We start from the raw sequence: 133,462 nt of genomic DNA, 5'->3' as shown, positions 1-133,462 counted from the left end.
ACCTGCAGCCGGCCTCACATCACATCACATCACATGGGTGCAGATCCAGGGGGGCACGGGGGGCATGTGCACCCCAATATCTAAAAAACATGAATCCCCCCTCCCCCCCCTATAAAAATACCCTTAATTATTCAAGAATGAACAAATGTATTTTCATACTCCACATTGTTCACATTATAGCATAACAAGTATATTTCTGACTCCACATCCATCTCTGCTCTCCTCCACTACAACACACATGAACGGGTTGGCCCTTAAAATGATGATTTACTAATAAGTAAGCAGTGATACTCTCTTGGCTGTTAAGGACAAATAAACATAAAGGTACGCACAGTAAATGATTCCATGAGCAGTGATTTATGGCGCCATGGTATGAGTTGCATACGGGCAAAAAGAAAATCCCTTTTGTGCCCCCCCCCCCCCCCCAATCCTGACATCTGATCTGCACCCCCGCGAAGGACTGTGACCAACATGAAATATTGACAGTACCAATTACAAGATTACAGTACCAATTACAAAATGAGAACAAGGTAGACCTGCCACACTCAACCTGTAGCTACAAAACAAGCTAGAACATTATAAACAGTAAACACATTTAGGGTTTAGGGGCCAGATGATGGACCCCAGTCAAGACTTTATGGAGCAACATCTGCATTAGCACAATATGAAAGTAGCATCAATGCAGCACAGGAGCAAGAATTACTCAACAATATATGATATCTATATTTTTTCCTCACCAGGAAGCCTAACCAGCCCGACTGGTTTTATGTAAAGGAAATCTCAGAGGGAGGCTCTGAAAATAGCTGGAGGGGAGTTTACATCAGCCCAGGATGGTGGATCTGGAATACCTTGTGTCTGGAGGATGGACCAGATGCGCACTGCACTGCCAAAACCGGATTTGTTTAGCCCCCAGTCCTGAGTGAAATACAGGGTGTCGCTCAGTGATTTAAGGAATGTACACTCCCTGTCTGCAGCAGCCACTTTGCCTCTTGACATTTATGGATGTGTAAATGTTGAGAGTGAAACACAAGTCTATTGTTATGGTGGTTCTTTTACCCATATTTAGCACTTTTTTTTTTGTTGAAAGGAAACTTGTTTGCATCAGTTTTGAGAGTTGACATCACCCCATCACCCTGGACCCCCTGTTGCTGCCTTCAGGTGCTTAACAATGTCACGTGAAGAATCAAAGTGTAATTCTGGCGCAAAATCCTTCCCGTGGTCTTTTTTGGCACATTCATCAAATACACCATTGAGACAGTTTTTTGGTGTTTTATTAACCGAGAAATACGGGAGAGTAGCTAACAGCCGGCAGTGGCTAACAGTGATTAGCTCGGGGCAGCACGGTGAAGGCATTAAAACGTCTTTTTTAACCACTAATACTGCTCAAAATAACACCAAACCTCTGCAGCAGCATGAGAAGACTCCCTACACAGACAACAAAGCACCAATGGGCTCCTTTCTTTGGGATTGACTTTGGTTATCCGATTGAATGGACTTTACTATGAGAGGAGATGGTACAGGGGCCAGTAGGTAAATCTTTAAAACACTCTTTTAATAAACTCTGGCTTCACTAACTAAGTTGTGGGTGCTTTGTTTTCTGTGTGGGGACTCTTCTCATGCTGCTGCAGAGGTTTGCTGTTATTTTGAGCAGTATTAGTGGTTAAAAAAGACCTTTGAATGCCTTCACCGTGCTGCCCCGAGCTAATCATTGTTAGCCACGTCCGGCTGTTAGCGACTCTACCGGATTTCTCCATTATTAGTTTGAACACGAAAAAAACTGTCTCAATGGTTTATTTGATGTTTATAAGTGCCGAAAAAGACCATAGGAAGATTTTGCGCCGGAATTACACTTTAACCGCCACTTCGGAGATTTTCCATGAACGAGTGCACTGCAGTGTCTCCAAGTCTCGTGTTTGTAATTCACATGAACAGTCCCAGACCTGTCATTTCTTCCCTTTTTATCATACCTAGGAATCCTTTTCATATGATACTTTTTTCTTTAAAAAAATATATATATATTTGTAGATGTTGTCTTTCATGTAAGACATTCTTGTACATTGGATGTCAGAAGAGATGTTTTAATAGGCAACAAAGCAATTGAGTTTGATAAAGAAGAGCTGATTAAAGAAACAAGATGCCGGTAGAGAAGCAGTTACGTTACATATAACCCTGACCACATTCAAACACAAAACAGTGCTGGAAAACACTGCTTAAGCAGCTGCACCCATTAGCTGCCCCACATTTGCTATTAGACCAAAGAGAAGGAGTGGAGTGTGGCTCTGCCTTCACTTCCAGAGTTTTCCATTTGAGACGTGGTGGCGCAACAAGAACAGCCACAGTCTCATAGCTCTGTGGAGGTGGACTATGAGAGCCCCCACCCCCCCCCCTCCTGTGAGACAAACACACAATACTGAGCTGTGTTCCCAGTTCTTTTGATACATACATACGCACATACACACAAGCCACAGACAGACAATTTCCTTTATTCAGACTATGAGGACACGGTCAACATGTATTGGCCTAATGCAGCCTCAAGGTGCGTCCTGATATTGTCTCTGTCCGTCTGTACAAAGCCTAAAACATGCAGGACGGTGGCTCTCCAGGACCGGAATTGCCCACCGCTGGTCTATACAAAGCCTGAAGAATGCAGGAGCTTCATCTCAGGTCGAGCCATAGATCAAGAGACACAAATGTACCTTAATCTGTGTCTGTCATCCCTGGCTCCTCGACCCGTGTGTGTCTTAGTAAACCTGAACAGCAGCCCTCCTGGCCCCCCAAGAGACATGGGAATAAACTAAGGAGCATTTTTTTGGGGTTCTTTTGGTAGGAGTGCCTTAAAAATATGATTTTATATGCAACTCATACAACTGGCTGTTTGCTGGTGTTTTTCAAAAGCTAGATGTTCATCTTCAATTCAAATCAATAGTTTTTAATCATTCATGCGAGGGTTTATTGATGTCCCCATCTTTTCCAGCATAGGGGACATATCAGCATGGTTGTGGATCTGAACAATGGACAAAGTTGAATTTAGAATGGCTTAATCAACTCACAGCATTCAGAATAAATATGGGATAAGCTTGGTGGTATTCTATAATCTGCTCATTTTTAACGAAACCCTTTAAAAAACAAAAGCAGTAATGAACTGATCCACGTAAATAAAAAAAGAAGTATTGTCTGTGTAAAGTGGAAGTCTGATAAAACGAATTACTCTTTGACATAGAGATTCATTGTTGTGAAAAATCAAAGAAGTGTAACGGTTAATCATTTTACGCTAATTCTCTTGTGCCACAAGAGCACAAACTGTATTAGTCCACAGCTGAAAATAGTCTCTAGCAACTAAATGAGTTCATAGGAATTCTTTTATAAAGAATCTGTATTTGTTGCCCATGGATACACTTTTCCCATTGGGGATAATAAAGTATTTATATATCTTATAGGAATATTTACATCTTTAGTACTAACCAAGCGTCTGAGTGCTGAGAGTCAAATAAAAATAGACATTTTGACACAACTAATAGATTATTGTCTGGGACAGCTGTAGGATGTTGATTTCCATTTGAGTATCTTTACATACTCAGTCGTAGAGTGGGTTGTCCTCCATTCGAGAGATCGTCGGTGCGATCCCCACCTCCCCCGGTCCACATGTGGAAGTGTCCTTGGGCACCAAATTGCTCCCCGTGCTGCGCATGGGTGTGTGAATGTGGTGTGAATGGTTAGATTAGATGGTATGCCATCAGTGTGAATGTCTGTGTGAACGGGTGAATGTGACAAACACTGTGAAAGCGCCTTGAGTAGTCAGAAGGCTAGAAAGGCGCTATAGAAGTCCATTTACCATTTACATGAACCACTTAGAGCGTACTCTCACTGTCCTTCCAGACCGTGCCCTGTGCTTTAGGGTACTTGTCCCCCCTCCCTCTCCCCCCGCGCCCCAGCCCCGTTTGTACTCACACTACCTGGGCCTCGGCCAATGCTTCTTGCTGTCCATACGACATCACGCCGTAACACGTCACACGCATTGATCGCGTGTGTGTGGCTTTGTTTACAAATCTTTCCATAGACCTCGGAGTTTTTGTGCGTCTTGTCGACTGTTTTTGAATATTTTCATCCGACCAAATCTGCAGTAAACACTCCACCTCTGCATCACATCAACGTGAACCTTTGGCCGCCATTGTTGTTGTTGTTAAATGTCCGCGCATGGTCCGTCCTTCTATTTACATGTCCGAACAGGCGCACACAACGCTACTGCCGTAGGGCTCGTGCTCGTGCTCGTACACGTGCGCACGCTCGTGCTCGTACATGTGCAAACGGCTCCGCTAAAGCCCACCTCTTTCAAGCGGGCCGTGGACGGCCCGCTAGCCGCAGTTATGTGCGGAACGGGTGCACTCACACTGCTTAAAGGTACTAGACTTTAGCTGAAAAAACGGTTTTGGCCCGGGACAGAAGGACAGTGTGAGTGCGTCCTTAAACTATAATATTTGGTTTATCTTAACGGCACATTCCCTCTTTTCAGACAAAGGCATAATATGAGGCGACTTCAGTGAACACTTGTAATCTTCAAACAAGGCCTATTGTTTAGAGCAGGCGTGTCCAATGTTCGGCCCGGGGGCCAATCACGGCCCGCGGTAAGATTTCATATGGCCCACAACCTCGGTCTTATAATATATTATTTATGGCCCGCTAGCACTATCTATCTAACAGAATAAATAAATCACAAAACTTTAAAATATAATTTCTCCTTTCACCACATGGTGGCATGCTATCTGGCTATGCATCCTTGTGGCAAACCCTTCTCCGGTCATTACTGCCATGGCGACCTCAAAGAAAAAGAGGAAAGTTGATAGTGAGGGGCGCCGCTTTCAGGAAAGGTGGGAATTACAGTACTTCTTCACTGAAAATCGAGGCAATTGTGTTTGTCTTATTTGTCAAAAGACTGTCGCCTTGTTTAAAGACTTTAACATAAAGAGACACTACCAAACTAAACATACTAACACATACGACAAGCTAACAGGGAGTGACCGCGCTGAAAACGTGAAACAACTGCAAGCTGCTCTGGCATCACAACAACGATTTTTCACGCGGGCATGTGAGTCAAAGGAAAGTTCCACCAAAGCTACGAAGTTGCCATGTTAATAGCTAAACATGGCAAACCTTTCACTGAAGGTACATTTATCAAAGACTGTGTCCCGAAAATGGTGGAGAACTTTTGCCCCGAAAAGAAGGAAGAATTTAGGAATGTTTGCCTGGCACGTAACACGAGGCACGGAGCGTCGAGGACATATCAGGGGAGTGGCTTTTGAGTATTTCTCATTAGCCTGTGATGAAAGCACCGATGTATCTGACACTGCACAGCTTTTGATTTTTTGAAGAGGAGTTGATGACGACATGAAGGTAACAGAGGAGCTGTTTGACCTCAAAAGCCTCAAAGGCCAAACCAGAGGAATAGATGTTTTCGTTTCTGTTTGTGAAGCTGTGTCTGATCTGAAACTACCATGGAGTAAAGTTTCTGGGATCATTACTGATGGTGCGCCTGCCATGGCTGGTGAGCGAAGGGGATTGTCCACGCTGATCTGCAATAAAGTCAGCGAAGAAGGAGGTAACGCTATTAAACTTCACTGTATAATTCACCAGCAGGCTCTCTGCGCCAAACATCTCCAATTTGATCATGTTATGAAACCAGTGGTAAAGGCAATCAATTCTATTCGCTCTAAAGCTCTACACCACCGACAGTTTCAGCACTTCTTGCTTGACAGTCAGGCTGAATATGGTTGATATTTATCAAAACTCAAGGAAAATGAAGGTATTCCATACAGTTCAATGTTCAATGTTATCTGACTCTCCAGATATGAATTAAAGGCATAATTGTGTTTTTTAGAGTTGTCCACGTCTGCCTGAGTGGCTTATATTAGGTTACACTGCCATTTAAACATTAAAGGGAATTGTGACAATGAAAATTGTTTTATAATAGTGCACATTTGCATGTGACTTTTGTTGTTCCAAAAAACATCAGAAGGAACTACTGGCCCCCGGGCATCTTCACTTTATCAAATCTGGCCCTCTCTGCATAACGTTTGGACACCCCTGGTTTAGAGGCTACAGTTTTGATGGGAGATTCATTATCAGTGTGTATTCAGGCAGGCAAGAGTCAAAGCATGTGTATGAAACTGCACCGTGTGCCAAAGTCATTGTGAAACTGTAAGGGAGTGCAGACCTCCGCCAAAGCACGCCCCATTTTTAAATTTGAATGCAGTGTGAATTTTACCAGTCAGGAAGTCCTTCTTCTGACTATTACAACAGCACATGAATGCAGCACAAATGCCCTACTATTTCCTAATGTTAAAAGTTCTGTGTGTAACTATTTTCATGTAGTACTGGACGAACCAATGGACCAAAGGGTTGTAACGCAACGTAGAAAAGGAGACCTTCCCGGACTTTTCCAGTTGCCTATAGTTTAGAGTTAGAGTCTGTCTTTGGACTTACTTCTGTGTATGTGCACCATAGCTGAGGATTATTTTTAAAAACTGCTGTCACAGCATTTGCTCCTGTATCGATACACATATCAGCATGAGTACATCCCGATATATGGTCTGCCGTATGGATATTTTGAGCACTGCCCTACTAAATACATCTTGCAAATTCACTATTTGACCTGACAGTAATTGCTCTGCCATTGCATTCACTCAACAAGGAGGACATTTGTGTGCATTAACGCCAAATAACAAATGCTATAATACAAATAGTATGCCGAATACAGTAACTAACCACAGTGGAAAAACTGGCACTAGTAGGTGTAATCCTTACTAATGACATGCATTTGAAAAAGACGAGAGAACCGTAAAAGACTTTCAGAACAGTGTAGTTAAGCTCGGGTGACTACTTCCTCCTTAGCTCATCTCTATGAAGCCAAACATCAGTAACCTCGTGGCACTGCACTTGATTGTCCATGCAAATACTTATTCTACCAGTGCATGGTTACTCTGGGTTTGCGCCATCCATCTGAAAGAATGTTCTGCCAATTTGACCATTCTTGCTGTTATGAATCCTCCAAGTCTACGGCAACTTCTCTGAATAGAAATACCGTACTCTACGGGGGAATTGTTGGGTCTCTGTAAATCATAAATAAGTCAAAGAGTGTGGTCTTTACCTACTCTGTAAAGTGTCCTGAGATAACCTTTCTTATGCTTTGGCACTGTAAATAAAATTGAATTGAATTGAATTGAATTGAATTGAAGGGCGACAGTGGTGTGGTGGTAAGCATTGTCGCCTCGCAGCGAGAGGGTTCCTGGTTTGAATCCCAGGCTGGGGCCCTTCTGTGTGGAGTTTGCATGTTCTCCCCGTGTCTGCGTGGGTTTTCTCCGGGTTCTTTTGTTTCCTCCCACAGTCCAAAGACGTGCAGGTGTTCGGTTCATTGGTGACTCTAAATTGCCCGTAGGTGTGAATGGTTGTCTGTTTCTGTTCGTCTCTATGTGCCCTGTGATAGACTGGCGTCCTGTCCAGGGTGGACCCCGCCTCACACCCAATGTCAGCTGGGATAGGCTCCAGTCCCAAGCAACTGAAGATGAATGAATGAATGAATTGAATTGAATAGTGACTTGACTTCTGGCATTGTGTCTTCTGAGCTCCTGCTTCAGCACCAGCGAGATATTCGTCTCACTAGTTTTAACTTTTCAAGGAAATGTATTCGAGCTTGTCAAAAGCTCCAAGTACTTGGGATTTATTCTTGAGTGTGACCTATCTAAGCCTCTAAACTGAAGGGGAAGTTGGGATTTTATTACAGAAAGCACAGCAAGGACACTTCTTCTTTCATCAACCTTTCTTCCTCTGTTGGATTATGGAGATGTGTTACATATGGGCGCCTCGGTCAAATGTTTTGGTGTATCACTGTGCGTTGAGATTTCTGACTGGTTGTAGACGCTTAACTCATCACTGTGACCTGTACACTAATTCAGATTGGCCATCCTTGAAAGTGAGCAGGCATAAACACTGGCTGAAGCTTATTTATAAAGTTCTTCTTGGTTTATATGTTTACATCTTCGAAGAACCCGAAGCCACTATGCCTTGCGTTCCTGTGATGTCTTTAAACTGTCTGTGCCTCGTGTCTGAACTGAGCTCGGGAAAGGAGCGTTTTGTTTTGCTGCTCCCACCGCATGAAACTTTCTCCAAAATGACTTGAAAATGGTGGATCTCATTTCACTTGGATCCTTTGGCTCAGTTCTAAAAGGCAAAATACACGAGGCAATTGGACACATTGCCTGTGTTTCTGAGTTGTACTCCATGGTCTCCAGTCTGCACTTTATCTGTAAATCATATTTACGTGGGACCTTTTACAAGAGCTTAGTGCTGCTGATATGAAAGGGAACGCTGCAGTGATGGGAAACGGTTTGTAAACAAAGCTGTGACTCTGTGGTGTGGGTGTGGGTGTGGGAGAGGTCCCGTCCTGGCAGCTGTAGTAACATCCACTCTGTTTCCAGCTTCTCTCCCAGGGAATCTGCATGTAGGCTGACCACTGTAATCATCAAATAGAAAACCATATAAACAATCTATCTATCCACCACTACACTAGGCAATAACATGAGGTTAGCATTAATACAGTCACAGTGTCTGCACTTCCGAAGAATAAACCCTTTTTTACATGCTTTTAATTAGCAGTGCTGTTAACATGGATGGATTACTGAACGGATTACTGGAAGTGTGAGGGGCCCCTCAAAGAGACATGTACCAAACAGGAAGAGACTCAAAATGACCACAAAGAAACATAAAGTAAAAGGGAAATAAAAAGAACAAAATACATCAAGAGACACAAAACAGCTGCAAAAAGACCACAAGACTCACAAGGGGCAAAACAACTACACAGAGATGCAAAATGACCAAAGAGAGACAGAAAGTGTCTACAAAGAGACAAAAAGTGACCACAAAGAGGTACAAAGTGTCTATGGAGACAGTTGGGACATTGTGTAAAACCTAAATAAAAACAGAATACAATGATTTGCAAATCATTTTCAAACAATATTCAGTTGAGTACACTACAAAGACAATATATTTGATGTTCAGACAGTTCAACTTTATTGTTGTTTTGCAAATATACCCCCCCCCCCCCAACAGTTAAAGAACAATGTTTCTCAATGTACTATTGAAACAAATTGATGGATTTCCTCATCTACAGTCCATAATATCATCCAAAGACTCAGAGAATCTGGAGAAATCTCTGCACGTGAGCAGCAAGGCTGAAAACCAGCATTGAATAGCTGCTGACCTTCAGTCCCTCAGGCGACCCGGCATTAAAAACTGACATCTCTCTGTAAAGGGTATTACCACATGGGCTCAGGAACACTGAGGAAAACCATTGTCAGTTAACACAGTTCATCACTTCATCTACAAGTGCAAGTTTAAACTCCATCATGCAAAGTGACAGCCACGTATCAACAACACCCAGAAACACCGCCGGCTTCTCTGGACCTGAGCTCATCTGAGATGGACTGATGCAAAGTGGAAAAGTGTTCTGTGGTCTGATGAGTCCACATTTCCAATTGATTTTGAATCATGGACGTCGTGTCCTCCTCCGGGCCAAAGAGGAAAAGGACCATCCAGACTGTTATCAACGCAAAAGCCAGCATCTGTGATGTATGGGGGTGTGTTAGTGCCCATGGCATTATGGGTAACTTGCACATCTGTGAAGGCACCATTAATGCTGAAAGGTTCAAACAGGTTTTAGAGCACCATTTGCAGCCATCCAAGCAACGTCTTTTTCAGGGACGTCCCTGTTTATTTCATCAAGAGTAACAACAGCGTGGCTTCCTAATAAAAGATACAGGTACTAGACTGGCCTGCTGCAGTCCACACCTGTCTCCCATTGAAAATGTGTGTAAACTCTAAATGTGACAAAAGAGACCCCGAACTGTTGAGCACTGGTGTCGTACATCAAGCAAGAATATAAAAGAATTCCACCATCAAAGCTTCAACAATTAGTGTCCTCAGTTCCCAAACGCTTACTGAGTGTTGTTAGAAGGAAAGGTGATGTAACACAGTGGTAAACAGGCCCCGCCCCAGCTTTTTTGGAACGTGTTGCAGTCACCATATTCAAAATGAGTGAATATTTGCAAAAAAACAACAAGGTTTATCAGTTTAAACATTAAATATTTTGTCTTTGGAGTGTATTTAATAGAATATATCATACACGTCCCAACTTCATTGGAATTGGGGTTTGTACAAAGAGTCACAAAATGACCACAAAGAGAAATAAACAGCTAGAAAAAGACAAAATGAGGCATGACTACCACAGACAAAAAATAACTACAAAACGGCTGCAATAATTGGGGATTAAAGGGGAAATTCTGCATTTTCCAATCTGGACCCTATTTCCCCGTGTATTTCTGTTTAAGTAACTCATGGCAACAACGTTTTTGTTTAAATTGGTCCAGCATTGAGTGAGTGCTGCAGCCTGACTGCTGTGAACCAGGCTGCACTGAAATCAAACACCTGCACACCGACAATATACGTTCATTAGGTGTTGACAGGCTCAGATTGTTATTTTGAGTGTCTGACAATTTTACTTTTTTTATATATTATTTATATATTTCCACAGGAGTGCAGCCCTTTATGACTTTAAAGCTGCGAAATGAGGTGCACTCACAAATGCATTCAAGCAAAGCAGTTTAAACAGGGAATTGGAGTCAAAACATACTGTAGATCTCATGGATGGAAGTCCTTTGTGTGAAATATCTGAAGCACCCAAACAAACACATCCGAGAGGCCGAAGAGCACAGAGATGAGTAAAACAGGAGGAAGAGCAGCTGGCCTGGAGTTCAGGAGGAAGAAGGCCCCTCGTTGTAGGTTCCTGTTTATACCTCCGCCTGTACGAAGAACTGGAGGGGCTCTTGGGTTGTTGATCTTAAACGATTCCTTCAAACAAAGAACAAGGACAGCAGGAAGACCAGTTCTCTAATTAGAACCTGCCGTCTTCATCTTCTTCTTTTCATCTCTCTGCTTCACTGATGGTCAGTGGACGAGGCAGACAAAGGGGAACGCTTATATGTCAGTGGACAAGCATTTTTGGATTTCACATACACATTAATACTTAACCTGTTCACTGTTTTGATTAGATTTATTTCCAATAATCTAGGCCTGTGTGTATAGTCAAGGAGGATGACATCACCCCCCAAAAAACCCTAAACATATTTACTCACTTACCTTTTGTGGTAGCAATGTCTAACATTACTAAGACATCGAACAGTAACATCTCTTTCTACAGACACATTGGAAATACTTTCACCGAAGAAAGTAACTGAGACTTTGTTGCTGGTTGAATTTTTTAAATGCCATGTTTGGCGTGTTAAGATTTGCTACTGAGCACAACAATACAGAGTATTGATAAAACCAGTCCAGTCAGATACTATTTAGATCACATAGAAAAGCAAACAAAAACAGCGTTTGTTCTGCTTCATTCAGCAGTTATAAAATGTTTTCTCTCATATCTCCTACAAAGACACAGGTGCATGCTTAAGAGTCACACACATTGTACAGTTCAAAGCTTCGGGGTCTCCAGTCAGTCTGTCCATTCATACAATCAGGGGAAGCCCAGTAGAGACTGGCTGGTGTGTCCCTGTACACCCAGGCCCTCTCCCCTGCAGCCAAGCACAATAAACACCCCCAGAGGCTGGCTTCAATCGCCATTTCTTTGGTTTGAATCAAGAGGAGACCAAAATCACACCCAGCCGTGGTAACAGCGTATAAAAGAGTGTAAACAACCAACCCCAGGCATCTGGGTGGGGGCCACTAAACATTCCCCTCTCTGTGTCAGGGTGCGCTTCAAAGGTATCGGTGGGGATAAGGCGGGGTTGAGACGGAGAGGCCGTGGTCAAGTTTTTATTTTCACACTTGTTCCTGTCCTGGTTCAGAGCAGGAGGAACAATGGGGATGAATATATTTCTAAGAAATTCAGTTTATATAGCAGCCCTTTGAAGGTTTTAGGTTTCACTTTGGTATTTTCTAGCGCTCCACATTTAAATTCAAACAGTCGTGAAAATTCAAATGCATCAGACTGCATAGCAAAGTACTCACCACTTCATTTCTACTCCTGTCAGGAGCGCACAAAAACAAAACACACTGAGATCCGCAGCCTTTTTACAGCACACATGATTTTATTGTTATACATCATCTATTTATATATATCAGTTTCTTTAAAATGATCTTTACAACGATAGCATGACACCTTCGGGTGGTTATCAACATCCTCCCCACCCCTCTGTGCAAAACACATCCTGGTTGCACAGCTGGACGAGGGCCTATAAGGAGCCATCCAGGTGGAGCAAAGCATGCTGGGAGGGGAGAGGGGCCTAGTGGAGCCCTGCAGGGCAGGAATGTTGGCTGCCCGCATGACAAATAAACATCTAAAATATGTACTGCATACATACAGTGTACAGCATACACCTGCTATAACATCACGCGGAGCTACAGGAAGTAAGTGTGTAAAACATCAAGGGTAAAATAGAACAGCATGATGACAGCATTCAGTAAAAGGTTCGTTTAAAAAGGCAGACAGCTTTACAGCTCTGACAGGGAGGTTTAAACTCCCAAAGACGCAACTGTGATGCATAAAACATCACTCAATTTGAACCATCTTTGACAGAGATGACCATGTAGACAAAGTTTTATTGGAATATACTCATATAAATCGCAATGGCAGTAGTTTTTTGAAAAGGCATAAAAACAAGTAAATAGCATGAGTAAAATGCAATGAAACATAAAGGCAGATCATGGTGAACACTTTAAAAACAAATAATAAAATATAGCTGTGCAAGATGAAGGCAGTACTGGGTCCCTCGTCTCCATGTCAGTATAATACATTGAACATGTTGTATTGCATCATCTGCAAAGAAAACAACCGTAAAGGGGAAAAAAAGCAACTATGCAACATCGACTTCCACACCAAGTTCACTCCTTCGGCGTTTATCTGCAGCGTTCACGACGGGTTAACGCCACTCAGAGCACATCGCACCGCCTCAAATCTTTTCTGTACATACCCAGTTCGTCTATTCAGTGTGTGGCTTCATGCTGGGCCTCCACGGGGAAAAAAAGAGTGGGGAGATGGAGCAGGGTGTGTATGCCTGATGGGAGCGTCCACGCAGGATTTCTAAAGAGGTGAAGGGGCAGTTTGGACAGTTGCATTGTTCCTCAGGGATGACATCGACAGCCGTGACCCCCTCATCCCTGCCTCAACTCAACCCAGCGGCAATGAAGGACATTTTCACACACTGACACTCAAAAAGTAGCTTGGTTCATGTGGTTTTGGTTTGTAGTGCAATTATAGTTTCCTTTCCTAAAGTAAAAGATGGGAAACCAAAACAGATCACGTCAGTGAGTCTGAGTCAAAACCTTGCTTTCTCTCTTCCCTGTCTTTTCCTCAAACCTCTCCCCTTTCTAATAGCGCTGTATAGCAAGACTCACCCAGTGCACCGCAACCACTGGCCATGAGCCAAAGCAGGCAGAAAGCCAGACCTCTTTTTATGATGCAAGAGTGCATGAGCTTGCTCTTAATTACAAATTCCTCATCTGATCTGCACTGTGTGCGACGTTGTTATATTTAAGTGAAATACACAGGAAAGTGGATCAGTGTGTTCTTGCTTGGTTGGAATGACAACCTGCAGCCACAGCGGCCCTTTACTGGATCACTTTGAGACACCTGGTGTAGAGCATCTGAAGCTCTGGATGAGGTGTACCTTAAAAAGGTGGGGACGATTATGGAGAAATATTCCGAACACCCCGACAAATCCACCCCTCCCATCGGTGCTCCTTCAGAACATAGACACATGCCAGGAGCTGCAGTTTTTTTCTGTGCTAACAAATTTGTTTAGCTTTACTTAAATCACAAAGGCTTTGATATCTGAAAGCATGATTTAGAATATGAAAACAACAGGCGCGCACTTCACTTCTCAGAGAGACAGATTAAAGAAACTCTGAATGACAGGTTGCATTGATTTACAGAAGCTAGTGGAAAACGGTGAGAGCCGCTTTAACCCATATTTTTAGACACCGCTATACAGGCGAGGACATATACGAGGCTGTTGGAGTCAGTTGTTCCAACAGTGTCACTTGTTAATCAAGCTCCTTTTAGAAAGTCAATGACTCAGGAGTCTACCGCAGCTTTTCATGGAAGCATCCTTTGAGCTTAGTCTTCAGCCAAATACATTAAGAGGCAAATGTGACTTCGGAAAACTAAATCAGAAAGACAGCAGTTATGTTGTGGAAGCTCTGCTGTGCATGGACCTGTCCGATTCCATTCACTTCATTAAAAAAAAGAATACATGAGGTGAGGATCACAGTAAATGTCAGCTGAGCCCTGACTGTTACCGCGGGCAACCACCAACCACTGCACTTGAACCAAAGCTGTTGCGCAACGGAGATAGTTTTCAAGCTCACACATGCTTGTGGGGCGTCTTTCACACAGTCAAGTTGGTCAAGCTCTGCCAAAGCAGTGACTCACACAGAGCATGTTTAAGGCACTGTGGTAATGGTGCATGAAGCTACTGCACAAAAGTCATGGAAGAGAAACGCATCTTTCAATCAGAATATTCTTAAAATGCATGTGTGTGCTACAGTTGTGTGTGTTTGTAAGATATGAATAGCTCTGAGTAGAAGGCCCACGGCTCAGTAGAGCTCCTTTAGAACTCTACTGAGGGATGTTTGAATGTCACATACCGTAAGAAACAAAGGTTTCTGAATGTCAGATGTACTCTATACAGTATAGACTCTTTGTAACAGATTTAAAAAAAAAAAAATACATTCTAATCATCTTATTGATGGTTTAGATGACAAACCCAGATGATAAACCCAACAACCCACCATACAGGATTTTTTTCAAAAGCCCTTGATATATATAAATATATATATATATATATATATATATATATATATTATGTATTCTACTGGAGAGACACATTCCCAGTCTGTTCACATCTCCTGGGGCCGTGTTCACAAAACATTTAATCTTAGCGCTAAGAGTTCTCTTAAGGAGCACTTGAAGTTCTTAGTTCAGAGTCATTTCTTAAAACCTGTTCCCAAAGCCTCTGAGAACCAACTTTTACTAAGTAGTGGGAGGGACTCCTAAGCTAAGAGTAGAGGGCGGGATTGACCTTGTTGCTATGGATGACATCATGTTCATCCCTTCTATGAGCACGCCATCTCCATTAGGGCCATATCTTTTTAAAAGCTCACCATCATTGAATCTCTCCAAAATGTTGACAGCAGCAGCCATGTGAGGTCTTTCCTGATCTACTCTGAGTGACGTAGGAGTCCTTTTATAGATTTAGGAGCTACTTTTAGCCCCAAAATGCTTAGTGACTTATACTTATCTTAAAAAGTTAGGAGTCCTAAAATTTGAGTGAAACGCCCCTTATTTTTAAGAGTTTCTCCTTAATCAGCAAGTTAGGATCTTCTCTTATCATTAAGATGTTTTGTGAATACGGCCCCTGGGCTTTCTGTTGTAAACTAGCAGCAGCTGCAGCCTCCTTACGTACAGACACCTCGCCACAACTCTGCTGTAGTACCCACTGTGACCAGCACACTGTGCTGTTGGGCTTTCCCCTCAGCTCAGCTGTTCTCCACACTGAGCCATAGGTGCAAACCCCATGTACAGTTACTTAAACTGTAAAAGGTGAAATAAAAGCAATTCCTGTTAATAAAGTTAGTGAAACTAGACCACAGCAGCCATCCCTTATTGGTTATTGGTCTGCAACACCCAAATCAATATCTAAAATGCAGAGAAAATACAAATATCACCTACTCAGAAACAGAAGTATCCCTACATCCCCGCTGTAAAATGGTTTACCGTTTCAGATAAAAAATAAATTAATTATGTTCACTCCGTATTAAAAAAACAGTGACACGTAAAACTGAAGAACCTCTGAGCAAACTTACTTAAAACTGTGTTCTTCTTCAAATGTGGAGAGAAACATTTTCGAGAGCGTCTGGAGAGGAGATCACAGAGTAAAAGATGTTTTGGTATGGTCACTGTGTGTAACGACGGTGGTGGAGTGTGTTACTGTGTGTACTGAGTCCAGCAGCGTCAGTGGGTGTGTTTGTCGCCTTCGGCTGACGGCGCCTCCTGTAGGAAAGGAGTGAAGGACGAGCGGACGGTGCGACCGCAGAGGGACTGCTGCACACGGAAGTTGTTCACCATACTCTTCTGTACTTCCTCCTCAGCTGAGGTGAAAAGAAGGCTCCGGAAGACCGCCAGCTAGAGGGGGCGAAAGACAAAGTCACGATAAGGGAGTCTTGAACAGACTTAAAATATACATGCCAAAATATAAAAGAAACAAAACAGCAGCGCTCACCGATAAATAGTTACATTTTACGGAAAAAAAGAGTTTCAGCTAGAAGCCATAAAGTAAGAAGACTATTATTATACTCTGACCACTCAAAACGACGTTCACCTGTTCACACACATTCATACACTGATGCAATACCATGCAAGATGCCTTCAGCATCTAATCTAACCATACAAACAAATCAATCAATTTCAACATATCAATAAAGTGGTTAAAGGGTATTTTCACCAAATTGGTATTTTATCAAAAGTCAAGCCTTATTTATCTTTTAATGACTTGGAAAGAGTCCTCCTGCCTTTATATCATGCAGTCTGGATTATTGTAATTCTTTAGATGTTGTTCTTGACCAGGTCTCGCTCCGCCGCCTGCAGCTGGTGCAGAACGCGGCTGCTCGCCTTTTAACTGGCAGTCAAAAACGTCAACATATCACCCCTGTTCTTGCCTCGCTCCACTGGCTTCCCATCTGCTTTAGGATTGATTTTAAAGTGCTATTAATTGTTTTTAAGATTTTAACTGGTCTGGCTCCTCTATATCTGGCAGTACTCATACAAGTCTGTAATCCAGCCAGAGATCTACGGTCATCCGTTGAGTTGTTGCTGGATGTACCTTGATCCAAATTGAAGACCAAGGGCGATCATGCCTTCTCTGTGGCTGCTCCCAAACTCTGGAACAGCTTGCCATTACATGCTAGACATGCTGGATTCACGGAGAGCTTTAAGTGTGCTTTAAAAACACATCTTTTCTCCTCGACTACTGTAGCCATACACGTATGCATACTATGTGTATGTATGCACATATGTGTTCGTATATGTGCAGGTGCTACATGCATTTGTGTGTGAGTATGTGTGATGATAGGCATGTTTTCCTGTTTCTTTTTGTTTTTGTCTCTGCTCTGTGAAGCACTTCGGATTACTGTTACAGGTCTTTTTAACTGTGCTAGTGAACTTGAAACACCGATGGCACAGCCCCAGGAGCAACTTGAGGTCTTGCCCAGAGATACTCTGACATTCAGACTGGAGGAGCCGGGGAACGAACCACAATCTTCCGATCAGCGGAAGACCTGCTCTACCTCCTGAGTCACCTGGTGTTTTGTTTCTTTGATTCTCACCACTGCTTTGTCTCCGATTCAAGATTCGGAGCCATGTGTGCTGCTACTTTCCGTCATACACAACATGGCGGAATCACTGGATCTTCTGTTTAATACTAATAGTGGTGGAATGACTTGAGGCACAAAAGGCTGCCCCGCAGGTTGGTTCAGCTCAAGGAAACATCCTTTGTTGTTCAAATAGTTGGACACACCCCAACATGATTAGGATTGTTGCTACTGCTGCTACTGAAAAACACACTAAAGAATAGACTGAGTTTAGCTCTGGGAGACAACAGAAGTCATCTAGTGATTGGTCTTAAGTTCAGCTCAGCAATAACTGATGTTTTCGGTCACTTGGAGGCAGCAGAACAACAATATTATAACCTTCAATTCTTGTTATGGTGAATGTGAGCAAGCGCACACAAATATCAGCATTCATGTTTCTGGCCACTTGTTGAATTCAGTTCATTATTCAACTTCCTTTTACTTCTGTTTTGCTCTCCACTGTCTCTAAATGCTGCACTTTGTTTACCAGTTAGTCTGAAAAATGTTTTTTAAGGGGTTAGGGTGTTAGATGTCTATTCAATGTTGAAGTTTACAGTGTATAAGGCCTTAGAACATTATGATTGAAGTATTGAAGGTCATCCCCATGCTCTTTTATATCTCAGAAGTTGTTTCAGCAATTTTTGGGTTGATACCATTTGTTACAAAGATTTGATGCAAAATAAAACCGTGAGGAACACCATAGACAAATCCATGCTGTGATGTGGGATCAAAAACTTTTGACATTTGAACATTTCTGGAACAATGGCATTTTTGTGTAAAGTGCTCTGAAACCTCCTTATTGTCAGTATACCTCCGAAAATCATCCATCCTCTGACTGACTGAATGAATGAATTTATTTTTGGTTATACATCAGATGTGAAATAAAATGACATAATATTTTGACAATTTCAACCAAAATGAATGCTCCAGGTCTTTAGTTTGTGGTTGTAAAGTTTCATGAGGCTGTAATATATATTAATAGATCATTTTATGCAGTGAGCTCAAGGTTAAAAACATGTTCTCACGAACATCATCCCACATGAAAACAAGTGGACACACTGAATCCACAAGATTCTCAGTCAGACCCAATGTATGACATTCACGACCCCAGTATGCAGTTATATACATATACATTTTTGAATATTCCAAAATAACATTTTTTTTTGCGGCATGAGAAAAACTGCATGTGTTTTGCCCCAAACTGTCTGGATTATCATAAAGTGGTCATACAGTGACCATAGAATCCATTTTCATTTAGATGTGTTGAGGTCAGAGGTCACTGGACCACTTTGAAAATGGCCATGCCAGTTTTTTCCCTCACCAAAATTAGCCTAACTATGGAGCGTTATTTAGCCCAAGTGCATCTTTCCTTAGATCGTCTTGTTTCATATGATACCAATGTCTAGCTTTAAAACAATTTACCCCTGGGATTATTAAAGTATTTCTGATTCTGATAAAGCTCTGATAAAGGCTTCTGGCTCATTAACAGGCATTGAAACCTTGACAATAATCCATGTGAAGAAATATTTGCTTTAAAAAACACAGACACACACACACACACCTGGTCATGGCTGACTTCTATATGCTGCTTCATAACGATCCAGGAGACGGCCTCGGTCAGAGGGGGTGTTGTCAGAGAGCCGTGGTAGGTCCAGTAGTCTGCAGTGTTGGTGGGTAACAGACAGGCAGGGTCGAACCTGGTAAACTCCACTACACTGTCCTACAAACAGCCAGAGACAGACGACAGGAGACACACACACGGTCATTTAAGCCGAGTGTTGAATTATTTGAATGTCACGGGCAAGAGATGAGCTGAAATGTGTTACACTGTTTACACAAAAGTTCTGATATTCAAAATATAATACAATTATTAAGATATTTAAAATATTCAAGTTATTATAATACAAATCTGCTAAAATCCCCCAAAGACGTCAGTATGATCCCAACATACTCTAATGTAATGATAGAAGACTATCATCTAAATACTACAACCATCCTTATCTAATCACGAGCCAATTTAAAATATGTCAAGAGTGTTATACTGCTGTCCCATTTCCTCTTAATGAACAAACACCAACCTTATCAGACAGTATTAGTGATAAGCAGTGTAGTGGCAGTGATGTGAACCTCCAGTCCGACACTTGTACAACCACCAATATGAAGGACTCTCTTTATATGACTTCTATTAGTACCTACTTTTGTAAAAAGACCCCAGAATGAGAAGACAGGACTCTTTTGTGTTCTATCACTCTGATGGGTTGTTGTATTTATTGATATTATTATCACTGCACAATCATGTGCAGTGATAATAATATCATTTAAGGCCCCGTTCAGACCTGTTGTACTCACTACATTCACTGGCTTTGTCCACGCGTCTTAGCCATAGGTCGCTCTATGTAGTTTGGTCATTTTTGAATGTGAATGAAACATATTTTGAAAGTATTTCTCACAGACAGTGAATTTAGGACGTTATTATCATCCTGTCAGCGATGTGTCTGTGTTGGTTCCTCTGCACTTGTCTACCTCTCTGGAGCTCTTCCCCAGTGACCGCAGGTAGATAATAATAATAATAATATTTTTTAGATATGAAACGCACCCAAATTCACAAATATGTAGTATTTATTGCTACAGATGATCCTGATCTGTATAACGGATAAACATTTGATTTCCTATAAGTCCTTCACAATAAAAGCCCGTGTGTTACTTAAATGCTTTTATTATGACGCAGCATAATCAGAAAATGTTGGGTTTTCATCAGCAGTAACTGTGCAAAATAAAGCAGAGCTGGACACAGAGAGTATAAAAACCCATTTGTCTTTGCTCTTCTGCACAGATATTCGCAGGAACCATTGTTATATTTACGTCCTGCAGCCGAAGTTACGACCGTCAGAACACAGATAAACTGTAGGCAGAACTTCTTCACCAGTCAAGTTTCTGTTATACATTAAATTTGACATTATATTACATTTAGCTGACGCTTTTATCCAAAGCGACTTCCAATAACTGAATTTCCCACACGAGTATAACACAAACGATTTTTCATTTGAATATGTAGGCTATCTGTATGTAAACAGAAATAATGTACATGTTTACAAGTCACAAGAGACACGTGGAGACAGTACGCTGCAGGTGTAAACCGACGTACTGAGAGCTGTTAAAAGCAGGTGAAAACAGGCCCGGAGAGAGCGTCAGCAGCAGGCAGAGGAAGGGAACCTTTTACAATTTGGCTTTCGGACTTCATGTACATATAAGAACGGCTAGTAATGAATGCTCTTTTAGAAAGTATTGGAGGTAAGGAGCTGCGCAGTTACAAATTTAGAACTGGTTTGCATGCACCCTTACCTTGGAGTTCAATATCATAGTTTATTACACACCATAATTCCTGACCATGGTGTGCACAGGAGCAATGAAAGATCATTAGCAGTGTTATATCATTTGGGAAATGGTAATTGTGCATGAGCTGTTCTTTGCTTTGTTTTCATCACTGGCTGTTGAGTTAACCGTAATAATGCTGTATATTTCCTGCACATCCCTTTCAGCTCCACGTCCACTACTATCCTTTCACACTTTCTATACTTTCATTGCAACAATAAAGGAATATATTAAGTGGAAATGACGAGGTGTGTGAGTCCAGCCCTCAACTGACTAACAGTGACTGTGCTAGTTCTAATTGGACGGCCTGTAGAGATTTAATTTTCCATCAGCATAGAGCATAACTCTGAGATATTTTCTAACTACGATGTGCACTGTTTCACTGTGTAGTATTACAACTCAAACGAAACAGGCTTTTAATCTATGCAAAAGCTTGAATTGTCTGTTCATTAAAAATATTTTTCCGTTTCAGATTTGGTTGATGAATATAGTTCCTGGGTGAAAAAGGTTTATCAGCACTTGCATATGATCCTGTGAGGGGCCACTTCTGTAGTGTCTCTATTGAACCACTAGATGGCATCAGAATATTACTTCAGGGAAAGTGTTGTAACCATTCATTAGTGGATTTTAAATGGATTTTTATAAAAGGTCAGTATATTTGCTTTCTAGACTATTGAGAACATTATCATGTGGTGTGTATGTGTGTGTGTCTGAGTGGACTGACCTTGTGTCTGATGGCAGGCAGAGCGTCTACCAGTTTCTGCAGCCCCTCGTGTCTCTTCCCCACCTACACAAGGATTAGACATTAATCCGGGTTGTATCCAGTTTAGACTGCATATGCAACACACACCGCATGTTTACAGCATCACATAAACAGGTAATCAAACTGCAGTACGTGTATGACTACAGTATGTGACTGAAATGCGCCATCAATCGATGTTTCTTCTCTAATTACTGCAGGCATTTCAAATTGGCATGTGTGCACGTGGGGTGTGTACCTTAAGAAAGACTCCAATAACAGCCAGTCCGTTGTCCTCCATCACTGCCTCCTCGAACAAACTGTACTTGTCAGAGTTCCAGTGGACCAAGTGGAGCTGAGAACAAACACAGCACACAAACACATCATGAGTGAGTGTGTGTGTGTGTGTGTGTGTGTGTGTGTGTGTGTGTGTGTGTGTGTGTGTGTGTGTGTGTGTGTGTGTGTGTGTGTGTGTGTGTGTGTGTGTGTGTAACCTTGATCTTTTTCACCCCTCTGTCCTGATCCCCGGCCAACTCACTCTGTCCTACAAATGACCCAGTAATTCCTGCTTACCTTAATTTATCTTTTCAAAATAAGAGTTTAAACTTGTGACTGACAAATTATTATCTTTATTTAATGAGGGAGTAGGATTTTTTTTTTTAATTATTATTGTTATTTTTAGACTCACATAAATGGAGGCACACTTCAGTGCATGTGTAAATGAGGAGCATATTCAAACAGCGTAGATGCAGTGATCCTGAAAGTAAATGCAACACCCTTTAAGACTCATCTCCTTCCATACATTTTAAGACCTCTTCGCCATAGTGGCTTGATTTAGGCTCTCATCAAACATCAGCACAAAGGGCCCAGCCTTGTTGATGCTACTAACAAACTGTTCTTTAAAGTGAGAGGCTAAACCAAATCAGGCTATCTACCCTTTATTTTCTACAGGTAAACCTTTTGGCTATTTCTAAATCTGGGAACATAGCGTGAAAAATATTTAAAATCCTGTCATTGGAAATGTCCGATTGGCGTTTTGCTGTGGTGTTGAGGCACCACAGAACCTCTGCGTGCAGAATGAATTAGAGTTGCATCCATCTTAACTCAGAGGTCAGCAGTGGCACAGAAATGCGGGTGGGATCCCATAATAGACTACACAGAATCCCACTACACGCCCACACAGTGAGGAAAATCAGACGGACTTTGTTTCGAATTTTGAACTCTGAATTGATCAATCAACTTTAAATAATTTCATGCGGTCACCCTGTCAAAACCACCAGTGAAAGTCAACTGTGACTGAAAAACCAACTGAAATTATTCATTGAAGTCATTTCTATGATCACATATGGACAGTACCTGAAGGTTCAAACGCTGGGATTCAACCACAGCTCTAATCATTTGTCACTGACAGCGACAGAGAAAGCCCAAAGTTCACAGTCAGGACTGTAACTTGATCCTCTGCACACATACAAAGACTGCTGAGTGATAACAGGGACATGGACACAGTCCCAGCACCACCAACAAGGGCTTGGCAGAGGACGCACACACACCCACTGGCAGTGAAACCTGTTTTTACAGAAGTGTGCTGAAGTTAATGGAACAACATGAAAATAGATGTTGTGTGATCCAACCTGAGGCTGGACAACAGTACTGGTTTCAAATCCCACCCACAGAGACAAATACACTGCCTATGTTTGAATTGACTTTATTGATATAAAGAGAAATGAGAAATACGTTTGGATCAAAGGCCGCTGCAGCATGCCTGATACATGCTGCACAACCTTCACAATACACCCTGATGTCATTGACACACTGCTCTCAGTATTTTTCCAGGCAGTTCAAGGACTGAATAGGAAATAAATGGGACTGCAAAGTAAGTCAACACTTACAATGTTTCAACATTGCAGTGTTACATTTGTTTTCTTCCATTTTTCCATTCGCCTTTAAACCCTTAAGAGACCACTTGGTCATATGGAAAATAGCTGCAGAGAACTAGCTGTGAATTAGGTTTCTCTCTCAACATATCTGACTATTTCCACTCAATAACCTGCATCAGATGCCCATAAATCTGACTAACACTGCTCTAGCTCTACAGCGGTGTATACACGCCTACCGCAGGCTCTAGTGGATCTAGCGTGGTTGACCAAAGCACGGTTCCCACTCTTTTCTACAGATCCTTTTCCAGGACTCGCCTGAAATGCTGGGTTGGGTATCGGCAAGTATGCTAGTCTATGCACTGATATGATATCACGTCATTTAGCCCTGAGAAAGAAATGAAATTTAAAGTTGGTTCACTCAGATAAAATGACTGTTTTCCTGGAAATTAGGGCAGCAGCTATCAAATCTTTTTGTAATCGAGTATTCTACAGCTTATTCGGATAAAAACATTTTTTTGCAAATAAATTAATAAAACTTATAATTTTGCGTTACTACTAACCATTGCTAACAAATAATATATTATGTCTGGGGGAGGACTTTTTGGTGTGGTAACCTAACACAGGGGTGGGTGTATGTGTTTGTTTGTGTGAAGTGGCGCTAACAACAGGCTCAGATGCTGAATCATCAATCACACTGTTGGCTTCTTTTTAAGTGTCAAATGTTCCAAAACTTTGGACATTCTCTGCCTTTTACGGGCCTTTTCTTCACTGTTATCGCGCCAACTGAAATCCGCAAAAACGGTCAATGGAACAATGATCACTGCGCTGAGGAGGCCGCATAACAAGCGAAAGTTCCTCGAGTAATTGTTTCAGCCCTACTGGAAATCAAGATTTCTTTGCTGCTCTTAAACAATAGCCTACACAACCTACAGTCTATTCATAATACAATTGCCAAAAAACAACAAACCAACATTACCTTTATAACATTAATATGATCCTGGGCATAACTAAGCCCTTTCAGATGACAATGTTATCTGCTTAGGGGAGCTCAGGTCATTCTCATTTTCTCATTTTCCATGTGCTTTTTATGACTGTAAAATTGCTTCACTGTTTTCCAGGTTTTCCAGGATGCGTGGGAACAAAGAGAAAGATCGGAGCTGAAGATATCATCTCCAAAGAAGAACATCCAGATTAGGTCATATGGCTATGTCCTAGCCTCATTGAAACCAGTATAAAAGAAGTGAGACTTATAAGGCTTTAACTGCTTATTACGTCTACACCCCTCATGCTCGTAATAATGTGAGGCAGATAAAAGCATTGCCTGAAGGGTACGAGATAGTACTCCAAAGAGATATCACTCTTCCTGTAAATTTCATCTTCTTCCTCACTTGTGAGCTCAGTGTCTCTGCAGGAATGGTTTAAGTTTCATGCTCTCTACCTGCTGCGTGTAAGTGTATGCAGGCCACAGCCCAGTACCTCTGCAGGGAACAACCTCCTGTCCACGGTGTGCTCTGACCCCCAGGCGTTGCTCTCACCCCAGTGGAAGTGGAACTGGCACAACCTGAATTTGTCTTGAAGGGGGCCTCCTTTCAGCGCTGCACCAGAAAGTACAAGAACACATGGGTCAGTGCATCATACATTACAGATTTTCCAATCCTTTTAAAAGAATGAAAGGCTCGTCCTCCAAAAGAATCATATCTCTGTTTGGTATTGATCTACTTACAGATCAGGCCCAGCTTACATCCAGGACATGGTTAAACCTTACACCGCAGCCCGTACATAAATTATATACAGGGCTTTAAATTGACACAAATTAACGGTTAAAAATTAACTTAGGAAAGTTTTATTGTGAAGTTACCAGCCCATTTGGCTGGTGTTGAATGAAGCAAACAACACTGTGTCTGTTTGAGTCTGCAAGCTGTGCAAGACGTCAGTGTTGCTAGATTGGTCTTAACGCTTTTGTGTGTGTTTGTCTTGGAAACCTAATCTTTATCTTGAACACTGCTTGTAGAACTAATCCTACATTTTCCATGAACACTATGTTGTGAGGTGTCATACAACCATTGGCTATGTGCCAAGAGATCTTGGTATCTATTACTAGCGAGCTACACTGAAGCAGAGAAGACGAACGGAACATCGTGAAACTAAAAAGCTGAAAAATGAAGTCGTTAAGTTAACATTAGTTAGGAAAAGAAACAAACTGTGAGATATTTTTCGGGAGTTAAAAAAAGATTTTAAATGGCTGTTGGGTCGTGAGTGACTCGTATTTGACCAAGAAACAAATATAATGTACTGTGAGGATTCTACAGGGACTTGAACTAACGACCCTTTGGTTCCCATGCCCAGTCCCCCACAGACTGATCTAAGAATCTGCCCCCCGTATGAACATTAAGGTGAATATGTTGAGGATTTGGAGATTTTTCTTATCTGTACAGTTTTCATGATTGCTCTTTTAATGAGCCACATGAGATGTACACAGATAGCATGTGACGGCAGATAGCATTCGTTTTTGGTATTTGGTATTGGTTATTTAGATGTATATCTGCAATCAATGCAAATGAAAACAATTTAAAGAAACTTGGGTGCTTAAATGTATTCAGTGGAACACATGATCTGGTTTATTTTCCCGGGAAAAAAGTCGACTAGTAACTTTAACATGTTGGCTAGTGTTTAAAAAAGCGAATTTAAAGCCCTAACTGTATGTATATATATCCACATATATATATATATATATATATATATGTATATATATATATATATATATATATATATATCCACATATATACATATATATATATATATATATGTGGATATATATATATATATATATATGTATGTGGATATATATATGTGGATATATATATATATATATGTATGTGGATATATATATGTGGATATATATATATATGTGGATATATATATGTGGATATATATATATATATATGTATGTGGATATATATATGTGGATATATATATATATGTGGATATATATATGTGGATATATATATATATATATATATATATCCACATATATACATATATATATATATATGTGGATATATATATATATATATATATGTATGTGGATATATATATGTGGATATATATATATATATATATATATATATCCACATATATACATATATATATATATATATGTGGATATATATATATATATATATATATGTATGTGGATATATATATGTGGATATATATATATATATATGTATGTGGATATATATATGTGGATATATATATATATGTGGATATATATATGTGGATATATATATATATATATATATATATATATATATATATATATATATATATATGGAGAGCTCTTTTCCAAAACGAGATAAAAGCCAAATTTTTAAAAAATGAGTTTGTCATGCCACTTTGCTGTATACAGAACCTTTTCACTGCTTCATCAATGTTTCATGCCAAATCGCTATATTTCGAGATATGTATATATATATATATATATATATATGTATGTATATATCCAGCCCTTACATAGTAGCACTATGAAGTTTGGCCTATTGTGAAGCTAGTGCACTAACATCATTCTCGCTGTTCTGGGTTTGAACCCTCGTGGTTTTAAGCACTCAGCTTCAGCTAATTTAATGTAATGTAGTATTTGTTTCCTTCCCTGAAAGGAGGAAATGATCCGACACGACACGTGGGCTGAGGACAGGTTTTTCAGACAGTATCAGTGACGTACAAACATCCAGGAAGTATTTTCTAACAATCATCTATGCAGCAGCAGCTTTTTATCAGCCTGTAAACTGTTAATCAACAGCAGTAATACTATCAACAGATAAGGAGGAGATACTGCAGCACAACATAATATGTGGTTCTAGTAAAAAAAAAATCCATCACTCCATTGTGTCCTTGTTTATTTTACTGGTGATAAAATACTGCTTTCAACATTTCACTCTACTAAACCGGTTTATGTTCTCTCAGTACCAGACCAAGCTCATAAAACAAAACACATATGATACCTACAGTATAAAGTGGTTCATTTTGCAGCTTTTCAACATTTCAAATTTGTTATTATAGTTTAGAAAGTTAGTGTTTTTTTTCTTCCACAATATCATTTACTTCTGTTAGTCATAGACATTAACAATTCACTCATCTATGTCCAATATCAACATTGTCAGAAAACTTCTAATTATGTCTTTGGTGTAGCCCAGTGCTTAAACCTAAATGACCAACACTTTACAAAGACAAAGACAGATTATATAGTAGTTGTTGAGGTCAGGACAGACACGAGAGTCACATGACAGTCAGTAGGTCCACATGATGGTTTTGGTTTTTATCAGCAGCTTTAAGTGTAGCGTTGATGACAGGATTTTCCTCCAGACGGAGTGCTCTTTAAGTGGGGTGAAGAAAGAGATAATCCTCTTGTGTAGATCGAAACATGCATTCCCTTCCTCAGATTTCTTTTTAATCCATTCAGATTTAAAGGGACAGTACTGACATTAGCCAATAATAAAGAGAATCTCATATGGAACAAACCCTTATTTATACTTTACGGATTCCTATAGGGCAATGAATGGCAAGATTTATTTAAGACAATATAGATATAGAGACTTAAAGAAGGACCTACTGGACTTGTCTGTGGTGTCATCATACTCGACCAGAAAGGAGTAGCCGTTGTTCCAGATCTGTTGGCAGGTCTGTGGGTCGTAATCGGTGACCAGAGGCTTCAGCTTGGAATCGAAGACGCTCTTTCGCACAACGATGTCAATGGGGGACTGACGATCACCTCCTGGTACCGCGAGGGGTCCCTGCCACATGGGATGCACTGGAGGAGAGGAGGAGGAGGAGAAAGTAAATTAAGGATAAAAGTCAGAGAAATTCAAAATATCAAAACAGCCAGAATTTACAGTCTCTGCTGTTTGTGGAAAGGTCAAACAAAAAGTGGAAAACTAAAACGCTGACACCTACTTTTCATGATGTGCTCTGCTGCTTCCTTCCTTGTTAGACAGTCCATTTTAAAACAATATTAAAAAAAAATCAAAGTTGCCTCAGTAAACTAATACAAAAACTACAGTGTCAGTGCGAGACAGACACACACACACACAGCCCTCCTTCTTCCTTGAGCCGTTTGAAGGAACTGAATGAAAGAGGAGCAAGTGAGCAATATTACTTCCTTCTAGTTCTCTTACATTTTTTTTCCCAAAAGGAAATTACAAAATAAGAGAGAAGTGGGCTGGCTGTACAGAAAGTGACACGCGGAATGTCCTGGCACGCCCTCAGCTCCCCTCCACAGCGGGGGAATCAGACCGGGACCTCTGGCCGGTCACACTGCCGGCTCGGGCCAACGTCTCTCAACGGACCTGACTTCTAATTACCAGAAACTCCGCTCAATTTCCCCTACCTCCCTCCCTTCTTATTTGCTTTTTTTCCCTTGAAATCCACCCAAGAAATATTAACTCAGCTCCTAAAATGTTCTACTTATAAAATCAAAAGAAGAGCTCAGTTTTAAAGATTTTTTTCCCTCCCTCTCCGGACCAAGATCAACAGAAAAAATATTTCTAGTGTTGCTGTCAAAGGGCACAAAAGCAGTGCAGTGTATTGTTTTCCTCTGCACTCATCCAGCACGGGGCTTAAGGTTTCCACTGAGGGCAAAACCGAACAGGTCTGACTGGGAGATGACCTTCATCTTCATCAGATTTCAGCGGCTCCTCCTGGGGGAGTTGGCCGCCTGACTGTTATTGCGCAGACACACAATAACTGAGAGAGAGATTGTCAGCTGTTAAGTTGTTCTAGTCCGTGACACATCAGTGCCACTGTGTCCCTCTAGTCCTCCTGAAAGTGTCACATAACCGCCAGATATCTCCAATTAGAAAATAACAAGTGTGTATGAAGAGATCTGACACGAGTCTTCTGTATAACAGCCACAAGAAACTGAAAGCAGGTTCTGCGATATTCACGCGTCCTGCTGCTGTGCCCTCGAGCAAGATGCTTGTTCACTCAATTTACTCAGGGTGACAGAGTCGTGGCCTTGAGCAACCACAACCATTCAAGCTATGCTGGCAAGGTGCAAATAGTTTTCCACATGACAGCGCAGCAAAGTGAAAGGCCTTGATTATGTTTAAGACTTGTTGGAGCAGTGCTGGTTCACACAAACACACAGTAAGAGCCTGTGGCACAGAAGATGTCTTTACAAAGTTCCTCTGTGAATACATCGGTTGGACGTCCATATCACAATAAAGACCTTCTAAGGTGGAACAACAACAGCGGCAGGAAATGATTTGATACTGGTGTTGAAAAGTGGAGGTAATAAGGCTCAAATCTGAGAGTGTGAACTATAGGCTGTATATAATGATGGACGGATGACATTAAGTGAAGCCAAAGCATCTGGCTCGCCCTCTGGTGGCTGGCTGCAGTATGGGTCATAAGTCCCTCCCCTCCATGTTAGTGGATGGGACGTGGGCCCGACTATAAGTCAAAAACTTTTTAGGCAGTTTTTATCACGCAGATGTTCAAGTAATTTTTTTTGATACGTTTAGGTTTATTTAGTTATTTGACGCAGTAAGAAACTACAGGGGTGAAATGTCATGATTGACAGCTGTATTACAACATGGCAGCACCTGTATCTGGGATATTTTGGCTTCACTTTCGTGCAGTGGGACACGTCCATTTCTATATACAGTCTATGAAGACAGTTGTGAAACCACAGAGACAGAGTGCTGAGAGCTGAACACAGAGACTTCTTTGTCCAATTACAATCACAGTCACAAAGGTGTTGATCCGGTTAGTTTAGTACAGCTTTGGTAATCACAGGAGTCATTTACATTACTGGACACTGTTTTCCAAAGCCTGTGTTTTGAATGAATATGCGTTTTTCTATACTCTATGCAGCCACTGGTTTACTTTATTTTTGTACATGATAAAGACCAACCTGCTGACAGCAAAAAAGTGCAGACCTATGTGAAAACTCTGCACTTCAATACCATGTAACAATAACCTAAATTAGACAACTTATGTTTCAAACAATAAGCATGTATACATAATGAATTGATTGTTGTGGTGGGCATTGTACGGTGGCCCTGAAAATGCAAAAGAAACAATGACAATTTGACAACACACGAAAACATCAATGTCACAACTAATGTGTAGCATTCAGAAAAAACCTGTTATAGACTCGCAACACTATGGAAACGGTTTCCAGGGGACAGTAAAAAGTGACACACACAAGGATGGGACACGCAGCGCTTGTTGTTGACTTAAAGTCATTCAAGTCGAATATCCATCAGCAAGGGGGGGGTGTGGCTGGAGCCGATCCCAGCTCCTGAAAAATATTGTTTTGTCTTATTTTAACATTGTGTGGCATGATTCAGGTATGTTATACGCAGGTTTAACAGAAGAACTCTGAAATAATTAACAGTAAAATTCCTTATATGTGTTCACAGTTACTTAGTCATTAGAGATTATAGAAGTAGGCCAGATTTTCTAACCTTTTGTGTCTGAGAGTTAACCTTTGACCTTTCCAACATGGCGGAATGAGTGGTGAATAATAAATGCTTTCTGCTGCTGTTAGCGGAGAGGTTTTGTTGCCTCTACGATGTTGTTGCATAGACAATTACACTGTCGTGTTAACACTTAGTGTCATTTAAAAAAAATAACGTTATTGTTTTGGTTTACCTACCCAGAGCAGATGCTAGCTAGCAGGTCAGGATCTGTGGGTCCACCATGTTTCATTTCACTACGACAACAAAAGCACTTGAACACAACACACTGGTAATTTCCAGGACCGTCTTTGCCATAGCACGTGAACGCAGCTTTACACCTCACATGTTGAAGTGATGGGGGCATGCTTCCCTACTTCCCTACTCCTACCTGAGTGGGGAAAATAAAAATGTGCCTTTACAAAGAAAAATAGCATGAGTACAAATCAAAGGGCAGGCTGACAAGAAGCCTGATTTCTAGTGAACCACTTCAAAGCTGTACCAAAAGCTTTGGGCAGTCTGTGGCCAGTATAAAAAGCTTGTTAAAGTTAAATATGAACTCGGTTTATTATCATGTTTGAGCATAAAAGGTTGTTTTGCATGTTGACTCTGAGGCTGTAGTTGGCATGAGATGGTTAACAAGACAAGGTTCACGTTGTTGGGTGTGGTGAGGAAGAGGAAGTTGTTGTGACTTGTCGGACCAGCTTGGGTGTCCTGGCCCATCAGACTTAAGCCAAATGAGTCATACCAGAGGAGGTCTAACATGCAAAGGAAATAAACGCTCTTCAAGTTGCATGCAACATCTTTATCAGGACTGAGGCTTCATCCTATAACAATTCAAATGTGCAAGTTAAACATTTGAAGTTGTGTCCATCACATAGAAATAGAGACAATAAGGGGGAAAAAATAATAAGTGTGTGGTATTAAACTTAATGGGGGCAGCAGTGGCTCAGCCAGGGACTTGACTTGTTCAGGACCAGACCAAGTACAGACTTTGGACTAGTACAGGAGACAGTTGGCCTCCTGGGCACCAACCCCCATCACACTGCTTTGGGGGTATGTCCATGAGCAGCTCCCTCGCTCTGACATCCCCTACATTATTTCATGTGCTCCTGTTTGAGAGTGAGAGTGAGTGTGTGTGTATATATATATATATATATATATATATATATATTTGGGCATTAAGATCATTAAATGATGTCTTCTATTCCCTTTCTTCATTATTTTCTGAAGCACATTTATGAAAAAAAAAAAAAACAGGCTGGTGTATTGTTGTGTGTGCATCTGAAAACAACATGCTTAACACTACAGCCTACACAATGCAGTGACTTGACGCACGGGCCCCTAAGTAGGTCAAAGGGCTTCAAATGGCCCCCACAGGGATATCAGTACTTGGTTGGAAACCCTGGAGCCTGAGCCTGTCACAAACACAGCTGAGTCAACAGAGTGGGGCTGATCCGGATCCAGTGGCGTGGACACTCCACTCCAGGCTTTCCCATGCTCTCCATGCACGTTTTCGGATGACAACAAAAGTGACCATAAACTGATGCTGAGTGACCACAATAATGGGCCTCAAAGGGCTCTGAAACCCAACCTCCGGCCGTGCGGACACAGCCCTGCCCCTGTTGTCGGTAAAGTTCCCTCTGAACTGTGTGATAATGAGCGGTGTCGTGTTGTGTCCAGCTGCAGGAGTGTGTACTTACTCTGAGACAGCACATATTTGCTGGAGCACGCCGTGAGGTTGCATCTCCTGACAGGCGTTATCCGGTGACTCTTGGCGGCTGCGACGAGCTGTCGGTGAAGCTGAGAGGCGAGGGGTCTGATAACGGATGACAGAGTAACCATGTTGAACAAGCTAACGTTACCAGCTGCACGACAAGCGGCTTCTTTCGACGCGCTGTTTGGCTTGAAGCTAGCGGCTGGCTAGGTCTTTAAACTCCGTAAGAAGTTACCGCTCAGTTCAGACGCAGCCCGTTCACAACACTACCGTCGGCTGTTCTGTGGCGTCTCTGCCCTCCCCCCGTGGGCCTGTAGGCGGGGCAGAGGCAGGGTTTCGCTTTACACACATTCAGAGTGTGGCCGAAAAACAACAACAACCGTTTGTCCTGTGGCTACAGCGTCAATTTAACCCGGTGTAATGGTGTCCTCGTCGGCCCCGACCCTCGATAAGTGACACCAGAGGGCCGTTGTTCGAAAACGGTTGGCTTTGCAGAGACGGGAGCGGCGGGAGGGGGGCGACAGTGCCGACCAATCAGCGGGCTCCACTGAGGGGCGTTAGACGAAGAGGAGGAGGATGATGATAATGATGATGATGATGTTAGACAGAGAGCTGCTGTTGTTGTTGTTTTATTTTCTTCTTCATTAATCATTCATTATTTATATATTCTATAATCACAAAATGCCGCACTGATAACTGTCATAACAGTAAAAAACATATAAGCATAATAATAATAGCAGCCTAATCATAATAATATTAATACCAGCAATACAATAATACAAACTAACTAAAACAAGTTATTCAACCCCTTATTATGAACTGCACATCAACACACCCAACTGCAGAATAATGCCATTTTTTGTTTGTTTACATAGATTTATTTCATTCTTTGTATTTCACATAAAACATTTTTAAGTATTGTGTTTCTTTTTGTTTTCCTGAGAATCATTTTTATTAACTCCCTAACTAATTAACTCCTTTATTAACTTGTATTAACATTATACTACATTAAAAGCAATGCTGCAATATTTTATTTCCAAATTTCAATATTCTTGGCTTTATTATGTTCGTTATCATTTGCAATATATGTGTATTATATTTCACTTTTGATGCTTCTTCTGTTCCAGTATCTTATATGGTTATCTTATTTTGTTGTTATCTTTTATTGTTTATCTTATATTTTTGTTATGTTGTTATTTTTTGTAGTTGTTACTGCAATTTTGAACAAGAATTTCCTTTGGGATTAATAAAGTTCTATCCTATGGTCTTGCATTGAATTATTTACCCAGATAAAAGTGCATATAAAATATAGAAGTACTCATCATGCAGAATGGCCCCTCTGGTACTGCTGTATTACCGGTAGTATGAATGCTGTGGTAGTTATATCACTACTGCTGCTTTAACATGAGACCAGCATTTAAATGTTGCAGTCAGTTGGAATGGAGCGCATTTGATGGACTTCATAGACAAGTGGGTATTTTATCTATAACAGCATATCATCTGTATGAACATCTTTATCATCTCATTTTATCAATATACAATTTTAGCTGTCAGATAAGTATAAAGTGGGGTAAAAAGTGTAGTTTGCTTTGAAATGTAGTGGGCCAGAAGTAGCATAAAGGGTAAACAATCACATAAAGAAAAAGTACAGTATTTGAGTGAATGCACTGCCACAGAACCATCATTATCAGCTTCTTCATCAACTATAAGTGTACTTCTTCATTTCCTCTAAAAAAGGTTTCTATTTTTCCAGTTAGCATTTTAAATATTTATTTAAAAAAAAATGAAATATGCTATTAACTTGCCCTGCCTTGCTGCTGCAGTATGAAAAATGTGTTTCTATAAAGCTAGAAGTTCTGCTCGTGTCTATTAACTCTTCATGCTGATGCAGCAATTTCAAAAATATCTCTGTTTCATTATATTCATCTCGTTTCCATCTTCATCCTGAACTTTCATCTGATCAAGAATAAGCTTGTTTATAATAGAGTACTGATGTGTGTTTTTGTGTGTGTGCGTGTGTGTGTGTCATGGTTACTCTTCTCAAGAATGTCCCTCTGTACAGAGGTGACCACATGACTGTGAGACTTTAATCCCTGAACTGAGCACACACTATATTCAAAACACCAAGAAAACAGATAAATGTGTTGATAGCCTCTAACAGATGAGTTTACCTTAGATCATGTCCTGAACCTTCACATAGTCACGATAGGCAGGCTCTCAAAATAATCAGACCAAGTCTAAAATTCCAAAACATGCAAATTATTGTATTTGTATGAAAATAATAAATGAAATTTGACATAAAAGACAAGGAACACAAGACGCCTCTGCATTTGTTGAGTTTATTGTCTTCACCAAATTGGTCCAAAGGCCTTTCAACAACACGTCAGATCACAATGAAATATGAAATTATTGACACGAGCTAGACTGGAGAAGACAGAAGGAGCTCAACTGCTACCCTTTGTGCAAGAGGCCCTTGTGTTGTTTTAGTGCAGGACTCCACTGCCATCAGATCAACCTGCAGTGTGAAAAGCAAGCAGGTTCTGTCCGTAACTAACTAAACAAAGTGTGACCTCTGTGCTGAAACACATCCGAGTCATTCTAATAAAAAGCAACTGTAACATCGTTAACATTGAACTACCACTAACCTGGATCTGAGCCACTTGTGCTTAGCCAGAGCCTCAAAGTGTAATTCCAGCTTAAAATCATCTCATGGTCTTTTTTTTCTGCGCTTATTTACATCAAATAAGCCATTGAATTTTTTTTGTGCAACAACTACTAATGAGAAGAGTTCCTACACATAAAACAAAGCACCAACAATGTAGTTAGTGAACCTGGAGTTTATTAAACCTGCTGGCCCCTGTACCAGCTCCTCTCATAGTAAAGTCCATTCAAGTGGATTAGCAAAATCAATCCCAAAGGAAGGAGCCCATTGGTGCTTTGTTTTCTGTGTAGGGACTCTTCTCATGCTGCTGCAGAGGTTTGCTGTTATTTTGAACAGTATTAGTGGTTAAAAAAGACGTTTTAATGCCTTCACCGTACTGCCCCGAGCTAATCACTGTTAGCCACTGTGCCGGATTTCTCCGTTAATAGTTCATACAAGGAAAAGAATGTCTCGATGGCTTATTTGATGTATGCAAGTGCCGAAAAAAACCACCGGATGATTTTGCACTGGAATTACACTTTTTTTCAGTCACTTTGATTCTCTAAGAGCTGGACGCCTAACCGTGGCGCTGTTATGGAGGGCATGGTTACAATGTTGCCACCAAAACATGTTAGTTCTAGAAAAGAGGTAGCAAACGAATAACCCCATGGCACAACGCAGCGGCCAAACTCTCCGTCAGTGCATCTGTGCTTTACCGACCAGGTCACAGACATCAACAGCACCTACAGACACGCTGGTTACCACAAGCTGCAGACTCCTGGGTCCGTCTGTTCGCATCCCTTCACAACAACTTAGATCAATACTACATCCCAAGAAAATGTTTTGGTTTTGAAAATCTGTTACCTGACCACGGAGCAAAAAACACACCCTGACTTGTGTGGCATGAGAAATACAGTACGCTTATATATATGTATATAAAAAACAAAAAAAATACAAAAAAAGCACTTTTTTTTACCATCAATTTTATAGGGACCAGAATCGAATAACAATAACAAAAGTTGGATGTAATTTCCAAAACGTTTTAAAATGTAGAATCTATTTACAGCATCATGTGAGAGCAGGAGTATGAAAGCACAAACACAGAGGTGAGGGGGAGGAAGTGACGACGGACCAACCAGGGCGCTAAACTGTTCTTCATAAAAGAGGTGTTTTATTTTAACCTACTGTCAGTCTCGAGTCAAAATGATAAGCGTTCAAAGAGTGCCCAGTCCTTCAGAGACCGGGGGAGGAGGGGTTAGTCCAGAGCTATGATGTCATCGTCATCCCCGTCGGTGGGAGTGGCTGCTGCTGCTGCGCTTGATTGGCCCGTCCGTGGGCGCTTGGTAGAGGTCTCGCCGGTTTCTGCGTCCGAGTGCTTCCTCTTGGTGCTGCTGGTCGCTGCTGCAGAGCTGGACGCCTCCACCACCTCCTCATCATCAGAGTCGACGATCATGAGGTCATCTTCTTCTGCTGGAGCTGAAAGGTGGCAGACGACAGCGTTCACAGATGAAAGAGAAAACAAACAAAGGCTCGAATTTCAATCAGTCGGTTATGTTAAAAATAATATTTGTTAATGGTCAGTTTAGATCAAGAAATCACATCCAGGTGAAACCTGAAAGTAAAGAGAGACGAATTCCCGTTGTGAGCTATGATTGTGTTGTTGTGGATCTATTCTCTAAGGGCGCACTCACACTGTCCTTCCGCACCGGGCCGAAACCGTTTTTTCAGCTAAAGCCTAGTGCGTTTGAGCAGTGTGAGTGCACCCGCTCCGCGCATAACTGCGGACAGCGGGCTGTCCATGGCCCGCCTGAGAGAGGTGGGCTTTTGTAGAGCCCGTTTGCACATGTACGAGCACGAGCGCGCGCACGAGCACAAGGACTAGGCCTACGAAGGTTTTGTCGAATTTACAAGTACAAGTACCCTAAAGCACGGGGCGTGGTGCGGAAGGACAGTGTGAGTGCGCCCTTAAAGATAACTTAAGTGATGTCAGTGGGTGCAGCAAATATCCAATGACAGATGCAGTACAGGCCAACATGCACCACCTACTGGCAAGGAAGGTTTTAACTGCAGCATTTTAGAACTGTGCACCAACAGGTGAGGCAACTGGATCACCTGCGTTTCTTAGTTTGAGACAGAGACAAAGCAAAGATGTCTGGCTATAAGGTGCTGCGTTGACAAATCAAATAGATGCAAGAGCTCATTCCTGGTGGATTAGCTTGTAACATGAACGCTACGTTTCTACTGTTTACCTCACAACTGTCTAAATGAACCTTTTTCTGCAGAAGAACTTGAAAATAAATCAAATAATGAGTTTTTAAATATTTCAGCTTCAAACTGCATTGATTTAATCAAATGTTAGGATTAATACTCTAAACTGTTTCAAATAGTTCAAGGTTCATTTAAATGCATCCTAATTCATTTTAAATCTTACAAACAAATCTAGTAAAACAGCTCGCCATTTATGAGAAATGTTCCACTCTGTATTCAATCACAGAAACAGTTGTTATCGGAACCTAAACTGCCGTCCACTCGCTCTTTAAGATAGCGCATCTCGGAACACTGCCGTGATTTACTAACACAAACTGAAAAATACACAGAAGTATGCATGTTAACAATAATGAAACAAATTAACTTCATGAGGTTCGCATCTTATTAACTCACACGGATGACGAGGGAGGAGATAATGGTCTCTGCTGACTTTAAATATAATAAATAATACTAATAATACAAAACAGCACATACATTCCTGTTCAGTGTTTTTAATGAACAGACTGGGACACACAAAATCAGCAGCGCTGCGATGTGAACCAAGAATAAGAGAGATGGATGCTGACCTTTCGAAGAGGTGGATGGCTGGGCGGAGTCCTTGTTGCCGTTGGTGATGCTGTTAACTTCTTCCTGGTTAGTCTGAGGGGGCGGAGCTTTGTCTGGGGCCTCACCTACCACCTCAAACTCCACATCCCGCTCTAGGTCCTCACTGCCTCAATGAAGACACAAGGGGGGGCAGACAGAGACAGATACAGACAGACCGAGAGAAAGCCAGAGACAGACACAGACAGAGAGAGAGAGACAGACGGACACAGACAGAGAGAGAGAGAGAGAGAGAGAGAGAGAGAGAGACGAAGAGAGAGACATTTGTTCAGTTGTGAGTAATCATGAAAATGTGAGACATCAAACAAGAGTACACTGAACTGTGCACCATGTATTTGGTTCATATGCACGGAGGTACATACGTGTGCAGGACATTAACAAGGAGCGTGTAGTCTTGGAGGAAGTCATCAACTTGGAGACGGCTGCCGTTACGGATCGCAAAATCAGAAAGAAATTTGCCGTTGTTGGCTGTGGAGGGACACACAGGATGAGAGTTAGAGACCTTTTCAAAGATGTAAAAATAAAATTCTAAATCTGTCTTATGTAAATGGAATGAGCTGACAGGAAGTTCACAAGGACCAAGGCCGTTGCCTAACAATGGAATTCCGTTGAAAAAGTCAATACATAAACACACACCGTATAACAATTAAGTGCCTGTTGTACGACACGGTGCTACATCCATTCATTGTCCCCACAATGAAATATTTATATATAAATTCCCTAACACCTACTTGTACTCACCAAACGCCAAATGTTGGGTTACATTTGTTTAATGACTAAACAAGATTTTGGACACTAAAATTCTTTTTTTTTTGTGCCAGTAATCAAGCCTTTTATTCAGTAGGACAGACAGGAAATGGGGTGAGAGAGAGAGGGGGAGACATGCAGCAAAGGGTTGGAGTTGAACCCGCGACAGCTGCCTCAAGGACCTGCAGCCTCTTTACATGGGGCGGCATCTCTAACCACTCAGCCACTGGCTGCCCCCACACTGGAATTCTTTAACAAATCGTTGCGTCACTAGATGCGCTGGAGATATGTGTGACGAAAATGGGCGCACCCAGCGTCATGTAAGCTAATGGAGCAGTAACGTTACACCGGGCACACAGGAGGTCAAAGGTTTTACTGATGGTGATGTTAATTTCATAAAATAAATTGTTAAAATTTCGATGGTGTTAAAGTGTGGTTTTGTTAACAATGGTTGTGTGTCCTGACTGCGAGCTGTAATAGCCTACGGCTCCTTTATTTCATGAGCGAATAACAGCAGTAAGCTCACAAGGAACCAGTCAGCTCGTGGGGAACATTGCATTCCATTCCATTGCATAGTGGTATATGGGAGTACAATGTAGTGTACATCGTATGTGTCAATGCACAATCTGAGGTGCGCATGTGCAGAAGATTGGCCATCTTAGAAAACTAGCAACAGCTGCGCCACTTGGACAAACCAGTCTGCACGATCTGAGGTGGACAAGAAACGACACGCAAATATGCTATGACAAAATGTTCCAAACCTGCTCATATCCAACTCTTCAATTACACATCCCTGCAAAAGAGATGCTATTCACTAAATGCCCTTTTAATCTCCTGTCCAGCCTGAATGTGTTTTAGCTAAGAACTATTTGACAAATGCTACCAAAGCGTCCTCTCACAGAATAACTGCGCGTGGTGCATTACTTTCCATTCATCCCTTCCCCCTTACCTTCCGTCTCTCCTTCCTCTGAGGAGATGAGGATGGTCCCTTTTCCATCCTCTATCTGCACATCTGGAGCCACCATGCCAAACCTCTCCTTCAGGATCTAAGCCAAACATACAAAACATCCAGTCAACGAGTAAATTAGGCAATAATAAACATCCTAGGCCCACATGACACAATCTGAGTCCATTGCAATGTTTATAACAGCAATAACCTCCTCCCACTGATTATGTACTGTGTTCATATGGGGCATGGAATGGAACGGTGCGCCATTGGGACCATTAATACTTTGAGTGACTCAAGATGTTCAAAATCAGAGCAATGGTTTTCTAGATGTTTGAGAATGAAAGACAGGTTGGTGTATGTGCTTATCATATTACCCTGTCCTGCAGACAGAGGACCGTGGTTTTGAGGACGTTGACTTTCACTGTGACTTCGGGTTTGTTAGCGCAGACGTAGCAGTTGGTGCTGGGCGGATCCAGGATACATGGGATCAGCAGCTTCTTCCTCAGGTTGGGACATTTGTTCAGGAAGATCTGGAGACAAGAGGCAAACAAATACTAACATGTAATGTGGAAAAACAACAGCGCTGACGAAGGATTGTACTCTGAACTAGGGCTGCAGCTATCAAATCTTTTTGTAGTAGAGTATTCTACCGATTATTCCGTTGATTAATCGGATAAAAAAAATGTAAATATAATTTTGTGTAAAAAATATATTATAGTTTGCGTTATTTTGAGAAAAAAAATGTCTGGGGTAGTTCTATTTAGTGTGGTAATCTAACAGGGGTGGGGTTGAGTGTGTTTGTGTGAGTGTACAATGTGCGTGAGGGGGGGGGGGGAGACAAGATACAGTATGTGTGTTGAAGGCAATACACTCCAATTTACCATGAATAAGTTTAATGTTTAAACCTTTCAAGGTGGTGCATAAAAATCTACCTGACCCACTTGTTTACTCAAACAGGTTTCAAAGATAAATAGGTTTATTTAGAAAATGAATGAGAGATAAATATTATGAGGAAGAGCGACGCACTCTCTTCCTGTTTACCGTAACAACAAGCAACGAACAAAACTCCACTGACACATTTACTCAAACAAAACTATAAAGACTGATCAGGAAGCCACGTTATGTTTAACATTGTAATGAAAAACTAAGCAAGGAGGCATTCATGAGGACAGCTAACGTTACGCATTCTCTTCATGTTTCTCTGTAACTATGGCAACCACCCTCCTTAAACCGGATCAGCTTGGTGAAGTGACGTTAACGGTCTGCTTTGTGCTCAGACGCTGAATCATCGATGTCGTGCTGTTGTGGTAGAACAGTTCTAGTTAACAGTGGACATATTGCACCATTTTGGCTTCTTTTTTAAGTGTGAAATGATCCCAAACTTATTCTCCACCTTTTCCGGATTAGTGGTGTGCATTCGCAAAAAAGGTCCGTGTGGAACAATGATCCCCGTGCGAGATAGGAATTAAATGAATCATCGAGGCAGAGACTTTGCCTCGAGGCATTTTTGTAATCGAGTAACTTGAGTTCCCTTTTTTTTTTTTTTTAGAGTGTGTGTACACATAGCCTTTTTTCTGACAAAGGTGCTGGCAGGGCGCTGGGGAACGCTTCATCCCAGCACCTCGAAGCGCTGCCTGTGGGTTTGGTTTCTATGACAACGACATTATTGGTGGCTACACAGCTAACAACAAGCTTCAATGGTGGTAAAAAGGTGCTGAAATCACAACACATTTAAAACTATTCCCAGCAACAATCAGTGTCCACCTTCTCCTACATATGGCCTTTTCTGTCTTTGTTGGGATAGTTTTCTGAACAAGAGCGCCCGTGATGATACCAGGGCTTTTCTAAAAGTTCAGAGACTTTCAACTAAAGGCGCTAGGAACGGCCAAACAAAAAAAAGGTGGAACACTCAGGGAAAAAAGACACCTGGGCCAGCGTTTTCTCAGTCATTAGAGATCCTTTTCTAAAACACTGACTTTGGAATACATGTTTGCACTGTGGATCGTGTCCCCATCAACTTCATGGAGGAAGAAATGATTACAGTAAGCAAAACTTGTTTAATAGTTCATACGGGCTCTTGACTAGTGTTATAAGGCAGAGTTGAAAACCTTTTCCTCTAACATTTAAATGATACTCATGTTATCATGTTAAGCTCCTGAAGAACTGAAAAAGCAAAGCAAGGTAATGACTTTGGAATCCAAATTTAACCAGGATTTTAAAGCCAACTGGAAAAGTAAAAGTAAAGTCGTTTAGTGTATGGACTTGTACTTATGGTAAATGGACTTGTACTTATATAGCGCCTTTCTAGTCTTGACTGACTACTCAAGGCGCTTTCACAGTGTTTGTCACATTCACCCATTCACACAGACATTCACACTGATGGCAGTGGACATCTACATACCATCTATTCTAATCTAACCATGCACACCACATTTACACAATTATGCGCAGCACAGGGAGCAACTCAGGGTTCAGTGTCTTGCCAAAGGACACTTCGACATGTGGACCTGGGGAGGTGGGGATCGAACCACCAATCTCTCGAATGGAGGACGAGCCACTCTGACACTGAGCCACAGTCGCCCACAAGTACACAGTAAAAAACGTAAAGCATGGATGTATATCCAGGTCATGACAACTGTCTGAACTATCCAGTCATAGGTACGAACCGTGCGACAGGATTCCAGTTCCCCAGACAGGATCTTCAAACCCTCCAGCACAATGAGGCCGGCGATGACAGCGTTGGTTGTGGCAATAGCTGGGATGATGTTACCCGCCATGGCTGGAATAAACAAACCAACAATAGATCAATTTAAACTTTTATTTGGGACATTTATCTGAATGTGCACAACAAGTGTTTCATGGAATTAAGTGTAACCAATTTCCTGTTGAATAGATGTGAGACGACCAACTTACACTTTACATCAAAGCGACTCTTCATGTTCATGCTAAAGATGTGCATGCGTAGGTTGGCTGCTGCAGTAACAAAGTCCATGGCTGGAGCGTCGTCCTGACAACAACAAGAGGTGGTGAAAGCCATTTAAAAACAGTGCACCATGCATATATATCTGTGCATCACTAACATTTCTCTATGGATATCTACTTTCTAGAAAGAAACCTGAAATGGTCAATAACTCAGAGTTGAAAGTTTGTCGGTTTTTCAGCGAGTGTGAAACCATTTATCAGTCTGTGTTTGTGTGTTACCTTGTCCCACACCAGCTCGGCTCCTTCTCCCTTCTCCTGCAGCTGTGAGCGCAGAGTCTCCACGCTGTGCTGAAACAGCTGGCAGAGACCCCAAACACTCAGAACCTGCTGGTCCTTCAAACCTGAAGTTGCAGTCTCCTCCTGAGGACATGCTGCGACACACAAACAAGTATGAATGACCATAAAGACAAACATATATATATACATTTTGGATTCCAAAAAAAAATCCAAAATGTATCCAAGCACTTGCTAAAATATGTTCTATTACACTTGACTGTAGTCATTGTGCTTGCAACAGAGCTTGTTTTCTGGTGTCCCATCCTAGCAAAGTTAACATCGCTGAATTGATTCTGAAAGAAGCATCTTTCTCACGTCTCCACTCCCATGGAATGTTGTACTCATTGTTTTTATGACTATCATCTTTAAGATGTGCTTCTATTCTGTTTTGTGAGGACTACGTCTTCAGCTCTCCCTAAAGGTAAATTAGAGACATTTTTGGTTATTGTAACATAAAACAGTCCCACCTAATATTTGCCTTTCCATGTCTATTCAAGTTAATGCTCATCAGAGGTAGTTGCTGGAGCCGTTTTTGGCAGAACAGAGAGGTTTCAAGGTGGGATGAGCGAGCAGCAAACAGAGACTCCCCCCACACTCCATTTAGCTAAGAGACATACCACTTTTCTCTAGCTGCTGCCAGTCCAGAGGTGTAGGAGCTTTTCTCTTCTTCCACAGCTTGTCCATGGTCAGCAGGTACATGATGTCATCTTTGAAAAGCTGGGAAGAGGAGCCAATCAGAACCAAGATTATTACTGTACGGTAGCGACCTTTGATTCTCTTATAACAACACAAATACGACCACAGACTCAAGACTAGAAGGCTGAAAATATTTTGGAGTGCTGCCACAGCCTTCCACCATGTTTTCATTGATGGTAACAAACCAAGTTACTGTGCCTGCGTCTGGGAGACTGTTGTCAACTTTGGTTGATTCTGGACAGTGTTTACCTTGAATCTTTCAGAAGGGGGGTCATAAAATATGAACATCGTTATTTAAAAACGATATCATCGTCCATTGCGATGTTGCACTGTGGACATCTTCATATGCCAATGCAATAGACATCACTCACCCATATACTTCAGTAACATAATAAAAATGTACTGTTCTATGCATTTGTGATTTTTCCAGAACATTTGAGTGCTCCATGCACTTACAGGGTCTGCATATGACTTTCTGGAACAGTCATATGTGTTTGATTTGTCTGACTTGTACCTTGTTGAAGAGTTTGACAGAGTCGTATCCGGTGGAGCGGGCCCATTCCTTGGTGGAGACTCGCTTAATGTCCCCGTCCTTTTCCGATGCTGTGGCGCGAGCTGCTGTGTCTTCGGGATTCCCTGTTTACATCACACACACACACACACACACACACACGAACAATTTAGGGTGCTTGTGTAGTTCCAGCTGTACAACCATCCATTCTGTTTCGTGAACAAACAAATCAGCAGCTACAAACTGCTGCTCTTACTCACAGGAAGCCTCTGGGTCCGCTGTGTCGGGTGACACCTCCTGATCTGCATCCTCTTCTCCAAATAGCTGACTAAGGTGACAAACAATCAATGCAAGGTGACCATTAGAAGACAGCATAGTGGGCTCTATTGTACAGGGACAGTGTAGTTACTGTGCAGTGTGTCTATGTTTGAACTGTATTCAACTTTAATGAAGCCCAAACCTAGTTATGATTAGAATGACCCTTACTTGAAGAGATACTTGGCCCAGACGATGCAGTGAATGGGCTCAGACGGTGTGTTTCTGATGGTGCATCCTGGGAAAGTCTTCTGGGTGGGCTTGGGTTGGCACTCGTAGCACTCTGTCATTCCCTGCGGCGCGAGGAGAGAGGGGTCAGGAAGAAATGAAAGAAGCAGACGGTTTAGTTGCTGCCCATCAACGTCTTACTGGATAGGAACTGTATTCAATGGATGTTAGAACAAGTGGCATTGTGGTGTGCCCTCTCTACCTTCTTGATGACTGTGACTTGCCCCAGGTATCCAGCGGTGCCACTCTCTATCAGAGGGATGTCTGCTGCCAAACACATCCTGTTCACGTGGTTACGGGCCGCTACGGAGACAGAAAGGGTTTTCATTTTCTCATCGTGAATGTGCTGGCCGTTAGGAGTAATAGAAAATGTGTCTAAAAAAGAGATGAGGCCACATGAGAATACCTCTGTTATCAAGAGCATTCATCACCAGCATGAACTTTCTGAAGAACTCCACGTTGTAGTCGGGGCTGTTAGGGGGACGAGACAACCATCAACCAAGCATCATCAAATAGCATTTTATTCCTTTATTTGCCTGACCCTGCTGACAAAGTCTGCATATCAGTCTGATACAACTCTTAAATGAATGAATGGTACAAATGTCTCGTTACACCCCCGCTATTCAGTCACGGTACAGCCACTTCTGTTCAGGTAGAGAGGTGGGCCGCGGTCCCATAGCTTTAATATGGCAAACGTACAGTCTAGTTTTGCGATGCGGAACTTAAAACTTGATGTCTGAGTTCCCCCCGGGCCGCTTAACCTTCGGCTCGGCTCGCATGTGCGCAGCAGAAGCCAGCGAGTGAGAGTAGCAGAGCAGGCGCCGCGGGGCAGGCATAGCCGTAACATAGGACGCCCCACACCCCCGTGAGTGCGGCTGTGTGGATCGATGGCTAGCGAACAGAGCGCCCAACGACAACATGAAACTGGAGCAGACTTCCCCCTGTCTTTCAAATCCCAAGTGTGGGATAACTTCTGAACATGCACACGCATTTAAAAAAGCACCGCCCAGGTGTTACTGTCACTGTTACTTTGGAAAAAAAACAAGCTGTGCAAACCCAGCTCTGTCACTATTTCAACAACCCCTACCTGGGAATCCAGAACTGACCAATGCCATAACCTAGGTTAATGCTGCAGTTGCAATTATTTTAGAACTATTTTCTTTATTGGAGAATTGCAGCATTATTTTTTTATATTTGTTATACATTTGATTTGTATGCTTCATACGGACAGCTAAAACTGTTTAACTGCTGCGTTCAATTGTTTACTAATTAAACTTATGTTGATTCTGACAAACAGGATTTTTCATTTTCCACCTTAACTATGAACCGTACCGTCCTGTACCGTCTGTGATTTCAAAACCGAGGTATGTAACAAACCGTGACTTAAGTGAGCCGTCACACCACGAATGAACAAAAGAGCAAGAAACCGAAATAACTCACTTCATGATGCTGTCATGGTAGGCAGTGATATTTGCAGTGGGACAGAACTGCAAAGCGCTCTCCTTGGCCACCTGAAAAACAACAGCAACAAATCAACCGACTGAGCCAGAACCGTACAGACAGCACACGCAAAATGATTTAGAAACAGTGTGGTGTTGGAGAAACCGGGCTCCAAATACCACGTGACTGATTTGTGCTGTGCATGTACTTCTCAACTCTACACGTTAACATAATGTAACTTGGTCCAGAAAATGTTGTGCAGGGCTGCCAACTTTCATGCACTGACCGACAAGTTTCTCGCGGCGCGTGAGAACGCTGGCAGCTGCACAGCGTGCTAACCTCACAGCCCAGCTCTGACAGTAACTTATAGATATCCTCGCTGTCTTGGCTCTTTACAGGTTTTCTAATAACTTATTTGAAGAGTTTGGTTTCTGAGAGAGACTGCGTTGTTGAAAAAGATGGGCTGTTCACAGGTGTGAGTGTGTGTGCGTGTGGAGAGGGAGTGAGAGCAGGGTACGGAGGGGCTGAGGGAATCAATGTGCAGAGAAAAGTACTAAAAAAGGAAGTAAGATTTTCCTCAATTTAAAAAGTAAACAGAATAGGAAGTCAATATAGAGTTCATAAACTGGTTTGCCTGCCATGATGTCACAGGAAACACTTCACTGTGCCCGTCTTCTAAAGCAGTGGTGTGGGAACTTGGGAGTGGGCCAGGCGTGCCTTGAAATAAGACCTACTTATAATGATTTCTATTGGAAATACTTGTCATAATACTTGTTCTAAATCGGTCTCTCAGTTTCTCTGCAGAGCATGTGCGATTCAGCGAGGCTAGTTACTTGATGGCAGAGGGCATTATTCTCTCAAATAGATTTATAAAAAAATAAAATGTATCACCAAATATACTTTGGGGATAGCCTGAGGATGCTTCTTCTACTGTATTTTACATTTATACCTTTATGGGAACATCCTGTTTTTGTTTTTTTCAATAACATCCTTGTAATGTGACCCAGTGACTTAAATTTAATATAAAAATCACTACACAGGAAACACAAACGGGGGATTTGAATCCTTTTTTTCCTTTTTTTTAATGAGAATTTGTGAATTATTTTTAAATACTGCAGCGCCACATTTAGTTTCATTCATATTCCCAAAGCGCACTCGAGGATTTTGGGTTCATAAGAATGTAGTTATTGAAATGTACCAACTTCAACTTCAGTCAGTAATATTTACTGCAATAAATAAAAAACAGTATTTGCTATAAAAAAAGCCAAACACTGAGACTGTATGCGTATTGCAGAGGGTTCAATGTAACACAGTCAGCTCAAATAAGAATAACAACGCTACAGGGACAGTCCCTGTTATTCCCTGGTGTGTACGTACCTGTGCTTTGGACTTGCCGACATGCTTCTTCTGGAAGAGGAACTGGCGGTTTAGGTTGCTGACATCAATAGTGTCCAAGTCAATCTGCCAAAATCAAAAGGGTTGTAATGTTAGTCATGAATGCATGTAACATGATACGACAGCCAACTGCAATCACCCTGTCACGCAGCCTTTGTCACAGATGTTTGTTTCTATTACAATTTGGTTAAAAAAAAGATCTGTCTGCAACCACAATGAGGACTAGGAACAATTCCACTACATGATGAAAGTATTGTCCATACATCAGGATCGCCCTCAGTTGCACCTGTGTTGATATGTCGTCCCTACTATTAAACCTCTAATAATAATACATTTTATTTGTATTGCACTTTACATTCAACAATCTCAAAGTGCTACAGAGCAGAATAGAAAATAAATAAATAGAAAAGTAAAAATGACTGTCAAAACAATTAACCGTACTGACTAGAGACTAAAGTTTGTCATTTTCATCTAGAGCTCTACAGACTGCCTCACTTCTCCTCTCTCATTTGTCTACAGTTAACAATCAAGTCCAAGAGAAAAGTCAACTCCTGCAGACCTTTTCACATCTGACCTTTTGTACAAAAAAAAGTACAAAATCAAACTATGTTGCCCTAGATATGTAGGTGTTATATTTGGCAGAATAAGGAGTGCCTTTTTACACCTCAAGAACATTGCCCGTCTCCACCCATCACTCGCTCCCCTCTTCGGTTCATCTGCCAAAAAATAAACCTCCTGCATCGACCAGCGCACCTTCAAATCACTCATCAAAACCCATCTTCAACCCCCAGTGACCCACTATTTCCTTTAATCTCTGCATCACTTCTTGTTTTTAAATATGCCTGCTTTTTAGCCGTTTTATCACATCACATCTTTTTACAGAAACTTACTTCTTAAATACAGCCTGCATGTTTTTAAATGTGCCTGCTTTTTAGCCGTTTTATCATTCTGCATCCTTTTACAGAAACTTACTTCTTAAATGCAGCCTGCATGTTTTTAAATGTGCCTGCTGTTTAGCCGTTTTATCATTCTGCATCCTTTTACAGAAACTTACTTCTTAAATGCAGCCTGCTTGTTTTTAATGTGATCACTTGTAGCCTGCTTGTTGTTGTTTGCACTTGTTTTGATGTACTGGTTTTTATTGCTTTATGTAAAGTATGAGTACCTAGAAAAGCGCTTTATAAATAAAATGTATTATTATTATTAATTTCATTTGTCCCTGACGGTTGTTGCCTGACTTAAGATGTGTTGTTGTTTAATGGAAATTCAGTTGTGCTTATTATTTGACTTCAAATGTTTCTCAGCTCCTTTTTAAAATAACAATAACATTTAATTAAGCCAGTTACGAGACGTCATTCATTTACAAAGGGAAGTATTCACTTTCAGGGCGCCCTTCAGTCACAGATGTGAAGCTTCAAACATCTGGAGGTTGACTGTCGAGAACACCAACACCACCCCGATAACAGGTGTCCAAGTTGTGCGCCACACAGCCCGACAACTACATACACGGGTGTCTCATTGTGTCTGAGCCAGCCCACCGTCGAGTAAACCGTCACATCTCACAGAAGTTCACTCGCTTACTCAGCGGCGTTAATGGCGCCAAACGCTCCAGCTACAAATGGTACGGCGGTGTTCCCGTTTTTACAGCGTCGTGCCCGGCTCTGTCAGATTAACTGTACACTCTGGGCAGGTATCAAGAAACCTCCGCGGACACTCGTATGCGTCACTTATTTGAATCCCAGGAATTAGCCGGAGCCCCGCACACCTCCAGGGGCAGTCTGTGCAGCACAAAGACCTAGCATGATAGCCGGCTAACAGACACACACACAAACAAACACAAGTGTGACGGACCACTTCGATGTTTTTGAAGCCGGTGAGGACGAGGTTCTTCAGTAGCTCGCAGCCGATCCCCCCCGCTCCCACCACCAGCAGCTTGCAGGTGGAAAGCGCGTCAGCCAGTTCTTTCCGAAGGGAACCCACCAGTTGGACCATGTTGACCGGCTAAAGACAAAATTAGAACCTGCAGCACCGAGAGGCTAGCTTCTTCTTCTTCTACTACTACACAGCCCAAGCCCCGCCTACTTCCGGGTTACTCGTTCTTCTTCTGTGTAGGCCATGACCGGCTGAGGCGCGTGCTTGTCGCATTAGCGCCCTCGGTTGGCACCTGCTTGCACATACATGTGATTGACATACCTCGAAGTTATTTCTCCGGGATGTCTCAAGATCCTGAGGAAATGATATTGAGTCAGAACATATTCAAAACATTCCCTTACAGTCTATAATGTTTCTCCAACACATAGTCAAAGACACTATGTTTAAAATACATATTTGTTCTTTCAATTTTTTTTTTTTAAAGATGATTTTTTTTGGCAGTTTGGCAAGTCTTTTATCTTAAAGGACAGACAGGAAATGGGTTGATAGAGAGGGGGGGGGGGGGGGGGGGCATGCAGCAAAGGGCCGCAGGTCGGAGTCGAACCCGCGGCTGCTGCCTCAACGACCTTCAGCCTCTTTACATAGGGCAACTGCTCTAACCCAGGGGTGGGCAATTCCAGTCCTGGAGGGCCACTGTCCTGCATGTTTTAGGTTTCTCCCTACCCTAACACACCTGAGTCTAACAATAATCAAACTGTGAAGAGCATCAGCAGCTTGATAACAAGCAAACCATTAGAATCAGGTGTGTTAGAGCAGGGAGAAACCTAAAACATGCAGGACAGTGGCCCTCCAGGACCGGAATTTGCCCACCCCTGATCTAATCACTCAGCCACCGGCCGCCCCTCGTTCAATTTTTGGTGGGATTTGTAAAACTCTATATTTCTGGAATCCTTTCAGACTGAAGAATCAGAAAATCTCTGTTTGACATTTCATTACTATGATACATTTGGCTCCTGGAAAAGGTGGACTATCACACTAAAAACACCAGAGGCTAATTTGCTGTCGTCTAATTAATTAAAGTAAATCTGAGGTAAAAATGTTTGAGGAAAATTTGTTATACGGCAATTTTTGGATAGTTGCAATGGTCCCAAATTCAAATCCACCGTATAACACTAAAATATGGTCCTCAGTTTCTCACAGTTTTCATTCATAAATGGACGCCTTGCTCTCAGGTGAGAAAATACTGGTGGATAGGGTAAAAAAAAAACGTACGGTTTTTAGAACCTTATTAAGAAAAATACTTCATAGTTCCTAATATGAAAGGAACATCTTATGATCGAAGGAAACCCCTTTATTTATTTTTTCCTCAATCAAGGACCTTTTCCATGGCAATAGTTCATATTTTTATGGGTCAACATGTTAAGGCTGCTGACAAAAGAATTGTTGACCCCCCCCCCCCCCTCCCCATCAAAGAGGCATGTGTTGTGTTGCTAAAATAACAACTAGTCTCAACTCTATACGGGTGGATGATCCTCTGAATCCATTTGACATGATCTCTTGCCGTCCAACAAGACAATTTAACTGCTGGAAATTGAATTCTTGGTAATCCTCGAGTATTTAAAAGGCGGCCATTTTGAAAATCCAAGATGGCTGCCATATTGACCTCGTAAAACTGTCAATTGAAATTTTTCTGATCTTCATACTCAAAGGTTTCCGAAAATATATAGACCTTTTATAAATAGGTAAACATAAACATTCTAAATGTGCCCTAGTTTACTTCCTGTTGCAAAGTATTTGAGTGAAATCAACTGACAGGAAGTTAACAAGGACCAAGGCTGTGGCATTGCTATGAAATCCCGTTGAAAAGGTCTATAGTTTTCATAATCCCCCCCAAAAATGGAACGTAATTACTCAAGGAAACCGGCTAACACTGCAGTGCCAGAAGCATTTCCACAAATAGATCGCTCAGACAGTTTAATAGCCCACATGCTTCTCTGAAGTTATGTCTGATGTTCTGGACCCATGGGCCGTTGGTACACCTGTATTTACTGGGAACCTGGAGCAGTGTCAAGTATATTGTTCCAACATGGAGATCATGGATGAGAAATAAGCATCAATAGGCTCAATCGCCTCAGTCTCTTACTTACAAACTCACACAAAACAAACATTTGACTCTCTCCCTTGCTCTCAACTCCTGACCTCTAGTGACACATCTGGCACTATGGTCTGGTTTCCATTCTTATAAAGTTTTGGCCTTGTCCACTGCTGCGTTACTAAGTTATATCCATGTCAACTTTAAAATCAGAGAGGAAAGCCAAGAACTGAATGATTGTCACCATCAATTGAAGGGAGATTTTTCTCATGGTATAACAGCTTTTACCGTGGACACAGATGAAAGTGTAAATCCTAAAACGGTCAAAATGTGTTCACAGCAATATTTGCATTTCCACAATACAGTGAACAACAGGCCACAGATGATGAGGTCACATGATGGGGGGGACTTCGCACCACCAGAATTAGGCTACTAAAGATATTCTGAAGAAAGAAAGAAAGAAAGACAAATGATTCAGTCCAGTCATTTTATGTAAAAAGGGTGAACAAATTGCAACAGAAGCAAACTCAACTAATGTTGTATCCTCAGTATGTCCTGAGTAAGGAAACAAAAGCCCTGAAGAGTCCCAATAGTGGAAAGTTTCTAAAAAAGACCCAAATACACACTTTTCACTATTCCTTATTTTTCTCACACAAATGTGGGGGAAGAACCTTCAGGTATGAGTTGATTGATTGACTGATGAGTTGATCACTAACATCAAGACAAACAAACGTATTAGAAGTTTTTTGAAATTGTTCACATGGGGCATAATCTAATTACGTATGTGCTCATTTTCATAAATACCACAACGGATCTAAACATTATAGCAGGTGAAACTGTCTGGCTGAATCTTGTTGACATGTAACAGTAAAAGACTTAATGTTCAGGTCTGAATGGACCCATTCATGAGCATTAATAAGTGGAGGCAGGAAGAAGAACTCTAAATCAGGGACCAGGGTCACTGCTGAACTGATTTCACTCCTGTAGATGACTGAGAACTAGAAACGTGTCCTGCACAAGATGCTAAATGACACAAAAACCAGAAATAATTTTAGCTCCTTTTGTCTTCTGCATTCTCCTGTTGTCTCCTGTTCTTCTCTCAGACTCATCCCTAGAAACTGTCCCAGGGACCCAGACCCAAAAAACACCCGAAAAACACAAAATACTTGGGGATAGTCAGTACGGATTTAGGACTAATAGATCAACATCATTGGCAATAAGTGAGGCAATGGAAGAAATAACAAATGCAATTGATCACAAGAAATTCGCTGTTGGCATATTCATTGATTTAAAAAAGGCATTCGACACAATCAATCACAACATACTGCTCAATAAATTGGAAAGATATGGTATTAGGGGAATAGTACTTCAGTGGGTGACAAGTTACTTAAGTGGGAGACAGCAATTTGTGAGCCTGGGTGACTGTGTTTCATCTTGTTTGGACATTGTTTGTGGGGTTCCCCAGGGGTCAGTGCTGGGTCCCAAATTTTTTCTTTTGTATATCAAAGACATATGTTATGTTTCTAAGATATTGCACTTTGTGTTGTTTGCAGATGACACGAATATTTTTTATTCAGGGGATGATTTACAAAAACTACAGGAGGAGATCAATATAGAATTGAATAAACTTAAAATCTGGTTTGACACAAATAGGTTCTCACTCAACCTCGGTAAGACAAAAATGATGATGTTTGGAAATTGTAGAACAAATAAACAGGTAACATTAAAAATAGAGGGAACTTGTAATTGTAATTGAAAGAGTACATGAAATAAAATTCCTGGGGGTAACCATAGATGATAAAATGAGTTGGAAAGCACATGTTAAGCATGTACAAACCAAAGTTTCAAGAAGCATCGCAATAATAAATAAAGCAAAAAAGGTTTTAGATTACAAATCCTCCACACTCTGTACTGTTCCTTAGTCTCACCGTATTTGCAATACTGTGCTGAGATTTGGGGCAACAATTACAAGACCTCACTACAGCCACTAACCATCATTCAAAAAAGAGCCATACGTGTCATTCATAACGCCGACTACCGGGAACACACTAACTCGTTATTCCTGCAATCACGCCTACTCAAATTTACAGATATGGTCTATTATCAAACAGCTCAAATTATGTTAAAAGCTAAATGTAATTTTTTACCTACAAACATACAGAAATTATTCAGCATATATGAAGGGGGTTACCATTTGAGAGGGACAACTAATTTCAATATTCCACTAGTGCGTACGATCAGGAAAGGTTTTTGTGTTTCAGTCAGCGGGGTGAGGCTTTGGAACAGATTTCATAAAGAATTAAAGGAATGTCCAAACGTAAAACAGTTTAAACTAAGGTATAAGGGTGTGATCTTTACAAGGTACAGGGATGAAGGTACTCAGGATCACTAAGTGGTATAATGGGCACAAGGGTGTGATGGGGTGTACTGTAAAGTATGGGGGTGGATATTTTTTTCTATATATCTTTCTGTGTGTATCTGAATCACGTATTATTATTTTGGTAAACACACGTACAGCTATATGTGTGTTACTTTATTGTGCGTTGAGGACTTTTTTTTGCTTAGCACTCAGCAAAGCGTTTTACTGTTTTTTTTTATATATATAAGAGATCTGTTGGGCTAGGAAGCTCATTTCTATTTTTGTTGTAAGTTATAAAGAAGGATAAGGGAAGGGAGTTTATAAGTTTAACTTCTTCTCACTCCTTTTCGAATATTTTATTTCATGATGAATGCGATTACTGTTGTAGATATGTATGTGCATTTATGTGTATGTACACATATGTGTGTATTCATTTCTTTAGAGAAATATTTAAAATAAATGCAACAAACAAACAAACAAACAAACAAACAATATTTGTTTTTTCCAAACGTTGTCCCCTATTTTGTCTGAAAGTGACTGGACTAATTATGCAGTAGGAATGTGTGTGTGTGTGTCCAGTAGAAACTGGTAAGTTCCCCTCACATTTATGGTGGGGTGACAGAATGCCTGATAGAAGGATGCTTGAGGCAATGTTGGTGTGCCCTAAACTTTATTGAAGCTTACAATTATACATATATAGATACACTCAAAAAGGGAACATACAGTACATATCAAACAGAGAGAAATAAAGAAATGAATGTGCAAAGTCAGTAGAAGTGCATATGAAGTCCATGAGCTTTTAATAAAGTGCTGTGTGTGTTTACAACTTCCAGTTATTCCATGGAAGGAGCTGTTTCTTGTCCTGGCTTCGTTTCCTCCGGAGCTCAGTGAGCACCTGTTTGCACACGGCGTCACTGTCTATTACAGTCCGCTGGTGAGTCATCATGCATCTGGGCTTCCACACTTTCATGCACACGATGTATATGAAATATATATATATGATCAGCTGCATCAGTTCTTTTTGTTTGTCAGTGGGGCTGTTTTCCAGGACACAGTACAATTCCTTTATTAGTCCCGCAACGGGGAAATTCGATTTTTTTTCACTCTATTATTATTATTTATGTTACACACACGCAGGCCCGAAATACACACATGCACAGACAGGACCTGTATACATGCAATTGATGGAGAGATGTTGGAGGGGGCTGCCAGTGACCAGCGCCCCGAGTAGTTGGAGGTTCGGCGCCCAGGAGATGAACTGGCGACCCTCCGGTTCCCAGCCAAGTCACCTATGGACTGCGCTACTGCCGACTTCCCTCTCTCTGTAACAGTCCATTAAAAGATGCTGTTGGTTCCCATTATCATTGGACATTTTTTTGTTTTTACGTAGCAACTCCAAGACGCACCAGCTCTGCCCTGCCTTAGTGTCCAGACATGTCCTGACCAGTGCTCTGTGGTGACCCCGCACCACATGAGGCCGTTTATTATTGTAGTGCGTGAGCACAAGTGAAGCCCAGTGTGCGGACAGAGTGTAGTGTGATCAGGATGTAGTCACACTCTGCAGACTCCATGAGCGTAAACAGTTGTGAAGTGTTCCCATTAACAGAGGTGACAGCCAGTCCACCTGCTGTGCCGCTGGAGCCACGCTGTAACCGTGGCAACAGTACGGTATGATGACATTTTAACGTGCTGCCTTCCTGTACGGTCTACAATTTTGTAATTCAGAAAACCAGTTTGGATTAAAAATGCCACCACACCAATACAGAAGAAACAGAGGCAGATTAGAGGGTAGGGTATATTTAAAAGTTGCAGAAGCATGGAAGTCGTAGCACATATTCACGGTTTAATCATAAACATAATCATAGAAACATTTCCCTATCCATTCTGGCCGCGCAGGGGACAATAAGGTATGTACGTTGGTTTGTTGAACAAACTGCCAAAAGTCAAACGTGTTGCTCCATTTTGGAAGTTAAAGTTTCTTCTAGTCAGACAAGTTAGTTGTATGGTATGGATGTCCTCTTAGCTTTTTCATCCTAACCATACAGCTAACTTGTCTGACTAGAAGAAACTTTAACTTTCAAAATGGATAAAGAAGACATTAGAAACACAATCGATCTATGTGTTGTTCCACGTTGTACATGTGTGATAACTTAGACCGTGTTTTGTTAATAATGATTATAATTCCACACACAAAGTCTTAAAGTACTGGATTTTACGGTGACCTCGAACGCCGCACCAGCTGACCCATAACCGTGCGTGTCCGGAGCCCCGCAGCTGGACTCTGCTGACTCCGCTCAATGTGAGGGGGAGCTGGGGCTTCGGTAAGTTTTACCACACAATTTAACTTTAACATCTATTTCATTCAATGAAACAAGCAAACAGCCACAAGCTAAAGACAAAACCTCTAACCATTTGGTTGGTTTAAGAAAACAAAAATCTAGTTTCTACGTTTCTACAGAGCAGTCGTTTTTTCCCTAATAATGATGTCCTCATTTCTGTTGTCAATCATTTACGTTGTGTTGTGTAAATAAATGCGTGTGATTCAGAAGAAGAATCGATAGGGCAACGAGTAAACTGTACAGTCACACGTTTTATTTGTCCCTGTGTCTGCCCTCCGCCCGTGGGTTCGCCTGACGGTGCGCCATGGGCCGATGACAGCGTGATTCATCATCCGTAGTGTGGAAGAGTGTCACGGGTACTGTCGTGTCCACTGGTCTCTGGCTCTCCCTCCAACACACACACACACTCACACACACTCACACGCCGAGGCAAAGCACCGACCAACGCCGCAGAAACATGGGGCCCGCGGGACACCTCTGCTCGGGGCTGCTGGTCGTGTGTCTGCTGGGGCTTCGTCACTCCTCGGGCTTCTGGATCGTCGACGTTGTCTTCCCGCCAAACGCCAAAGCCAGAGTACCGAGCAACAGCACTCCACCGCTCATTATCGGTAAGCACCGGCGCGCTGGACTTCAGTTAGTCACGGTTCATTGTTAAACTAGACCAAACAGTTGTGTAGCTATGTTTGCATGTCCGGAATTTAAATGAGGTCTCAATGAGCAAGGCTAAGGGTAAAACAGAGAACAGGGGGGTCTGAAAGCTCCATGCTAAATGTATGTCATCTGGTTTGTAGTCATTTTGAATGGAAAACCCATCTGGGAGTTCACCTGAAGTGCAATACGATAAAGTGTAATTCCTGCGTAAAATCATCCTATGGTCTTTTTTGTCAAATACACTCTTCAAATAAGCCAACTGTTTCGTGTAACAACTATTAACGGAGAGGCGCTAACAGTCGCTAACAGCCGAATAGGGCTATAACACTAATTAGCTTGAGGCAGTATGGTGAAGGCATTAAAACGTCTTTTTTAACCACGACTACTGCTAAAAATAACACCAAACCTCGTAGTTAGTGAACCCAGAGTTTATTTAAAGAGTGTTTACAAAGACTTACCTACTGGCCCCTGTACCAGCTCCTCTCATAGTAAAGTCCATTCAAGTGGATTAGCAAAGTCAATCCCAAAGGAAGGAGCCCATTGGTGCTTTGTTTTGTGTGTAGGGACTCTTCTCATGCTGCTGCAGAGGTTTGCTTTTATTTTGAGCAGCATTAGTGGTTAAAAAAGACATTTTAATGCCTTCACCGTGCTGCCCCGAGCTAATCACTGTTAGCCACGTCCGGCTGTTAGCAACTTTCTGGGATATCTCCGTTAATTATTATTATTATTACACGAAAAAAATTGTCTCTCTTATTTTACAAGTGTACTTGTCGAAAAAGACCCTGGGATTTTTTTCCCTGGAATTCCACTTTAACATGCTCTATTTTCTTGAGGCCCTGTGTCAAGTGTACTATATAGGTGGTTTTGAGCATTTTGCCAGGAGTGTCAGTCTGTGGACAGATTTTGGCACCTTGACAGCGTCACAATCGAGAAAGGTACGGTCTCAAAACTGCATCGTAGTTGAGCTCAAAATGATGGCTGAGTTAAAAATGGGTGTGGTCTGAGCAAGGGGGGCCGGAAGTAGGGAAGGGACCCCCACCACTTTACGGCCCTGGCCCGATAGCTGTACAAGATACAGTCAGGGAAATTTACAGGTTTGTAGTTGAGATCAAAATGAAGGCTGAGTTCAAAGATGGGTGTGAGAGGAAGTTGGGGCCCCTATCCATCTATCTTTCTATCTATCTATCTATCTATCTATCTATCTATCTATCTATCTATCTATCTATATGACTCTCCGTGTGTCTGTGTAGTGATGTGTAGGCTATCAGTGAGGCTGTACACTGCACTCTGTACATCTGACCCTGTATTTAATGCTTTGTGTCCTGCTTATCTAATTTTTTAGGTACAAAGGGTGAATATGTGATGCAGTGGTCATGCTTTTCAGTTGTAGGGTTTTTTGGAGTTGTTCCGATTCCAACACCAGTATTGGAAATGCCTCTGATACTGCCTTAAATGCTGACATACCTGTATATGGTCAAGATAGATCATGTATTTCCATCTTCCCCTTTCCTCCTCTCTGACCCTCAACTCATGATTACTCCGTTCTTCATAATGATACCTGATTTCATGTCATTACATCACTTTGAGGGAGTGCAGTCAGAACCTGAGTGTCGCACTATCCCACTACGATACGTGTCTGTGCCTCCACTTTAATGGAATAGTACAGTATTAAGGTTTTTGTTTTACCCACATTGATACCCCACAGCCTCAACGGCATTATCTAGAAACAATCATTGTAACAATAGATATAGATAGACTACATGATATAAAATGGTAACCCGATGACATCAAAAGGCAGCTCCTTGATTGTGATCAAAACAAGAAAACATCTGCACATCCTTCTTAGTCTTTTACACACATACATTAGGTGTTATAAAAGGGTTTTGACCCAACTTGGTGTCTTCTTTGAGGTTTTCAGTGTACTGTCATTATTTGGAATCCAAGTTTGTTGTTGATTTTAAGATAACACTGCAGTGCATGTTCTCTTCCCACCGCTTATGACTCTTTGTTTGCACATCAAAAGGTCACTGTCCAAATCTTGGTCCATGCAGTCGATTGTTCAGTCCATTTAAGGGGTTTCCACATTTTGAAAAGTTGAGAAATCACTTAAAACACAGAGTAAATATCTGACGAAAAACAAACTGTTTATTCAAACTAATCAGTTTACTACGCACTTTATTTATTTTTAGATCCACTCTTATGTCACACATTTTGCAAGACATTGTGAATCAATCAATCAATAAGCAGTTTTAAAAAGATGCATATACTGTTTAAGTGCTGTGGTGAATATTAACCAGAATCTTCACTGTTTTCCTTATTTTTTTTAAACGGCACCCTGCGGAGAAGCACTCTGAGAAGCATTTGATTGTAGTTTGCAATGACATTAAAGACTTTCTATTCTATTATGTAACAAAGGAGTGCAAAGAAGAGACTAACGATAATATTGTACACATTTTATTCACATTTCCTACCTTCAGAACACATTATTGGGACCCAAGGAAGGGTTTGGCGATATGACCTTTTAAATCTTGCAATCAGCAATGTAGGTTATTTAATATTTTGATAATGATATATAGCATGTTTTCTGGTAATTCATGAAAATAAATAGTCCATATGAAATAACCACATGGTGAAGCCAATATTTGTGCACTCTGTGTGAATTAAATACTTGACGAATGAAAAGTACTTGTACTAGTACTAGTGCAATATTACTCAACATGCAGGAATCCAAACATAAATGCATGCTAATGTTGTAAATATTGCCGTAATGCAGTTTGTTTTGGACATTGCAATTTAAACGATTTGGATAAAAATAAACAAAGGACATTTTCATATAATTTTGGAGATATATATCTTACTTCTAACACCTTTTTCTATATTGCTCAGCCTTACTGGTCGAATAAGGACTTTATCTCAATATATCCCTATATCTGCTCACATATGTGAAATCATCATCATGTAATCCAGTTGGTATCAATCACATTCAACTGTGTGGTAATATAGGGTTTGAATAATAAACCAAGACTGCAGTTTTCAAATGATACCGTCACAAAATCTCAACATGATTTTTTAAAATCACAATATCGGTTCCACTGAAAGACAATAATTGATCATATTTAATTATCACCCAGCCCCAACCCAGAGTTGAGTTTGAACTTTGAGCCTTCCCAACTGTAACATTTCCCTCTTATAGAGTGGACGCAAACAACACCATTCAATGACTGGTGACCTACCGCAGCGGTTACCAACCTTTTCAGCTGGTGAACCCTTAAAGTAAGGCAAAGTTGACCTGTATCCCTTGTCACAGCCGGCCCACAGTATGTCTACCAAAGAGTGATTCCCCCCTCTTGTTATATTTGTCAGAGACCTGCAGAAGAGCAAATTCTACAACATTTTACAAAAACAAAGGTGTAGTGAAAAGTAGTCCAAAAATGAATTTTAATTTATGGAGAAGAACAATGTCTTTTACCTCCTCCTGTTCCATTAAATGTCTTGTGATGCTTCAGATTCATCTTGTGACCCACTGGAAACACTGACCTACAGTATACCTAACCCTTCTGTGCTTACCTTGCACGGGATTCTCTTGACTGTGTATGTGTGTTTGTGTCTCCAGTGCCAGGAAACTTGGGGAACCGTCTGGAAGCTAAGATAGACAAGCCGACACTGGTCCACTGGATGTGCTACAAGAGAACTGAAAACTGGTTCCCCCTGTGGATTGACCTCAATATGTTCATGCCTATAGGTGTAGACTGCTGGATTGATAACATTAGGTAACACCAACTGCCCTTTAATGACGATTATGTATAACATTTAAGCATATTCATACAACATTGTCCCTACACCTCTGCTGACTTAGACCTTCCTGTCTGATCTCAGCAGTCACTACCAAACATTCTCTAAAGTGACGGTAATCAAATCTGTAAAAGGACAAAAATATTGTGCTTTCCACAAAATAATGGTCTGAGCTGCCCCTATCAGAGAGGACAATTATACAGTGGGAAGCACAGCAATATTTTGGTTCTTTTTCAGATATTATTATAGTCACATTAGAGAATGTTTTTGTCCAACTAGACTGACATGAATGTCCATGTGATTTGCATGCCCCAGACTTGTTTACAATAGGACGACTCGGCGCTCATCCAACTCACCAGGGGTGCAGGTGCGGGTGCCAGGATTTGGGCAGACATATCCCATTGAGTTTCTGGACTCAAACAAGCTGGCTGGTGAGAAATCTGCATTTGGGGTTTTGGGATTCTGTAATCTTTCCATGCATGTCCTTGTTGAATAATACAGAAGTGTCAAACGATTCCATGAAAGCAATGTTACCTTGGAATTTGTCCAGCGTACTGTATGGGCTTGTGCTTTATTCATATATCTTAATTAAATCTATCTTACAAGTAATATTCATTTATATATCTGGTATGATCTGCAGGTTATTTTCATACTATGGTGCAACATTTGGTTAACGTGGGCTACATTCGAAATGAGACAGTCCGAGGAGCACCGTACGATTGGAGATTAGTACCTAGTAAGTATCAAAACTACACTATGCACCCTCACCTGCACCCTCACACTGCAACTGGTCGATCAAAAGAGCTTTGTGCAGCTTATCTAGAGTATGTTGCCTTAGAAGAATAAAAGTACATCAGAAGGGAGAAGCAGCCTGCAGACCAACTCAGCTTGTCCTTTTCAGGTTATAATGTCCTTTGTAGCTGCTTTTTGGGCTCCTTTCCCTATGATGCCATTGATGGGTGAAACAACAAAATAAAGTAAAACCCCATAGAGAATCTCTGAAAAATCCATGGCAACAAAGTAATGTGTAAGAAACCCACTCCAGTTAGTGAACTGTGAAAGAGACTGAGTCAGAATGGACCAAGATCAAACCAGAGCAGTGTGAGAAACTAGTGATGTCCTGTGGGTGCAGATGTGCTGAAGTCATTCAAAGCTGTGGCCTCTACACTTCCTGTTCATTTTTGAATTCTAGAGAAGAAAACATTGTTGAAATCTTCTCTTCTGAGAAGAGACCTGGATTAAAATGGGTAAAGTTAAATTGTTTTAAAATATTTCAGAGATTCCTCTGTGTACCAGCTCCGTAGGAAGCTCTCGTACCACCAGTGGTACATGTAACACATTCATAGAATCAGTGAGGTAGAGGATAATGATTGGTCATTACGCGCACTTATACATGCCCTTATCGACGTTCCTGCCATCCGCCTGCAACCCTCCTGTCATCCTCCTCCCACAGATGAGAATGCAGAGTATTTTATAAAGCTGAAGGACCTGATAGAGGAGATGTACGACCAGTACCAGAAGCCTGTTTACCTGCTGGGACACAGTATGGGCAGCCACTATGTCCTCTTCTTCCTCAACCACCAGCCTCAGGCCTGGAAGGACAAGTACATAAGAGGCTTCATTTCACTGGCAGCTCCATGGGGGGGCGCTGTCAAACTGTTTAGAGTCCTGGCGTCAGGTAATGACAAAGCACTTGAAATAGAATACAGTACAATAGAAAAGGCGACTAAATGGACCTGCACCTGGCACTGCAAGTTTTCCTGTGTATGTTTCCTATTTTGTTGTTACCACTGAGATAGACTCAGAATTTAAAACAACCCCCTGATTTGTAGTAGTATGTTCCTCAAATCTGTACATTCTTGCGTCTCACATTTGCACCTACCGTCCTGTTCACCGCAGGGGAAAATGACGGCATCACGATGATCTCTACCATCAAGATCCGCGAGGCTCAGAGGAGGCAAACAACTAATCCCTGGATGCTGCCATCTGACGTAGTCTGGCCAAAGGACCACGTCTTCATCTCCACACCGACTAATAACTACACCAACCAGGACTACCAGCGCCTCTTCAAAGACATCAATTTTGAGGATGGGTGGTAACTAACAGCTTTAATGTTATAACACAGTCTGTATTATATTCCTGATTACCTACGTAGCTTTGAATGATTTGGAGAACAGTGCTGACATCATAGCAGTGGCAATGTATATCAGTTTTAGCACTTAGGACACATGAGAACCTGGTCACCTTTGTGTCCTTCCACTATTATAGACAGGGTACAGGACAGTATTTCATTAGGGCCCGAGCACCAAAGTGAGAGGAACGTATTGTTTTTGTAGAAATTATTATTTTTCATGTGCCGGCAGCAACTAGTTTGGGGCAGTCCTGGATCAGACCCCTGGTGCTGGGTTTTTTTCGCTGGCTGAGGGTCCTCCAGCGGCCGCTGTAGAGATTGTGTAGCGGAGGCACAGCGTGTGTGGACTTTGTGTCGTGGTGGTATAACAAATCCCTTTTCCCCCTGTGCTCCTAGAGAAAAACACTGACGTGAAATTTATCGTGGTTTTAGCTGGCTAATGTTAGCTTGCTTGCTAATGCAGCCAAATTGCTAGCTAGCTGATTCATCCAGACTCCTAGAGCTGATCTGACTGGTCCAGTTACAGCTAGCTGGCTAATTCTAACTTGCTTGCTAATGTTAGCTCACCGAAAATTGCTCTGCTGCGCGGCGTGAATCTGCCGTCATATTATTGTAATTCATTTTACAGCATTATGCAAACAGGAACAGTCAATTATGTTAAGTCTCACTGACTGTTTTGGCTGGTACTCTCCCGCGGCTATGAAATGGGCGAGAATGCCCGCGCGAGGAACAGGATGCTGACTGCAGTTCACTGATGGCCACAGGTGTCATTAATAACAAGAGTTTTATTTAAGTTACACAGAGTCCCTTTAACTGCATAACCTTCTTACTAACTAACTTTTAACCCAACAATAATAACCCATGACTAACTCTGTTTAACAGGGCAAAACACCAAAAGACAACAAACACAATTTCTAACACTAATAATTGTACATTTGCAGATTTAAACTGCTGAACGGCATGATTTTAGATTCTATGTACTCCTGACAGTAGAATAAGCCATTAGAAACAGTATATTAAGCAGTCAGGTGATGATCAATCTTAAATGAAAATACAATATAAATATTAATTATAACTACTTTAAAGTTTTAGTCACTGTTCCACTTAATTTCACAACATCATTTTCTTCTTGTCGGTTCCAGGTACATGTGGGAGGACACCAAGAACCTCACCGGTGACCTCCACCCACCTGGTGTTGAGATGTGGTGTATGTACGGCGTGGGAGTTCCAACTCCGGTGACATATATTTATGACGAGCAGTTTCCCAACTCGGACCCAGTGGACTTTGTTTACGCCGATGGGGATGACACAGTAGACAGCTTAAGCATGAGTCTTTGCAAACGCTGGGTGGAGCAGCAGGAGAAGCCCGTCCATGTTACTGAGTTCAGAGGGCTGCACCACCTGGACATAGTGTTCAATGAAAAGGTGCTCAACCAAATCCAAAATATACTGGAGGGCCAGTCAGACGTGCCCGGTGAGGTTGATGTCCAATCTGGAACTAAATAGAAGAAAACAGCATTTAAATCAGAATCAGAAATACTTTAATAATCCCAGGGGGAAATTATTTTTCTTACAAAACTCCAGATACAAACAACAAATATTATACAGACTAATAAAAAAACATATATAAGAAAAACTCAAATTTAAATGTACAGAAAAGAATATTTACAGTAGTGAAATACATACAAGATCAAAGATTGTCTGTGGTTGAGTCTGAATCACAGAGAGGAGCTGACAGACTCTTCTATGGATGTGTTGTATAGTTTAATGACCACAGGCAGGAAAGATTTCCTGTGGTGCATCTGGGTGTGAGGAGTCTTCTGCTGAAGGTGCTCCTCTGCTGGGCCAGTGTGTTGTAGAGAGGGTGGGAGACATTGTCCAGGATAGACCGTAGCCTGGACAGCATCCTCCTCTCTGCCACGGTCCTCAGGGTGTCCAGCTCCTCCCCCACGACATCACCGGCCCTCCTGATCAGTTTGTTCAGTCTGTTGGTGTCTGCGACCTTCAGCCCACTGCCTGTTGGTGTCTGCGACCTTCAGCCCACTGCCCCAGCATGTGACAGTGAAGAAGATCACACCGGCCCCAACAGACTCATAAAACATCCTCAGCAGATGTTAAGGACCTCAGCCTCCTCAGGAAGAAGAGTCCACTTTGGCCCTTTTTGTAGACAGCCTCTGCGTTTCTAGTCCAGTTCAACTTATTGTTGAAGTACATCCCCAGGTACTTCTACTCCTCTACAGGGTCCACAGGGACCCCCTGGATGGAGACAGGGGTCACAGGTGTTTTTACCCTCCTCAGATCCACTACGAGCTCCTTTGTTTTAGTCCATTCACTCCAAGTGACAAAGTTGCCCACAACAGTCCTGTATTCACTTTCATCCCCCTTCCCAATGCAGCCAACTATTGCTGAGTCATCAGAAAACTTCTGAAGGTGGCATGACTCAGTGCAATAGTTGAAGTCTGAGGTGAAGAGGGTAAAGAGAAAGGGAGAGAGGACAGTCCCCTGTGGGGCCCCAGTGTTGCTGACCACCCTGTCAGACACACAGTTCTGTAGGCGTACATACTGTGGTCTGCCCATCAGGTAATCCACAATCCAGGACACGATGGGGGCCTCCACCTGCATCGCAGCCATCTTCTCACCCAGTAGAGTTGGACGGATGGTGTTGAATGCACTGGAGAAGTCAAAGAACATGACTCCCACAGTGCTCGTTAAAGATATACTCTGTAAGATTTCCATCCATTTAATCGTCTTTTAAGTTAATATCTATCAGAGAGTGAGTTAAAACAATGGTGATTGATCACATGACCCAATAATGAAAGCTCTGCTACTTGCCTTTTTGCAGAGTATTATGGTATCCATGTCTGTGGAGACATTCCCGGGCTAAATGTAAATAAGACGCCATGTTAGTGACCCTGCTGACAGTGGTTGGTCTGTAGGCCCAGATCGTCACTAGCGGTTATGCTGCATTCACTTGTAATCGGAAACCGGGAACCTCAACTTCTGAGTTAGGCTTGTAGTATGGGCAGAATTGTAATAGGAACATGAGTGTGTGAGTGTGTATGTGTGTGTGTGTGTGTGTGTCTGTGTCTGTGTGTGTGTGGATTTATAAGGGAAACATATAGGGGACGGACTGGAAGTAGAGAGGTGAATGTGTTTCAATAAAGTTTACAAAAGAGCAAAACAAAGTCAAAACACAGCACCTGTGAACATGACAAGATTAAGGCTCTGAAAGAACAGGCTCCTCTGCAGTTACATCTTACTGCCAAATAGGCTCAGAACAAGTTTAAGAGTTTATAAAACAAAACCACATGGAGTGCTCGATATATTTATGTCAGGCAAAAACACATTTCACACAGGTCCAACGTCTATTAGCAGCGCCTCTTAGCCCAAGTAACAGTTCTAAACGGATAAGGACCAGCAGCAACTGTAACCCTGACCCCCCAGCCCATAACCATGACCCCCTTATCTTAACTCAAGGCTGATGACTGCAGCATGGGTTTGTTTATTTCTTTTCTAAGCTGTGTAGTTTGTTGTATCTTCCTTATATTTGATAGTAATCACAATTAGGGATCTGGGATTATTAAAGTATTTCTGAGACTTACGGATGTATTTACGTCACACATAATTATGACACTATTATTAATTTTGTTTTGTTTTTTTACGTTGGTTCATTCAGGCAACTTCAAATCCTGTTACATACATCCTTAGGAACACAATCCTCTGTTAACTTCCGGTGGATAATGAACTCATCATCACATCACTTTTGTTTTTAACGTGCACACTCACATACCCAATGACATTTATATATTTGTCATATTATATGTAGTCAGATTGAGGGACCTCCCTAGTTTTTATTGTTTATGATGTGTAATATTTCTATTAGGGTTTATATATTTTGTAGATGTCTGTATAAAATTGTTGTGAAAATTGATTAGAAGATCACTTTTATCCTCATTTACAGTAGCTCATATATTAAACCGATGTAAATGTACTGTTCCGTAAACTAGTGGAGTGTTTCCACTTATAATAAAGCATCTAATGTCACAAAGGTCATGCATGTCAATGATTACCGGTGCTGCAGATCCAGCTTCTTTTCTTCTTCTCTTTTAAACTTTATTTACACAAATAGACTTACAACAGTCATTACTATTCAATCTCCAAACATTATAACAATAATATCGCTCTAGGTCGTGCATATAGCATAAATATAGTGCATAAATCATCACAGATCAAATTCATTACAGATGAATGTTGGTTTGCACAGCTTTGCAGTCGGTGCAGTACTTTAGTGAGTCAAAGTAAGAAATGGAAACAATAAAAATACATTTATGGTTTGCGGATTTGGTGGTGTGTGTGTGTACAGAATTAACAATTAAAGATTCATAACATACGCCTATTTGACAGGAAATATAATATTTCAAAAATACCATTAAAAAAAAAGAGTTCATTTTGAGTTTGACACTAGGTCCAGCTGGTGTAAACAACTTTATCTCTCTCTGCGTCAGTGCGACTCCATCTGCGGTCGATGCCTCTTGACTGGAGCTGTTGTTGGGTAGATTGCTCCGTAATCTAGACCTCGTGACCACCACCTTCTTGTACACTGATCATCATCAACGGAACCTTGTAGTGAATGTGACCAGAGGGCTTCAACGGCAAAGCAGAAAGACTACTTAAACACACACTCACACTCACACCGAGAACACGACCATGACCGCTCGGCTATGAGACACCTGGAGCCATGGCGGCTTGGCACCGGATAACCGCCCTCTCTTCGCTGCTCCAGGTCGGTCTGTTGTTGTTGCTGTTGTCGGCTCGGAGCACCGGGAGACCGCTGGAGAAATGCCCTGGAGACAAGTCTTGTCAGCCCCCGAACCCCCCTGTTGTCCTCAGTAAGTGTTTTACAGTGTTTCTAGTGTTGTTCGACACACCGTTGGTGAATAATTGCTTAACTTCAGCCCGCTCATCAACAGCTTTCTACGATAGTCAAGACAGGCCAAACTCCCTTCACAATCTGTCCGATTTAAGCTCTCCTTGCATGTCGCGGACGTTAGCTCAAAGTAACTCGGTTATGTTGAAGCTCACCGTTTGTTCGAATTACTTTTTGGCAATTCGGCTAGAAAATATTTATCTAATTTGTTAATACGTCGTTTACATTTCGACTTTAGTAAACCCTTGGCCTGTCGGTGTTTCCTCCCACCGTACAAACACCAGCCATCCTTGGCGGAGAGAGGTGTGTCGGTCGCCGGGCTATATGTCGAGTTGCGTTTGACAAATGCATTTTTGAGTGTTATATCAATGTTGTTTTTAAAACCGGTTCATATCGACTCCGAACGTGTTGTTGTCGTCGTTCGTTAAAGGTTTAATGTCGCTTTAAGGGAGGCGTCGATATACTGCTGTATTTATGAAAGGAGTTTGGCTGAGGGCGCTGTCAGGGGAGAGAACTTGGGTAACGATGATTCTGAGGAAAACACGACCCTGTTAGCACACTATGATGCTGAAATGTAGTTACGAGATAAGTGTGTGTGTGTGTGTGTGTGTGTGTGTGTGTGTGTGTGTGTGTGTGTGTGTGCGTGTGCGTGTGCGTGTGTGTGTGTGTGCGTGTGTTAAGGTTGATTGTTTACAGTCAGAGAAATACCCTGATCATATGACTGAGCTGAGAACGGAGTATGACTCTCCAGCACTTCAGCCAATCACGTCCCCAGGATACTGAGACAATCTCCATCTAGACTTTTCTACACTGTTTAATTATAGAATAAAGTGTGTACCTTTTTAATGTAAATTTATTTTCTTAATCCAAGGTAACATTACACATATTACAAGTTTAAGGATCTGCGATTCCTTTCCTCCAACTCCATTACTGAAAGGGTCTTGGGTTTAGAGGATTCTTATCTGTGTTTGGCCAAGTTACAACCACAGTGTCTGTCTGTCTGCATGAGTGTGTGTGTGTGTGCGTGTGTGTGATAAGAGCCTGTGTAGCTGCTTGACCTGCAGTGATCTCTTGCTGTTTATTTGTGGACGTAGTCAACCATCTGTGCATGTTTACTTGTGAGAAAACCAGGTAGAGGTGACTTGTCTCTAACTAATTTATAGTGTTGCTGTTACAAATCAAGTCCCTGCAGATTGAATAACGTGTTTTCTTCTTTCCACCGGTCTTTAGCCAGATACTACTGACTGTCCTGTGATTTGCAATGTTGATAGTACAGAAGGTGCAAAAAGCCATTGAACAAACAGTTTGAGTGACAACTGATATTCAGATTAATACCTACAAACAACCACAACCAGGTCATATACGTTATATCCCAGCTCTTTACATCTGATGAGCCAAAATGACTATGTACCAGTATCTGAAAGAGGCAAAACGGCATCCATTTACTCCATTCAATTCAATTAAATTTTATTTATAGTGCCAAATCATAACAAAAGTTATCTCAGGACACTTTACAGAGTAGGTAAAGACCACACTCTATGACTTATTTATGATTTACATAGACCCAACAATTCCCCCGTAAAGTATGTTATGACATCTCTGCAAAATGACTAAAGTTTTTTTTTTTGGGCAGTTTTTCAAGCCTTTATTATTACAAAGGACAGACAGGAAATGGGGTGAGAGAGATAGAGGGGGAGACATGCAGCAAAGGGCCGCAGGTCGGAGTCAAACCCACGGCTGCTGCCTCGAGGACCTTCAACCTCTTTACATGGGACGCCTGCTCTAACTACTGTGCCACAAGCCGCCCCCACATGTTTGTGTGTATGTTTATGAAGATAATTTACAAAAGAATGAAAGAATGAATTTCCTCCAGGTGCCCGGTGGATCAGTGGTTAGAGCAAGCGCCCCATATACAAGGCTAGAAGTCCTCGCTGTGGCAGCCCTGGTTCGACTCCAACCTACCGGCCTTTGCCACATGTCACCCCCCCTCTCTCTCTCCCCCCATTTCCTTATAACCTCCAGCTGTTCAAATAAAGGCTCAAAAAAGGCCAACAAAATAATCTAAAAACAATTCCCCAAGGGGACATATAAAGTACATTTTTGCTATTATTGAAAACATATTTTCCCCTGATTTATTCAGAGCTCACTGAAATCTGAAGTGAGTATTGCTGCAGTCACAGAGGATGAGTGTGGATCAGGCCCCCACCAGAGCAACTTCCTGGTTGATCCAATACAGAAGTGCCAAAAACAGCAGTTCTCTGAGTGTCCACTAGGGGCAGGTTTCATAATAGAGCAGTTTCTCATTGACTCCCATGTTAAACAGGCGGTTTTCACAGCATCATTAAACCTGTTTAAGGCCTGGTACAAAAAAACATTCTAGTCTGTATGTTTAGGTCATATTTCCATGGCAACATTGAGGGGGGTGATTTTTTTTGTACCAGACTAGTTTTTATTTTATTGGAGGTTAAAGTTTATGAATAATAAGGGGCGTGGCCTCTTGAGTGACAGCTAGCCTCTGGACCTCACTTCCTCCTCAGAGGTAAACATCAGCCAGATGGACGTATCTCCCTCCCCCCAACGTCACATACATGCCCTTTTTTGGTAAGAGGAAATGAGGCCGAGTCAAAGTCTGACAAGATGGCGACTCTCATAGGAGAGTAAAATTGGATCAAGTTGAGAGAACGGACCTTGACAAAGATGCTACGTCCATTTTGTATACAGTCTATAGTGTGGATGGAGCTGAGGTGTGCAGAATGAAGCCTACAGTCTATGCTAGCCACCTCTACGACACCCACCTGTCACTCAAAGGGGCCAGCCATTCATTATGACAAAATTAATATTATTTAATGGGTGAGTTATAAAACTAGAGAGACCAGACCCTTTCTGTGCACCAGGCTGTAATCATGGTTATTTCTGCTGTACAGTTGGGCACTTTAACACCAGGCTCTATGGGGATTTTGCTCTGTTTTGGAGTGGTCACTTGAGGAACCACAGTTTCTAGTATGGGCTTCATTTCTCAGCTCCCCCAGGGTGCTTCTTGGTTTAATTGCACATTTATCCAAACATGTTGTTCAGCAATCTTCACATTTCAAAAAGAACAAAAGAGGACATTTCTAATTAGTTCCACAGTCTTTTAAAATAAAATCACTGATGCTGAAAGTGGCCACTAGCTGTCTGTTTTCACTGTACTGATTTGCTACATGCCCTCCATCATTGAGAATTGGCCTCATACATGAGCATACACTTTGGACTGTTCAGTTCTTTATAACAATGTTACCATACCAGGATCCTGGTGAGAGGTTAAAACAACTGGTTCATAAAATATTATTTTACTGTTGTTTGGTCACGCACAGAGGAGGAGGAAAGCCAGAAGAAGAAAAAGCCTTGACTCCTAATGGAATTGAATTGAACAAGTTGAATGGTTGATAACTGACAAAGAGATATGTCCATTAGAAATCTGTGTTGAAACAGTGCAAAGATGAGATAACCATTGTAGAGTGATGTGTTATTGCCATTTTCATCCGGTTATGATGACTGTGACTCATTGCTAATGTGGCTCCTTGCAGTTCCGGGGGATCTGGGAAACCAGTTGGAGGCGAAGCTGGATAAACCCAGTGTGGTCCATTACATCTGCTATAAGAAGACAGACTCCTTCTTCACCCTGTGGCTCAACTTGGAGCTGCTGGTCCCCGTAGCCATTGACTGTTGGATAGACAACATAAGGTATGATGTGGGTTTCTCCGTTCACACTTAAGCCCAGTTCAGGCCAATGATTCGCAACGCAACAAAACCGTTTTAGAACGTCCCAGGTAAAAGTCGCAGCGGTGTGAACTGACCCGTCTGGACTCAAACCGGCTGATGTGGTCACCAGTGATTCAGCTTGTCAAATTGCCAGCAGCTGGTTTAAAGACTGTTTTTAAAGGAGGCTCAATGAATAAGGAGAGCGGAGGCCATAATCCAGAACAAAGCAGTGAATCAGGGAAATAAAATGTCGTTTTTGCCGTTTTATCACAAACTAGAAGTACAGCTGTAGCGACTCTCTGTCCTCATTTATATTTTTATAATGCTACAAATTAGATCCAGCTACCTTAAAAAGCCTGAAAAGTTGGAGGTTAGAAAAAAAGTGCAGAGAGGCGTTGCTATGGAGATGACTCAGTGGTGTGAACTGGCAGGTTTCAGAACGTTGCGGACCTGCACGGTGCAAGTCGCTGCAAGTTTCGGCTCGTTTCCTTGCGAATCTTTTGCCTGAACTGGGCTTAAGACTTGAATAAAGTGCTGTTTGTCAGTCACTGATGATTTTAACCACCTCACCAAATGCTGTTCTCTGTTGATGTTGGTTTTTACAGTTTTATGGCATCAGAACAACAGGGATATCTGATGTTTTGGATCCGTGTGGTATTTTTCTGGGGTCAAAATATTCTACTTTTGCTGTCGTTGTAGGGAATGCTTGTTTTTTTTGTAAAAACTTGCCGTGGGGCAAACTCCAAAAGTGCAAATCCCTGGAGATGCTGTCCGTAGGATAAGGGAACAGGTAGATGGGATCAATGACCAGGTTGACTTTGTGTGAACAGTTATCGACCTCCATTAGAAAACCTGACCTTTGAACCCTCCATTTATCAACAAGGTATGGAGGGAAACAGAGGGCCAGATAGCATTCTGTTAATGTTCCCATCAGTAATCAACTGAAAAAGACTCTGGTCAGATATTGAGTGAGCCTGAATTTTCCATTCAACTTATCGTGTCATATGCTTTGTTGATGTTTTACTGGAACAGAATCCTGTCATTCTCAGGAATCTGTGATCTCTATTGCTATTGTTTATTCAATAAGGCAAGAGACATGAGAAGTGTAAGAATCAACATGTGTTTTGACCTGATTTGAGTTATGTGGGAATTATGAGGCAAAGTCGGCGCATGCTTCATCATAAAGTCATACAATTGCTGAGAGGCTAGGCTACTTGAATGATGGACTGAAAGTATGTGGGCAAGGCATGAGTCATGCTACAGGTTTGTACATGTTTAGGTGCGTAAGATGTAATAGACACAGTACAGGTGTAACTGTCTGAGTCAGTTGACATCAGTAGGGTCCGTCCGATATGGGATTTTTGAGACTGATGCAGTAAAATCGACCTTTTCTGTGTGGATTTTGCACCGATATGACGAAGGTGCTCAGAAGGCTTCTAAGCTAACTAAATAACTTTATAAAGCAATATTATACATTATTATACATACAGTGTATTACATTGTCAACCAATTCTAGAAATTAACACTGAAAAAAAAAGAATTCAAAAAGGGCTAAATAAACAGAACTGTATGTTCAGTATCAGTCAATCGTTGAACATTTAAATAATGGATAAATGAAAATAAAATAAATGGCTATAACATGTTAGCTGATAGATACCAATATGTCTGTGATAGGCCAATATCCGATATATCGGTCTGGCTCTTTTAAGTGAAATGAAAATACTGTTAACTACAATTTGCACTAAACTAAAAGAAGAACTAAAAGACCTGAAAAGAAAAATTTAGCTGGAAGATCATTTTGCAACTGTAGATTAATAACCTTTGAAAAATCTAGATTTCATTTTCCAGAAATGCTCAGTTGTTTTTTTTTTTTCATCATTTTGTTTGGCCTTTTATTGAGATGGTACAGCTTGAGATTGACAGGAAATAGTAAAGAGAGAGAGCGGAGACATGCAGCAAAGGCCACAGGTGGGAGCTGGACTCGAGCTGCTGCGTTGAGGACTTTTACCCTCTGTATATGGGACGCTGCTCTAACCACTGAGCCCCTGGGCGACACACTAATGTTCACTTCTGCTTGGCAAACCCACACATCTTCTCTCACATCTGCATAGGAGTCTTAGAGTTAGGGAAGTCACGCATAACTAACGGGGTGTTGGGACGATGGTGATTCAAAATGGGAAGTGTTTCTGTTGCCCTGTAGTAGGATTCGTGTGTGTGACCTTTGTGTTCACCACAGATGCAGAACTGACACTGATCTCACTCTTCGTGTTACTATTTGTGTGTGTAAATGTCTGTGTATGTGCAGGCTGATCTACAACAGGACCACACACAGCACCTCGTCCCCGCCGGGTGTGGACGTCCGTGTCCCGGGGTTCGGACAGACGTATTCGCTGGAGTATCTCGACCCCAGCAAACGCAGTGTGGGTGAGTTAAAGGCCCCGAAACCAAACAGTTCCTTACAGAAGTGAGAACTGGGCAAACTTTCCTCACTCTTGAGATCTGTCAGCGGTCCTCATAAAGTTAGACACACAGGAAACAGATTAACATTTTTTTCACTGCTAACGTGTTGGGTATGAGACTGAAATGTGTGATGCTTTTATTTTTCTTCTGATCTTGTGTGTGTTTGTGTGTCCTAGGCATGTACTTCTTTACTATAGTGCAGGCGCTGGTAGAGTGGGGCTACACCAGAGATGATGATGTCAGAGGAGCTCCCTATGATTGGAGGAAAGCCCCCAGTAAGCAGCCATGCACACACACTTCCACTCATCCCCTGAGTTTTTATCCTAACCCATGAAAGATGTAGCCTAGTGAGACCATCCTGATCTCGCAAGATCCATTGTATTTTACTCACAGATCAGTCTGGTAACGTGCAACAGAGAAAATTTGGAGAGGTTTGCCCAAGCGTCCGAACAAGTCAGCGTCTGTTTTGAGGCGATTGAAGTGTGACACAACGAGAAGCGACTGTTAAGTGTAAACAACATGGAGGCTTCCACAGATGAGATGAGCGCAGCTATCAAGAAAGCTGCTCACTAACTCTTTCTCTCTGTGATCCTTCTGTTGAATATGGAGCGGGCTCCTGAAATTGGGCCTTTGTTTCGTAAATACACGTTACACAAATGCAAATATCCTTTACTGACATGCTGTTTACTTTCTGAGCTTTGCTTTGATGCCGTTAGCACTTGATACGCTTCGTTGATGTGATTGGTTGATTTGGCCCGTATGTTGGTGATAGACGGATGGTTTATCCAATCAGCAACCAGTATTTTCGCCCCTTCCCAAAAGCTTTCCAGATGGATTAGGTTATGAATGATGAGCCCCACCAGTGAAACACAAAATACACTTTTTCATCATTATGGTTTTCACAAGTGTAGTGTCAAGTACAGATACATAAAACAAATGAGCTGGTATTTGGAGAACCTGGCTGTGGTTTGTGTGGTAGAGCAACTGGAGCATTTATTTAACAGGTGACGCGCAGGAATTTTAGGAAAGGAATTTAGCCAATTGCATCTTTGAATTTTTTGAGTCACTGTTGATGACGTGCTGCAATACAAGGAAACAAAACAAAAGAAGACACCGGTCTTGCCACTCGTGGGTTTTGTGGGCTTTTATTTTGAAAGGGGTATTTATGGCTGCGAAGGATTACATAACCTGGGAGTTTTCGACACCAGGATAGAATCAAACGTTAAGTCTTGGAAGCGCTCCAACCTCATACTGGAAACACTGAGGGGTGTCACAGCAGGGAACTTTGCTTACTCATTGTCTCTTTTGTCTTTTATCCTCTGTCAGATGAGAATAAAGAGTATTTCCTGGCACTGCAGCAGATGATTGAAGAGATGGCGGAGAAGGCTGGTGGGCCCGTGGTGCTCATCGCTCACAGCATGGGCAACATGTACACCTTGTACTTCCTCAACCAGCAGCCACAGGCTTGGAAAGACCGATACATCAAAGCTTTCGTCGCTCTGGGACCACCGTGGGCAGGCGTGGCCAAGACCCTCCGCGTGGTCACCTCTGGTAAGAGATGGAGCCGGGATTATGTAAACAGTGTAGTGTGCTTAAGTATGTAGGGGTAAGGGCCGTCTACACCAAGAACTATAGCGATAACAATGTTAGCATCCAAACAGATCAAAAGCATCGTCCATCGGCCCAACACAACAAACTCTCCCCGCCATGGATGCAGGTCCAGGGGGGTACCCCCCCCCCCCCCCAATTTCTGACTTCACATTTCAGATTCACATCTAAAAAGAAATTATTACAATGGTGGAAGAAATACTGTTTGACAAATATATTTCTGACTCCACATCCATCTCTGCTCTCCTCCACTACATTCAATTTTATTTATAGTGCCAAATCATAACAAAAGTTATCTCAGGACACTTTACAGAGTAGGTAAAGACCACACTCTATGACTTCTTTATGATTTACAGAGACCCAACAATTCCCCCGTAGAGTACGGTGGCGTTGAAAACCTTCACTTTAACAGGCAGGAACGTCGGACAGACCCAGCTCTGTGGAGGACGGACATCTGTCTGCACCGGTTGGGGAGGAAGAAAATATAATAATATCTATAGTAATATGACTGACATGTTATGGCAGTTAATATAGTAGAAACAAGTACAGCCAAGGTGACAGAATATGTAAATGATAATAATTATGTTGGCAAATATGATTAGTGATGAGTAGTGGTAATAACAGCTGTGATACAATGAGACACCACTGATGGTGTTTTTATGGCTACAAATTTGATCATTTATAAGTCTAGTGATAGTGTGTATATATAAGTAATAGGAATAACACAAATGAACAGGGAGTTTCTTACACAGACGCTGATCAGCAGGCTTTAAAAAAGGGCTTCATATTTCCATATCCATCCACATCAGTTAATCATGGATAAAGTAGTCCCATACACTGGGAGAAAAGGGAGATGGAGAGAAGAACTGGGGCTGAGGAGATATTACATGAAGACCCTTAAAGACCCTTAAAATGATGATTTACTAATATAAAAGTTAAATAAGCAGTGATACTCTGTTTAGGACAAATAATCATAAAGGTAAGAACATGAAATGATTCCATGTGCAGAACTTTTTAAATGATGTAGTGAGCCTCTTTGAAGTTGGGATTTATGGTGGCATGGTGTGAGTTGCATAAGGCAAGTTTATTTCTATAGCACAATGCTATAGGCAATTCAAAGTGCTTCACATAAAACAATAAAAGCATTGGGGGAAAAACACACAAAACCTATACATGTAAAACACATAAAAGGTCATTTAAAACATATAAAAGATTTCAAAGGTATAAAAGGTCATTAGGGGCATAAGGGCAAAAAAAACAAAACAATATAATTTGGTCTCCCCCCAAATGCTGACATTGGATCTGCACCCCTGCTCCCCAGACCCCGCCCCCCTCCACCACTCTTTATGGCAGAACCAGACTTCTCCATCTCTCCACCATGTAGTCAGACACTTAAAATAATCTGAGCCTGTCAGTGGCAAAGACAAGCACTTTAAATGGACGGATAGTGTTGGTGTGCACATGTCTCTTTGGGTACAGTGTAGCCAGGCTGCAACGCTCCCACTCAATACTGGACCAATTCAGAAAGAAATGTTTCTCCAATGAGTCAATCAGACTCAGGGGGAGGAAAAATACCAAAAATGTGTAGTATAAGTTGGTCTTGTTGCATCTTTACCAGGCAGTGAAGTCTTCCTAATGTTCAAACATCCAGTCGTATCTTACAGCCACCACAGTATGAGGTTTAGTTTTAAGTGATGTGATGGCAACAGCCTTTGTAATAACGTGCAGAAGCTGCTCTCATCCACTCTTCTTTCCTCTGTTAGATTACTTCATAACTGCTCAGACCAAACTGCATAAAGGACATTTGCCTCAGATCCTGTATGTTGAAAAATGTTTGCCTGCCTGTAACCCTGACACACTACCTTGTTTCCTGAAACTGTCACTATGTCCTGACAGCACGATGAGACAGACGATCTGTGAAAAAGTCACGTAGCTCTACTCCCACCTTCTGTTCCTGTCCGCTCACCTCTCTGGGTGCTCCTAATGGAATCTGCTAAATTTCAGAGCGGAGGGTCAATAATGGCTCTGAACTCTGATCGAACTGTGAAACCGGACAGCACTGATCAAATATGAATCAATATTCTGTCACTGTTTTTGCATATTTCTCAAAGTGTTGTCAGAAACATATTTTAGTGTTCAGCCATAAAATGAGGAAGTTTGTGAACAAGTGGCGCTGAAACCAAGCGCTGCCTAGTTTCCCAGTGTGATCAGGAACAGTCATTGACACTGCGACAGAGACTGTTGGGTGCAGATGACATTAGAAGCGGACAGAGAGGGGAAGAACGACTTTTTCACACATCGACTATCGCCTGTACAGAAAGTTACCAACTTTTTAGCTTGAAACGCTGCTGTGTTATACATTACACAGTATGTTTGTGTGTCATTCAGGTATTCAGCGTCAGTTCTCTCACTGGTTTCTTTTCTCCACCTACAGGTGATAATAACCGCATCCCAGTGATCAGCCCGTTGAAGATACGCTCCCAACAACGCTCCGCTGTCTCCACCTCCTGGCTGTTCCCGTATGCCCACTCTTGGCCCAAAGATCAGGTGTGTGTGTGTGTGTGTGTGTGTGTGTGTGTGTGTGTGTGTGTGTGTGTGTGTGTGTGTGTGTGTGTGTGTGTGTGTGTGTGTGTGTGTGTGTGTGTGTGTGTGTGTGTGTGTGTGTGTGTGTGTGTGTGTGTGTGTGTGTGTGTGTGTGTGTGTGTGTGTGTGTGTGTGTGTGTGTGTGTGTGTGTGTGTGTGTGTGTGTGTGTGTGTGTGTGTGTGTGTGTGTGTGCGCACAGTTGTATCTGTCAACTCAGTGTTCAAATCAAAATGTAGCCTTAAATCTCCACTGATTACTATTTTTGAACAATATTAATCAGTAATGATGACACACAGAGCATTATAACTCTGGGAAGCATTTTTTTGCTCTTTGCCTTTACTATGTTATTATAGTACAGCTGGAGATTGACAGGAAATGGGGGAGAGGGGGGGGGGTGACATGAAGCAAAGGGTCGCCGGTCGGAGTCGCACTCGCGGCTGCTGCCCTGATGACTTTGAGCCTTGTGTATATGGGGCGCCTGCTCAACCGTTGAACTCTCAGCAAGCATTTTAGGCGTCAGAAAAACTCTGATAAACTCACCAAACAGCTCGCTCGACAAAGTTAGCAGCTATCAGGTGAACATAGCAGAGCATCAAACAGCTAAAGAGCCTCATATGTCCCTCAGGAGTCAGTGGAGACAAAGATAGAGTGAATACAGCAATTAGTCAAGACTCCCATGTTAGCCAAAACAGATTTCTAATGCTGGTCTCTGCTCTCTTATGCAGCATGTTCCGTCGTGTTACTTTACTTCACTTTAGTTTGATGTTGGTTTGGATCCTCAAAAACAATAGCGCAGGTGTCCATGGGCTGGAACGTTGTGAAACTGTGACGTAATCTGAGTAGTGTTCCGAAAAACTGAGAGGCGTGCCCACCGCGCCACTCCCACACATGCTTCTCATCAGCAGCCGTCCGCCCGGCGTTTGTCAACTTTCATCACACAAGTGTGTCTGAGGAGATAGAGAGGGTCCTCAACTCATCGGACGATTGGCGGTTCATCCCCGGCTCTTCCAGTCCGCATGCTCCCAAATGTGTGTCTGAATGGTTAGATTATCTCCTGATGAGCAGGTGGCATCTAGCGTGGGGTGAATGTAAAGAAGTGTAACAGTGCCTTGAGTGGTCAGAGGAGGCACTATATGTACAAGTCCATTTACCCAGCATGTAACCACAACCACAGCTATCTCTCAGCATGAAAGCAGCAAACAAGGCTAACGTCTTAATAGGAAACAGAAGAACTATACCCTCTAACTCCCAATATAAGAGTCCACATAATGTTTTCTCTAGCAGAAAGACAGGGTGCTGGAGAGCGCTCCAAACAACGACAACAATATTAAAGTTAGCTAGGTTGTAAGCTTTGTCGTCTACCCTATGTTAACGTAGCATTTAGTTAACAACTAGCTAACAACAAGTTTACAACACAACACTCACCAACTGTGATTAAAAACGCAACAATCACCAGCAACAATCAGTGTTTATCTGCTCCCAACAATGGGCTGTCTTTGCTGTGGTTGCCTGAAAAGGAGTGACTGTGACAACATCTGCGCTTTTGTAAAAAGTTAAGAGATCTGATTTTTCAAGAAGCAGAGGTCAGAGCGGCTGAAAAAGACACCGGGTTCAGAACTTTTTCTCTGGCGCTCAGAAAAAGAATGCCATGTGGCTCTAGAAACTGTAGGAAGGGGGAAACTATTTAGGATGAAAATGTTGAAAATTGATGAAGTTGGTGTAAATACATGTTTTTCTTAAGCATGTGGTAGAAGTAACCAAATCTAACAACGAGGAAAAAATTTTTCCCCCTTCATCTATCACCAGGTCTTGGTGCAGACGCCCACCACTAACTACACCGTGCTGGACTACAAGCGCCTCTACGCAGACATCGATTTTGAGGACGGCTGGCTGATGCGGCAGGACACAGAGGCGCTGGTGGCGGACCTCACGCCCCCCGGTGTGGCTGTCCACTGCCTGTACGGCAGCGGCATCCCCACGTCCGAAGCCTTCCAGTACACCGACAAATTCCCCGACGTAGAGCCCACGGTGGTGTTCGGCGACGGGGACGGGACGGTGAACCTGCAGAGCGCCATCCAGTGCGGGCGATGGGTGGGAAAACAGAAACAGCCTGTGACCTTAAAAGAGCTCCCAGGGAACGAACACGTCAACATGCTGCTGAACTTCACCACTGTGGCGTACATCAAGACTGTGCTGTTCTCCCCGTGATGCTGACACACACACACACACACACACACACACACACACACACACACACACACACGCGCGCGCGCAGACTGCCTGAACATGCCAAATTGCTTAAGAAAAGTATTGAAATTTTGCAGAAGAATTGCAAAATGAGTTTGAATCGATTTTATAGCTGTAATTCTATAATGTAAGTTAATGTCAGGTTGTTTACTTTTATATTGGTCTCAGCTTTTGCCCAAGATTTTACCTACTAAATCCACCATCAGTCCCAAGTCAGGTCTTTTTATTAATTTTTTAAAGGAGATTTCAGAACTGCTTTGACTCTAATGTTGTGTAACAGTTAAGCGCGTTCTGCTTTTCTTCCTGTAAGAGGTCACATGTTTCACTGCTTGTCTGTTAAGTAGAAGTTTACCAAAACAATTTAAGCTTAATTTCTTTATTCTTAAATATTTTGATTTCCAGTGATCCTATTGTTGATCTTTTTTTTGTTGTCCCCGATCGTCCGAAGAATTAGTTTTTATCATGTTTGCATATCTCGTGAGTCGTGTGCTCAAGGACAGGAACCGTACCTGGGATATGGATGATGAAGCCACTCAAACATCCAACAAAAAGATTAAACACTTGTAAATTTAAAAAATCTGAACTCACAGTCCACTTACTAGCTTTTTCAGGGGCTTTGAATAGCATTGGACTAAATTAACGAGAGGAGTCCGCTCCATTCATTGCTGCAGACTGGAGGTGCAGATACAGGTGAAGTGTTACGGTTTGTCAAAAAAACTGACTCAAATATTTAAACAAAAAGATTTGTCAAAAATATAATGTACCTCAAGTTCCTCAAGCTCTTTCCAGGGCTTTTAAATGCATCTCATGGTCTTCATCAATGAGGTTTGCGCAGTAGTTGTGGAGATGGTTGAGTTGTGCTGTCCAGAGCTCCGTGCTTAGACCATATGATGACAGCTGATGAACATGAGATGTTATCGTTTCATTAAACTACTGTTTCTGAGGTGAAGAGCTTTCAAGCTGCTTCTCGTTTAAAAAAGTGAAATTCAAAGTCTGCCCCTGATTTGCTTTGCTTTCTAATCAACTGTACCAAAACCAGCCAAATGGTGACAAAGCCAAAGACAGGCTATATGTTTGAATCAGTGTTTTAGCATTTGTGCATTATCTAAATTCTGAAATGAAATTAGCTGTTGTTGTTGTAAAACTTGCAAACTTTCTATGCAATTGCATTTTTCATATTTGCTGAAATTGTCACTATGTCCTGACAGCACTATGAGAAAGACGTTCTGTGCAAAGGTCATGTATCTCCGCCTCCACCCCCTGTTCCTGTCTGCTCCTAATGGCATCTGCTAGACTCCACCGTGCCCCAACACATCCAATCAGAGCTGAGAATAAGAAGGTTTGTGATCGAGCCAAAACCAAGCCTGACCCACCAGCCGACCGGCCAGACAAACTTTGAGCAGAGTTCAGTCATCAGACTCCTCGGCTGTGATTGGTTGTCGGTCAGGCGCCATTAGGAGCAGACGGGGAACCTTTTTCACAGCTCGTCTCTCAGTGCTGTCAGGATTCAGTGAAAGTTTCAGAAAATCTGAAAAACAAACAAACGTACAGTATGTTTCATAGAAAGTTACTGACTTCAGCTTTGATGGAGGGTTGTCAGAGCGAGGAGGCTGCTCAAGGACAGGGGTTCAGTGCCTTGCTCAAGGGCACCTCTCCAGTTACCAGTCCACGCTCCGTGCACTGACTTGAGCCGTTGACTTTTGGACATTTTTTTCCCTTTTATGGTATCATTATTTTTTATTTTTTACTTTTCTGTACTGTTGATACTTTCTCTTTCTGAAAGGTTAGGAGTTTCAAACCTGACCTCCGTGTCCTTGTGGACGTGCAGTAAGAATCTCTCTGACCTGAGTGATTGTACTGTGCCATCTCGCCCTCTGTGGGCCAAATTAAGCTTATATATCTGCTGTGAACTATCATAAATGTGTGTCAGAAACATGCGTTGCCTTCAGTAAGTAAAAATATTTCAAATATTACATTCAGCCATTGACTTTTATATGTGCAATAAATCCATCTGGTAAACATCACTTCACACGCATTTTATTTTTGGGCTCCAGAACAGTAGAGCCATAACATGATAAATGAATAGTCATTTAACTCTATTTAAGTGATGACTATCCCCCTCCTCTGTGTTCACAGCATGAGGTAAATGGGAAGATATGACTGCATGTTTGAATTCAATTCAATTCACTTTTATTTATAGTGCCAAATCATAACAGAAGTTATCTCAGGACACTTTACAGAGTAGGTAAAGACCACACTCTATGACTTATTTATGATTTACATAGACCCAACAATTCCCCGTAGAGTACGTTGGCATTGAATCCCTTCCCTTTAACAGGCAGGAACGTCAGACAGACCCAGCTCTGTGGAGGACGGACATCTGTCTGCACCCGTTGGGGAGGAAGAAAAGGAGAGAGAAAAGACGAACAGATGGACAGAGAGAGACAAACAGACACAAAGACAGAGACAGAAACACTAACTAAACTAACAGTAACTATAATAATATCTATAGTAATGTGAATATGACTTATATGTTAATATAGCAGAATAGTAGAAACAAGCACAGCTAAGGTGATAGATTATGAAAATGATAATAATTATGGTGGCAAACATGATCAATGATGAGTAGTGGCAATAGCAGCTACGACACAGCTAGACATACCACTGAAGGTGTTTTTATGGCTACGTATTTAATCATTTATAAGACTAGTGATAGTATATATGACTAATAGTTAATAGTTTGAAGCACTCATGAGGTTTCCATACTGATTTTAAGTTCCTTCCTTTCATTGAGGTGTCTGCATGTCATACTTTAAATGAGCACATTCATGCGGCCTAATGCTCTTTTGTCACACGTCAACTTTCTGAACCCTGATCACGTCTCGTAGCATTAGTATTGCAAAAGTCCCTTTTTTCAAACTTTGTGCATTATAGACTCAATTTAAAATAGGTTAAATCCATCTTATTACTCATTAATCTACACACAATACATCATAATGGCAAAGCAAAAACAAATTTTAGTACATTTAAAAAAATAAAATAAAATAAAAAACTGAAATATCACGGGAACCATCACCTTATCGTGGTGGAGAGGTTTGTGTGTCCCTGTGAAACTGAGGGCTGTGTGGTCTGGAGCCTAGTGCTCCTGGTAGGGTCTCCCATGGCAAAGTGGTCTCAGGCGAGGGGCCGGACTAAGAATGGTTCACAAAGACTCAATGGACAAACAACGAAGAGGAAGAGAGAGCCTGCCCGGAGGAAGCCCGGGGCCCCCGTCTGGAGCCAGGCCCAGACGGAGGGCTCGCCGGCGAGCGCCTGGTGGCCGGGTTTGCCACGGAGCCCGGCCGGGCACAGCCCGAAAAAGTGACGTGGCACCTCCCTCCTCTCCATCCTGTGGGCCCACCACTCGCAGGAGGAACCACTTGGGTCGGGTGCGCTGCTCTTGCAGAAGCTGGCTCTTGGGACGTGGAATGTCACCTCTCTGTCTGGGAAGGAGCCGGAGCTTGTGCGGGAGGTGGAGCGCTACCAGTTAGATCTGGTGGGGCTTACCTCCACACACAGTCTCGGTTCTGGAACCGTTCTCCTGGATAGGGGTTGGACATTATTCTTCTCTGGAGTTGCCCAGGGTGTGAGGCGCCGGGCGGGTGTGGGGATACTCACAAACCCCCGGCTGAGCGCCGCGGTGTTGGAGTTCACCCCGGTGGACGAGAGGGTCGCCTCCTTACGCCTGCAGGTGGTAGGGGGGAAAACTTTGACTGTTGTTTGTGCATATGCACCAAACAGCAGTTCAGAGTATTCGGCCTTCTTGGAGACCCTGAATGGAGTCCTGCATGGGGCTCCGGTAGGGGACTCCATAGTTCTGCTGGGAGACTTCAACGCCCACGTGGGCAATGATGGAGACACCTGGAGAGGCGTGATTGGAAGGAACGGCCTCCCTGATCTAAATCCAAGTGGTCGTCAGTTATTAGACTTCTGTGCTAGTCACGGATTATCTATAACTAACGCCATGTTCGAACATAAGGATGCTCATAAGTGTACGGGTACCAGAGCACCCTAGGCCAAAGGTCAATGATCGATTTTGTGATCGTATCATTTGATCTGAGGCCGTATGTTTTGGACACTCGGGTGAAGAGAGGGGCAGAGCTGTCAACTGATCACCATCTGGTGATGAGTTGGATCAGAGGATGGGGGAAGATTCTGGACAGACCAGGTAAACCCAAACGAGTAGTGCGGGTGAACTGGGAACGTCTGGAGGAGGCCCCTGTCCGAGAGATCTTCAACTCACACCTCCGGCGGAGCTTTTCTGGCATCCCTGTGGAGGTTGGGGGCATTGAACCGGAGTGGGCAATGTTCAAAGCTTCCATTGCTGAAGCTGCAGCGGTGAGCTGTGGCCTCAAGGTCTTAGGTGCCTCAAGGGGCGGTAACCCTCGAACACCGTGGTGGACACCGGTGGTCAGGGAAGCTGTCCGACTGAAGAAGGAGGCCTTCCGGGATATGCTATCCCAGAAGACTTCGGAGGCAGTTGCAAAGTACCAACAGGCCAGAAGGGCTGCAGCCTCTGCTGTGTCAGAGGCAAAGCAGCAGGGGTGGGAGGAGTTCGGAGAAGCCATGGAGAAGGACTTTCGGGCGGCACCAAGGTGCTCCTGGAAAACCATTCGACATCTCAGGAGGGGGAAACGGGGAACCGTCCAAGCTGTTTACAGTAAGGACGGGTCGCTGGTGACCTCAGCCGATGAGGTAATCGGGCGGTGGAAGGAGCACTTTGAGGAACTCCTTAATCCGACTAACACGCCCTCTTTTGTAGAGGCAGAGCTGGAGGCTGATGGGGAATCATTGTCAATATCCCTGGCGGAAGTCACTGAGGTAGTCAAACAACTCCACAGTGGCAAAGCCCCAGGGGTTGATGAGATTCGTCCAGAAATGCTGAAAGCTTTGAGTTGGGAGGGGCTGTCTTGGTTGACACGCCTCTTCAACATTGCGTGGAAGTCTGGGACAGTGCCAAGGGAGTGGCGGACCGGGGTGGTGGTTCCTCTTTTTAAAAAGGGGGACCAGAGGGTGTGTGCCAATTACAGGGGTATCACACTACTCAGCCTCCCTGGTAAAGTCTACTCCAAGGTGCTGGAAAGGAGGGTTCGTCCTATAGTCGAACCTCAGATTGAAGAGGAACAATGTGGATTCCGTCCTGGACGTGGAACAACGGACCAGCTCTTCATTCTCGCAAGGATCCTGGAGGGGGCCTGGGAGTATGCTCATCCAGTCTACATGTGTTTTGTGGATCTGGAGAGGGCACATGACCGGGTTCCTCGGGAGATACTGTGGGAGGTGCTGCGGGAGTATGGGGTGAGGGGGTCACTTCTGTGGGCCATCCAATCTCTGTACACCCAAAGTCAGAGCTGTGTCCGGATCCTCGGGAGTAAGTTGGATTCATTCCCAGTGGGGGTTGGCCTCTGCCAGGGGTGCGCTTTGTCACCAATCCTGTTCGTGTTTTTCATGGACAGGATTTCAAGGCGTAGTCGTGGTGGGGAGGGGTTTCAGTTCGGTGGGCTGAGGATCTCGTCTCTGCTTTTTGCAGATGATGTGTTCCTGATGGCATCGTCGATCAGTGACCTTCAGCACTCACTGGATCGGTTCGCAGCCGAGTGTGAAACGGCTGGGATGAGGATCAGCATCTCTAAATCTGTGGCCATGGCTCTTAGCAGGAAACCGGTGGATTGCTTACTCCAGGTAGGGAATGAGTCCTTACCCCAAGTGAAGGAGTTCAAGTACCTCGGGATCATGTTCACGAGTGAGGGGACGATGGAGCGTGAGTTTGGCCGGAGAATCGGAGCAGCGGCGGCGGTGTTGCAGTCACTCTACCGCACCGTTGTGACAAAAAGAGAGCTGAGCCGGAAGGCAAAGCTCTCGATCTACCGGTCAATCTTCGTTCCTACCCTCACCTATGGTCATGAAAGTTGGGTCATGACCGAAAGTACGAGGTCGCGAGTACAAGCGGCCGAAATGTGTTTTCTCAGGAGGGTGGCTGGAGTCTCCCTTAGAGATAGGGTGAGAAGTTCAGCCATCCGTAAGGAACTCGGAGTAGAGCCGCTGCTCCTTAGCGTTGAAAGGAGCCAGTTGAGGTGGTTCGGGCATCTAGTAAGGATGCCCCCTGGGCGCCTCCCTAGGGAGGTGTTCCAGGCACGTCCAGCTGGGAGGAGGCCTCAGGGAAGACCATGGACTAGGTGGAGAGATTATATCTCCACACTGGCCCTCTGAACGCCTCAGGATCCCCCAGTTAGAGCTGGTTAATGTGGGCCCGGGAAAAGGGAAGTTTGGGGTCCCCTGCTAAAGCTGCTGCCCCCGCGACCCGACCCCGGATAAGCGGATGAAGATGAGATGAGATGAGATGAGATGAGAATATCACGTGTGCTGAAGTGTATGAAGCCTGTACTCAGTACGCTGTTGAAGCATCTTTGGGAGAAATTCAGCCTGGATTCCTCTTGTGTACGAAGCTACAGCTTTACACACTCTTTATATTCTATATTATAACCTATAGAAGCCTTTACACACCATCATCAACACCACCACACTCTTTATATCTGATTTATATTCTATATTATAACCTATAGAAGCCTTTACACACCATCATCAACACCACCACACTCTTTATATCTGATTTATATTCTATATTATAACCTATAGAAGCCTTTACACACCATCATCAACACCACCACACTCTTTATATCTGATTTATATTCTATATTATAACCTATAGAAGCCTTTACACACCATCAACACCACCACACACTCTTTATATCTGATTTATATTCTATATTATAACCTATAGAAGCCTTTACACACCATCATCAACACCACCACACTCTTTATATCTGATTTATATTCTATATTATAACCTATAGAAGCCTTTACACACCATCATCACCACCACCACACTCTTTATATCTGATTTATATTCTATATTATAACCTATAGAAGCCTTTACACACCATCATCACCACCACACTCTTTATATCTGATTTATATTCTATATTATAACCTATAGAAGCCTTTACACACCATCATCAACACCACACTCTTTATATCTGATTTATATTCTATATTATAACCTATAGAAGCCTTTACACACCATCACCACCACCACACTCTTTATATCTGATTTATATTCTATATTATAACCTATAGAAGCCTTTACACACCATCATCAACACCACACTCTTTATATCTGATTTATATTCTATATTATAACCTATAGAAGCCTTTACACACCACCAACACCACCACCACACTCTTTATATCTGATTTATATTCTATATTATAACCTATAGAAGCCTTTACACACCATCATCAACACCACCACACTCTTTATATCTGATTTATATTCTATATTATAACCTATAGAAGCCTTTACACACCATCATCAACACCACCACACTGTTTATATCTGATTTATATTCTATATTATAACCTATAGAAGCCTTTACACACCATCATCACCACCACACTCTTTATATCTGATTTATATTCTATATTATAACCTATAGAAGCCTTTACACACCATCATCACCACCACCACACTCTTTATATCTGATTTATATTCTATATTATAACCTATAGAAGCCTTTACACACCATCATCAACACCACCACACTCTTTATATCTGATTTATATTCTATATTATAACCTATAGAAGCCTTTACACACCATCATTAACACCACACTCTTTATATCTGATTTATATTCTATATTATAACCTATAGAAGCCTTTACACACCATCATCAACACCACCACACTCTTTATATCTGATTTATATTCTATATTATAACCTATAGAAGCCTTTACACACCATCACCACCACCACACTCTTTATATCTGATTTATATTCTATATTATAACCTATAGAAGCCTTTACACACCATCATCAACACCACCACACTCTTTATATCTGATTTATATTCTATATTATAACCTATAGAAGCCTTTACACACCATCATCACCACCACACTCTTTATATCTGATTTATATTCTATATTATAACCTATAGAAGCCTTTACACACCACCATCATCACCACCACCACACACTCTTTATATCTGATTTATATTCTATATTATAACCTATAGAAGCCTTTACACACCATCATCAACACCACCACACTCTTTATATCTGATTTATATTCTATATTATAACCTATAGAAGCCTTTACACACCATCATCATCATCACCACACTCTTTATATCTGATTTATATTCTATATTTGAACCTATAGAAGCCTTTACACACCATCATCACCACCACCACACTCTTTATATCTGATTTATATTCTATATTATAACCTATAGAAGCCTTTACACACCATCACCACCACCACCACACTCTTTATATCTGATTTATATTCTATATTATAACCTATAGAAGCCTTTACACACCATCATCACCACCACCACACTCTTTATATCTGATTTATATTCTATATTATAACCTATAGAAGCCTTTACACACCATCACCACCACCACCACACTCTTTATATCTGATTTATATTCTATATTATAACCTATAGAAGCCTTTACACACCATCATCACCACCACCACCACACTCTTTATATCTAATTTATATTCTATATTATAACCTATAGAAGCCTTTACACACCATCATCAACACCACCACACTCTTTATATCTGATTTATATTCTATATTATAACCTATAGAAGCCTTTACACACCATCATCACCACCACACTCTTTATATCTGATTTATATTCTCTATTATAACCTATAGAAGCCTTTACACACCATCATCACCACACTCTTTATATCTGATTTATATTCTATATTATAACCTATAGAAGCCTTTACACACCATCATCAACACCACCACACTCTTTATATCTGATTTATATTGTATATTATAACCTATAGAAGCCTTTACACATCATCACCACCACCACACTCTTTATGTCTGATTTATATTCTATATTATAACCTATAGAAGCCTTTACACACCATCATCACCACCACCACACTCTTTATATCTGATTTATATTCTATATTATAACCTATAGAAGCCTTTACACACCATCATCACCACCACCACACTCTTTATATCTGATTTATATTCTATATTATAACCTATAGAAGCCTTTACACACCATCATCACCACCACACTCTTTATATCTGATTTATATTCTATATTATAACCTATAGAAGCCTTTACACACCATCACCACCACCACACTCTTTATATCTGATTTATATTCTATATTATAACCTATAGAAGCCTTTACACACCATCATCAACACCACACTCTTTATATCTGATTTATATTCTATATTATAACCTATAGAAGCCTTTACACACCATCATCATCACCACCACCACACTCTTTATATCTAATTTATATTCTATATTATAACCTATAGAAGCCTTTACACACCATCATCACCACCACCACCACACTCTTTATATCTAATTTATATTCTATATTATAACCTATAGAAGCCTTTACACACCATCATCACCACCACCACCACACTCTTTATATCTGATTTATATTCTATATTATAACCTATAGAAGCCTTTACACACCATCATCATCAACACCACATTCTTTATATCTGATTTATATTCTATATTATAACCTATAGAAGCCTTTACACACCATCATCACCACCACCACCACACTCTTTATATCTAATTTATATTCTATATTATAACCTATAGAAGCCTTTACACACCATCATCACCACCACCACCACACTCTTTATATCTGATTTATATTCTATATTATAACCTATAGAAGCCTTTACACACCATCATCACCACCACCACACTCTTTATGTCTGATTTATATTCTATATTATAACCTATAGAAGCCTTTACACACCATCATCATCATCACCACACTCTTTATATCTGATTTATATTCTATATTATAACCTATAGAAGCCTTTACACACCATCATCACCACCACCACACTCTTTATATCTGATTTATATTCTATATTATAACCTATAGAAGCCTTTACACACCATAATCACCATCACACTCTTTATATCTGATTTATATTCTATATTATAACCTATAGAAGCCTTTACACACCATCATCACCATCACACTCTTTATATCTGATTTATATTCTATATTATAACCTATAGAAGCCTTTACACACCATCATCACCACCACCACACTCTTTATATCTGATTTATATTCTATATTATAACCTATAGAAGCCTTTACACACCATCATCATCACCACCACCACGCTCTTTATATCTGATTTATATTCTATATTATAACCTATAGAAGCCTTTACACACCATCATTACCACCACACTCTTTATATCTGATTTATATTCTATATTATAACCTATAGAAGCCTTTACACACCATCATCACCACCACACTCTTTATATCTGATTTATATTCTATATTATAACCTATAGAAGCCTTTACACACCATCATCAACACCACCACACTCTTTATATCTGATTTATATTCTATATTATAACCTATAGAAGCCTTTACACACCATCATCACCACCACACTCTTTATATCTGATTTATATTCTATATTATAACCTATAGAAGCCTTTACACACCATCATCACCACCACACTCTTTATATCTGATTTATATTCTATATTATAACCTATAGAAGCCTTTACACACCATCATCAACACCACCACCACACTCTTTATATCTGATTTATATTCTATATTATAACCTATAGAAGCCTTTACACACCATCATCAGATTGTGGTGTGTAAAGGCTTCTATAGGTTATAAATCATCTGATTTTCCTCCATTCATCACTCTTTTGCCAGATGTGCAGTCCAGGTGGATAAACACAGATTCAGCTCTTAAAAAGATTGTTGGTAGATTGATGAGGAATAAGATGGATTTGATCTCATTTAAACTGAGTCTATAATGCAACAAAGTTTGGAAAAAGTGACAGGGTGCAAAAAAGTTTCCACAGCACTTTGTATAAAACAAGTAGCCACTTTATTTATATACAGTATTAGAATACATCATTCATATATATATATTTCTTATTGCCATTGACATTGATTGTCTTTGTTGGGACATGCCACATATCTGAAAAGAATACAACATATCATCATTGCACCACTACATGGGAAGGTTTCCAGCTCATTTATGTGGGCCAGAAGAATACAGCTGCAGAGCTTGGGTGCTCTGGGTATACATCCAACTGTAAAGGCAGGAATCTGTGGTTCTGTTGGTCACATATATCATGAGAACCATTCATGCAATCACACTTGGCAGGACAGACCAATTTATAGACCAATCTATGCATAAAGACCACACCCATTTGCATCTAGATTTTAAATCATTTTAAATTGTGTGCAAATCAGTTTTTTCTCCTGCACATTTTGAGCAATAGTCACCAGTCTTGGTACAGAACATCTTTGGACAAAGCAGGAAAATGTGTCCTTTTCAGATTTTTGATGTTCCATACAGCTTTTCTATAGCTGGCCTTCAAAGTTTGCTCAAAAGCTGTGGGCGGGGCTCATCCTTTACTGTCTCGGTAAAAAACTTTACAGCGTTGCAGCAGCAAAGTGGATAGAATTGTAAAACTAAAAAATAAATACATTTTTAAAATGCAAAAACACAATACTAAACAAATCTAAGATTTATATTAGTATAGATACTAAGTTATATTACAGAACAAGACTTATATCCTCAACACTTTGTGTTATTGCAACCATATTTGGTGCCGTTTGTACTATAGATGGTGCTGAAGCAGCGTCATCTGACTATCCGACTGTTAAGTCCTGACGTAACGCCCTTTCAAAATATGATTTCCGGGTCCAAGCCGGTCCAAGCCTCGTATTTCTACAATGCAGCAGTGTCGTGTTCCCCGTTGTTTGAACAGATCTGAGTTTTTAAAAAACAACGCAATTGTCATTTTACCCGATGAAAAAGGTGTCAACTGACGATAGAGGTGATCGTAATTGTTTGCATGTTCTGCAGTCGTGTCTGTTTTTGTTTCGACGAGCGTTTGTATCCGGAAATCGTATTTTGAAAGGGTGTTACGTCAGACTTAACAGCTGGATAAGGAAAGAGCCTATTTGTCTGTGTGTGTGCGTATGCATGAACGTCTGTCCTTCACATATCTCAGGAACGGTCCATCCAGCAGACCTCACACTTGACAGGTGTTCTGCTGAGGACCTAAGGGAGTGCAGAGTGTTCTCAAGAAAGCTGCAAGCAGCACTTCCAGCGACCCTGAACGTGCGCTGCACTACTGTGTCAAAGTTTGGGGCTCCAAAGGGAAGCGAAATGTCTTGTTTCCAGTCTTGCAGCGCAGCTCCACACAGTCCAACTTTAGCAGGAATGCTCCTTCTTCGTGGTCATCAATCAGACTCTAACAGTCAAAAAAATGACACATGAACAGTTATCAGCTGGTGCATCGTGTGTGAGTCATTCAGTCAAAACTACAAATAATGTCACATTAAAGTGGAAGATTATCCACAGAATACTAGTGTAATAATTCATTTCATTACACACAACCACATACCATGGCTTTTCCAACACTTTCAAGGATTTTACTGATTTCGTGACTTCGCTGGCCTGGGAATTAAGATTTTGAAATTCCATGGCTTTTTCGGGTTTTTGACCAGCGTGGGAACACTATACATGATATGGCTGTGATAAACCTGGCTTAGACACACTGGGGCACTTTAACATGGACGAAGGAACAACATTTCACATTTGGGTTTAAAATATACTGTCAATTGTTTAAAAACAGTGAATTGATTTGAAAGGAAAAATGAACACAGCGCTGTCAGTGTCCCAAGCTGTCCCAGTACCTGCATCCCCTGAATGCACCCCTTCATCTGTCCCGTCAAGTCTCCAACACCCCAGGCCAGACTCACATGGAAAGACGGCTCCTAGAACACATACCAGAGGGAACATTATGAAGGTAAGACGTGGATGTGCACAACTTCACATTCTTTTGGACAATATGCTCATGTTTTTCAGACAAAACACTGATGTGCAACCGTTCACTGACTGATCATTATTTCTAAAAATTAATCATAGGAACACTGTGCAGGGTATTTTAATGTGAAAACACAACTGTCCCAAATAAAATAAAATATGAAATGGTTGCTACAACATAGAAGAAGAACCCATTAAGTCTCTTAGACCCTGTAGATCCACCATATTTACCCAAGACTAATTCAAACACACACTGGTTCGGCAAAAGACCTCATACGATCATCACACATCGTATGTGAGTGTTAAAATGTGTCCATCGGGGCGGGCGGTGGCACAGTGGTTAGAGCAGCCGCCCCATGTAAAGACGCTGAAGGACAACCAGGCAGCGGCCGCAGGTTTGACTCGGACCCGCGGCCCTTTGCTGCATGTCTCCCCCTCTATCACCCCACTTCCTTCTGTCCTATATGATAAAAAAGCTAAATGTGTCCATCAGTCACCTCATAGAAAGTGTCCAGCTGGAACTCTGTCATTGTTCTGTCCACTACCTGGACCAGGTCCAACAGCCGAGCATGCCCAGCACACACTTCCATCCCTAGGAACGTCCTGCAGGGGCCAAGACAGAGACGAGTACAGACAGTCGAGCCGAGAAGGATCGATGCTCAGGGAAGTAAAACTGAAAATGGATCTTTGAAAGATAAGTCGACAACTTTTTGGCAACATTAACAACAGAATAGTGCCACACAGATGTTTTATTTTACAGCAACTTGGCTGGTGATCAAGTATATACATAATAAATATTAGCAATGCGAAATAAAGGGGCAGTTAGGGGCTGTGACTGTACCTCGTCCTCTCAGCGTTACAGTAAACCCTCAGTCTCCCTGCTGAGCACACAAACCTGGAAACAAGAAACAGCTAAAATTCAATTCCCACCACAGTCTTCGGACTGTGCAATTCAGTTACTTGTACTAGGAATGACTCCCTGCACATACTGTATATGCTTTTTCTAACACTGGTGTCACACAGAAAAAGATGAAAACATCAAATGCACAACCCTGTTTCCAAAGAAAAACCCATATGTTACGGAAACAAAGACAATCATTCAAATGTTGAAACATTAGAAAAATGTGATTGTTTTTGAAAATATTATCCTCATTTAGGATTTGATGCCATGTTTCAAAACAGTTTGGACCGGGTCATGTTTACCTGTGTGCTGCATCACCTCTTCTTTTAACAACACTCGTCTTGTTAATAGAAGAGTCGGTCTCCTCGTTTGGGAACTGAGGAGACCGACTGCTGTCATTCTGAAGGTGGAATGTTTTCCCATTCTTACTTGATGGAGGATTTCAGCTGCTCAGTTCAGGGTTTCATTTGTCTTATTTTACATTTCATAATGCGCCAAACATCTTCAATGGGTGACAAGTCAGGACTGCAGGAGATCACATTAGCAGCCAGGCTCTTTTACTGCAGAGTCATGCTGTTGTAACACGAGCAGAATGTGGGTTGGCATTGTCCTGCTGAAATAAGCAGGGACGTCCTTAAAAAAGACGTTGTAAACTTCGCAGCATGTGTTGCTCAAAACCTGTATATATGGTTCAGCGTTAATGGTTCCTTCACAAATCTGCAGGGGACCCATGCCATGTGCACTAATGCACCCCCATCACAGAGGCTGGCTTTTGAACTGTGCTGATAACAAGCAGGATGGACCCTCGACTCTTTGGTCCGGAGGACGTCCATGATTTCCAAAAAGAATTTAGGATTTTGACTCGTCCGACCTCAGGACAGCTTTCCACTTGGCCTCAGTCCGTCTTTAATGAGCTGAGGACCAGAGAAGGCCGCAGTGTTTCTGGACCTGGTTTATATACAGTTCCCTCTGTGGTAGAGCTTCAACTATCATGTGGATGCAGCGATGAACTGTGTTCACAGATGGTTTTGGAAGTGTTCCTGAGCCCATGCAGTGATGTCCACCACAGAGTCTGTCTGTTTTTAATGAACATCACCAACATCCAGGATTGGTTTACAGCCTTGTCCCTTGAAACAATGACATTTCTCAGTTTCATAATTTTCAATTTAATATAGGGTTTGAATATTTTGCAAATCATCATATTATGTCTCCATTTACATTTTACGCAGCATCCCAGCATTTTTTGGAAACAGGGTTGTAAATCAAATATAAGTTTCCCTCCTTTGTATTGTTATTTAGAGTAAGCAAACCTCTTGCAGTGCACCAGGCCTGCCCTGAGGCTCTGGATGAAGGTTTGAATCCAGTGATGTCTGAGCACCACCGTCTGAGACAGGCTGAGGTGAAACTCCTCCTGCGGGTTCAAATCCACACCGTGGGCCCTGGCTAATGAGAGCAGCTCCTCCAACAGCTCCCTGAACTCCTCCTCGGGATGGTCTGATGTGCAGAGGAGACAGAGAGAGGGAATCATGCACACAAGAATCTGATACTTGATCAATCAATCCTCAGCAGCACGGCGTGTTGGTCTTACATGGCAAATAAACATAGGTGGCCCAGTTGCCCCTCTCGTGTTTGAAGGAGCGGATGCGTCCACCGTGAAGGGAGCTCTCTTCAGTCTGTGAGCCCTCTTCATCTGGAAACATGGCCAACAGGCAACCAGGAACAGGCAGCCTAATGGAGACACAGCACAAGAAGACATTTCCTTAAAAAAGTGTTTCAGGAGGCCAGCTTGATACATTTCACAGTAAACTTTTTACGACTTGTCATAAAGTTGAATAGACCTTTTCAAAAGGGTTCCATTGCTAGGCAACAGCCTTGGCCCTTGTTAAAGTTATACTCCATAACAATTGAGATACGTTGTTTCTAGCGGCCTCTGTGGAGGTAAAATGTAACTGCAGGCGAGCCCGTTCTTTCAGAGCCTCCATCTTGTCACGTTCACGGTCGCTGTAGCTGTGTTCAAAATCATTCCCTCACTCACTGACTGTTCCCTATATAGTGCTTATTAAATAGTGCTCGATATAGGGAATGATCAAACCAGATTTTGGACACTACACTGAAATTTTCTAACAAATCCTTGTGTCTATACATCTCATATATGTGTGACGGAAGCGGTTGCGTCCAGCCTCATGTAAACAAACGGAGCTGTAAACTCAGTTTGTTTGAGCTGTAGTAGTTCATTTATTTCACAAGCGAGTAACAGCAGTAAGCTCACAAGAATCTGTTGTTCGTAACGCTTCGTAACTGCAGTTAGCTCTCCAGCACCCATTCTGCTTCTTCTTCTCCTCCGGTAAAACACAACCGCATTGCATTGTGGTAAACGGGAGAACAATGTAGTGTACATGCTATGTACAGTCAAATTAGGTGTGCATTGTGGGTATTTTATAGTGAACTATATAGTGAATGAAATTAACCACGGAATTCAAACACCACCAGATTTGTCTTGCTGGTCCGTGGGATTGAACTGTGGGACCCTCCGGTCACAGGCTCGTGTCTCTAACCTTTATGCAAAACTGTTCGAAATAACAACAAACCTCTGCAGCAGCATTCGAAGAGTCCCTACACAGAAAACAAAGCACCAACAAAGTAGTTAGTGAACCCAGAGTTTATTAAAAGAGTGTTTTAAAGACTTACCAACTGGCCCCTGTACCAGCTCCTCTCATAGTAAAGTCCATTCAAGTGGATTAGCAAAGTCAAACCTAAAGGAAGGAGCCCATTGGTGCTTTGTTTTCTGTGTAGGGACTCTTCTCATGCTGCTGCAGAGGTTTGCTGTTATTTTGAGCAGTATAAGTGGTTAAAAAAGATGTTTTAATACCTTCACCGTTCTGACCCGAGCTAATCAGTGTTAGCCACGTCCGGCTGTTAGCAACTGTGCAGGATTTTCTCCGTTAAAAGTTGTTACATGAAAAACAATGTCTCAATGGTTTATTTCATGAGTGTAATTGCAGAAAAAGACCCTGGGATGATTTCAGCTGGAGTTTCACTTTAAGTGAGGAGTTGGGCAAACAGACCAACAGCAGCGTCACTAACATGGCGGCTCATTTAAGTCTGGCCCGCGAATGTCTCCACCGCCTACTGTTATATTCCGCACAAAGGTAGATGGTAGAAGTGCGTTCATTGCTCGGTCAATAATAATTGTTTGAACTCACTCTTTGATAGATAGGAACTTTAAAAACAAATACATAGATACAGATCTTTACGGAGTACGTCTTTAACTTCCGGTCAGCTAATGTCATTCACATTCACGGGAACAGGAATGAAACTTGGACACATTTAGAGTGTTTATCTTTACAACTTAGAAAAGGTCTGTGCTTGTTTTGGTCATGGGTTACAGGTGGAGGAATCGTGTTCTGACTCATCCTCCCTCCACAGTCTCTCTCTGGTACATCATGATACCCCACTCAGCCCAAAGAAAGACACCTTGTTTTGGGAACCTGTTGCTCAGTTCTTGCTCTCTTCCTCTCCGGGCCGCCATTGTTACCATCGTCTTCCTCTTTCGGAGAAGAGCTTTTGCCTGTTGTGTCGGTGGCCGCCTCACTCTCCTCCTCAGAGCTGCTGCTGTAGCCAACCAACATGCTGCTCCTCGGTCACGTGGCAGGACACGTCCCGCGGTACTGACTCCGGGTTTGACCAAAGACAGCGAGGGTTTAACGCTCATGTCCAACGTTACACCGCAGGGAGACGAACAGGTTTTCTCGGCTTTCGCCTCCTGCGCTTCCGCTGTAAACAACCTGATGTGAGGAGAACTGAGGTCCCAGTGAAACACGGACCCACCTCGAATCAGTTCCGCTTTCAGAGGTCTGAGGGTTTGACAGGGAATCTGAGTAGATTTATTTATTTATTTAATACGAACATAACGTTTCTGACACGAATCTGACTCTAAAATGTATTCTAAGTGTAGAAATAATAATAACATACATTAAAATGTGCAAAGACAGAAAAAGGAAATGAACAATAACAAAAACAAAAACGTATTGGAGCTGCTATACTAAGGGAATACATTTATAATTACATTATCTAATATTTTTTGCCAATATATTATTTTCAAGTTTAAAAATATTAAAGACGAGTATTTGTTAAGCCAGATGCATATAGTACTTTGATAAGAAAAAGATCAAATTAATGATGAAAATTTCCTCTGAAGGATATTCGGGTTTGTAGGTTTTACAATATTTTACGAAATATTTTGAAATGTACTCCTGTAAACCAAACTAAAAAAAGAAACATTGAAAACAATCTATCAAAACATGCGCAAAAGCCTCTCCCCCACAATCACACAGTCCATCTGTTTTTTTTATGTCTGTGTAGATATAACGGTAGTTATAGTTAATGCTCAGCCTGAAAGCCTCGGTTAGTCACACTGAAAGGGGAATGTGTCATTATTTGTAATGACAGTTTCTCATTTTAAATATGCACTAACACCTTTGACTGTTAAGGAACACAGGACGAGATGACTGGAATGTTTAGAATAGAATAGAAATACTTTATTGATCCCAAGCTGGGAAACTGATAAATTATTTCGAATGTGAAAATCAAATTAAAACAGAATACAAAACAACAACAACAACAATAATAACTACTACAATAATAATAATAATAACATTGTCCATTGTGTGTGTGTGTGTGTGTGTGTGTGTGTGTGTGTGTGTGTGTGTGTGTGTGTGTGTGTGTGTGTGTGTGTGTGTGGTGAGCGGTGAGCGGTGAGCATGCCAATTAGCTCTTGGATTATTCATGTTCCCGTGCGCGGGCAGGGGCTTCGAAGCTAGCCGATAGCTAGCTAACACTTTATTTTAAAATGCACATGTGTCCTCCAGCCCAGAGAAAGCCCTAGCCCAAATACATGTACGCGTGAAACGATGCTGTTTACGGGGCGATTTGGGATACCGCGGGTGAATCTCCGCACATTTTTATGAGCCGCAAACCCCGTTATTGTCGGCCCCGGAGCCCCAGAGCTGGAACAAGAGAGCGTCCGAGCTCCGTCTGCGGATGTGAAGAAGCGACCTGTGTGGGGGAGTAACGCTAGCTAACCCGCTGTCGTTTTATCTGGATACTCCGTCGTCTCGACTGAACGCTGCAGGTTTGTAAATGCAGCATTTCTCCGCACTGTTTACATGCACCACTCACCAACAAAGGTGTCGGTGCAGCCGTCACTATCAGGCTGTTATTTTCCCTCGGCTAGCCCGCTAATGTTAGCTCCTTCCTGCGTTAGCACGGGGCTAAGCTAGCTAGCTTAGCTACCTTGATAACAGTTATCTTTGCCTGGAGACGAACAACGCTGTGATGCGGAGACGCTGTCTAACACCTTTCTCTCTTTTTCTGACCGCGTTTGTATTTCTGCACAGACAGCGGTGAGCTAACCAGTAAACTACAGATTTAAACATAATACGGCTTAGCGTTAATGTGTCTGAGTGTGTGCATGCTAATTAATGGCCACTTGCTGTGTCTGTGTCCGGGTCTGCGTTACCGGTGCACACCTTCAACTTGTTACAAACTACATTTCATTGCATTTGGATGCTTTGGGGTCCGTCCACATGCAGCATATCATCACAAGGATGTTTTACACGTGTATGCCTTTTGAGTGATACATATGACTGATAACACTGTGATTGGTTCAGGTCTTCTGTCAGAGGTGCTCCGTGAGCCGTGATCATTTGCCTGTGAGGCTGCCAGCTTGGACCCAGCCGTTACAAAGATAATATTGCAGCACCTCCCACAGTTATCCTAGTTTTAATGTCTCTGTTTTTCCTCAGTTTCTACAGGAAAACCATAACTGGCAGCTTAAGCCGATGTAGCAAAATTAACTTTGTAATCTCCACATTTTTTTTAGATGCACGATCCAGTTTTTTCCAACCACGATCCCTGGGCTGGGCGTATCGGCCGACACCGATCCGATCCTACTGTTGAATGAATGAAGCATATACCTTGCCAACATTTAGCCTTGTTAAAAATGTTGCAAATTAACATCCATATAAATGTACTTAATATTATTTATTAACAAATAACAAAGGGTACATTAGCAGCAAACATTAATAAATCGCACTTCCATGTAAAGTGCCCTGCAAACAGATATTTTAAAATGTAACATTAAACCCCAACCGCTGTTGCAAACAGAGAATTGAAGTGACTAGATCACTGTAACTGTATTTCTGTGTAAGATATTAATAAAAAAAGAAATGACTGGATCAGAATGCTGGATCTACCTCATTCATCGCAGGATCGGTGCATCTCTACATTTTTTAAAACTAATTTTGCTGTGAAACTATCCTTCTTAGGGTGTACTGTCCGTGCGATCGGGGGATGTTGGAGATGCAACAAACCTTTCTTTGACTTACCTTGATTCTCTTTTTTTATACAGATGCCACTGTCCGCAAATGAAGTGAAAGTTGAGCCTTTTCCCACATCTCTTCACACAAGTCTGGTCCCCACACAGTAGTTCTTCTCTGCACTGCACTAAATCTCTGTCACAGCCCCGCTGCACCAATAACCCCAGTTCTTCAGTGACACTTGCGGAAATGGAGTGAGTTTTCTCTCCTGTTTTCTTAACAAACCCTGAAGCCTTCAGTACATTGTTAAAATATGTTCCAATCTCCCTTTCTTACTGCAGTTGGGCCACACCAGCCGCCAAACTGAATCCCTACACCCGAGCCCGCATGTCAGAGGCCTGGCAGCAGCATGCAGTTGCTCCACCTCCAGTCGTCCACACCATCCCTCCAGGAGCAGAGAACGCACTGGGCTGTGCCGTGTACGGCATTGTACTGCAGCCAGATGCTACATCTTTACAGCAGCAGCAACAGACTCAGCATGGACAGCACAGCCAACACGGCCAACAGCACAGCGGTAGTCAGCAGCATGGAGGTGGGCAGCACAGTCAGCAGCAACACCCCGCCCAGGCCCAGCAGACCTCCCTACAGGTAGGGACAGAAGGGGGACACAAGTGCGGGGCCTGTGGACATGATATATCCCACCTGGCCAACCCACATGAGCACCAGTGCATGGTGAATCAGGACAGGTCATTCCAGTGCACTCAGTGCATGAAGATTTTCCACCAAGCGACAGACTTGCTAGAACACCAGTGTGTTCAGGTGGAGCAGAAGCCGTTTGTGTGTGGGGTGTGTAAGATGGGCTTCTCCCTACTCACGTCTTTAGCCCAGCACCACACATCCCACAACAGCACCAACCCAATGAAGTGTTCAATATGCGAGAAGACCTACCGCCCCGGTTCTTCGGGCAACGTCACACCCAGCTCAAATAATCCGCAGCAGCCCAGCAGTGATGGCGCCTCAGCAAGCAGCAGCTCATCTATTCTGCCCTTTCCCTCAGCCCGAGACCGGCCGTACAAGTGCTCCGTTTGCCAAAAGGGCTTCAAACACCTTTCAGAACTCACGCGGCACGAAAGGGTGCACACAGGAGAGAAGCCCTTCAAATGTGACACGTGTGACAAGGCCTTCAGCCAGTCGTCACATCTGCAGCACCACCAGCGAACACACAGCAGCGAACGCCCGTTCAAGTGTGCTGTTTGTGAGAAGAGCTTCAAGCACCGCTCCCACCTTGTGCGCCACATGTACGTGCACTCGGGTGAGCACTTGTTCAAATGCAACTTATGTGAGCTGCATTTCAAAGAGTCCTCAGAGCTCCTTCACCACCCCTGCCACCCACAGGGTTCCCGCCCGTTCCGCTGTGCCACGTGCGGTAAGGGTTTCAAGCGGCCGTCTGACCTTCGGCAACACGAGCGCACACATTCAGAGGAGCGTCCCTACCACTGTGACGAGTGTCAGATGAGCTTCAAACAGCAGTACGCACTGGTGCGCCACCGACGCACTCACAAAGACCCTACTGACCGGCCCTTCAAATGCAATCTGTGTGACAAGGGCTTCATGCAGCCCTCTCACCTCCTCTACCACCAGCACGTCCACGGCATGGACAACCTGTTCAAGTGCGCCTCATGCCAGAAGGAGTTCAGTCAGTCAGGAGAGCTGCTCAGACACAAGTGTGGCGAGACGTCCAACACCTCGCCCGACAAGCCGTACAAGTGTGATGTCTGCGGTAAGGGCTACAAGAAGAGTTCTACGTTACAGCGTCATCAAAACTCTCACTGCCAAGAGAAACCTCTTAAGTGCTCGCTCTGCGACCGCCGCTTCCTGTCCTCTTCAGAATTTGTCCAGCACCGATGCGACCCGTCGCGGGAAAAGCCGCTGAAGTGCCCCGAGTGCGAGAAACGCTTCAAATACTCCTCAGACCTGAACCGACACCGGCGCGTGCACACAGGGGAGAAACCGTACAAATGCGGCCACTGCAACAAGGGCTTCAAACAGCGCGAGCACCTGACCAAACACCAGAGCACACACTCCAGAGAGGGCCAGTTCAAGTGTGTTTGGTGTGGCGAGCGTTTCAGTGACTTGGGCTCTTTGCAGGATCACACGGTGCAGCATACAGCCGATGGAGGGGGTTACCCAGTGCCCCAGTGCATTTAAATCCTTGAAGACTTTGTATCTTGAAAAGACGGTCCCCTAAACTCCTGTCCACTTGCCCATACCTAGCGGCTAAACATTAAGCATAACTATCTTCACATTCGCAGGACAGTCCTGGCTATTCTTATTCCATATTTTCCCACCAGTGATACATCAAGTTTTTCTTGCTTTACTAACCCGCCCAACGCCCTTCTATACTGTGACCATTCCGTAAGATCCTGAGCTGATCTCCCCCCTATCCTTTTGGTTCCACCTCTTTATATCTGTCCTTTCCCCTTTTTCTCAGCCCCACAGTCAAGACAGTTGATAGCAGTGGAGAGGCCATGGCCACTTACACTTCCATCAGTCATACTTCATCAGTCTGCTGCAAACGGATACAGGTGCCATAATGCAGGTGGATCCCTTGCCCCCCCCCCACACACACACCTGCTTTCGGATTCAACTCCTCATTCTTACTCTCCTCTTTGCTTTGTCTTGCTTCCTCCTCTTCCTGTTGCTGTTTAACATCAGAACACTGGGTAGTTTGACTAACCTCTCAGACACATGTACTCATTTGTCTTCGGTCAGGTGAAGTACAGTGTTGGAATAACATCTGAATGCACCTGTGTTCTCCTCCCCTTCTGCTGTCTCCGCTGTCAGGCGAAGCACAGCCCAAAAGGATTGTGATAGGCTTCAAGAAATGCAAATAAGCTATGGTGTTTTCCCCCCTATCCCAGTATGACAAGCTGGTGTATCCAGACCTTACTCCAGCACTGAAGGATGGCATAAAACACCTTTTGTTTTAGTAATCCAGAAACAGAGTATCACCTCTTTTGGTCCCAACTCCCTGTGTTCACATCCCTTTGTTTTTTTAAACGTATTATTTATGAAGTAGCCAGTGAACTCCTCAGTGGATGTGAAGGGAAACAGTGTGTGTTAGTTTGGGGATTCATTGTCAGATGGTGAAATAAATCCAATGTACCAAAACAGCAGTATGAAGCAGCACCTGGTCTCAGAGGTGAAGATAACCATTTCTAAAAACCCAAATGATTGACGCCAATCTCACCCTTCAGTACAGACAAATCTAGAACTATATATTTCAGACCAATCTAATGGCCATATTCCTGCAGACGGCAGTGCTGTTCGACTGCTTTGGACACTTCTCCTCTCAGCCTGTACATATTGTGGATGTGTACTTAGCCAGATAAGTTGGAAATGTCAGAACTTGTCTTTCTTAAAACCAATACGTAAGAACTGTTTTTGTATTCTTGATACTTTTTACCACGTGAAATGTTTTAACAAATGTTCTTTTGTTCTTTTTGTAGTCCATGTAGTGATTGTATTGGTATGTTGCAGGGGTCGATCTCAAAGAGCACCCCTGCGTGTGTGTGTGTGTGTGTGCGCGTGTGAGCCTGAGAGTCTGAGTGTGTGAATGTAAACAGGTAACTTCAGACTGTAGAGAATCGTATAGGAAACGTTTCAGCAGACCTGCGCCTTTTTTTCTTTTTAAATTTACTAATCTTACTGGTCTGTCCGAGCTGTTTTTCGCAGGATTAAAACCTGCACTTTGTGTTTAAATATTTTCCATGTTTTGAAAGAACTATTAATACTGTTTTTCCTGTTACATGTTGGGTTGGGTTGAGCTGGACGCCGTGTCTGTCGGAGTGGGTTTCTACCAGAGTTAATGACATCTTTCTCTTTTGAATGCGATGAGATTCGAGTTGCGCTTAAGAAGCCGAGAGAAGAAGTCGGTTAACATGACAGCTGTGATCGCTGTGGTTCCTTTTCCTGTTCACCTGCGGAGCTGTCGCCTCTCGCTCTCCCCCCCCTCACCGTTGATTCAGGGTTTGAGTGCAGTTTTGAAAAGTCAAACAGAGGAGTCCCAGAAAATGGAAGTAACATTTTTTTTCTTAATTCTGGCTGGCAATGTTTTTGTCTTTTAGTTTCAGCCTTAAAAGGAGGCCACAGTGCCTCTCTGCCTCTTCCTCCTCTCCTGCTTTCTGTCTGCCCATCATCCCCATCATCATCATGCAAGGTCAGATGGTTTCACCGGCTATCTTTTTTTATTTTCTGAATCTGGCATTCTAAGACTGAGAACAACTTGGACTTAAAGAAGTACTGTATGTTTTTTTTTCTTTTTTATGGTTTCACATTTGTTTATATCATGTTCTTTTTTTTATTATTAATCTTTAAATTGATATAAAAATCTATATCCCTCTATGGAGAGACCAGGGCCTCGGGGTAGGTTTGGGATGAAGATGGCCGTATTTTTATAACACGTATGCCAGGGATGTACTCAGCTCTCACAATGTGGAATTGTTTCTAAAAAAGCCAAACCACAGAAGAAACAATCTGGACACAAAGATAATGCAGTGTGGTGGTGTTTAATGTGAATAATACAACACAAACACACCAGGGATCATCTATTAGGGGAATATAATCATATTTGCTGAGCAAGTGCTAAAGGACTTTGGCTTGTTAATGGCACTTGCACCTCTCAGCCAATATGAATATTATATTCCCCTAATACTTGACCAGACCCGTAGAATCCAGTATAGAATAGTATTTGGAGTGACAGTGTATGTGTGATATTTTTTATGCTGTTAAAGGACTAGACTTGTTAATTGGTGCAGACATATCGTCAGCTGTGCATAATAACAAATATTCGCTCCAGCTGCAGGACAAGGACCTCATATACTGTATAGTGCAAATGGAACACTTCAAGGTTGAATATGTAGAATCTTTATTAAAAGCTATAGAATACACCCACGGGGCGTTTTGAGGGGAACAGAATGAAATAAAATATATATTTAGTCTGATTTAATATTTTTAAAATGTTTTGACGGGTTTGACAATGACTTCCTGTCCCGTTCTGTTTCCATGGTAGCAGCCAATAGCGTTGGGCATTGCTGGTTGCCAGGTTTGTCCTTTGTTGCTACAGAAACAAGGATCATTTTGAGTTGAGAGCAAGCTAATGGATTACACAGCACTCACAGAAAGACTTCCAGCTGGAGACTGGTTAACGTTAAAAACTGTCCAAATGAGTGGTTACCCTGTATGATTCATCACTTGACTCGGCAACGAACCTGGCAACAAGACTGCTGGAATTCTGTTTTGCTGCTGAGACTATGATCTTGAGACAGTAGATGGTGCTGATCTGCTCATTCTCCATATTCAACCTTTAATGTGTAACTATAATAGTACAAGCCTAAGAATAATTCCAGGTTCAGGTAGGTGAAACATTAAAGGGAGAACTGCACGTGATGCATCTTGATCAGTTCTGGGTTTAAGAACTCTATCCCATATCCAACACACAGTCAGGGAAAAGGAGAGGACACTCTCCTGTATAAGCACAAATTAAATCAGTCCACCCCTCTGAATTTAAGCCGGTGGTGGAGACCACCACCACCACCCCCTCTGTACTTTCCAGTTCTAAGAAATAACCCGTCAGACCCTGGTGTCTCTTGCTCTCTGCATGCTTACTGTGTTAGTTCCTGTGTTCTGTCCCTGGGAACTGGTGCTCCCCCTCCCTCCCTCCCTCCCTCCCTCCTCACAGCACTGTTCCTTCCTATAGCTTTTTCAAATTGTACTGTAGTTTATGTGAATGATGTTGAAAAAAAGAGAAAAAAAAACTTGTGGCGACGTGTACATTCATGCTAAAATTATCTGTATGTATGTAGCATTCAATTACACACAGCACTAACAAATAAAACCTTTTTCATTTATAAACGTTCATGAGTTGTGAGATTATTTAAGCAGGAAATACATTTTTGTAATGATTTTAGTGTTCTCCATGTTAGTTGGCTTCTTTATGCCTCTGTGACAGCTGTGGCTGGAGGCATTATGTCTGCAAATCGTACGTCCCGCTCTTGTGAATGCAATTTCTCAGGAACCCCTGGAGGGATTCTCTTCAGATGAGGCACACATGTCCACCTGGACTCAAGGGTGAATTTAGAGGTCAAAGTAACTGTGACCTCACAAAAAACATTTTTTCCATAACTCAAGAATCCCTACACTAATTCAGACAAATATCAAAGAGGATAAAATGGAGTGAGGACATCAAAAAGGTCAACTTCCCTGTGACATCATAATGTTTCCTAACTCAGGAACAGATGGGGAGACATTTGGTCAGATGCTGAACTGGTGACACTAACGTTGAAACTGTCCTGATTGTTTGGTATGAAGATGTGAAGCATACAGTTTTCACTAGAACATAAGTCTTCACTACATATATAATGTAAGTCTGGACAGTTTGGATGTAAACTGGAACTTTAGCAGTAGTTTATTGACTTGTCAGGAAAAAAAACCCACAAAATGACTGTGAAACTGAATGTTACAAAATGTACTGTAATTATCAGAAGTCAAAGTAGTCATGAAGGATGAGCAGCCCCTGTCATTGTTATACATTTGTATTCTTGGGTTATTAACTGATGTATTAACATGTAAGGAGCATTTTAATGTGTCTAGTCAAAGTGGAGATCATTTTAACATGCTGTTGGGTAGTTTTGGCATATGTATAGTAACACATGTAGCTAATGTATCTAGGTCTAAAGTTGTGTACGGTACATGGGAATCATTAAGGTAAAGGTTAGCCGGATTTGCTAAGCTAAATGGTATCTATGGATCAAAGTGAGCCAGATGATGTAGGGTAAATTGAACCAGAGATTCATTTTATATATGTGTACTGTATACTGTTATTTTTTATTGTTCATAATTTAAAAGAATATCCGCTGTGTCTTTACCACTGCTGTACTAGCATGTTTTTAAATAACCAAGGCAAAAACCTTTATTAAGTGTGGAAAAAAAGCAGTGAGTAAAATGAGAGAACCCTTTCAGATCCTCCCAGTTATTGGTGTTAATCTGCACCTGGTGACATTGACTTCATCGTTGAACACACCCTATTTCTCTGCAGCTCTCCTGGTTACTTTGTGAGATGGGAGCTGCTCTAAGGAGACTGAAACCCTGAGACAGCAGGTTGTCCAGATGAAGGCCAAAGGGACGACCCTCTCAGCCTTCAGAGAGAGTAGGGTGTTCACAGTCTGTGATTTTAAGAATACTAAAACTTTACAAGGTCACAGATTCATTTAAGTCCCTCAAAAAGGCCGCTCGTCCACATTAAACAAGTGCACGAGAGGACAGGATTATGAGAAGACTCTCAATGGGGAATCGGTTCAACGCTGCAGCTGGAGTTGGTCTCCAGTTCAGTGCTGAACAGGACAAGGATCTGTCTCTGCACACAGTGTCTCACTGTTTAAGACTTTCTGGACTGAAAGCCCACTCTGCAGTGACCAAACCTCTCATCAGCAGAAAGAATAAAAAGGCTAGACTTGTCTTTGCTGAGGAGCATGTTGTGTGGACAGAGGAGAACTGGTCCAGAGTGACTTCAGTGATGAGAGGACGTTCAGTTTATTTGGGTCTGATGGAAACATTATGTTTGGCGTAGGACTGGGGAAAGACTGAACCCAAAGTGTGTCAAGAAGTCAGTTACATTTGGAGGAGGAAGTGTCATGGTTTGTTTTCTGCAGCAGGAGTTGGGCCTCTTGTTCAGCTACATGGCAGGGTGAATGCAAATGTTTAAGTGAACCTCCTTCAGCAACATGCAACACCTTCACTGCAATTATCTCTCAATCAGCTGCAACTTTGATACAAGACAATGCCCCCTGTCACACTGCAAAACAGGTGAAGCAGTTCCTCAAAGTTAAGATTAATGAAACAATGAAATGTCCAGCCCAGAGTCCAGATCTAAACCCAATAGAGAATCTCTGGGAAATCCTTGGTGACAAAGTAATGTCTCAGAAACCCACTCCAGTTAGTGAACTGTGGAAGAGAGTTAGTCAGAATGGACCAAGATCAAACCGGAGAAACGAGTGATGTCCTGTGGGTGCAGATGTGGAATGGATTGGATTTACATAGCACCTTTCTTAGTACTCAAGGCTCTTTACAGGGTCCAGGTTCCATACATCCACACAGGCATACATGGTGGTAAACTTCGATAGTAGTCACAGCTGCCCTGGGGCAGGCTGACGAAAGCGTGGTTGCTAATCAGTGCCTACTGGCCCTCAGACCACCTCCTCAAACATACAGCAGTCATACACATTCACACTGGGCAAGGTGGGGGAAGTGTCTCGTCCAAGGACACAACGACTATGACACAAGTAGGGCAGGTTCCCCTCAGACATTGGCCGACCTGCTCTACCAACTGAGCCACAGATGTGCTCATGTGCTTTAAAGTCATTCAAAGCTGTGGCCTCTACACTTCCTGTTCATTTTTGAATCCTACAGAAGAAAACATGGTGGAAATCTTCTCTTCTGACACAATGAACACTGTTCCCTTATTTTACTCTCTGTTTTTTTGCACAAAATAAAGGTTTTTGTTGAAGTGCCTTGGTTATTTAAAAAAACATGCTAACACAGCAGTGGTATAGACACAGAGGATATTCTATCAAATTATGAACCATAAAAAAATAACATTTCAGAAGTAAATCAAGTATTTATTAGTTGTTCTCTAATTGTCTCCACTGTGTGTGTGTGTGTGTGTGTATATATATATATATATATATATATATATATATATATACAGTAAAAAATCTTGTTTTTTTCCATGGACCAAACTCCTAAGACAAAACTCTCTCTCTCTCTCTCTCTCTCTCTCTCTCTCTCTCTCTCTCTCTCTCTCTCTCTCTCTCTCTCTCTCTGTGTATCTATTGCTCATCACCAATAAAAAAAGGATTAAAGGGAAAATTAAACTTGAATTGTTTGGTGTTTGTGTTATTTGTGGTGCCTCTAAAAACAGCATTGTTTGGAAAGTGTAAGTGTATGATTACACACTTACACTTTCTTTTTCTGAGGTCATGTCTTCTGGTCTCTTTTCTTCTGGTATGCAACATCCCAAAGTAACAGTAGATGTCTTGACTGTACCTCTGTCTCACGTTCCTTCCATCCCCATCAGTAAAAAGTGGCTTAGCTCCCCTGCTCTCCCCTATAAACTATAGGCTACTCTTCTCTTTAGGTCATCATCCTATGCCCCCAACATGTGTGTCTTCTGTGCCGCAGCTTTGTCTCCATGAGTCCATGACATCCGTATCATTCTATGAGCTTCTGGTCATGGACATGTCTAAGTAGGTTTCTAAGTGTTCAACATGAATCTGTGACAGAAATACAAACCTGAGTACTGGCCCTCTGTCACATCCTGCTCACTAGAGGGCGCTGTATCCCGGCTACTCAGCCCATCATCATCACCCTCCTCATCTTCACCCCGGCAGCCCAGCGGCTTCACATCCGGGCGGCTCTCTCGCTCCTCTTCAATCGCAATCCTCCTCCCTTCCCTGCGCTCTCGGCTGGGGAGGTCCGTGGCTGCAGAAGAAACCCCCCAGAACCCCGGGCCGTCCGTCGGAGTCTGGTACCGGGCCCCCGAGGCGCTGCGCCCCGCACAGCCGGTCGCACATGACGCGCGCTCCGCCGATGGTGGTGCACGGCGCCCCGCGCTCCCCCTCGGTGCGACATCTCCCCGCTGAAGTAGCATCGCGGGCTAACGTCAGCTAACAACATCGATCTCTGCTGCTCCACCCCCCTCTCGCTCCCTCCTGTCAACCCCAGCTCCCGATCCGTCACATCAACAGCTGATTGATATTGAACACTGGACCACAGAGGGCACCCCCCTCCCTGACCGTCCATCGGTGCCGCAGGAAGCCCGCTGGTGTCTTCCCATAACGGATCGGATCTAGGGCCCGCGACGACAGTGTGAACGGTGATATTTACACCACCGACCCCCTTTTCCTCCTCCTCTGTGGCCTTTCAGGGTTCCGTTTCCTCTCTACCTCAACATCCCGATGCCTCCCCGCCCGTGTGTGACCTCAGCTGCACCTCCACCCAGACTCTGATCAGACCCCCCCTGAGCCGCACCGACACCGGCTCTGCTGCTTCTGACAATCCGACCAAGGAGCGCTGCTCAACGTGCAGCGATCACGGACATCTCCGGTTCTCTCCCTTCTCTCTCAGTCCGGCTGCAGAAGGAAACTAGCCGGTTCCACTTCACACCCACACACTCAGCAAATCCGGCCACCGCTCTACCCCTGCAACACCCCTTCCTGCCAGTTTGTCCGTGATCCCCCCACCACCCCCGCAGATCTCCGTGTCACACGCCCCACTGCGCCCGAGCCACGGTTCTCGCCATGCCCGGTCCGGTGGCCGGCAGCAAGTCCCGTGTGTACGCAGATGTCAACACGCTGAAGAGCCGGGAGTACTGGGACTACGAGGCCCACGTACCCAACTGGAAGTGAGGACATTTGTGTTTAGAGCCGGCTGCTCTTACTGCGTGCATGTGCCGTCTGACCACAGCAGTTTAATGGTGTCTGTCTGCATGGGTGCCAGTGGCAGATGGGTGTCTGTTCTCACACACGCAGCTGTGAGGGTGTCAGCACAGTCTCCCGGCCCTCTACCCTGCTGCTCTGCTGTCTGACACTTTCCTCCCACCTCCACCTCTGTCCCCGTGTTCACCCTGTCTGAGTCACCTGTCTTCAGATCACTTCATCCCCCAAGGCTGGCCTTCAGCACAGCGACAGCAGCACTCATACACTGACTTAACTGCACGCTGATGTCGAAAACATTTTGCTCTCTTTCTCACACCAGCTCCTCACTGTTTCTCTGTCTGTCCCCATAGCAACCAGGAGGACTACCAGCTGGTTCGTAAGCTGGGCAGAGGGAAGTACAGCGAAGTGTTCGAGGCCATCAACATCACCAACAATGAGAAGGTGGTGGTCAAGATCCTGAAGGTGAGCTGTGTGCGTGTGCGTGTGTGTGTGTGTCTGTGTCTGTGTGTGAGAGTGTGTGTGTGCGTTCGGTGCATGTGTGTGCCTTTGCATGTGTGTGTGTGGAGTAAAAATATTAATTTCTTTGTGAATTTGAAGAATGAGAGTGAGGTTGGGAATCGAGAACCGGTAACAAACAGGAATCGGAACAGGAGTCGTATGCCTTCGGGCTTATCAGTTCTTTTTATTAGTGATAGACCGATATTTGCCTTTTTTACGTGTATCGGTATCGGCCGATGCGGGCTGCTGCGTTTCCTGATAGTTATCTACAAACAGGTGTCCACAGGCAGCTCTGTGTTCTGTGAGATGCCTTTTTTAAGTCCAATAAATGTTCCTTTTTAAAAAAAATTGAGACTTGAGACATTTTGAACAGGGTTGAACAGGGTTCCTCGAAATCTGTGAAGATGCTTGAATTTTAATGTTGTGTTTTCAAAGTTTGACAAGTGGTGGAATTTTGGATAAAGTGCTTGAAAATGCTTGAAATTGTATCTGCACTGCATTTCTTTCACAACAAATAGCTATAGAATAGACATTTCAGTTCAGTTCTTATCCTTCTGGTGTTACAAAACACAATTTTAGTTGTTTAGAGCACAATACCATCTCCTTTAATGGGATTACAAAACTGTGAAATAATTATTTTCAATATGTATCTGTAGAAATATGTATTTATCACAGCCCAAGCTTAAAAAATGGACCTTCAAGTGCTTGAATTTGACCTGGGAAAAGGTGTAATTTTTAGGATGTGAATTAAGGGAACAAAAGTAGTACTGGCTCCAAATATCAGCTCAAGAATTTCGGCAATCCGTATCGGTTATCGGCTACGGTTTGTAAAAAAAAGAAAAAATGGTATCAGCATCAGCCCTAAAAAATCCATATCGGTGGATACCTACTTTTTATTAATGCTGGCATGTTATGTGATGCAGATCATTGATGTCAAAACCATGCGTCTATACAAGAGGAGTCATGGAGGAGAGGAGGACACTGCCCAAAGCACGGCGTACAAATATTCTCTCATTTCCTCTCCACTGTGTTCAGCCTCTCATCATAAAACAGACACTGTTTTACTTTCTCCCACTCAGAAAAATGATCAGGGATCAACAAGGGAAGGGCGATAAGCAGAAGCAGTACCGGCCATAATATCTTCAATGTCTTATCAATTCCCATGAGAGTTTTAAGTGATATGAAAAATTGAATATCAGACAAAACAAGAAATTAGAAGATGTCACCTTGGGCACATATTGATCAGCATTTTATTACGTGTTTGATATTTTCTGACGTTACATAAATGGTGCGTCATTCTTGTAACTAATGATTATTTTATAATCCGCTATTAATGTTCTTTAGAAGAGAATTTCTATGATTTTTTTTCTATAACAGTGCCAGTATCGATTCTTCTTATTGGTTCTTTATCGATTCCCTAATTGATTCTTTGTTGTTGAAGATTATTAAGATAAAGATTATTTTTTTGGCAGTTTTCCAAGCCTTTATTATAAAGGACAGACAGGAAAATAGGATGAGGGGGGGGGGGGGTGCAGCAAAGGGCCGCAGGTCGGGGTCAAACCCACGGCCGCTGCCTCGTGGACCTTCAGCCTCTTTACATGGGGCAACTGCTCTAACCACTGTGCCACCGCCTGCCCTTCTTATTGATTCTTGATCATCATCTGTGTCAAAAATACACTTCTACAGATTTTCAGCATCAGCGCAACTGTTTTTTGATCTCTGGCCAGAGTGTCCATGAAATGAGAGAATATTTGTACAACTTTTGTTTTCATTCAGGTTTTCTTAGTCCAAGACACAATCTGCTAAACCCACTTGCATGGAGCTGATGTTCTTATAACAGAGTATTTAACCTCGGTAACAGCCAAGCCAGTAGCTGGCTTGGGAAGCTGGTGCGTAGAGGGTCAAATACATGGCAGTCCTTGAATTTAAGCCCATGTTGTGCAGAAAGATGTTTCACTTTAATGCTGGTCTTCCCCCCCCTTACTTAAACGATTCTTTTCAGACATTACGCGCTGCACTATTTGTCTCCTTTGGCCACGTTTTGGACCGTTTCGCCCTCTCTGCTGTGACTTTTTTTGTTGCAAGTTTCCAGCAGCGTAGACGCAGAGTTTGACGCCGCTCTCAGCTGAAATGCCAGAACCAATAAGCTCAGAGGCAGACGATTCCAGAGCTATGATCGGGTTCAAAAGAATCCGGCCTGACCCTACATGAACATGCATAGTTTCTGTCTGAGCCCGAACCATGACAGCAATTTTGGGACAGAGCCTAATTAAAAAAGAGAATTTCCACTTCTTTTTAATGTGGAGGATGGCTGTCACACAGCGGTACGCAGCCCATACGTTATTCAGGGCGTTACACAGACGATAAGGTCTGCATTTAAAAAAATGAATGAATAGTCTAAAAAAATCACAGGGAAATTTGCGTGAACCTGACCTGCTTCAAGCCTGAAGGCAGTTTTGAGGAATTACGGTTCCAACACCAAGTAGTTACCGGTTCTCAACTGGAACTGGTTCTTGATTGTCATCCATTATAATAATTATTTTTAAATTAATCAATGAATTGTTTGGTCTATAAAATGTCAGAAAAGCACAGGCACATTTCCTTCACAATTTCCTAGAGTCTAAAGTGATGTCACCAACTGTCCAAAATCCAAATATATATTCACTGTCACTATCCACAATATATTCACTGCAGCCATCAAATGTTTGGCATTTCTTGTTTAAATAAACAACCTGAATGATGTTGACTAATCCTGCAGAAAAGAGTTGCAGCCCAGTGTAAAAATGAAAAACCTTGTTTGCCTGGCAAATATTAGTTATAGAATTATTTACTGGAGAATTTGTCCTTTTTTAACCTCCATAAGAAGTAAAGTCTACTGTGCACGCAGAGTTCACCCGTGTTCTAAATCACAGCCACATGTCTATATTGATGCACATGAATCAATTATTTAAATTCCCAGTCGCCAACATTTGTTTGATCATATTCACTGAAGCCGACACTCTGCTCTGATAGAACAACATAAATCATCTGGTCTCAGAAAAAAAACACGCCACTACGTGCACGTAGAGCTACATGACGTTAGCAGTTGCTATCTATGAGTAAGTTAGCCAACCTCTGTTAGCGTGCACTCCATGCTGTTTAACAATCAGAGAAAACACGGGCGTGTTCACAGGAATCTGGTACACACGCACAGACGAGCACTCGATGGGAGGGAGGGGAGGAGCTCATGGTAGAGGGGGAGGGGCGTGAGAGTTGTAAACATTCAACATTTCACTGAGTCAACTCGATCTGCCAGACTTGCCGACTGCAGCTTTAAACACAGCTGGTCCATCCTTGTTTTGCCACAGTCCGGGGTTAAACTGACCTGTAACCTCTCGACCTGCTGCTGAATCAGCATCTGTTAAGCCGTTACACCACAGATTATAAACCTTTGATAAGTACTGCTAGGAGCTGGTGTCATGGTGATGCATTAGACAGATGAGGATGCCTGTTACCACTGCCATTTAAAAAAACAAATGATCCGTCAGTCGTTTAAATGTCCACAAAAACTTGCTGCATGCTCTAAATGTCTCCGTACTAAGATTGACAGAGTGGGATGCAGCAGCAGCAGCAGCAGTGACACAGCAGGCGGCATCAGCAGGTTCAAGACCAGGAGTCAGGAATAGCACATGTGATTTTTTTTTTTTTTTCTTGTCAACCTTTCTTCTATATCACCGTCCGCCTCTGCCTTGCTTGGTTCTCCTATGGAATTAGCCGGTCAAGAAGAAGAAGATCAAGCGAGAGATCAAGATCCTGGAGAACCTGCGAGGAGGGACCAACATCATCCGACTGGTGGACACAGTCAAAGACCCAGTGGTAGGCTCGCCGACGGCATGTCTGTCCTTTTAAAATGAATGGAGAGGGTTGAACTGACACATATCAAATGTTAAGAACACTGGTAAAAGGTTAGCTAACATTATCAGTTCCTTTGGTTCAAACCACTTTTTTAATTTGGTGCCCTGATTTCACAAAAGGATGGACATCACTAAAGATGACGTTTTTGGTTTGCTTTAGTTGCTCCTATAAGGACTCCCCGTTAACACTTAACAGTAAACTGTGTCACCAGTCAGAGTTAATTTAATGGTGTAACACTAAAGTCTAACTTCTTAAGAGTCGTCAAAAGAGCGCTAACACCGGTGAATTAGCTGTGTGCTCGGACATCCTTCAACAGCTCCAAAATATACTGTAGTCTTCTTTATTTCCATTTTGAATGCAAACCACCACCTGAGCTACTCAGTCTAAGGTGGTGAACACCTGAGCGTCGCCCAGAAGTTCTTACTGCTTTCTCTCATCAAGGTCACTTTTCGTCTACTAATTTGAGCTGTAAATGCCCATGCACAAATATGAGTGTGTAAATTAATTCTACTTGCACTTTGGTGGCCATCACCCAGCAAAAGCACCACGAAAAGACGGAACAGATCCGTCCGGATAGGGCTAATAGTTTTTGTGTCCGTGCTCTGCACTCGTCCGCCTGCTCTTATGTGGTGTTCCAGTTGAACACGGAAGTTAGAAATTTCTGAGTTCCCAGTTGGTAATTTCAACTTAATCGCCCTCTGAAGTCAGAATTTCCGAGTTCTCAGTCGGAGATTTCTCAGAGCCCCGACTTTGAAATCCAACATGGCGGCGCCCACTATCAACAGCAGTTAAAGCTGAAGGAATACACCGTTTATTCTCACTTCTGTCTTATTTGTGTCTCATTAAATAATCGTACACACACTACTGTACTGTAAATAGAATTGTTTTCTGACTTTGGAACTGGAATGCAGTCAAATCCGGTGTGACGTTATTCCCAGTTCCGAGTTCAGACTATTCACTGCTCTCTGAAACTCCGAAGGTCCTTTGGTGGGGCCATTTTGTGGGGGGTTAGCTAGTTGTCTAGTTAGCTAGCTTGCTAATTCTGCCATGCTTTCATGCTACATTGCCTAATGTTACAGAAAATGAACCAGAGATGAACCTTCTCTTAGAGAAAAGTGTGTGGACGAAAGATAACAGCTGGCTAATAGTTAGCTAGCCATCTCATGCTTCCGCACTGGAAAGCTGCATCACCAGCGTAGCTACATGGTTGCAGACACTGCCGTTTTTACCACAGCACACAGATGTGTGAACACACAGTGAAGTTTGGTGAAAGTTAGGTTTGTACTTTAAATAATCCCAGTAGGGAAATTCATCTTTGTTTGCTTGCTTTTGTTAATCTTTTTTTTGTTAAAATAAAAACAAAACGGATTTGAATAATTCTTTTGTCTTTTGTTATTTGTTTTTAAGCAGAAAAAAAAGATTAATATCTCAAATTGGATGTATATTGGATGAATATTTTTTATTTTTAGGCCATAGCGCACAGCCCTTCCTTGAGATCGAACAAGCACGCTAAATGCATGTCCCTCCTCATAAAACATTGCAAAGCCCATTTAAAAACCATTTTGAATATGCGTCATTATCATTCATGTAAGCTAGCAGTTTTCTGCTTTGTTAGGACATAACTGCTACAGTTATTGGCCATCACTGACTAGCCTGGAATTTCAGAGCCACATCTATGCAGAGGTAGGGTCTGGCATGAGCAATAGACCTTCCCAACCTGAGGGGCCGCACCAACACATGTATTTCGAAATAACACTGCACACAATTGGATAGCACTACGACCAATCACAGCGATGAAAAAGCCTTCTTTTATTAATCCCAATCCGCTACCTTCCATCTACGTCACATATTTAAAGCACAAGTAAGGATCTACAAACATGTAATAATGAGTGTTAAGAAATCCTGGTTTTCAGGAGTGATTTCAGGTGTTAAAATGATATAATCACCTGGGAGGCACTGACTTTTGATTATCAAGTCGATCTGATAATGAATTTTATTGTGAGGATGATACCTATTACCATGTAAAAGAAAGAAATTGTAATTCAAGTGTCCAGTTACTCATCTTGTGATCTGGTTCCCACTGTTTTTTAGCAGTTTGAGATCAGTCAGCAATGATTTAAAAACCCAAATTACAAGGAAGTTGGGGTGTTGTGTAAAACTTAAATAAAAACAGAATAAAATGATTTGCAAATCCTTTTCAACCTGTATGCAATTATACACTACAAAGACAAGATATTTAATGTTCAAACTGATAAACTTTTATGTTTCTGTTTGGAACATTCAGCAGGTGAACAGGTTAATTGGAAACAGGTGAGTGTCATGATTGGGTATAAAAGGAGCAACCTCCAAAGGCTGAGGCGAGGTTCATCACTTTGCATGAGCAAGGAGTCCAACAGTTTAAGAACGTCTCTAAACGTACAACTGCAAGGAATTGATGGATTTCATCTCCGGTCCATAATATCATCCAAAGACTCAGAGAATCTGGAGAAATCTCTGCACGTGAGCAGCAAGGCTGAAAACCAGCATTGAATGCTGCTGACCTTCAGTCCCTCAGACGACCCGGCATTAAAAACTGACATCTCTCTGTAAAGGGTATTACCACGTGGGCTCAGGAACACTGAGGAAAACCATTGTCAGTTAACACAGTTCATCACAACATCTACAAGTGCAAGTTTAAACTCTATCATGCAAAGTGACAGCCACGTATCAACAACACCCAGAAACACCGCCGGCTTCTCTGGACCTGAGCTCATCTGAGATGGACTGATGCAAAGTGGAAAAGTGTTCTGTGGTCTGATGAGTCCACATTTCCAATTGATTTTGAATCATGGACGTCATGTCCTCCTCCGGGCCAAAGAGGAAAAGGACCATCCAGACTGTTATCAACGCAAAAGCCAGCATCTGTGATGTATGGGGGTGTGTTAGTGCCCATGGCATTATGGGTAACTTGCACATCTGTGAAGGCACCATTAATGCTGAAAGGTTCAAACAGGTTTTAGAGCACCATTTGCAGCCATCCAAGCAACGTCTTTTTCAGGGACGTCCCTGTTTATTTCATCAAGAGTAACAACAGCGTGGCTTCCTAATAAAAGATACAGGTACTAGACTGGCCTGCTGCAGTCCACACCTGTCTCCCATTGAAAATGTGTGTAAACTCTAAATGTGACAAAAGAGACCCCGAACTGTTGAGCACTGGTGTCGTACATCAAGCAAGAATATAAAAGAATATCACCATCAAAGCTTCAACAATTAGTGTCCTCAGTTCCCAAACGCTTACTGAGTGTTGTTAGAAGGAAAGGTGATGTAACACAGTGGTAAACAGAACCCGCCCCAGCTTTCTATGAACATGTTGCAGTCATCATATTCAAAATGAGTGAATATTTGCAAAAAAACAACAAAGTTTATCAGTTTAAACATTAAATATTTTGTCTTTGGAGTGTATTTCATTGAATATAGGTTGAACAGGATTTGCAAAACATTGTACTACACATTTAACACAACATCCTAACATGATCCCGGTTCACGTGGGGTTGTCAGATCTGTGGTGAACCAGGTGACAGATAATTTTTATTCTTGTTTTAGACTATTTTGGTCTCTCTGACACTCTTCCTTCTCTGTCTCTCTGTGGTGGCTCTACAGTCCAGAACTCCAGCCCTCGTCTTTGAATGCATCAATAACACAGACTTCAAGGTACAGGGTCCCTTCTCTTCTGCATGCTTCTGGGGGTCTGCTGTCTGCACTGTGTTAACAAGTAGGGGTACATTTAAAAAAATGTTTTTACCCCTGCAGGAGTTGTACCAGAAGTTGACAGATTATGATATCCGTTTCTATATGTATGAACTACTGAAGGTGAGACGTTTCTTCACTTTCAAAAAAGTTTCCCACTTTAGTCTCTATTTTTGGCATGCTTTTTATTATTTAAAAGCCTGTGTATGCATATTTATTTGTTTGTTCACTCTGATATTACACGTGTGTGTGTGTGTGTGTGTGTGTATGTGTTTGTCTGCCAGGCTCTGGACTACTGTCACAGTATGGGAATCATGCACCGTGACGTCAAGCCCCACAATGTGATGATCGACCACCAGTTGAGAAAGGTAGGTGGTGCCCTAGATAGACCTATTTTTTTTTCTCCACACACCCACACACACTCTGAACATTTTCTCACCCTGCTCTCTTTCACACTGTTTATTTTCTCTCTGACTCTTCACCCGTTCATTCCTCTCTTCTTTATACTCTCCCCCATGTGAAATGGAGATAGAAGATTACTGTTCAGTTGGCCTTTGTAGACATGGTGTGCCTGTGTTCCATTTGAGTGAGATTCTTAAAATAACAGCGGATGTTATTTTAAATGTGTGAGATGAATGTGTGTTCTGTTGCTCTCTGTCGGTGGCTGCGCCATTATGGCAATAATCATAATTACTTTGGTCAATATTGAGATGATGAATATTTAACACACTTGCTCACTGACTTCAGAAACACTTCCTGAACGTTAAATATAATTCAAATGAAAAACATAGACAAAAAAGGGGAGTTGAAAGTAATTGAAAATCAAATGTGTTTCATCTCTCCTCCCTAACTGCTATGCCACAAGGCATGCCCAATCCATGTAAGCATTTATTGTGTCTGTTCTGATCATCTGACAAAGAAACGTCATCTGACGACCCATAAGCATGAGCGGTGATGGCAGAACAGACACAGTGGCAAAGGAGTAAACATCAACTTATAGAAAGTCAGTCAATCAAGAAAGCAGAGGAGAGCCAAGCTAGGTCTGTAGCAATAACCGCTACCCACAATGCTAGTGGGCGGGCCTCTTGCTATGGCTGTGGCCAGAGATGTGGACTTGAAACTTGGTGACTGACTAAAAGTAAAAGACTTGAGACTCAATTATATGTTAGCCAGATACAATTTGTTCCCTCACAACTCTGTAGCTAACTAATGTTAGCCAGATACAATTTGTTCCCTCACAACTCTGCAGCTAACTAATGTTAGCCAGATACAATTTGTTCCCTCACAACTCTGTAGCTAACTAATGTTAGCCAGATACAATTTGTTCCCTCACGACTCTGCAGCTAACTAATGTTAGCCAGATACAATTTGTTCCCTCACAATTCTGTAGCTACCTAATGTTAGCCAGATACAATTTGTTCCCTCACAACTCTGTAGCTAACTAATGTTAGCCAGATACAATTTGTTCCCTCACAACTCTGCAGCTAACTAATGTAAGCCAGATACAATTTGTTCCCTCAAAACTCTGTAGCTAACTAATGTTAGCCAGATACAATTTGTTCCCTCACAACTCTGCAGCTAACTAATATAATCCAGATATAATGTGTTCCCTTACAAGTCCTATCTTGCTAACATTAGGCAACAAAGTTGTAAGGGAACAAATTGTATCTGGCTATCGTTAGCTAGCTACAGAATTGTAACGACTTCTAAGGTCGACGGGGTGTGTGTGTTGGGTGGGTGAGGGGGAAAGTGGTGATATCTACCAGGGCCTTGGTCCATAAGGCTGAAATTAAGAGGGTATACTCCTAAAGGCCCAGTCAACAACATATCTCAATCCCACACCTTCTCCAACGTTTCAATACAGTTGAGTGCAGAGCTGGCACTCACATATGTTTGTCCCTGGGATGACAGGAGTTTGCACTGTTAATTTCAGACTTATAACCCAATGCCTTATGGGTGAACTGCCCTATGCCCTATGGCATTGGGTTATAAGTCTGAAATTAATAGGGCAATTTCAGATGGGGCACTCTCCTGGAGCCCCAGGAACCCACTGATATCAATGCCAGTTCTTGGGTACTTGGCACTTGGGAGAAAGATAGACAACCATTCACACCTACAGGTGTAGGCAATGTAACCCCCAGCAAAGCCCCAGGAACCCCCTGGATTCGATTCAGGAACCCCCTTGTTGTGAGCAGTAGTGCTAACCACCACACTGCGGTTTCAGACAGCAAATCCTTCACATGGAGTGACCACATCTTTGGTCTGAATACAGGTATATAGAACACTTTTTAACTTTGCTAGTTAGTTATTACACATTTAAGACAGTAAGTCAGTTCCATTCACTTTTAGTCATGGATGAATATCTGATCTAAATAATAATAAGTACACACATATATGCATTTAGAGATATATAAAACACTTTTTAACTTTGCTAGTTAGTTATTCTCAAAGCAATTTCAGTCAAAAACAACTGGACTTGGTTATTTGTCTAGGAAGACGTTTCACCTCTCATCCAAGAGGCTTCATCCGTTCATGTACGCATCTGACCAGGCTGGGACTGGTCCAACTAACTGGTGTGGAGATCCAGGTATTTAACCTCTCAAAAGGCCGATGATGTCACTGACACCCTTTGTGCTCCAAGTGCCCACGCCCGTCGTTAGAGTGACAGTCGTTGGTGGGCAGTTGGTTTGGACTTCGTTAGTGCTCTATTGAGTCTGAACGACAGTCGTTGGGGTCACAGGAGGCCATGTGTGAACAGTTGTCCTTTGAGGTTAGATTGTTGAATCTCCTGGGAAGGGATGAAAGGGCAGCATTGTAAATTGGAGATAAGTGGTGTCTCAGACCTCCTCCTCTGTTTAGCGATGATTTCTCTACTTTTACATAGATGGCTTCTTTTACTCCTCTTTCAAACCATCTGTCCTCTCTGTCCAAGATGTGGACATTGCTGTCATCAAAGGAGTGGGCTTTCTCCTTGAGGTGTAAGTGGACAGCGGAGACCAGGCCTGAGGAGTTAGCTCTCCTGTGTTGGGCCATGCGTTTATGCAGTGGTTGTTTTGTTTCTCCAATGTAAAGATCTTTGCATTCCTCGTTGCTTTGGACAGCATAAACCAGGTTGCTTTTGTGGTGGTGTGGTGTTCTGTCCTTCGGATGTACTAGTCTCAAGGAATGCAAAGATCTTTACATTGGAGAAACAAAACAACCACTGCATAAACGCATGGCCCAACACAGGAGAGCTAACTCCTCAGGCCTGGACTCCGCTGTCCACTTACACCTCAAGGAGAAAGCCCACTCCTTTGATGACAGCAATGTCCAAATCTTGGACAGAGAGGCAATTGGTTTGAAAGAGGAGTAAAAGAAGCCATCTATGTAAAAGTGGAGAAACCATCGCTAAACAGAGGAGGAGGTCTGAGACACCACTTATCTCCAATTTACAATGCTGCCCTTTCATCCCTTCCCAGGAGATTCAACAATCTAACCTCAAAGGACAACTGTTCACACATGGCCTCCTGTGACCCCAACGACTGTCGTTCAGACTCAATAGAGCACTAACGAAGTCGAAACCAACTGCCCACCAACGACTGTCACTCTAACGACGGGCGTGGGCATTTGGAGCACAAAGGGTGTCAGTGACATCATCGGCCTTGTGAGAGGTTAAATACCTGGATCTCCACACCAGTTAGTTGGACCAGTCCCAGCCTAGTCAGATGCGTACATGAACTGATGAAGCCTCTTGGATGAGAGGTGAAACGTCTTCCTAGACAAACAACCAGTCCAGTTGTTATTGACTGAAATTGCTTTGAGGATAACGACGACCTGGACAAATGAGAACATTCACAGGCCTAGTTAGTTATTACACATTTAAGACAGTAAATCTTAGTCATGGAAAATTTCTGCCCAGCATTGAATAGCCACACTCTGATCAGCAGCCATCCATAGAGTCTCCATGGGTTGTTATTTTCACACCTTCTGTGTAGCCATGCAAATAGTGTCCGCAGCATTGTATAGCCAAACCCTGATCAGCCAATCACAGAGTCTCCCTGGCTTGTTTTGCCACGCCTTTTCCAAGTCGACCACAGTACTTCTAGTCTTGCATTCTCTCAGTTTCTTCATTATCCAGCGGAGAAAAGTGGAGACAGCTGCTTCAAACAAGGTAAGTCTTCAAACATTACAACTTCTTTAAGTGTTTTTCACCGAGTCGAAGGGCAGTATTTGGAAACTGCTGCCTTTGTTCGGTGAACATGCAGTTGAGGTCAGGATGCCATTGTACCAACTGATTACTTTCCAGATTACTATCATGTAATGCCTAAACATGCGTGTGAATTAATGAGTAAAGTTTTGATTTCGACATATGTTGGCTAGAATGTGAGTAGAAAAGTGTTTTTTGTAATGTGGGACAATTATATCGTTTGGATATTGTTGAAATTTCCACATAAGTTGGCTAGAATGTGAGTAGAAGTGTGTTTTATGTATTTTGGGACAATTGTATTGTCACTTACACCTTTGAGAAAAAGTAAGTATTAAACACGTGTTTTCCCTTTGTTTTCCCTTTAGTTCCAAGATGCCAACCTGTCCTATGTGCAACAAAATGACTGTGGACCTGTCCCAACACCTCACCGACATTCACAACGTGACTAACGAGGATGAAAAGGACATTGTTTTAAGCTATGCATGCCAAAATGAGACCACGACAAATCTGGCTGCTTTGGACCTTGAATCTTCGGATGAAGAAGATTCTCCTCCCAGGCGTTGCAGGCACCCCAAATGCCTCCAGATGGCCAGGTTTTATAGAAGGGAGGCAAAAAGACTGAAGAAGGATAATGAGCAGCTCTGTTTAGAGATTGACAGATATAGGAGGACGTTGCAGGACATGGAGTGTGAGGGGGTAGAGGAGTAGGAGGAAGAGGAGTGGGTGTTGGAGACGGAGAAGGAATTGGAGGACGAGAGCGAGGGCACACAGGGCCATTTTAGTTCATTTTTAGCTATGTTAGTTTGTTTTCGATTATATTGCATGTTCATTTGTTGTGGTTTGTTTTGCATGTACATTTAAGCTTGATTTTTGTAACTACTTGGAGAGTGTTCATAAGAGGTTGTTTTTGTAAGAAGTGTAAAATAAAAGGTATTTTGTAAGAAATGTTTCATTGTTATCAATGCCACCATAAATCAACAGTAATTCAGAAGTACTGCGGAGCCCAGAGCTGGTATTAATATATGCTGGTCCCTGGGTCTCCAGGTGTGGGCCCTGTGAATTTCAGCCTTATGGATCAGTGCACTGGGGAGATCACGGTATGCTGAATGTGTCCATGCGCCACTTGTAACCTTCTCAAAGGTATGGTGAATGGACCGCCTAGAACTGGCCATTTATATGTGGACTCCAGATTTAGAACTATAAATGGCCTTTTCACCCTTGTCCCGCGGGCACAAGGGTGCCCATGCGAGGGTGCCTGAACTGGACACCCCGGGGGCTCAGTTCCCTCACAACTCCTTAGCTACCTAATGTAAGCCAGCTAGCTAACATTAGCCTGATAACCATTGATATCACCAATAAACCCAACCACGAGAAAAAAATAAGGGATTTGTTGGAATTTTGATCGAGATGAAATGAATACGTAAATAAGGTACAGTTAGGTTGTTAGGTACATGTATGTCAATATTTCAAGTTAATAAGCTATTATAAAGTTATTTGGTCTGATTACATTTATTTATGAATTCAAATAATAATTATACAAATTTAGTTCTTTGTCATACTTTTTCAACAGATTTAATTGATTGCCTATAATATTATTATATTAATATTATTATTAGACTGGTACTTATACCTCCTTATCCCTTCATAAAGACTGAATACTGCAGGAACAGTAGGTGACGTGACTTGACTTGAATAACTCCCCCAAAATAAATCCTGGGACTTACATTAACCCAGAATGCATTGTACACTTACAACCATGGCCAGCAGGGGGCAGCAGGCTAAAAAAGATGTGAACTTACCCCACAGGATACTCGTCACGTACACCTATGACAGTGTGTGTCACTAAGTATACACCTGTTTAGTTACACTTTTAAATGGTGTGTTTCCATAGCTACGCCTTATAGACTGGGGTTTGGCAGAGTTCTACCACCCGTCCCAGGAGTACAACGTCAGAGTGGCCTCACGGTACTTCAAAGGCCCTGAACTCCTGGTGGACTACCAGGTAACACACACACATACACACATGCACACACATACACGCACACACACAAGCACACCTTGAACCGGCCTCCATTTATACACACACACACACACACACTATTTTTCAAACGTTGCCAGACAAACAGAATTGAGGAAATGTTGTCAGAACACATGGGTAATTGTGATGTCTGTGTTCTCATCATCGGCAGTGCTGTTTGATGATTTTGTGTTTCAGATGTATGACTACAGTTTAGACATGTGGAGCTTGGGCTGTATGCTGGCCAGTATGATTTTTCAGAAAGAGCCCTTCTTCCATGGACAAGACAACTATGACCAGGTGCGTCTCACACGTGCAGCTCCGACACTACAATGACAGCAGCAGCACGATCACGTCGAAAAAGACAGATGAGTCAGGATCATTGATCACTGATAAAAACACAGTAATCAAAAGCGTCCGGCTTGCCTCCAAGCACACATGCGGCAGTGTCTCTGTTAGACAGGATGTCAACAACAACATTTAAAATATAGGCTAGCACTCATCTTGACATTTGTGAATGGTTAGTGTATACAAATATCAACCATAATGGGCAAAGATACACACAAAGTATATTTCAGTGTGGTGCACAGAGTTCAAACCCTGGTGTGTTGTATTTTTCTAGTTGGTGCGAATTGCCAAGGTCCTGGGGACAGACGAGCTGTTCGGCTATCTGCGCAAATACCACATTGAATTGGACCCGCGCTTCAAAGACCTACTGGGACAGTAAGTGCACTCTGACTCTGGGGTTCTCATCACACTCCACTTACAGTGTTTTCCACTGACTGGAAAAGGGTTCTTGATCCGGTGCCGTTCAGAACTATTTGAACCTCGGTGTTGTCTAGCGAACAAGCCCGCACATCCATCAGTTTTGTGCAGAACCATTGTAATCAAGGATGTGTCAGCAATTGGAGGTGTGTCCAATGCACAACGGTATTGTGCGCAGTGAGCCTGATGTGTTGTGTGTTACCTGCATAAATGACCTGAATGTGCCATAATGTGGTGATGTTGGGTGAGTTTCCTCTCTCATCACATTGTGCTGTTTTTTATTCAGAGGATTATGAGAGAACAGAGGTCTGCTGTCCTGTGTGCAGACGGAAAACTATTTCTCTTCTTTAACCTGGACAAAAGCAGCGCGGACAGCTTCACTTGTTCTGTCCTTACCTTTCACAATAAAAGCTCTAGAAACGCGCTACGTAGTTAACTGTTTATTTTATTTATTAACTGTTTATATTATATTCATTCAGAGCATTTCTCTGAAAGGAAACTCAATAATATATCTTTCAGTATTTTAGTGTTAGCTGTTCCTGGTCAGAAATCGCAGGAGGAGATGCTTTTATTTGGTCTCCTTTTGTCACGGTCGAACCAGTTTGGACTGAAAAAAAACAGCTTTTTTTTTGTTCTGTTCTGATCCCAGTTATTTTTTAATCGAAATGCTCCAGCTGGTTCAAACTCTGGTGCGCGAACCAGAAGGAAGGCTGATATTGGGGCATACAGTAGCTCTGGAGCTGACTGTAGCGTAGAAGTCAGATAAGGCTAAAAATATTCTGAGGTGCTGCAAAGTGAGGTAGTGCGAATATCAGAAGAACACCTACCCTGCATAAGCTCTTGAGGAACATACTGAAATCGCTATTCAGTGGTGAACACGCCCTCCTCTGACTCACACTCAATCCCTGTGATAGTTGTCAGGAAATCTTTAAATTCTCCTGTTGTTAAAGCAATTTGAAATGATCCTTAATACACAAGGTAACCCCAGGGTCTTGGAGCCGACATGAAAACTCTTTTGGCTGAGTAAACTTCTGTCAGTCAGCAGCTGAAGGCAGGTTATCCAGCAATAAAGGCTTGGAAAACTGCCAAATAATATCTAATAAACCCCAAACCTGTTTATTTCTGCTCTAAAGGCATTTTAACATTGTGGTCTATGGGGATGGACTATTCTTAAAGATCACCTCAAGTGGTCCATGATGAATATGATAAACATCATTTTCGGCATCGTATTGATATATTAACTAAAAACGTATACCTGACATAGGCTAGCGTTAGCTTAATTTAGCATCAGGACAGTCACTTAACTTTATGTTAGCTTCAAAGCAGGCTGAGGACCTACTTCATATCAAATTCAACACTTTCATAACAGCAAAGTATTAAAAAACAACTTCTCTTCTGTGAAATGTTATCACATGTCGCTTAGTTTTGCTATTTCTTTCATTAGAACATCCAAAAGCAGCACAATAGTCTGACTTTTTCTCTGAGTCTATACACACAGTCGATGGTCAGAGCGGGTCTGAACCCTGAACCATGAGGGCCAGCTGAGACGCTTTTAACAAGCCCGGATACATTATATGTTTAAGTCTCTATGGTGGCTGTGGGCAAGTGTGTGAAAGTCTGATGGCAAGCAAGTTGACAGCAAGTTGGCAGAGCTCATAACTTAGTGCCTTTTTGAGCTTTTTCACGGTCCAGACAGTTTTGCTACAGCTGGCCCTCAAAGTTTCCTCAAATGCTGTGGGTGGGGCTTATATTACAAAAACTGCCACATGTCCTCAACACTGTATTTTGTGGCTGTGTAGATATCAATAATAAGTTGAACTGGACTAGAAACGCAGAGGCTGTCTACAAAAAGGTCACCCTGAGGACCGTGGCAGAGAGGAGGATGCTGTCCAGGCTCCGGTCTGTCCTGGACCATGTCTCCCACCCTCTCTACAACACACTGGCCCAGCAGAGGAGCACCTTCAGCAGAAGACTCCTCACACCCAGATGCACCACAGGAAATCTTTCCTGCCTGTGGTCATTAAACTATACAACACATCCATAGGAGAGTCTGTCACCTCCTCTCTGTGATTCAGACTCAACCACAGACAATCTTTGATCTTGTATGTATTTCACTACTGTAAATATTCATTCCTGTACATTTAAATTTGATATGTCATATATATATATATATATATATATATATTCTGATTTTCTAATATATGCGAGACTGCAGAAATGTGTCTTCACCCGCATGCTCCTGAAGATGCATGTGGGTCCTTGTGTGCGTACTATTAGTGCACAAAACTCTCATCAAACATTGCTCCTTAGGGCCTACTCACACTGTCCTTCTGGCCGGGGCCAAAACCGTTTTTTCAGCTAAAGCCTAGTACCTTTAAGCAGTGTGAGTGCGTGCCACTAGTGATCAATCCATAGTGTCACCGGTAAGAAAAGGCCCCAGCTCAGTTCTGCTCTATTCTCACAGCTGTTGGGATAAATGTATATATTCTCAACATGATGGTGTTCAATTCTTTATGTGAGAAAAATATTGCAGGCCACCTCAAGGGATCCTGCACCGTGTCTAACCCTGAACTATGACCACTCCATTGAAGGGATTGAGTTTGTGAAACTGAAACATTCCTTGGAATTCACATTAAATGCTCATACTATATGGACTTAATAGACAAAGTAACAAACCAGAGTACTGGAATTCACATCGGTCAGTAAAGTAATGTGATTGTGAGAAGTGGCGGCACTATGGGTAGACGTCCATTCAGCAGTGTCCCTCTCGTGTGTTCCTGCAGGCAGAGCAGGAAGCGCTGGGAACAGTTTGTGCAGACGGAGAACCAGCACTTGGTGAGTCCTGAAGCTCTGGACCTGCTGGATAAGCTGCTACGCTATGACCACCAACAGAGACTGACTGCCACAGAGGCAATGGAGCACCCCTACTTCTGTAAGCAAGACACACACACACTGCAGCACACAGCTTACACAGGCCACACTTTAGACTGGAACATACTTCTTTAATACTCTATTATACAGTATGTTATTTTCTGCTGCTAGGAAGTAGCTTGGGATCATGGGAGTTGATGTCTTCCACACAATTACCTCATTGCAGTCAGCTTCTCCCTTTTAGGGTTTGGAAAATAGCATTGTTGGCTACAATAAGCACACACTTTCAGCATATATCATACATCTTTAAATGTGGTCTGTTTAGGGATTGCTGTGTGAACAGCTCACGCTCCTAAAGTGACCCGTGTGAGCAGTTGATCATTGATGACATCAGGTCACAATGGTGTTTACAGAAGCGAAAATGTCAACAGCATTGATATTGTAGGACTTTATGGCTTAATGCTAAAAACAGTGTTTGGCGGCAGCAGGCATATTTAATAAAAACTTCCCTCTCCCTCCACTGGCCGCCTGCTTCACTACTGTCCTCCATGTTTGTTTTGATTCTGTTCCGGGCTCCCGCCTGTGACACTTGGAACTACAGTGTGAACGTAGCCGTGGTCCACACTGCCCCTTTAAGTGCTCTCTCTCTCTCCTCCTGCAGACCCCGTAATAAAGGAGCAGTCTCTGTCAAACTCTGATAACAACATGGTATCCAGTGGCAACACTACAGCGCGGTGAAACACAGGTAACGGGTTGAAAAATGAGCCGAGTCTTCCTTTTTTTTTTTTTTTAAACAAACCACAACCTTTTTTGACTCTATGTTTTGAGGCCACTGAGTCAAAAATATTGTAAACACCACATGACTTTGCTGTAAGAATTAGGGCGCACTCACACTGTCCGTCCGTACCGTGCCCAGTGCTTTAGGTTACTTGTCCCCCCCTTCTTCTCCCCCCGCGCCCCAGGCCCGTTTGTACTCACACTACCTGGGCCTCGGCAGAATGCTTCTCGCTGCCTATACGTCATCACGCCGTAACACGTCACACGCAATGATGATGTTGCGTCGCTTTGTTTACAAAAGCGCGCAGTCTTCTGGCCACATAATGGAAATCAGCGCAGAAAACATGGCAACATTTTTGGCTTTGCAGGTTTTCTGACCAAATCTGCAGTAAACACTCCACCTCCGCATCACACCAACTTGAACCTTTCACCGCCATTGTTTTAAATGTCCGCGCATGGTCCCTCCTTCTTTTTTATATGTCCCAACAGGTGCACATAAAATGACGTCAGAACCGCTGTAGGCCTCGTGCTCGTACACGTGCGCACGCTCGTGCTCGTACATGTGCAAACGTGCTTTAACAAAGCCCAACTCTCCCAAACGGGTCGTGGTCGTGGTCACTCACACTGGTCAAACGAACTAGACTTTACCCGTGAAACGTGCTTGGGCACGGTACAGATGGACAGTGTGAGTGCACCCTAGGTACATGCCATGCAGTACCGGTCAAGACGGACTGTTTTTGCTGCTGTATGTTTCTCCGCTCTTTATTTCAGATTTTCCTCTCATTTGCCCCCCATCTGTAAGTGTCGGGTGTTAAATGTCATCATCTCCGTAACAAGTCCCCTCTTCTCTTCTCTCCCCTCCTTCCGCGGCCTCTTGTGTTCTCTTAACAGAAGTGGAAGAAGAAGATGTTTGTTACCTCAGCTTTGTACCCGGTTGTGACAGCAACTTTGACAAGTGTACAGTGACAATGGATAAAAGGGACTCTGACCAGTTACACACTCACAGATACGTGCACACGGATACACACATCTACACACAAACCTACACACACCGATGCAAGCACACTCTATACCAACACAGGTGCAGACATGTATACGTAGACCCTCCTCCTCTGTATCAGTCTGCGATTGGCTTGTCCTGGTTCCCTGTCCAGCAGCCCCGACCAATGAGCTTGAAGCTGCTCCCCCGTCGTCGTCGTCCCCGAAATCATCTTTTTCTCTTGTAGGTCAGCAAGGACAAAGTACTTTTAAAGACAATTCAGTCCCTCATCCCCTCTCCGTCATCCCTCCTTCATATCACCCCCTCTTTGTTCACATCAGCATGGAGAATGAACAGGTGTGTGAGCCCGTACAAGTCCCAACCCCCTCCCCGACCCGGTCATCCAACCGTCTGTCTGCTCTGCCCTCCTCCCTCCCCTTCATGTACCCCAACAGACAGACAGACAGGCGTCTTAGCACTACTCCAGTTCTGAAAGTGGCATGATGGACTCTCTCTAGATAGAATGATGATGATGATAATAATATTAATGAAAAATAAATGATTTTTATTTAGATGAATTGTGCCTGTGTCGTGTGTGTGAATTATTGCTTGTTACATGATATTTTCAGGTTGTCTGAACTCAAGGAGCCCGCTTTCCTTTTGCTGCAGCCAAACCGTACGCTAAAATATGTTTCAGGGTTCCTACACATTTTCCATTTCAAAATGCCAGACTTTACCAGAGTTCACAGGATTTTCAGTCCGTATTAAACATTTGAATACCAATCGTTAGAAAGACTGAAAAAAGTTTTTTAAAATCCAACTTTTACCACTTATGAATGGATTTTTTCCCCCTGTATACGGCTTGAAAATAAAAGTGCGAGCCAACGTGCATTGTAAGAAATATTTGGCTTTAGTTGCAGTTTGCTATTCTATTTCTAGTATGAATCCTCTTTCGGCATCACTCCCGCACACGGACGTGTAATCAGATTCTCTTTTAAACCCCAACCTGTAACCTCTACCCTGAAACATATGACTAGTGAAGCCCACGCTGTAAACCAAACCCACGACTAAAATGTTCCATGACATTTGAACTTCTGCAGAGTTGACATTGTACAGTAAGACAAGTGCAGACCGGACTAGGTGGACACTAATCAGCTGATGAACTCGGTGTGTGAGTGGGTATGAAAGCTGAGCTTGAGTTGTGTCAAGCTGCTACAAGTAGTTATCTTTGCCTGTTACTCCCACAGACTCAGGATAGGTACTTGGCACCAAATAGCAATTCAATTTTTAGTTACAGTGTCAAATCATAACAAAAGTTATCTCAAGACACTTACCATAGAGAGTAGACCCAACAATTCCCCTTGAGCAAACAACAAGTCCTCTCCAGGTGCTACCACAATCCAAGAAAAACCTGCGAGACGAGGCAGCACAAGGACTCCGGGTGAGATGTTGACTTAGTTCGTTGCAGTAGCAGTCAAAGAGAGAGCCAGACATTTCTTCAGGAGTTGGTGGAGACCAAAGCCGAGCTAAACGAGGGTGAACATTGGACAGACATTCATCACGTGGACACAAACACGACCCCAAATAAATGCTAATGTTGCTCTGCGCGCTGGACTTTTACAAAACAACAAGCTCTAGGTGCAAGTAGAGCACGTAGAATATGATCAAACAAATGTTGCCGACTGCGACTTTAACTGATTTTTTTCCCTCTGAATCTCCACTCAACACATCATAATGACAAAGGGGAAATTAAATGAAAACAAAGGATTTTAGAAGTTTGTGCAGAAATTTTGAGAAGAAAACAATCAAGGCCTTGAAAGTTTTGGAAAATAAGCATAAATAGACATGGGTTAATGAAAGTGCCAGGTTTGCCAATCGCAGCCATGAAACGTTACAGGTGTAGTTGAGATCAAAATGAAGGCAGAGTTCAAAGACGGCAGTGGTTGAAGCAGGGGTGCACCACCCACTCCTGCCTTTATAGTAGAATGTGTGCATGCCAGTGCACTGCAAGTATGAGCGTGTGGGCCATGTAATATTCTAAGCATGAAAGTATGGCACTGAATTCCCTTTTTTCTGGTAAAGCATGATGCGTAAGAGGGTGCACCACATAAAGAGTTGTCCAGGGGCCCATGACCATGAAGTGAGTCAAGTTCTTGTGTATGCGAAGGTAGGATTATGCATGAATCTACTGTACCTAAAAATGTATGATATCATTTTGATAACTCATCCTGGTAACAAATAATTGCTGTATGTTAGCATTACAGCAAGTCACGACACTAAATGAATCTTGTCCTATAGACGAATCTGGCAAGCCATTTGTGTGTTTCGCCATCTAGCAGCACTGCTGTTAATGCAGTTGCGGGTAGGAAGTTGGGAAGAACCTGTGCAATTCTCTGCTGCAACTTTGGAAAAAAACTGAACGTAAACAACACAAACCTTTACCTCATGAAGAGTGCCCCTGTCTGAGGACGTACGGTCTACATGGATTCAAACCTTTACCTCATGGAGAGCCCCTGTCTGAGGCCGTACGGTCTACAGGGATTCAAACCTTTACCTCATGAAGAGAGCCCCTGTCTGAGGCCATACGGTCTACATGGATTCAAACCTTTACCTCA

The 133,462-nt window shown here is 42.4% G+C and overlaps 7 protein-coding genes across 8 annotated transcripts; 4 read left to right on the top strand and 3 right to left on the bottom strand.

Moving 5' to 3' along the window:
- Nucleotides 1–12,158: 12,158 nt before the first annotated feature.
- Nucleotides 12,159–33,060, bottom strand: ca5a (carbonic anhydrase Va). Its single transcript, XM_083916587.1, has 7 exons — nucleotides 32,600–33,060; nucleotides 28,049–28,246; nucleotides 24,916–25,034; nucleotides 21,822–21,917; nucleotides 21,548–21,610; nucleotides 19,013–19,171; nucleotides 12,159–16,228 (listed from the first exon to the last, which is right to left on the bottom strand). The coding sequence occupies exons 1-7, from the start codon at nucleotides 32,739–32,741 to the stop codon at nucleotides 16,058–16,060; spliced, it is 948 nt and encodes a 315-aa protein (XP_083772713.1). The 5' UTR covers nucleotides 32,742–33,060; the 3' UTR covers nucleotides 12,159–16,057.
- Nucleotides 33,061–34,985: 1,925 nt separating this feature from the next.
- Nucleotides 34,986–49,656, bottom strand: uba2 (ubiquitin-like modifier activating enzyme 2; the record flags this gene model as incomplete). Its single annotated transcript, XM_083916013.1, has 17 exons — nucleotides 34,986–36,730; nucleotides 38,089–38,231; nucleotides 38,488–38,593; nucleotides 39,822–39,918; nucleotides 40,196–40,351; nucleotides 42,488–42,600; nucleotides 42,735–42,828; nucleotides 43,023–43,174; nucleotides 43,697–43,796; nucleotides 44,290–44,411; nucleotides 44,547–44,614; nucleotides 44,773–44,894; nucleotides 45,032–45,132; nucleotides 45,236–45,300; nucleotides 46,270–46,340; nucleotides 47,647–47,730; nucleotides 49,516–49,656. The coding sequence occupies 17 exons, from the start codon at nucleotides 49,654–49,656 to the stop codon at nucleotides 36,510–36,512; spliced, it is 1,956 nt and encodes a 651-aa protein (XP_083772139.1). The 3' UTR covers nucleotides 34,986–36,509.
- A 7,127-nt stretch (nucleotides 49,657–56,783) lies between these two features.
- lcat (lecithin-cholesterol acyltransferase) lies at nucleotides 56,784–64,406 on the top strand (the record flags this gene model as incomplete). Its single annotated transcript, XM_083916952.1, has 7 exons — nucleotides 56,784–56,934; nucleotides 60,591–60,747; nucleotides 61,085–61,200; nucleotides 61,410–61,505; nucleotides 62,223–62,447; nucleotides 62,669–62,864; nucleotides 64,043–64,406. 7 exons carry the CDS (start codon nucleotides 56,784–56,786, stop codon nucleotides 64,404–64,406), a joined length of 1,305 nt encoding a protein of 434 aa, XP_083773078.1.
- A 3,047-nt stretch (nucleotides 64,407–67,453) lies between these two features.
- pla2g15 (phospholipase A2, group XV) lies at nucleotides 67,454–82,476 on the top strand. Its single transcript, XM_083916146.1, has 7 exons — nucleotides 67,454–67,789; nucleotides 71,394–71,550; nucleotides 73,874–73,992; nucleotides 74,205–74,303; nucleotides 75,355–75,579; nucleotides 78,071–78,183; nucleotides 80,027–82,476. Exons 1-7 carry the CDS (start codon nucleotides 67,639–67,641, stop codon nucleotides 80,426–80,428), a joined length of 1,266 nt encoding a protein of 421 aa, XP_083772272.1. The 5' UTR covers nucleotides 67,454–67,638; the 3' UTR covers nucleotides 80,429–82,476.
- Nucleotides 82,477–91,489: 9,013 nt separating this feature from the next.
- usb1 (U6 snRNA biogenesis 1) lies at nucleotides 91,490–98,078 on the bottom strand. The gene is made up of 7 exons (XM_083917507.1): nucleotides 97,799–98,078; nucleotides 95,913–96,052; nucleotides 95,635–95,818; nucleotides 94,265–94,318; nucleotides 93,921–94,026; nucleotides 93,294–93,374; nucleotides 91,490–92,848 (listed from the first exon to the last, which is right to left on the bottom strand). The coding sequence occupies exons 1-7, from the start codon at nucleotides 97,951–97,953 to the stop codon at nucleotides 92,726–92,728; spliced, it is 843 nt and encodes a 280-aa protein (XP_083773633.1). The 5' UTR covers nucleotides 97,954–98,078; the 3' UTR covers nucleotides 91,490–92,725.
- A 1,058-nt stretch (nucleotides 98,079–99,136) lies between these two features.
- znf319b (zinc finger protein 319b) lies at nucleotides 99,137–103,262 on the top strand. Of its 2 annotated transcripts, XM_083915998.1 has the most exons (3): nucleotides 99,137–99,455; nucleotides 100,734–100,895; nucleotides 100,983–103,262. In XM_083915998.1, the coding sequence occupies exons 2-3, from the start codon at nucleotides 100,891–100,893 to the stop codon at nucleotides 102,847–102,849; spliced, it is 1,872 nt and encodes a 623-aa protein (XP_083772124.1). In that variant the 5' UTR covers nucleotides 99,137–99,455; nucleotides 100,734–100,890; the 3' UTR covers nucleotides 102,850–103,262. The 2 variants fall into 2 exon arrangements, with proteins under 2 accessions (XP_083772124.1, XP_083772125.1); XM_083915999.1 differs by lacking the exon at nucleotides 100,734–100,895.
- Nucleotides 103,263–110,137: 6,875 nt separating this feature from the next.
- csnk2a2b (casein kinase 2, alpha prime polypeptide b) lies at nucleotides 110,138–131,374 on the top strand. Its single transcript, XM_083917012.1, has 12 exons — nucleotides 110,138–111,100; nucleotides 111,485–111,596; nucleotides 115,386–115,487; nucleotides 119,166–119,216; nucleotides 119,316–119,375; nucleotides 119,537–119,620; nucleotides 125,330–125,440; nucleotides 125,654–125,755; nucleotides 126,078–126,178; nucleotides 129,004–129,152; nucleotides 129,753–129,836; nucleotides 130,760–131,374. The coding sequence occupies exons 1-11, from the start codon at nucleotides 110,997–110,999 to the stop codon at nucleotides 129,827–129,829; spliced, it is 1,053 nt and encodes a 350-aa protein (XP_083773138.1). The 5' UTR covers nucleotides 110,138–110,996; the 3' UTR covers nucleotides 129,830–129,836; nucleotides 130,760–131,374.
- The last annotated feature ends 2,088 nt before the right edge of the window (nucleotides 131,375–133,462 follow it).

Source organism: Echiichthys vipera (assembly GCF_963691815.1).
Source record: "Echiichthys vipera genome assembly, chromosome: 7".
Classification (NCBI taxonomy): domain Eukaryota; kingdom Metazoa; phylum Chordata; class Actinopteri; order Perciformes; family Trachinidae; genus Echiichthys; species Echiichthys vipera.
Note: the sequence above shows the minus strand (reverse complement) of the source record. Positions and strands in the feature narration are given on the sequence as shown.

Excerpts from the sequence above, each read along its gene's own strand:
- ca5a (XM_083916587.1), bottom strand. The coding sequence starts at position 32,741 with ATGGTTACTCTGTCATCCGTTATCAGACCCCTCGCCTCTCAGCTTCAC. Across the intron at positions 28,247-32,599 it reads CAAATATGTGCTGTCTCAGA|TGCATCCCATGTGGCAGGGA; the intron begins GTAAGTACACAC and ends CCTCTCCTCCAG. Across the intron at positions 16,229-19,012 it reads TAGAAGTCAGCCATGACCAG|CTGGCGGTCTTCCGGAGCCT; the intron begins GTGTGTGTGTGT and ends CGCCCCCTCTAG.
- pla2g15 (XM_083916146.1), top strand. The coding sequence starts at position 67,639 with ATGGCGGCTTGGCACCGGATAACCGCCCTCTCTTCGCTGCTCCAGGTC. Across the intron at positions 67,790-71,393 it reads GAACCCCCCTGTTGTCCTCA|TTCCGGGGGATCTGGGAAAC; the intron begins GTAAGTGTTTTA and ends GGCTCCTTGCAG. Across the intron at positions 73,993-74,204 it reads CCCCAGCAAACGCAGTGTGG|GCATGTACTTCTTTACTATA; the intron begins GTGAGTTAAAGG and ends TGTGTGTCCTAG.
- usb1 (XM_083917507.1), bottom strand. The coding sequence starts at position 97,953 with ATGTTGGTTGGCTACAGCAGCAGCTCTGAGGAGGAGAGTGAGGCGGCC. Across the intron at positions 96,053-97,798 it reads CAACAGGTTCCCAAAACAAG|GCTGCCTGTTCCTGGTTGCC; the intron begins GTGTCTTTCTTT and ends TGTCTCCATTAG. Across the intron at positions 93,375-93,920 it reads AGCTGGACACTTTCTATGAG|GAGCCGTCTTTCCATGTGAG; the intron begins GTGACTGATGGA and ends TATGTGTTCTAG.
- csnk2a2b (XM_083917012.1), top strand. The coding sequence starts at position 110,997 with ATGCCCGGTCCGGTGGCCGGCAGCAAGTCCCGTGTGTACGCAGATGTC. Across the intron at positions 125,441-125,653 it reads AACTCCTGGTGGACTACCAG|ATGTATGACTACAGTTTAGA; the intron begins GTAACACACACA and ends TTTGTGTTTCAG. Across the intron at positions 126,179-129,003 it reads TTCAAAGACCTACTGGGACA|GCAGAGCAGGAAGCGCTGGG; the intron begins GTAAGTGCACTC and ends GTGTTCCTGCAG.